Genomic DNA, 121,896 nt, shown 5'->3' with positions numbered 1-121,896 from the left:
ATGCTCTCACGTCCATTCAGGTACGGGAAGTAAGCTCCGGTCTCAGCCACTTATATGGAGATGTATCAAATCACCTATGGAGAATAGATGAAGAAATTGTCCATAACAGTGAATTAGCTTCTAGATTTCATTTTAAAGAATGTACAAAATTGGTTGGTATGGGCAACTTCATCACTCATACTCTTTAGAATTTTTGGTCCCCCTTAGAGTGAATATTGGGAAAGCGGGGACATTGCACCAATATCATTAGTATCAGGTGGAGTAGGGTAGACTTAGTAAAAGGTGGGTTTACAGAGATTTTAAAGTCTTGGGGATGTGGTGGTCAGGAGTCATAGGGAATTCTATATGAGGTTACTGGGAGATGGTCTGAGGAAGAGAATATTATAAGTCTAGGTTTGCAATATGTGAAGGTCTGTTGCTATTGATGATTTCATAGTTGGGATATACATTTTGAGTTGGATTATGTGGGTTCTGGGGAACCAATGTAGGAATTTGCAGATCAGAGCAGTAAAATGGAGCATCAAGAAGAATATCAGTCTTGCAACCATTACTAGGGGGAATGGAAGCAGAGATAGATCATTGAGGAAAATGGGTAGGTTACCCCCAAATCTGAAACTCTAAAAAGAGATTTGTTTTACATGTGTAGCATGTGAGGTTTACACTTGTACAATGCATACCACATTATGTAATGTGCAATGGTGTTCTTTGTTTTAATCAATATTTACTTTCTTTATTTGCTATCTTAATAATGTAAATACTGTCATCGAAAAAAGCACTTAACCTAAAAAAGTATTCAAGCGTAAAGATCATTTACATTTTTTTCCGCGAAACTACCGTGTGCTGTTAAGATTGTTAAAATCTCAACAATATGCCAAGAAAATGGGAAAGAGGTAACAGAGAACATTTTTTTAGGCTTAAAGGATGTAAAATACTTAGAAATACCTAGATGTAAAGAATCATAGCTCATTATTTTCCAGGATGTGTGAAAATTTGTTGCTTGAAGAATATATAAAAGTTAACACAAGAGAGGGAGGAGGTAAAATTTAAGTGGACCAGAACATAGGCAAAACGTGGGCGGGAGCGGGATCAAGAGAGCAAGTAGTAGCCAGCGAGAATGATAGCAGCAGGGACACTTCTTCCTCTGTAGCAGAAGGAGCCATGGAAGACAGAAGAGTTTAAAAGAGGTGGTGGATACAGGATGAACATACCGATTAAATTTCTTGTCAAATGGAGATCACCTTAGATTTGGAACAGTAAGTACCTTTTGGTGGATTATTGGGGGGGAACTGAGTAGTTTCTGGAAAAATTTCTACAGGTGACACTAAGATAGAAGAAAAGGCTGTGCCAGCTAGATGTGTGATTATCTCTGAGGACAAGAGTGAAAGACGTTTGAAGATAACTTTATCGCAGGAAATTAGAATGTCATTGCGAATTCTCTTTGCATTCTTAAAGAAGAGCCCAGCAATGGTCCATGTGAAATAAATTGAGTTCTAGACTTGGATATTTCATAGAAGTAGAAGAACGTGCAGATCTAATATTTCAAAGTTTGCTTGTAAATGTAGACAACATCAATATCTAACATGCGCAGTAGATGTTGTCATTACAGCTATTTTCAATTAAAGATTATTACGATGTGTAAAATGTAAAAGATGCAAGTATTGCTCATGTAGCTACATTTTCCTTTCATGTTGTAAGCAACATTCGTGTACAAACAACATAAATAATAGTTGCATTTTATAAGAGAAGCAAAATACATTTAATGTAACACAGCCTTGACCACTATATGTCACAATACACATACCTTCATTGTTAGTATACTGAAGCTTTATGCTTTGTCTGCTTTTCTACTAATGCTTAGATTTATTTATTTTTTTTATAGGCTCTCTATTTTTTTATGTTTAACGAATAGTAACTGAGAAAGTGTCTACTCACAGGATAATTTTATCATCATGTACATAGATTTATGTGAATTATAGTCTATTACAAGTCCATCAATTATCATTTGTTTTTGTTGATAAAATAATGGTGCAGATAGATAGCTAGATAGATAGAGAGAGAGAGGGATAGAAAAAAAATGACAACTTAGGAAAAATAGAACATATTTAAATCAAGTTGAAAATCAAGGCATTTTGGGTTAATAATTGGAACGTTTTATATTTACTTTTAAGCAATGCTATCTGACAATGACATTTTTGAATTATGCTTTTAAAATTGCTATGTGCTCTTAAAAAAATAAATAAGTTAAGGTTATTTGTTCTTCCGAATTGGAAACATGTTTTTTTTCCCCAGCATAAAAAGATTTCTATTTATTGTGATACTTTATAGTGCAGACAAGGCTAGAAGAAAAACACACTTCAATGTTCTTTAGTGCAATTTATCTAATGTGCTTTGCATTCTAAAGTTTTGTATATTCTACATATTTTGAAACTTTTTAATTCCGCTTGGCATTTTCAGTACAAAAGGAAATATAAGATTTAAACAGTTCATGGAACATTTAAATAATATAATAATGATCTTGAATGGTCACCGTGGGTGAGCTTTGCTTTAAAAGAATATAAATCTACTTTTGCTGAACTCCTTTAGTTTGCTACCTCGTATCAGCTTAAAGTACAGGCTATCAGCCTGTGGAGCTTTAATTCTGGTCGCTTTCTCAGCCATTGTTGTGTTACAGCAGTTCAGGCTGCTACGCATTAAGCCTCCATTTAGCCAAGCTTTTATGACATACAGAAATATATTTTCATCTTTGTCACAATGAGAAATTGTAGCACGTACTGTGTATTGTTTACTAATCCAAGCACATAGCAATCTTATGTTTCACAATGAAATCTAAGCCTCCTGCGTTTTAGCTGTGAGACCTGCTTAATGGTCTTCTGAACTCTGGTGCTATATTTGAAGCCCTCTCACTATGAGCATGGGCAGAAAAGGTAGGCTTAAAAGTTGGTAGCTCATCATTAAGAAAATGAGATAGGATCAGGCTTCTCTTTCCTCTCCTCCCATTTAGTCCCATTATAAGACTTTTTTTCTGTAAACCTGTAATATAAATGATTATTTTTAGGTATGATAGGCCCCAGGAAAGATTAAAATGGGTAAAAGACATCCTGGTTCTTGATCTTCTTTTCTTCTCATCTCAATCTTTAGAAAGTCTTTATAGAAGAACACAAGCAACAGCAGGATGGTTTGTTGCAGACCTTTGAGACCTCCTTCCAATCAGATCCCAGGGGAGCAAAAATGGTATACCTCTGAGGTTCAAAAAAGTCTTTGGACCAGAATAGGGCCCTTTATCTGCTAACATATCAAACATATATAATCAGATATTGATCTCGAAAATCATGCTCTCCTTTTGTATGTAGAGGAAATTAAATTAGTACCTGCTGAAGATCTAAAAATGGTGTTCCTCAAGATGATGACAGGGTACCGCAGGCAATGGCAAAGTTCAAAGACATTTATATGGACACCAAACTGATTTAACATTCTCTGTAATGCATGGAGAAATAAAGAGCGAAAGATCTGCTTGGCAAACGGAATGCATTGGAGACAATCTCATGTGGCGAGACCTTGCATCAAGAAGTCAGGTTACGGTTTCAAATTCATCTCATCTTTGACTTAAAAGAAATGGAATGCATTTTATTTCCTCTTGAACGTAGGTTTTTTTTTTTTTTTTATAACACCGATAGTGTTCATAATGTTCGTTCACATGGTTAGACATAATAACCTCTGGCTCATATATTTTTTTTTTTTTTCTTATTTCTTTTGTCGCTGAATTTCATGATGTGCCTCATTTTCATGGAACACGAATGGATAACACAATAGAACGTTGTTTTAAAGAATTTATTTAATATAGAGAACTATATTATTTTTAGCTCCGCTACTTTTTCATAAAATAAATATATATTAGTTCAGAACCATCTGTTGCAGAAATAATTTAGGCACCAGGTACAAAGGCCGGGACAAATCTTTTTGAAGAAAAAGTTTTAATACTGTGTGGTAAGTAAAACTTTACGTATTTATGAGATTTTGATCATAATGATGTTAATTTGGTGCTATTAAAGTGATCATTCAGTTATACAAAAAAAATGTAGTAGCGTACAAATTTCAAGATATTCTTTATTTATTATATATATAAAAAATATATTTTTTTTTTATTACCAAACATAACTACTTCTTATTGACTATGAATTGTGAGCCACTAATGTTCTGGAAATGTTAGAGGTTACCATAGAGCTTTAGACCTAGTTGTGCATTACAGATTCTTACTTGTAACATAACCTGTAAATTAAGCATATGAATTGTAAAAATGGTTCCGGCTTCCTTTTGTATTACTTGTGATAAGACCTCTTTGACAAACTCTGTGTGGCACCGGATTTCTAAATAGTAATAAAAACAATCAAATAAATAAATGAAATGTAAGCACTATAAAAAATAAAAATAAAAAAAATAAATAGAAATACTAAAATATTTGTAACATTTGTAATTTTAAAAACTTTTTATGTTATCACACATATTACATACTGTACATCTGGACCTTGCTATAATTCTGGGACACATCATAGATATTGTACTTGTATTGTCAAATATCAAGTTAGTAAAATTAGAGCAGTTAATATACTTTTTGGAGTAGACATTTGCATAGTTATTCTCAAATCAATAGCAGAACTGCTGAAATCTCCTATTTGTGCAGTTATAGGAGGTTAGGTTTATATACACTTATATACGTATTTTTATTATTTTATTCTGACATACTGTAGTACCATCAAAACAGCCGTTTAAAATGCATGCACATACAGTACTAAGGGGTAGATTTATTAAGCTCTGTGAAGTGATAGTGTCTGGTTTTTATCACCGGCCAATAAGCTCCTACCTGTCCTTTTTCAAACCAAGCCTGTAACTTCACAGTTAGGAGCTGATTGGCCGGTGATAAAAACCAGACACTTTATCACTTCACCGAGCTTAATAAATCTGCCCCAATGTAAGAATTGCAGCAAGCGGAAAAGAAGAGAAATTTATTAAGAGATGTATCAAACGTTCTAAAGATGACAAGTGGAGCTGTTGTCACTAGCAACCAATTCTGGTTATCTTGTCATGAAATGTGTTAGATAAATGTTAGCTAGAATTTGACTGGTTGCTATGGGACACACCTCCACTTATCCTATTAGAATATAGGTTCTCAAACTTGGCCCTCAGGACTGCAAACAGTTCATGGTTTCCAGGTCTAATTACAGAATAGCAAGTTATATAATTAGCTAATTTTTTAAATGTGTAAGTTAGTAATGAGTACACATGTGCACCTGCTCACTGAACTGGAAATCATGAACTGTTTGGAGTCCTGAGGAGATCCTATAAATTAGAAGGTTTTATACATCTGCCAATTAATATGAAAATGAAAAGAAACTGTTTAGGAGAAAATGTGAGTTCACATTTGAGATACTGGGGATCACTGGTTTGAATGAAAATAAAAAATAAAAAATAAATCTCCATGTACACAATTTATACATGTAGCATATATCACTGTACATTAAAATATTGGCATCACATGGCTGATTCTTTGCTACATTGTGAGTCTGTTTGTACAGAAACAGAGAATACAATGTAGTTTCAGAGTTCTAATTTCATACTGTACCATATAGCCCTGTTTCACAATTAGCACACATGGCCGGTTCTCAAGATCTTGTAAGTTTTCCTACCGAACAACCTAGAGTTCAACTTTGCTCAATCACACAACAGTTACAAACAATGGCTACATCGGATGTTTTTCACATATTAACAACAGCCATTTGCAGTTTATTTTGTGGGACATATACTAAACCTTTGAGAGTGATAAAATGGAGAAAGATAAAGTACCAGCCAATCAGCTCTTAGGTGCTCATACACGGTACAATTATTGTATACAATATCGCATCACATCACATTACATAGGTTTTGCAATGCAATGAGATGGGAAGAGATGAGATCTAGTACAAAAATATGTGCAGCACACTTTTTGTACTAGATCACATCTCATTGCATTGCAAAACCTATGTAATGTGATGCGATGCAATATTATATACAATATTGTATACAATAATTGTACCATGTATGGGCACTTTTACATTCCATATTACAGGCTGTAATAAATTACAAGAGCTGATTGGTTGGTATTTTATCTCTCCATTTTATCACTCTCCAAGGCTTAGTACATTTGCCCCTGTCTGAGCTATTTTTATTTTCTGAGGAGATTTTTGAAAAAAAAAAAAAAAAATACACCAATGACAGGAGTTGTACACAATTTTTTCCTTTACTTCAAGACACAGCAAAATATGTAGAAATTGTACATGGAAAAGGCTGTGGAATCTGGGCACTGAGGGCCTGATTCTGGTTCACTTGCAAAAGCAACTTCTCTCTCTGATATGTGCAGGGAGAGTTAGATTTGGGTGGAGTTTGTACTTCAAACTGATATCTATATTGCAGTGTAAAAATAAAGAAGCCAGTATTTACTAGATATTAACAAAATAGCACACAGTTCTAACTCTCTCTGCACATGTTACATCTGCCCCACCTGCAGTACACATGGTTTTGTCCATTAGAGGGAGAATTTGCCATTGCAAGTGAACCAGAATAAGGCTCTGGTAGTGGGGGGTGGGGAGGTTAAAATGTTTTTGCTAACTTTTTGGGGATTTTTTGTGGCAGAGTTAATAAGTCTATATATGGGGATATTATGGGGATATTATGGGATTTAAAAAATAAAACCCACGCTGCAGCTTTGCAATCAAATGTTGCGGACTATGGGGGTAATTCTGCAAGGATCTCAAAAGCAAAATCTTACTCAAATGGATAAAACCATGTGCACTGCAGGTGGGACAAAAGTGCAGAGAGAGTTACGGTTGTGGGAGTTATTTTGTTTCTGTGCAGGGTCAATACTACCTGCTTTATTTATTATTTTTACACTGCAAATTTCAGTTTGAACACACCTCACCCATATCTAAATATCACTGTACATATTACATCTGTTCCACCTGCATTGCACATAGTTTTGCCCATTAGAAAAGATTTTGCTTCTGAGCTCCTTACAGAATTACACCCCTTGTAGGTTGAGGGCAATCTGTTGAAGTTAATGCAAATCACAAACATGGCAATCTACTCGCCCGAAGTATTTTGTCCTCATTTAAGATGTTGCAATTCAATATCACTATATAATCTAGTATTAAAAAAATTGCCAATACAAGAGATTACATATTACCTACAGATGTATCGCCTCTCAGCCAGGCCAGGGAATCGCCAGATTCCCATAGCTGATGATCGCTGGAGGAGAGGCGCTGCATCTGACAGGGTCGCGCGAGCGTCTCACACGTACAGGCATCCCCTTCACTTGGCGGCGGATGGCGGAAACCCTGCCCATCACCGCTTCAGGGAGACGAGCAGGGTTAAGGGGGGTGCGGGCAGCAGCGGGGAGAGGCGGCGGAGGTCGTCGTCGGGGCTCTGTCAGAAGAACGGGGCACGCCAGCGTCTCGTGCGTGTGAGCCCCTTCTGGCGGCTGCCGAGCGGCGGCAGATGGCGATGGAATTGCCAGGAGCAGTTCTAATGAGAGCTGCTCCATCTGTATATTTTGAATTGCCACAGAACGTGCCATAAATCAAACCGATACATTCTAATAGTTATTTTCTCCTTATCATAAAGTTGTCAGGTTTTGCACTAGTGTATTTGTTGTAATACATTTAATGATATTAGTTTTGTTTTTGGCATGGTGTGTATGGCATTGTCACTTTAAAGAGAATTACAGTACATTAAGTCTCTTGTTTTATTACATTAAACAACTTCAAAGATTATGATACCATTTGAAAGAGCTGATGAAGCTTAGAAAGATGGCACCATCATAAAAGCATGGTATATTAGCTATCAACATTTTATTGTACAACGGAAACATGTTTGCCATTTGACTATGCAGAATAAAGAGGCTTTTCTGCCTAAATGGATTGCATACTTGATAAATAACAATATTACTTCATGGTGTTATGATGCCACGTGTATTACTTTTAATTGTTATCTACCATTATGCAAAACAATTAAACTTGATCTTACCCAAGTTGTGTACTTAGAAAATATAAAGTATCAGCATAAATATAAAGATGCATTAGTATAGCTGTGCACTATGTAGACTCATTAATTTACCTTACAGCTCAAGCTGAACTACATAGCACAATAAAATGGCAAAATAAACTGTTAAAGGGACAATATCACTTAGACATGTCTACTTTAGATTTTGTACTTGTTTATGCATACACCTTATGATACAGTAGGGTGCACCTGCTTCCATGAGGTACAGTATGCTTTTATATTACGAATATGATGCTAGTCCTTGTGTTAGATAAATAGATAGATAGAAAATTAAGAGGATAGTATTCATAGTGCAGTGTGTACAGACTCTTAACCAGTGGTGGCTCCAGAGAGGGGGGGGGGGCATGGTTCATAATTAAACTAGGGGAGCCACACCAACTGCCACCACCTATCATTCCAAACTGACTCACTGGCAGTGGGTGTGGCTCCCCTATTTGAATTTTTAACTGCATTGATGCCCCTCCCCTGGAGCAGCCACTGGTCTAAAGGCCCATACACACTAGAAGATTATCTTTCCAATCTGGCTGGTTGAAATGAAAATCTGGAAATTTCTGGGAACAAATTACAATCAACCATTTGCTCCCAAATGCTGGATAATGGACAAAAACAGTCATCTGCATAAATGAATTGAACTAATTTGTCTGTAGAACCACTTTTGTCTGTTTTCCATGTTTAGGAGCAAATGGTCAATTGTCATTTACTCCCAAAAAATTCCAGATTTTCAATCCAACCAGCCAGATTATATGGACCTTTAATGCTGGGTACACACCAGGACGATCCTGCTCGTGAGTGGGTCGTCACAGGAACGTACGACCCGCTCACGAGCTGACAGAGCCGCCGACACACCTCCGACCGGCACAGAAAAAGCTCCTGATGTGATTGCGATCCGATCCGATCGCGACCCGCACCCACTACAATGGTCATTTCTGAGATCCTCCCTGCAGCAGTTAGGATCTCAGAAAAGACCTAATGACTCGCAGGGCCGCGCATCGGATCGGGATCGCATCAAAAGGGCAGCAAAATGGACCATAACATCACCTTTTTTCATTTTTAGATGCTTAAGTAAGTTCACCCCTTATAGGTTGACCGATCTGGCTATTCTGCAGTACTATGGTAATCCATAGAAATTGATAGGGGTAACAACACAATCCTGCACATTATTTTCACTTCGCTTGGAGCCACTACTACACCATCCTACTAAAATACTAGTACCCCATGGAGCCAACAAAATGTGCGTGGTCTCAGAAGGCAGGCTGCATAGGAGAGGTGTTTCCATATACAGATGATTTGTGATATGTGTACTCAGGGGCCGATTCAGACCTGATCGCTTAGATCTGAATTCACCCCTGTCCTAGATGGTCAGAGTTTGCGCATGTGCTAATATGTGCATGTACAAACTCTCGGAGCGAATGCCATCGGCAAGTTTCACACTCATAGAAACATAGAAACATAGAATTTGATGGCAGATAAGAACCACTTGGCCCATCTAGTCTGCCCCTTTTTTTAAACATGTTACCTCAAACCATATTTGATCCTTATTTTTTTGTAAGGATATCAATATGCTTATCCCAAGCATGTTTAAATTGTACTACTGTATTTGCGTCTACCACCTCTGTTGGGAGGCTATTCCACTTATCTACTACTCTTTCTATAAAAAAATTCTTCCTCACATTTCCACTGAATCTTCATCCCTCTAGTTTCAGTGCATGCCCTCGTGTTCTGTTGCTCCTCTTCCTGTGAAGAATGTCTCCCACCTGTACCTTGTTAAAGCCCTTGATATATTTGAAAGTTTCTATCATGTCCCCCCTTTCCCTTCTCTGCTCTAAAGTATACATATTAAGATCTTTTAGTCTTTCCTGGTACGTTTTGTGATGTAGGCCATGCACCATTTTAGTTGCTCTTCTTTGTACAGTCTCTAATGTATTTATATCCTTCTGGAGATATGGCCTCCAGAACTGAACACAGTACTCTAGATGAGGTCGTACCAATGACCTATACAGTGGCATTATTACTTCTTTCTTTCTACTGCTGATACCTCTCCCTATGCAACCAAGCATCTGACTTGCCTTCTTCATTGCTTTGTTACATTGCCTACCTGCTTTTAAGTCCCCTGAAATAGTGACACCTAGATCCCTCTCTTCCTCAGTAGTTTCCATTATAGTGCCATTTATACTATATTGAGTCTTTGGATTTCTGAGACCCAAGTGCATGATTTTGCATTTTTTGGCATTAAACTGTAGTTGCCATTCTCTTGACCATTTCTCTAATCTGCCTAGATCCTCAATCATTTGTTTTACCCCTCCTGGTGTATCTACCCTATTGCATACCTTTGTGTCATCTGCAAAAAGGCACATTTTACCCTCAATTCCATTTGCAATATCACTCGCCTGGGCATTATCTCACTGGGGAAGCGGAGAGGGGATGGCCAGAGTTTTATGGGTGGGAACGCACACACAGGCGTGTCTATGCCTGATTAGGTGGGAGACTGATGTTACATGACATCAGGGCCCGCCCCAAACTCGGAGGATAGGGAGCGCTGGAAAAATCAGTCCAGGCTGACTTTTGTTAGTGAACAGTGGAAAAACCATTATATGGTGAGCAACCTCTGAATCAGGCTCTCCTCCATTATGCCCATAGCAACTATTCTATGAGCACATGTGTTTGTGCCTATGAGCCTGTTTGAAGTTTTGAAATGCTGATTAAATGAATAGAGAGTTTTACTTCAAAGATTTCTCTTGGGATGGAATCTTACCCTGGTATTGTTGGTCCGATCACCACTTTTATAATAGGAGCAATTTTATGTCTTCTTCTCATAGGTTATAACTATGATGATATCATCGCAATGTATGCAATATAAATAACAGTAAAAATAAATAGCAGTATAATAAAAAATGTTTAAAGGATTCTAAAATAATTAGATATACTAATAATAAAATAGCTAATGATATGAAGTTAAAAATAGAACAATGGGGGTTATTCTAGTTCATTCTTTCTGACAAAATCCTTCTTAGATGGACAAAACCATGTGCACTGCGGGTGGGGCAGATGTAACTTGTGCAGAGAGAATTAGATTTGGGTGGGGTTTTACTTCAAAGTGAGATCTATATTGCAGTGTAAAATAAAGCAGTCAGTATTTTCCCTGCACAGAAACAAAATAACTCACCCAAATCTAATTCTATCTGCACATGTTACATCTGCCCCCCTGCAGTGCACATGGTTTTGTCCATCTAAGAAGGATTTTGTCAGAAAGAATGAACTAGAATAATCCCCAATGTAGCCAATTCACGTGGCCCTCAACTATTTTTTAACTGCGGGTTCTGGAACTTAATAAGCTGGTACAAATTTTTACACTTATATTAAAGCTAAATTAAAACAACTCTGCTGAGCTATAAATATACTGTAAGCCAGTGGTTGCCAAACTGTGTGCCGTGGCTCCCTGGGGTGCCACGGACTACTTGCAGCAGGGGTGCCTCGGGTTGGTGGTCTAGAACCAATTCATATTATTTATGGTCAATGTAATAGGCAAAATCAGTGCTTGTGGCTTCCAATCACTGGCGTAACTAGATAGTCGTAGGCCCCATAGCAAATGTTTGTAAGGGCCCCCTATTTAACAACTGATAGTGAAAAATGTATGTAAAACATATTACTTAGACAGTAAAGATGGACCCCCTTAAGCTCTGGGCCCCATAGCAGCTGCACCCCTTGCATCTATGGTAGTTATGCCCTTGCTTCCAATTATGAAATATGTGGATTAACAGAAGGGAATCATGTTCCTAACCACCTAATTGGACCTAAGGATGACATACAAGCACAACTTATTTAATTAAATATTTTTTTTGTTAAATTCTTGGTAACCAACTTTTGGCCTAGGGGAGCCGCAAAAAATATTCTGATACAGTAGGGTGCTGTAATTCAAAAAAAGTTTGGGAACCCCTGCTGTAAGCCATTGTGAAAGAATACCCAAAAAGAGAATAAATATACAACTAGTCCCAAACCTTTGTATTATGAAGGATTATATGGAAGTCAACTTTTGTTCTTTTTCAGTTATTCTCCCCATAAACATTGTTTGTTCTGCTAATAATATATCAAAGCACAGACAGCATTAGGAATAAGACTTTAACTGTGGAGTGCCGCAATTAGAATTACTTGAACTTTTCCCATGCTTTTGTTTCAAGCTTAACAGCTCGTTATTCCCATGGTGTGACCGGTAAACACTTCTCTGTAGTCGGCTCTTTCTCACTTTTTGGAGGCAATTGCTGTTCTTCCTGGAGGAATTTATCATAAATTTTGATGAACATCATCTTCTCCACATTTTGTGGAAGCAAACTCCCACTCTGATTGCTGACAACGTTCCCAGCTGCACTAAAAACTCTTTTGGAGTACACACTGGAAGGGGGACAACTTAGGTAATATAAAGACAGTTTCTGCAAGGGCCTCCAAATTACTTATTTTCTTGCCAGTAAGGAGACAAACTGTCTGACATGCCTACTTGGATGCTGTCAGCAATATAATCCTCCAATATTCTTTCAATGATGACAACATCATATGCAGTGACAGTAGACATGTCAGTAATTGTAGGCAGCTCCTTCAGTCTGGACCAGATGTCCAAACTTTCGCCTGACTGCCCTGCATTACTGCCAGCGGTTCTGCTATCAACATGCAGTTTTTTCCTTGCATCCCCCGTTGCGGGAGAAAATTAAGCAGTAGCTGTTGGCATGTCGCATTCCGCTTGAGCTGACAATTTTCTCACCAGCAGGTCTTCCACTGGAAAGAGAGATTCAACGTAGGCTTTAAATCTAGGATCCAGCATGGTGGCCATAATGTAGTGTTCTAATTTCAATAGATTGACCACCCTTGAATCTTGCAAAGAGAATGAAGGGCTCCATCCACAAGTCCCACATACTTAGCAGATCTGCACAGTTTTATCTATTCGTTCACTTTATCCAGCTTCTTCTGCAAAATGCTGATGAGTGGAATGACCTGACTCAAGTTGGCAGCGTCTGAACTTACTTCACTTTTGGCAAGTTCCTGTGTGGAGAACCTTGCACAACATGGAAAGCATTCTCCACTGTGCTTGAGTCAGGTGCATTCCTCCTCCTTTCCCTATGTCATAGGTGGATGTATAGGCTTAAATGGCCTTTTGCTGCTCCTCCATCCTCATTCAACCTCATCAGGGTGTGCCAGCTTTGGAAGAAAAGTGCTACATAAATAAAAATATTATTACTGCTGCCTTTGAGCAGCATGATCAAGATGGTGCCGCTGATGGCTGCCTAGGAGATGTGCAGCTCAGCCAAATATGTTCCCTGTGTGATATCTGTACTGTCTCTGCTTGTGTTGTTACCTACCTGTCTTTTTCAGCGACCAGTGGCGCCGCTGATGGCTGCCTAGGCACTGTACAGCTCGGTAGGTATGTGCTCCCTATGTGATAACTGTACTGTCTCTGCTTAATGTTACCTGGCTGTTGCAGTGACCAGTGGCGCCGCTGATGGCTGCCTAGGTGCTGTGCAGCTCGGCGGGCATGTGTTCCCCACATGTAATGTCTTAATGTAATGTATGTAATGCCTCCCCCCCCCTTCATCCCTGCTTGATGCTGCACTGTAAATCCACAAAAAATTCCTAGTGTGCACAAGCATACATGGCCAATAAATTTGATTCTATTCTATAGCGTATTGTATGCAAGTGGTTGCATACAGTACACAGATGCTTAATCATTTACATGGGAGGCGATACTCATATAAAGAAGTTTGTACCTAGTTAACGGCTAGTTGAAGTCTCGATGGCACGACCAATGGAATGTGTCTAAAGATGCACTAAGCGATCATCCAAAAGATGCTCAAAGTGGACATCTCAGCCCTTGAACATTCGGATGTGTGCAGCATAAAGTTGCAGATGCAACTATGGCAAAATACGCACACATGTCCGCCACTACATGCCAATCAGGTCCCTACTAGCCAAAAAGTACTTACCAGCCTGACAGTAGTCCCCATTATATTTGTAGATACTAAAAACAATAATTGTGTAGTTTTCTTTGAATTAGACTCGTGCTTAAAACCTAATAGGCATTAATAATTTACTATTGTTCTCTCACATGCACAAATAGATGACTGTAGTATTTTAATATAGGTATTTACATTTATGTTTTTAATTCCTCTTTACCATCACCAGATTTTCATTTATCTATTTAGAAACATTTTCCACTTTTAGATTTAAAACAGCATTTGTCTAAAGGTTTCTGCTCCATCCTTATAGTAATTTAATGAAAAGTACTTTAACACTAAATTAACCTTACATGTGGCTAATAATCTATTTAATGCAGGAGAAATAACATGTAGGTTTTGATGCTTCATTGAGGACTCAATTAGCTTTTATACATAAAGAATGAATATTCAGGCTGAAAACAAGACAATAAATGAAAATAATCATGGCGGACCATATAATTGAGCCTAATTAGCGCAAATTCTCATTGCCTGTAATATTTTTGAGATTTATACATGTTTATGCCCTACAAACTAAGTTTTAAACAATTAGCGAGTGTGGTTTAGCCTGGATCTTAGAAAAATACATGTTTATGCTTAATAATAGCTGATATAAAACTGCTAAAATATGCATGGAGATCTAACCGGCAATGTGCTCATTGGGGAATGGTTCCAGCAAGAGCTTATTGCTACTTACTTTACATAGCAAAGAAACGAGGATGGTAAAATGATTCTAGTTTTCAATATGCTAATAAATGTTACTGGCCTAGCTAATGGATATGATCTAAATGAACAGCAATGTGGTAATGCAGTCCTTTGAATGCAACTTTAGTACAAATGCCCTGTATCTTTAAAAAAAATATTCACGTATATAGTTTGTATAAGGTATTCAGGAAACTGTGAGTGAGTGTGCGTGTGTGTGTGTGTGTGGGGGGGGATGTTGCATTGTACTGTATCTGGAAATCAGTATACTATAACAAATACAGTGAGGGGCATTACAATCAAATACATATAGAGAGTTGTACTAATTGTACTAATCATATATTTTTTTTACATTTTTATTTTATTAGTCTATTTCTATACGTGTAATCATGACACTGGACATGCATTATTTTTGCATAGAATTCACATTGTACAAAAAAAAGTAATGATATCATATGCAAATTCAGGTGCCTCTTACACCTGCAGTGCCCTTTGCTTATACCATTTTCACATCGTAACTAATTAACGGGTACAAGCTGTTTTTTTGCTAGCTTGACCCGATAATTAGTGCAATGTGAAAGGGGTTACCGGGTGCCACAAATGGGTAGTCGTGAACATAGGCCAGGGCCCAAGACGTTCCTTGCCACTCCATATCATAAATGGCATATTGGCAAGCTTATGTTTCTCCTCAAATGATTTATATATATTTTTTTCTTCAAGTTACTAAACTTTTGGGATTTTACATGCCCTCTACGATAAACTTGGGCATTGGCTTTGGCAGAAGATGTTGATAGCATTTTATCCTCTATGTTATGACTAGTGGCAGCAGCTTCAGCACTAGGAAGAAGTGGTTCTTGATCTTCTTTCACTATTTTATTCTCCATATTTTGGTAGTCCATTATCTTTCTGGGCTGGAATTATGCGCTAATATCACTGGACTGGAATTAAGCAGCTGTACCACAGCAGTGGATGTATGCACCAGTAGTATTACTTGACTGGAATTATGCACAAAAAATATCACTGGACTGGAATTAGGCACCAGTAGCATAACTGGACTGGAATTATGCAACAAAAGTATCACTGGACTGGAAATATGCTCAGTAGTATCACTGGACTGGAATTACATAGCTATATCAATGGACTGGAATTACGTAGCTGTATCACTGGACTGGAATTACATAGCTGTATTACTGACTGTAATTATGCACCAGTAGTATTAGAATAATGCACCAGTAGTATCACTGGACTGGAATTACGCAGCTGTTTCAATGGAATGGAATTATGCACCAAAAGTATCACTGGATTGGAATTATGCACCAGCAGTATTACTGGACTGAAATTACCCAGCTGTATCACTGGACTAGAATTAGGCACCAGTAGTATCATTGAACTGGAATTAGGTACCAGTAGTATCACTGGACTGGAATTACACAGCTGTATCACTGGACTGGAATTAGAGCTGTATTACTGGACTGGAATTATGCACCAGTAGTATAACTGGACTGGAATTATGCACCAGTAGTATAACTGGACTGGAATTACCCAGCTGTATCAATGGACTGGAATTATGAACCAAAAGTATCACTGGATTTAAATTATGCACCGGCAGTATTACTGGACTGGAATTATGCAGCTGTAATACTGGACTGTAATTATGCACCAGTAGTATTACTGAACTGGAATTATGCACCAGTAGTATCACTGAACTGGAATATGCATCTGTATCAATGGTCTAGATTAGGCACCAAAAGTATCACTGGATTGGAATTATGCACCAGCAGTATGTTTGGACTACAATTATGCACCAAAAATATCATTGGACTGGAATTTTGCACCAACAGTATCACTGGACTGGATTTACCCAGCTGTATCACTGGACCGGAATTAGGCAAAAGTTGTATTACTGGACTGTAATAACGCACCTGTATTACTGGACTGGAATTAGAGCTGTATTACTCGACTGGAATTGTGCACCAGTATTATAACTGGACTGGAATTATGCACCAGTAATATAACTGGACTGGAGTTATGCACCAACAGTATCACTGGACTAGAATTATGCACTAGTAGTATAACTGGACTGGAATTATGCAACTGTATCACTGGACTGGAATTACGCAGCTGTATCACTGGACTGGAATTACAGCTGTATTACTGGACTAGAATTATGCACCAGCAATATAACTGGACTGGAATTATGCAGCTGTATCATTGGACTGGAATTAAAGATAGAGGGCGGTATTCAATGAGAATACCTGCGAGGTGCAGCGAATCCTTTTTAGGATTCGCTGCACATTCGCCACGTTCCGGAGCCGGCGGGCTCCGGTATTCAACGTGTCAGGGGCTCGCTGCCCCTGACTGGCGAATATGAGCTCCTGTGGCGATTGCCGCAGGGAGCCTGAGGACGGTATATAGTTTAGGAGAGGGTAGGGATTGTCACAGGTGTGGTGCACCAAGGGAGAAATTAATTTTTGACTCGTAAAACATACCTTTTATTGGGTTCATTTAAAACTGCGAAATATACAAACTAACATGAAACATTAAACAGTGAATAAATTGAACAGTTTCATGTTAGTTTGTATATTTCGCAGTTTTAAATGAACCCAATAAAAGGTATGTTTTACGAGTCAAAAATTAATTTCTCCCTTGGTGCACCACACCTGTGACAATCCCTACCCTCTCCTAAACTATATTCTGCCTAACCATTGTCCGTGGTCGCACACCCCTGCATCCCTATTGGATACCCAACAATATCGATACTCACAGGGGGCCTAATTCAACATGTTATACCTCCAATGATTAAGTCTTGTGCGATTGTACCCCCAAAAAACCCTATCTCAGCCTGAGGACGGTGGCAGGCAGAGAGATGGAAGTCTCTCTGCCTGCCCCAGAACTTTGTGGGGGGTAGGTGGGCCCCCCGGGGGTGCCAGCAGGGGACCGTATATTCACTATACCCGATCGTAACGATCGGGTGCAGTGAATATATGAATATGTAATGAGCGGCACAGCTCCGGCGCCCCCTGCTGGCTGCTGTGTAAAAAAAAAAAATATATATATATATTTTTTTTTAAATTAAATATATATTCATGTGCTTACAGCACATGAATAAAAATAGCATGCCCCTGCTCAGAATAAAATTCCTGATTTTTTGACACCAAATGTAAAAAACAAAACACTTTATTTTAAAAGTTCACATTCCACTTCACCATAAAAAGATAGCGATTGCTACTCGGTGAATCATGGTGAAAAAAACTTTGAAATGTATTCGCCATGTGGTCATTGAATAGGGTGATTCACCGTTTTAGTCAGAAATTCGCCAAACAGCACAAATTCGCCATAAAAACATGGCGAATCAGGCTCATTGAATACCGCCCAGAGCCTCTTTCTTCTTGGCCTTTAATAGGATTAACTGAGAAAGACCAGTCACACTAATCCCCTGTTAATCCCCTTGCTGTGTTGTTCTCTCTATTGTATTGCAGCTGAGAACAATAGTCGAAAGGAAGCATTTTCTGCGCCTAGGTGCAGAAACTTAGTCAAGATAAGCCTGGCTCTATCTGTATGCAGCAGTAGTATTACTGGACTGGAATTATGCACCAGTAGTATATAAATAGTGCATATATATGCACCTGGAATGTCCATGAGACTCCTGGAAATCGAGGACATCTCACGGGCTCCCGGAAGAGGACCCTTTTCTCGTGCAGCTGCTGATTTGCTTGCTCAATGTGTACAATGTGTGGCGTCATTGCGCATGTGGATAGGTAGTTTGCGCAAGTGTCCACGATGTGTACTGTGCATGAGCGATGACTGCACCAACCTGATGACGCCACATGCACGGAAGCGAATCAGAAGCTGCAGAGAGAAAGGGTGCACCCTTTCAACCTGTCCAAGGCCTCACTCAGCTGCTTACCACCTGCTGTGGAACCATTAGATGGTTCTATTTAAAAAGTACTCTCTTGTTCAGACACCCGACTGCCCTGAGTGTGTACTTAATCCCAGGCTGTTGGAGGTGGCTGGCACCACTGACACAATGGCAGCCACCATGCTGTTGCTGCATCCCGGAGAGATTCAGATTGGCTGACAGGAAGCCCGGGAGGGTGCTGAAAAGGGTGGTAAAAACTGTGCATTTGTGGGATGGCATAGTGATCATGGCCATACTGCTGTAGGTAGAGGGGGTTGGGCTATAGCATGTAAGTGAGATCCCTGTCCTCAATGGGCTGTGTAATAAATCCCAGTAATAAACTTATATAGGAGTCAAGGGCAAGGGCTCTGGAACCATTTATGGTTTTACAACCTTTTGCTCAGTGTGTTATTATCATACTAGCTGACCCACCCGGCGTTGCCCGGGAAAACCTTGTGGTTTCTTTTAATTTCCAAAATTGCTGTAAAATATATGTTATAATGTGTTTGCATTGATACTCAATGCCAGCAATGAAATCAGGTGTGGTGTTGTTTTTGTTTGAAGAGCACCACTCCTGGCTTGATAGCTGGCGTGTGTTAATTAATTCCACATCCACTCCTGAAATTTAACACCTATGATGCATTTTTTGTGTGTGTGTTGTACTGTTTTTGTGTGTTGTGTAGTGTATGTGGATGTGTGTACTATGTGTGGTGTGTTGTGTGTATCTGTCCAATGTGTAAGTGTGTGAGGTGTGCTGCATATATATATATATATATATATATATATATATATATGTGTGTGTGTGTGTGTGCAGTGGTCGAAGTGGAAATTTTGAAGTGGGGGTATGGGAAATTGAAGGCTGAAGTTATGTACACACTCCAGAAAAAGAGGGTGCCACCACTTAAAAGGGGGCATGTCCTTGAGTGTAGTGTACCATGTCATATGTCCCTTATACACATTATGCAAAACAGTAGTAGACCCCCTTACACTTGCCCCTAAAACATTATGCCACATGGAAAGAGCCAAAATTCCCATTATGCGACACAGAATGAGCAAAAAAGTTCACATGGAATAAGCCCAAATTCACATCATGCCTCCTGGATTGAGCCAAAATTCACATTATGCCACACTGAAAGAGCCAAAATTCACTTTATGCCACACGGATTGAGCAAAATTTCACTTTATGTCACCCAGATTGAGCCAAAATTCACATTATACCATATGGCGGGGTGACGCATGGACAGAGACAATGGGATGACACAGGGACAGAGATGGCAGGGTGATGCAGGGACATGCACCTCTATGTCACACTACATGTCACATTCCTCCCACCTGCTACCTGTCACATTCATCTGACCTGGCTCCTGTTTACATCAATGGGGGGAAGCCCAACCTCTGGACCGCAGCGTTCTGCAGTCAGTATGGAGGTTGGACGGGGGTCGCACACAGCCTCCGCTGACAGCATCAGACAGCAGTGGAGGCTGGGAGGATGTGAATGGATGCCTGTGTGCAGCATCCATTCACCTCGTGGACGTGGGCTGGGGGGTGCATGGGGGCTGGGGTCAGCCCAGCAGCTTACTTTGATGTTGGGCCATGCCCCCAGCGCAATGATTGGCAGTCCTGGCAGGGGTGATCGTGGTCCCAGCGCTTGGAGATGATGTCATCTTCAAGTGCCGCCTCCATCTGCACTGCAGGTAGGCACCACAGTGTAAATGGTGCAAATCCAGGATCCGACCTGGCTTGGATCCGTGTTCTAAATGCTGGGTCTGATCTGGGATTTTTGGTGTAAAAGGGGTATAGGTGTGTGTTTTCTGTGTGTTGTACTGTTTTTGGGTGTGTTGTATTGTATATGGGTGTGTGTTGTACTGCTTGTGGTCTGTTATGTATGTGTGTGTGTTGTGTTGTGTGTATCTGTCCAGTGTGTGAGGTGTGCAACGTATATATGTGTGTGTAGTATGCTGTGTGTGCGTATATGGTGTACTGTGTGTGTGATGTGTGTGTGTACAATGTGTATGTGTGTGTGAGATGTGTGGTCTATGTATTTCTCCAATTATTCCCAATTGTTGAAAGCCTCCACCATAATGTTAACTTAGAATGTGTTTGCATTCATACTCAATGACAGCAATGAAATCAGGTGTGGTGTTATTCCTTTATCTTCGGTTTCCCAGATCGTCAATTAAGGTAAATAAAATCTTGGGTGAGATTTAATAGGATGAGAGATTCAGAAAGTGAGAGATTTGGTGAGAAATCTCCAGTTTTTTTTAAAGCGGCAATCCTTTACACTTCAAAAGCAAACTGGTTTAGCAGTGTAAATGATTGCCGCTTTAAAAAAACTGGAGATTTCTCACCAAATCTCTCACTTTCTGAATCTCTCATCCTATTAAATCTCACCCTTGGTGTTTTTTAGAGAAATTTACCAAAAACGGCTTTGAGGTGCACACCACCAGTTCCAGAGGTACCTTGGTACCGAATTTGGCGGCTCTGAGTGCCACGGTGTGTCCCCAATGCAACAGACACGCACACACACACTCTTCAACTTATTATATAGAAGACATACTGTGCCATTTATGGACTGTCAATATGAAAATACTGTAGGGGCCCCCTGGCGATGCAAGGCCTGCCCCATATTGATGCAAGGCCTGTCCCTTGGTGATACAAGGCCCACCGCTGGCAATGCAAGGCCCACCCCCTGCCTTTACTTTTCTACCTGAAATTATTTTTCAAAAGTAGGCAACCCTGAGTATAACTGAACTGTAATAATGCACCAACAATATCACTGGACTAGAATTATGCCCCAGTAGTATACCTGGACTGAAATAATCCACCAGTAGTATCAATGGACTGGAATTACGCAGCTGTATCACTGGACTGGAATTACAGCTGTATTACTAGACTGGAATTGAGCACCAGTAGTATAACTGGACAGGAATTATGCACCAGTAGTATAAATGGACTGGAATTAGGCACCAAAAGTATCACTTGACTAGAATTATGCACCAGTAGTATAACTGGACTGAAAGTATGCACCATTAGTATAACTGGACTGGAATAATGCATCTGTATCACTGGACTGGAATTACAGCTGTATTACTGGACTGGAATTATGCACCAGTAGTATTACTGGACTGAAATAATGCACCATTAGTATAACTGGACAAGAATTATGCAGCTGTATCACTTGACTGGAATTACAGCTGTATTTCTTGACTAGAATTACAGCTGTATTACTGGACTGGAATTACGCACCAGTAGTATAACTGGACTGGAATTATGCATGAGTGGTATCACTGGACTGGACTTTAATGACAGAACCAACAGACTTTAATGGCAGTACTACTGGACTGGATTTTAATGGCAATATCACTGGACTTTAATTGCAGAACCAATGGACATTAATGGCAGTGCCACTGGACTGGACTTATGCAGCAGTATCACTGGACTGGACTTATGCAGCAGTACCAATAGACTTTAACGGCAGTACTACTGGACTTTGGCAGTGCCACTAGACTGGATTTATGCAGCAGTATGACTGTACTGGATGTACTGGACTTATGCAGCAGTACCAATGGACTTTAACAGCATTACTACTGGACTAGACTTATGTAGCAGTATCACTTCACTGGACTTATGCAGCAGTACCACTGGACTTTATCGGCAGTACCAATAGACTTTGATGGCTGTACCACTGGACTGGATTTATAATGCAGTACCACTTGACTGGACTATACAGCACTCTCCCTACAGCACTGGAGGCTGTATGCAGCCCCTGCCCAACCTCCGGACTGACCTCAGGGTACTGCGGTCCGGAGGTTGGGGCTCCCTGATTCGAGGAAATGGGTCCCTTGGTTGGATGACCCAGGAAGCCCTGTGTCCGAACCTGAACATTTGCCGGGTCAGACACCGGGTAACAGGACCTGGCTTATTTTTTGTTTTCCCCTTTTATACCAAGCCCCAGCCCGGACTGGAGCGGCAATAATCCGGGTCGTGGCTCTGGTGTAAAAGGGGTACAAGTGAAACATACTGTAAGTGGAAAGAATGTGTGGATCTGCAGGGTCGTAAAAAAAAAACAACCATTGTGGAATAGCACAATACCACCTAAAGTCCTAGTGGTTGGGATCCTATGAAATGAGAAAATATGTTTTTGCGATCTGTTATACTGTAAGCTCTTCTTTTTGCAATAATACATTAGTTCTGGGAGCCAGAAATTCAATATTACTCATTTAATCAGTTAGCTGAAAAATTCCAGTTACCAGTCGCATACTTCCCAACATGACCCATTCCAGGAGGGACAAACTGCTCTTTTCCTAGAATTCCTTGCCAATGGCAGCTGTGGGGCTGTAGCGCAGTGCAAAATTTAAACAGAAGAGCCACCTCCACTTCTAGTGCAGTAAGTTGAGGTGTAGCTCCCCTCTGTGAATTTTGGACTGTGCTGCAGCCCAACTTCTGGAGCTGCCACTGGCAAGGAATTCCAGGAACAGAGCATTTTGTCCCTCCTGAAATGGGTCATCTTGGGAGGTGTGCAGCTGTCAGGAGCTTTCAATGAGGAACTCCTTTATTGACTAGTTATACCTCTTTCACACTGCCCAAAATCCTGTGTTATTGTTGGGCAGCTGTGGCTGCAACCAGAATCTCTACAATTTGGTGCAAATGCTTCTTGTTTATAGAAGATTCTTCTTGTGATAAGAAATTCTAATTATCGGGTCTAAAACATGATAATTAAGAAAGTGTTGAGATTATTTTCTCATTCAGTCACTGCTTTCATTGGCTACAGCACAGTACCAGGGTCAGACAATGAGGCAATATGCTAAATTCACACGTTGGAATAGCCGCCATGTTTCAATTAAAAATACATTTTGAAAAAATTCCATCGTCTGAAGACAATGCATTAAAAGCTCTTGTCATATTATTTATGTGCTTTAACCCTTTGAGTGCCAACGTTGCTGTGAGAGATGTGCAATACTGTATATCGGCTAAAAATGTCAGGGCCATAGTCGAGGAATAACAATCGCTTTAGTTATTGCTTGCACATGATCTAAAGTCGATTAATTGTGTTTAGTTCATCATGGGAGGGCGTGGCCACGGCAGCGTGTGAGTGAGGAAGGGAGGTCGATGCCGGCTCTCCTCTAACCAAATGTTCTCACCGGCCCCCTCTACCTCCCTGCCCGCCCGTATGCACACGTGAAAGCGGGGAATCAGTGCCCCGCAACTCTGCACAGTTACCTGCCTAAGCGCGGTCCTGCCGATGTAAGCCGGGCGCCGTGTACCCAGGAAGTGTGGACAGGAACTGTGACCCTAGCCAGATCCCGTCTCGCGGGAGCAACAGCCGCCGGAAGAAGTGAGAGCGTCCGCCGCCGGCTCATCATCCCGGCACCGACATTTGTCGGACCAGCGTGCATCCAGGACATAGCCTGCCGCCCGGACGCGCTCCTGCTGCACTACACGGACCACCAGCGGCGGCCACCCTGAAACAGGGCAGCATAAGCGGTGACAGACTGGCGGCTTCCTCCGCTGCCCTCCCATAACAGCTACCCTTATTGAATGCTGACTAGGGGGATCGGCAGACAACCAACTGCGGGCTTGCTCATACCAGCACCTGAGGCGGTAATTACAGAGAACAGTCTCCGGCATAGCCAGGTGTGATATACCTATATCAGTGGACTCCTCTGACTGACTGTGTTGTTTTGGCTCCCGGAACCATCTAACTGGCCAAAAGGTGCCAGAAAAGACAACTGCAGGGGCCTACACATACCAGCACTTAAGGCCGCAATAAGAGAACTTTGGCCCCCGCTAATCGACGGTCTTGCGGGACCCCTCTCAGGCATCCCCGAGATACCCAGCCGGCAGAAAGGTACCGCTTTTACTTTTCCCTATTAACAATTGATACTGACTTTAAAGCTACTCTAAGGAGTGGATTAACACCATCGGTGCCCTATATCCAAGCCAGCAATACACAAGAGTCCGATTAAAATAGCGCGAGTGGGTGGCAGTTTATTGGGACTGTGTGCAAGGTCGAACACCCCGTGGCAGGGGGTAAACTTGGAGCAGTACCCAAGATCATTGCGTGTAAAGGCCCATACACACTAGAAGATTTTAATTTCAAAAGACTTTGCCAAAATCTGTGAAAGATATATCTGTCACCAAAGTAGTGCGTACACACTGAGCTATTTTCCCCTAAGAGCAAGAGATTTTCAGGAGGCGAAAGACTTTGCTAAAATCTTTCATTATGGCTATTTACATAAAGGGTGGGAGCAGGGCCCATTTTATTCAGAGCATTTCTGTTCTTGGGGCCTGATTCAGAATTTATTGCTGAGCTGCATATATTTGAAGCCCAGCGATCAGATAAACACCGCCCCACCCGGGGCAAAATACCACCCATGTGCACAGCTGCAATTTATTTTGCAGCCATGCACGTAGGTAGAAACCATTCACCATCAAATGATTTCCCCCCCTGTTCGCAGCGCCGAGAAAGCCAGGACTGATTAGCACTGTGATGGCCGTGGGGCGGAAAAAGGGCGCTGATGACTCCCTAATGGCTGAGGAACACCTATATTTTCTGGCAAACTCCCAGAAAGTGGCAGTAGCCTGCCCCAAAATGGACAACGGCTGTCAATCAGACGTTTGTCAGTAGCCAATTATTACTGGCTAAAAAATAAACATTGGTGGGCAGGGGTACCCAGGGCCGGTGCCACCACTATGGTGTAATGGTTAGCATTACTGCCTCACAGCGCTGAGGTCATGGGTTCAATTCCCACCATGGCTCTAACTGTGCAGAGTTTGTATATTCTCCCCGTACTTGCGTGGGTTTACTCCGGGTACTCCGGTTTCCTCCCACAATCCAAAAATATACTGGTAGGCTAATTGGCTCCCAACAAAATTATCCCTAGAATGTCTGTTTGTACGGTAAGGAATATAGATTGTAAGCTCCACAGGGGCAGGGACAGTCAGTTCAAATATACTCTGTAAAGCGCTGCGGAATATGTATGCGCTATATAAGAAACTGTTAATAAATAATATTAAATAAATAATAAGGTATTTGCCTAGGGCACCGGCCACTAAAGGGCAGCACTTGGGAGCAAACCCCCCCCCTCAATCGAGGTGAGTGGTGCCAGACGCAACTCTTCCCCCACCCCCGTGGAGCGACTCGGTGGCTGCCCCCCCTCCCTGTGGCGTAACTCGGTGACCCTCCCCGCATAACCCTCCACCACCCCCATAGACCGACGCAGCGGCCCTCGCTGCATCACCCGCCGTCCCCCATGGAGCGATGCGGTAGCAGCATCACCACCACCCCGTGGAGCATCACAAACCTGCTTGCACCGGCCCTGTGGGTACCAGTAATAAAAATAAACATTGGTGGGTAGTTGTACCAGTATTATATACATTGCTGGCATGGGCCAGCAATGTATATATTACTGGCTAATATAAATAAACATTGGTGGGCAGGGGTACCAGTAATATATACATTGCTGGCATGGGCTAGCAAAGTATATATTACTGGCTAATATAAATAAACATTGGTGGGCAGGGGTACCAGTTATATATACATTGCTGGCATGGGCCAGCAATGTATATATTACTGGCTAATATAGACATTGGTGTCAGTGTTATATATTTGGGTGCTGCTGCGGGGGAGCTGGATAGGCTGCTGAACGGAAGAGCCGGCTCCCTGCTCTGTGTGACACTAACACCCTGCGCCCGGCGATCTACATATTCCCCCATGTGGCGGCGGCGGACAGACAACCTGCGCCAGGCAGACTCCAGTCCCGACTCCCTGTACCGTTAAACGTAAATATACAGCAGGGGGACAGAGCAGAGGGAGGGAGAAGGGGAGGCAGCGGGGCGGTCCGCCGGGCTGAAAGTGGCTAATCTTTCAGCCCGGCGGCCGTGGCAGCGTACACACCTAGCGATGATGGATGGAAACCCATCCATCATCTCTAGACATGCTAGTAAAACCAGCCGACAAGAGACTTTGCTAGCGATGATGCGGGAGCGCGCATCATCGCTAGTCGGCAATCTCTTGTGCATACACACTGGGCGATTTTCAGGTGAAAATCGGTGAAAACGCCTTTTTTCACCGATTTTCAGGTGAAAATCGTCAAGTGTGTATGGGCCTTAAGGGTACCCGCAGCTGTGTGGCGCAGACCAGAATGGGCAAGACAGGCACAAATACGGCGGCCGCCCGTCTTGAAAAATATGCACGCACGCAGAATCAGGCAGGGAGTAGTTCACAACCGAACACCCCTCAGACTACTCCATCTAAAAGTGCACCCGAACCCCGTCCTGCAGAGGTCACCCTGCAGCAGGTACTGGACGCAGTAAACACCTGCGAGTCTCGTCTGCTGGAGCAGATAAATAAGGTGCAATCTGACATTTCATTGTTGCGACACGATGCCCAAATTATTAGAGAGAGAGTTACTGAAGCAGAAAATAGGATCTCTTCACTGGAGGACATAGTGGCCCCTCTCAAAAGTCAAGTGAAAGCCCTATCTGGACAGATGGAGGATATGCGCACCAAAATGTCGGACTTTGAAGGAAGGCTCCGTCGTAATAACGTTAGATTTGTGGGGTTCGATGAGCGAGTAGAGGGTAGCTCCCCAGAGAAGTTTGTTGAGGACTGGCTGGTAAAAGAATTTGGAAGGGAGGCCTTCTCCTCACAATTCAGTATCGAAAGAGCACATCGGGTGCCAACCCGCCCTGCTCCTCCAGGGGGGCCCCCGCGCACACTGATTGTTAAAGTATTGAACTTTCGGGATCGAGACTGTATCTTGCGGTTGGCAAGAAATAAGGCAGACTTTGGATATTTGGGCAAAAAAATTGCGGCCTTTCCGGACTTCCCCGTGGAAATTCAGCGGGAGAGAGCTAGGTTTAGAGGGGTCAAAGCGAGGCTCCGGGAGCTTAACCTGAAGTACTCTATGCTTTACCCCTCTAAACTGAGGATTGAAGTTAATGGGGCAACTAAATTTTTTTTTTCCCCAGGTGATGTGGCAGAGTGGCTGGATGGGTCGTACCCTGGAAAGAAACCACTTGCCAACCAGTAGTCCTTTATGACTAGTTTAATCCTTGTGTGTGGGTACGGGTGGGGGGGGGGGGGAGGGGGAGGGTTGGGGAAGGGTAATGATGTGAAGATAAAATCCTGTATGAGGAGGGTCGGCCACGAGTATGGTGGCCATTAACCAATCGCTCTCTGGGCCCTAAGTACGGGGTACTGGGGTTGGGTGTGGGGTAGGGATCCAGGTACGCCGGGGGATATAGGTAGTACAGGGTGGGGGAGGGGGGGGCGGGGTTAATGTTATGTTTATGTGTAAACGTATTAATGTTTTTGTCTGTAAAAGTGGTAGTATGTCATATTTCAGGGCAAAGTTGAGATATATGTACAAAAAAGGGGGGAAGCGGTGGCAGAAAGGGGGATGGCAGGGGAGGTTGAAAATGAATAAAGGGGGGGATGGTTAAACTGGTAACCTGGAACGTACGCGGTCTTAATGATAAGGTAAAAAGGTCCCTGGTATTAAATTACTGTAAATCTTTGGATGCCGATATTATCTGCCTTCAGGAGACCTATCTGTGTGGGGACAGATTATCTGCCCTAAAACGTCCCTGGGTGGGCACTGCGTTTCATGCTCCCTGCTCCTCCTCATCTAGAGGGGTTTCTATCCTGGTCAAAAAATCAGTGGTGTTTGAATACCGGGCAGTAAGGATAGACCCAGGAGGGAGATTCATCTTTATTGACTCGAGCATTAACCATGTGGGGATTAGTTTATTGGGGGTGTACATTCCCCCCCCATTTTCATATGAAATACTAAGACAGGCCGTGGATTTTACTTCCTCCCTCCCCTTCAACCACACAATTTGCATGGGCGACTATAATAATACTATTTCCCCCCTATTGGACAGATGGCATAGGCCCAGTGATAGGGTCAGCAAAGGGGGAACCAGATTCGCGGAATTTATCGAGGGGATTGGGTGGCGAGATCCTTGGAGAATTAGACATCCAGAAACCCGTCAATACTCGTGTTATTCAGCCACTTATAAAGTTTTTTCGAGAATAGATTTGATCTTAGTGTCAGATAATCTATTAAATAAAATTATCGATATAGACTATAAAGCACGCGGAATATCAGACCATTCCCCGCTGGTTATGAATCTGGATATGTCAGAGCCGACAGGGTGTAGACACTGGAAGCTCCAGCCATTCTGGCTGTCCCAGCTGAGCCAGCAGGAGATAGAGGAAGAAATTCTTGCCTTCCTTGAGGCTAAAGAGGGGTCAGCACCTTATGTGGTTATATGGGACACATTTAAAGCTTACTTGCGGGGAATATTTATTAAGAGAATTTCACGCCTCAAGGGGCTGCACCGTGAGAGGGTGCGGGAACTGGAGGCGCGATCTCTGGAATCAGAACATACATATCAGGCCAGCCATCTCGAAGCAGATAGGGTCGAATGGCAAAGGCGGCAGACAGAGTGGCTGGAGTACTTGCAAGGTGTAAATTATCGTAGACTGGGCACTCGGGCGCACCAGGGGTATGCGGGGTCAGATAAAGCGGGCAAGTATATGGCCCTACTACTGAAAATGGATAGGCCTTCCAGTGTTATATCTTGCATCCGGACAGACCAGGGGGAGACTCTGACATCTACCGTGGAAATAGTAGACGAATTTGTGGCACATTTCAGCAAAGTCTACCAATCGGTTCAGAGCCACGGTAGGGAGGACTTTAGGGATTTTTTTGCAGAGCTAAATCTCCCCCAGGTGGGTACGGATGCCAAGGAAGTCTTAGATGCCCCGTTCACCCTGGAAGAAATAGGAAATGTAATTGGGAACCTGCCCCGGGGCAAAGCTCCCGGTCTCGATGGGCTTCCGGGTGAGGTGTTCCAAAAATTTAGTAGTATATTAGCTCCCCGGGTGGTGGCCCTTTGCCAAGGGCTGGTGCGGGGGGATGAACTGCCTGAATCAATGAAGGAGTCTTCCATAGTTTTTATTCCCAAAAGGGGCAGGGACCCTTCTAGCGTTGACTCCTATAGACCTATTTCCCTGATGCCAACAGATGCTAAGATCATTGCGAAGGTCCTGGCAAATAGATTAAATAATGTAATTCATGACATTATACACCCGGACCAAACAGGGTTTATGCGGGGGAAGTCTGCGGCAGTCAACGTTAGAAGGGTCTTTACATATATACAATATATGAAGGTGAAGGGAGTAGGGGCAGCCGTGGCCTCATTCGATGCAAACAAGGCATTCGATTCCGTCGAATGGGAATACCTGTGGAATACTCTAAACGCATTTGGGTTTGGACCAGGGTTCGTACGGTGGCTGAAACTGCTGTATAAAAACCCCAGGGCCAGAGTCTCCATCAACGGGTATACGTCTCAATCATTTTCATTATTCAGAGGAACCCGTCAGGGGTGCCCCCTGTCCCCTTTAATTTTTGCAATAGCTGTCGAACCTCTGGCCTGTCTCCTAAGAGCAAAAATACATCAATACGACCCCGGTAGGGACATAAGATACAATTTGGTATCACTGTATGCCGACGACCTACTGGTCGGACTAGCAGACCCAAATAAAGATCTTCCAGTAGTTATTAATTCTCTGAGTCAATTTGGGGCACTGTCTGGGCTTAATGTTAATTGGAGTAAGTCAAATCTGTTATACACGGGCAACAGTAGTGGGGGGGACAACAGGGCACCAGATGGGCCATTGGTAGAAGTCCAAGGGTTCACATATTTGGGGGTTAGGGTCTCGGCGACAACCGAGGACTTCTTACGGGATAATATTGTAGCAACAATTCAGGAAATTAAGACAAGACTGAAGTGTTGGGCCAGACTGCCTCTTTCAATAATGGGGCGGGTGAACATGTTGAAAATGGTAATTTTACCCAAAATATTATATCAATTGCAACATTCTCCCCTTTTCATCAAAGATGAATATTTTAGAAATTTGGACAGCATAATTTCATCATTTATATGGGGGAATAAGCGCCCAAGAGTAAAATTAGCGACGTTATGTAGAACCCGTGAGGGAGGGGGTCTGGCCCTCCCTAATTTTAAGAGGTATTACTATGCGGCCCAACTGGTACATCTTAGGGCATGGGTGGGTCCTGAGGAGCAAACTTTGGAATTAAGTAAACTAATTAGCTGCATCGACCCCAGTGCCACGTCCCTGCAAATACTCCTCGCCAGCCCCTGTTGGGGTAAATATCCCCCTATTGTATCCCAGGCCGTAAAAATCTGGAGAGCAGTCTGTAGGCTGGAGAAATGGCAGGGAGTGGACCCTGAAGCATCCATTACATTTTTCCCCTCAATGAAGGAGTTGATGAGACAGCAGGGGGGGAGACTGTGGCACCAATACGGTCTAAGCGCATTAGGTCAGTTCTATCAGGACAGGGTTCTTAAATCATTTTCCCAGCTTCAGGCGGAATATGAGTTGCCGCAATCTATGTTTTATAGATTCCTTCAGTTAAGGAGTGCACTAAATGGGTGGGGAAGAGAAAGTGATGGGTGGCTAACCGAGACTCCCATTAAGGTGTTTCTTAGGAAGATAACAATGCAGAAAGGGGTGGCGAAACTATATAAATTCCTCTCCGCATGTACGCCTGATGATGGACTTAGCCAATTAAGACTGAAATGGGCCCAGGACATACCCGAGATAAATGAGAATAACTGGCCATCAATCCTAGCCCTCCCAAAAAAGGTAACAAACTCTACCAGGGTGCAACAGGTCCAGTTCAATATTTTACACAGGACCTATATGACCCCGACTAAATTAAAAAAGATAGGAGGGTTGGATAACGAGGGATGTCCCAAGTGTGGAGAGAACGGGGCAACCTTTTGGCACCTTATAAGAGAGTGTAACAAAGTCGCCCGCTTTTGGGACAACGTAGGCCTGGCCCTTAAGGACCTGGGGGTGACACAAGTCGCCTTTTCTGATATCAACTATATCATGGGGCTTTGGCAGGAGGAAATAGGCACAAAAGAGTGTCGTTCTCTATTGACGCACCTTGTGGCACTAGCCAAGGTGATAGTGGCACGCTATTGGATGGCGGAAAAAGGTCCATTGTTTACAGAATGGATAAATCTTGTGAATACCACTTTTGAGCACGAGAAATTTTATTATGCCTCCAAAGGCCTTAGCACTAAATTTTATTTAATATGGAATGTGTGGCACCAGTCCTCTTACTACCAATTTAAGGGGTAGAGAGGGTGTATACTGTATATTGTTCGCTTGTAAGAGGCACTTTCAGCACGAATAGTTTAGGGGACTAGGTCTCCTCCGATTATCGTTTAAGGGGACCCAGGTGGAGTCCTAGTAGTCACTATGGGTTAAGGTAGAATTTGAAATGATATTATTTTTTTATATTTATATTATATTATATTTATTATTCTTCTCCAAATGATTTCTTTTTATATACAGTGTGGTATGTTCATAATCACAGAACACGGTTGTCGTTTATTCTAAGATAGTAATAAAGTCCGTAAGGTACGCAAGTTGAATGGCCCATATAGCAGCCAGAAAGCGTGCCCGTCACCTATAGTGCGTACAGGGAATATGACCTGCCGGCCGATCAGATGGTTAGTCCCTACCCCCTGGGATCCCCCATGGAATAGTAAGGGTCAAGGCCAGGGGCTAAAAAAAAAAAAAATGTCCTATAGCGGGGGCAGGGGTAGCTAGTAACAAACCCCACCAATTCGTAGCAGGTGCTCTAACTAAAGTACCAAGTATATCTAACGTACTGTGTAGTCCTAATGTGTAGAGAGTTTACAATCCCGAATTGGGTAATTGTAAGCGTAGGTATTTGTAATGTTCTGTATTTGTATTTTTACACTTTGCAGTCGCATATGTGTGTTAATGTTCTGAAGAACCTAAACAAAGACATGGGTAGTCAGTAACAATCCCCCCCTTTATGGAACAGGTAGTAGGTGCCTTAATTAAAGCACTAAATATATCCAACACTTAGCGTAGCCCTAATGTGTAGAAAGTTCACAAGCCCTGACTATGTATATGTAAGTGTATGTATATGTGTATGTTGTGTTCTGTATTTGTAGTCATGTATGTATTTTAATGATTTGAAAAAGTTAAATAAAGACTCAATTAAAAAAAAAAATTGTGTTTAGTTAAATATTGTACTGCAAAAAAAGCCTCGCTCTGAGTGAGACTGCAATTTTTAGTGGATATTTTGCCCACAGCAACATTGGCCCTCAAATGGTTAATATTAGAAATTGAAAACCAAACACAACCAAATTTTGGGGCTCTAACAAGAACCTGGCTAGGATCACTTTTGGGCATCCGATTGGACCATGTCTCAAGTCGGGTCTTCCCTGGATTTAAAAGCCGAATCTTGAGCAACTCCCTCATTATTTCAGATGCCATTTCAGAGTATGGTGTGTTGAAGTGGAGAAAATTGACTGGAAATGACGGTGGTGGTTATAATACGGTGGGAACAAAAAGAGGTCCATGAGAAGTTACATAGTTTTTAAAGCACCCACAATTTAAAACTAATCCCAAAAGTGAACTGGGACCAAAAACAAGCCCCAGGTATTACTGGACGCAGCACTCATGGAGACGGGGTCTGTTGAGAGGGTAGAGTCTATTAATGTGGGAGGATTCTTCCATTTCCAAAATGTCGCCTCCTTACACATTCACATCACCAAAATGCCACCCTCCATCCCCTAACACACCCACACCCCAGTCTGTCAACCTTTACCCTCTAACAGCTGCAGGCAGCCACACATGTATTCCAGCCCCCCAGGGTCCTTCCCTGTGTCTTCTATTGCCAATTTCCCCCTGACTAAATCCAAAACACTTGAAGGTAGTTTTGCAAAACTAAAACATTATGGTGATTTAGAAAGAAAACCAAAGCACAGGGTTCTGCGCTCATCTACAGTACTAGTAACATGGACGTATGTTGAGGTAAATGGCTCAAGAGTCCCAGGCAAGTACCAGAGCCAGAAATGCACACAATATATGAGCCATGGGGTACATACCAGCATTATACACATTTTCAGCAGTGAGTACTGCTAGAGATTCACTGAGTTTTGATAAGAGATGTGCAGAAAAGGTATCCAGGTGAGGCACAGCCTCACCTGCCACAGACTTTTTACTTCAGCGTTTTGACTATAAAAATGATTAGAATAATAAAAATAAGATTTTTTTTATAAATTATTTGTATTTTTGACATACTTTATCAATTCAAAATGCCGGCATATGCGCTAGTATGACAGGAAAGGCTGTGCCTCACCAACCTCACCCCACCGCACGCCACTGACTAGTAATATCGTAAAGGCCTTGAGATATTGCTTACCTCTCTTGTCTTAAACCAGCCAGGGAGCTCACTAAGTTCTCCTGTTTAACACATTTGTTGCCTTCACAATAATTTATCTTTTCATTTGTTAGTTTGTCCAAGTGAAAGTATCATTTTTTGTGATATATAGCAATAGTAGGTAACAAATATCCTTGTATTTTTTTATGAGCACACTAATTAACATAGTGTACTGTGAGTATAATTTCCATAGACATTAATCATTGTTATTTTCACATATCAGTGTAATCATCAGCAAATTTGATCAATTTCTCACATTCAATTAAAATTCTACCCTCAATTTGCTTACTTTTAAATCTATATTTTATATATTTAATGTGCTGTAGTGAAGGGACCTCAGGTTTCCATATTGCCTGAGGCACCATGCATTATTGAGATGGCCTGCTGCGGTTGATTATGGTGAGCAGTTTCAAGGTGTTCTGATAATCCATACTCATATTCATTAACTTTATTTTGTGTGATTGAGTTTATTAGCCTTATAAGATCCGACACGGAATATATCTCCCAGGTTTTTCTTTAATTATATATATATTTTTAATTTGATTATAGCTGTTGGTTCAGAGATTGTATCTGGCATTTGTTTGAGCGGAGCTCCTCTACAGTGGCTGCTGCTAACAATGGTGTAAAAAGATGTTTTCTCAACACTATGAACCTGAGTTGCACATAATGCAGATGCAATGTCAACTGGTTTCAGCAATCGGCAGACATATGTGAACATCTGCCTGTATTCTGAGTCACCCGCCTCTAAGCAACTACTAGTACTGTAACGGGGCAGCAGTGTGCACAGTGATGTCATGGCATCACACTTAGGGGGCAAGGCCACCAGCCCGGGGGAAGTAGTGCACTGCCGGAACTGTTCTATGGACGCTACAAGTAGCCACACATGTTACAAAGGGCCACCCCAGATCATCCCTTCTTGGATTTGTGCAGCTGTGCAGTAGTGCTGCTGGCGGCAGAGTGTTGTTCCAGGCACCCTGCAAGCCACAAGAAAAATACATCTACCTTCACTAGAGAAACATCTAACTATATGCCATGCTTACTGCACAAGACTACACTACAAATTCTGAAACCTCCACATATACTCAACTCAGAAGAGGTCGCTCCTCAGTCTTCACACTCACAGCATATCTGTGGGAGGCTTTTCTTACATTATGTGGGAATACCCCAATTTCCACCCATTCAAGCTACAGTATTTGTGAGATGCCACTATGACCAGAATGTCTTATAAATGCTTTAAGTTGTACATGTAGGCAGCAAATCATAAGAAATCAAGTGGGCACATTGCACTTGCCTCTGTCAGTTTGGTATTTGGCACTGATTTTGCCTTAGGGGTGTCCCAAAACCCTTTCAATTATTTGCAAGTAGATTGGTGAACTTTTCTACTATTCAAAAAGAAACCCAGTGAAAAACGCATGTCAACCTTTCCACGGCCTTGCCATTGTTGACCTAATATTTGTGTCGACCTTCAAATCCTGTAGACCTTAGCCATGTCAACCTATTTCATGTTTCAACCTAAGCCATGTTGACCTTCAGTGGTCAACCAAATGCTTGTCGACCTAATGACCATATACTAAATGGGCAATATACCAGCTCATACGAAATCCAGCATTCCCTGTAAACCTTTAATTATTCTTCACAAACCAAGATTCCCTGGTATACGTTAGCAATTTTATTACTTATAGAAACTAGTAGGATGTACTTTTGTTATTTAGAACTCTATTTGTATTTTACTCTGCATTTTATGTTTACTAGGATGGTTCTTCCAGATTTGAGGTTTATTGCACCTTTTCCAGACCAGCTCCAGTCTGTCAAGTAGTATGACACATTGATTGGCAGATATTTTATCAAACTTCTCTACTTATGAAGTGATGCTACTCTATCTGTTACAGGTGAGTGTGCATTGTTAATGGATTGGTCACTGCAGGGTACCCTGTGTTTACTTTGCCTATGGTATAATTTATTAAATGTTTTTTTATTGACAACATAGTTAACCTTTATCCATAATTGAGTCTTATGTGCATTTTTTAAGATTAGATTTAACATGTTTAGACCACTTTCTCTACATATTGTTGTCCTTACCTCACACATTAGCAGGCAAATTGTAGTGGTTCTGAGATAATAAATATGCAGAGTAGTACTAATTTTTCTTGTGTATAGTCATAGAACATATAAACAGGAATTTGATACCAGATATCAACCGCTTGGTCCATATAATCTACCTGTGTACATACACTCACTTGCCATGGCCATGGGCCATGGTGGGACTCGGCAGTGATAGAAAGAGCATAGCATGCTGTGCTGCATTTTCAGGTTTTAACCTGTTGGGGTTTTACCACATTTTATGTATACACTAAGCCCGGCAATGCTGGCCTTCGGTGTGGAAGGTAATGTCAGCTATGTCTGTTGCCCTGTAAAAGCCTATGGGTTTTTTTTCTATCTCGCCCGATATTTGAAGGCAGCATTGAAGGCAGATTCTGACAAAACAGATTGGACTTTAATTAATTTATACTTTGAATTCTGGCTGTTGAGTTTCAGTCAAGCTGGGAGAAAACAGGCTGGTATTCCGACTGTCGGGACGTTTCAACAGTCGAAATCTGGGATTGAATACCGCCCTTTGGTCTTCTTTCTGCATCTGTGATATACAAGGATCTGTTTGGATCCCTCCCGGAATCCACCAAAGCCGCTGTGTCTTTCTGTGAATATGCAGATGGACTCATAAACCTGGAAATCCAGGGATCGGTGCGTTATACAAAGGACAGCTCTTAATAAAAGAGCAGCCCTTTTAATACTAATAGCATATGTTAGTACATATGCTATTATATCTGCATGATAAGTGGTGGTATGTACTGTACATTCCGCCCAAAAAGAGAGAGAGAGAGAGAGAGAGAGAGAGAGAGAGAGAGAGAGAGAGAGTGTCAATAGCTATATTATAGGAAAGGAACACCAGGATTCTTTATTACATGGTGAATTAATATAAACTAATATAAATTAAAATGCATTGGCACTTCTGTGTCATCAACATTGGAGAACAATTGTATATTTTATGAGTCCATTCAACCCTATCAATAAAATCTTACATGCATGACCTGCTTGATATTAATAAGAAGAATTAATAGGTTGATGGATTTTTTAAAGTTAAACTAAAACACTTTTAATTGTATTAGGTTCAGCCCGAGCTTATTTCTTCTACGTTATAAGTCTTTATGAAGCAAAGAATATAAAGAGAGAATTTCAGACCATTTTCGGTCAAGAATTAGGTTTAGCTTAATGGATCAATTCTTTTCTTATTAAAGTGAGTCTGTCCAGTGGCAAGTAATTCATTCAGCATTGATCTCTGTCTTACCCTGAAGTAGCGTGCATTCTCTTACATGAAAAATAAGGTGCTCAAATGAAAACAATGGCATTATAATAAAAATATATATTTTTCTCCACTTTTTCTTTGTTTGGTATTCTGTTTTGGTCTTTTGATTTCATCAAATGTGTTTTACAGATAAGAAGAATTAAAGAATTAAATAAATTACAAGCCTTTTATAAAATAATTTAGCTCAGCTGGAAGAAGTCAAAACCATTGTTTAGATCACATTCTATTAAGAAACAAGAAAGACGAGAAAGTTAAGACTTAATTAAAAATACAATTTAAATGAAGTAACATGGAAAATTAACCATATATGTCTATAAAATAAATTCACTGAATGGATTACTAAAAGACTTTTTTTATTATTATTATTCTCCACATGCATTAAAAAAGGGAATTTGAAAATAATTTTTTTTAGCAACTGACTTTTGTTTTCATTATTTTTTGTTTAAGTGAAATGTAAGCACACAATTAATAATACCCTGAGGTATTTATTGTGTATATATATTCCTTTAACTTTTAGAATCAAGTGCAATTGAAGTCCAATAATTTAAACACATTAACAAGTACTAAAAGGATATATGATATTACAGTTGTGTGCCCGTGTTTGTATGTCCATATATATATGTGACTAAAATGATACTGCGCAGGTGCCGCAATATGGCCTGAATGCTGAGTGTCGGAACAGGAAGTACAGTCATTTCTTCAGCTATAAATTAACTTCAAACCTCTTCGCTGACAGTTACTGTGTATATATATATATACATATATATATATATACATATATATATATATATTTACTGCAAACCTCTTCGCTGACAGTTACTGTGTGTATATATATATATATATATAGAGTCACTGTATGGCCGGCACTCACTGCTCCTCAGCATGGGGGAGCTTGTGCTGGCCTGGGTGCCTGCTCCTATACACCCGAATTAGGGTGCATCAATGTAGAATACGCAGTGTGAAGCGTCACTCCAGGACTTGTGCAGAAATAAACTTTAATGGTCTACGCCGTTTCGGGGAGAGAGAAATGGAGACAGCGCACAATGGGTATAAAAAAGGTGTTTTTTTGACCTGCGGCAAAAAAGAACAGACACCTACTGGGGTGTTGTGCCAAACAGCTCACACTGGGGAATGTCAAATCCCCTATATAGAATACAGAAAAGCTAAAACAAATGGTGGAGTTCTGGATGTAAAAGGAATGTAAATTAGGAATTACAATTAATAATATAATTTATTGGTAATAAAATAATAATAATATAATGGTTGTAAAATAATAAAAAGATTATAATCACAGCATTTACAAGTGTGTTAGGCATTGAAACTAATAAAAATGGACATTTCAAGAGGTTGTATACATATTTTATGGAGTCAGCACACAATAAGTAAAAGTATAGATACACCTTTATATAATAAAAAAACTCACATACAGGGGTTCGCTATGAACATATAAAAATACATTTCAGATAATCATTTACGATAATTACTACATACATTAAAAATTCTTTAAAAATGCTATTTTTCGGACATAACTTTACATTTTGTTGAATGATAATTATTAATCAGGCTTGTTCTCTCAGTATATTGCACAAAGAAATATAAAACATGGAGGTGAAAACAGGTGAAGGAAAAAAACAGGTGAAAAATGGAAAAGACAAGATACAAAATCATAATTCAAGGTGTCCAATTACATACCGGATGTCATTATAATCAAATCCAACGATTTTGATAGGGGGAGTGTCTACAATGAGTTGGTTTATTTGTTAGGTCCTTATAAAGAATTTGTTCAAGGGTATCTAGTGAAAACAGTACATTGGTTTGAGGGGAAATAATACAAATTACTCTCCGATTCCTAAGTCCGCATCTATTTTGGGTTTTTGTTTATAATTTATTATAATCAGTGTGGAAATTAAATGACTTACTCTATCGCTTTTTTCACTCATAGGTCAGCGTAAGAGCCTCTCAATTTTCACACATAGATACATCTATACATAGGAACAGATTGTGGCAAATAACTAGATGAAAAACTTATTCGGTGTTACCCTTAAATGACCATATAATTCATACACTCGGGTTCATACCTTAATTAGGTTAATATATTAACAGCTCTGTTTCATTTGAAATGGACCAGCTTGGCCGTTTCTCCAAGATCTGCCGGGGTTCCCAAATAGACTGCTATGTCTGTTAGGGCTGAATTAAACAAGGACTGTCTGTTTTAGGATACCTCATTCGCCATGTTATTATCCAATTGTGCATGTGCTGTGGTCACAATATACATGTACGAAGGTGCTTCTGTGAATCTGCTCACAATGAGAATTTCATGGAAAAGTAATGACTGTTTGCAGGTTTTATCAAAAAGTCTACGGAAAGTAGTTGGCAAAATGCAGATGTGTCATGGTCATTTTCAGGGCACCATCAGCTGCAAGCATGTACGCATGGTTCCTGCATTGATACTGCTATGTAGCTTCATAGGGCTATGTTTAACCTCATTGTTGCTTTATCTTGCATATAGGCTGAAAATATGTACACAATGGAGTTTGCAATGGCTCTGGTGGGCATCTTTGGGTGGCAGCTACACTTGTTTACATTAGTTCTGTAGCCTAAAAAATCACAAATGCAATTGCATTTACATAGAAACGTGAATTAGACCCATTCTCCATAATTTAACACAGAATGCTGACTTTGTAAATTTGTGTTTAAATGGCTTCTGTGTCCAAAAGGAAGGCATGTATTATAAAGATCAGACATTTTGGAGTGTTTCTACAAAATAAGGTCTCAAGGTTACTGTAGTCAACAGTCTACCTAGAAAATGATAAGGGAAATATTTGATCTGTAATTATTGATGGAATCTGGACTAAAGGTGTATGAATATGATTGAATATGAATGCTTGAGTTTAAATGTGGTTGAATGTTGGAAATCAAGTCTGCTTGTGAGATTACACGGTAATCTTATGTTGCTCTGTAGGTTAAACTTATGCTTAGGCAACTTGAAAAAATACAGTGTGTTTTATATGGGGAATTAGGGGCATATACAGTATTATTAAATAAAGACATACCCAGACTCATAGTAAAAATAAGATGTTCTACGTTATTTGAATTTGAGACCTACTTTCTTTTGGGCAGCCAGGGAATTGGTAAAATGATAAAATAAAGTATTTTTAAAAAACTAACTTTATGACTGGGTGTTGGAAAATATGGACAGTGGAATAGTTAAACTATTGGTAACACAGGGAAATTCAAGCTTTACCCCATTGCAACGACTTTTGACGGGTAGTGTATCCCGAAATGACCCACAGTTGGTAAGACAAGCAGTTAAGATTTGGAGGGAAGCAAATAAAATAGTTAAATTTTCCGATATAGAGGTTGAGCATCCTTTATCAGACTACAAATTTTTGAAGGAGCTGAAGGTTCTCCAACCAGACAAGATCTGGGGGCATTATGGGCTAAATTATATCAGTCAATTTTATGAACAGGGTATTCTGAAGTCGTTTACGCAATTAGTGTTAGAATTTAATCTCCCCAGACATTTTTTTTTAGATTTTTGCAAATAAGAAGCGCACTTGAAATCCAATTCAAGAATTCCGTGGTATGCTTCTCTGTTTCGCCTATAAAAAAAGCCCTGCAAGTGAGTAGCAAAAGGAAGGGTGTATCAAGGTTGTATAACCTGTTGGTGGCAGCTAAATTCGACGATGGGCTGGTAGAGCTTAAAGAAAAATGGTCGACGGATGTAGGCCCTCTGAATGATGAAGAATGGAGAATGGCTATGACCTCAGTCCATTCTACGACAAATTCAATAATGGTACAACAAGTGCAACTGTCTTTCTTCATAGGTCCTATATGTCCACCTCGAGGCTGGTTAAAATAGGAAGCCTTGCTTCGTCATTATGCCCCAAATTCAAGCGCGAATCAGGCTCTTTTTGGCATCTATCCCGGGGATGTGTAGTCCTTGTGGCATTTTAGGAGAAGGTGCAACAAATTTTGATAAGCACGGGCATCCCCGGGTCAGCACTGGATTGTAATGGTTGTGTGTTAAGTGTTCATATGGGTAACACAATTGATAATCACAATAGAATTTATGTAACTAATTTATGTGCACTGGCCAAGCTACTGATAGCGAGGTCATGGCTCTCCAAGGAAGGGCCTGACATTTGCAGCTTGGATATTATTGGTTAATTTCACAGCAACTCACGAAAGACGCATATATTTGTGTAGGAATCGTTTAAGTAACTACACTTGAATCTAGCACAAATGGCTTATGTCAAGCCACACGAAAATAGAATTTAATTTAAGTTAAATAGGTTTAAGAGTATAAATAACAGCACAGTCAATATGGTAATGTAAACACTGTTTGTATTAATGTGTCCACAAAAGATGGAAATATAACACGCTCATCAACACTGTTCACTAATATTATAGTATAAAAATATAAAGTATGACTATAGAGTGGGTAAATTGGTTATAATCATCATTTAATCAACTGGTATTTTATGCCTTTTTTGTTGTTTGCTCTATAGTAATAAGCAAGAAAAGCTATATGGGGGAAGGAGTCTAAGTGCAACTCTGGTCTGACCTGCTAGCGGCCACTATACAAAGGAGAGTAACCGCTGTCTATATATGTCCATGTAATTAAATTAGCCTCTTGGATAACCGCCTGTCTATGCCCCCGGGGGCTCATAAGTCTGGCGTATTATGTGTAAAGATAATGTCTTCCAAATAGGTGCATCGTTGTCCACAAAATGTTTTATGTAAATGTATTATTATTATTTGATAAGGTTTTTCTGACCTCTTTATGTGTGTATTGATTCGCCATGTGCGCCATATCACAGTGCAACTTGTAATATGCAATACCGTTAGTCAAGTTGTTGGGTGGGCTCATTAGATCTGTGAAAAACAACATATAGCACCCACCATATAGCAACAACGTATTGTAAATGTAAAGCAAAGATTGTGGTTGGATGTACGTGGCATTTCTCTTTTAAAAAACAATAAAAAGCATTAAAGTGAAAAAACTAACTTTATATACATTATAAACTACTTTTACACACTTAAGGAGCCTATATATCAAATAATATTTGTGGGATAGTCTTAAAAACACAAAGTTTAGTGGGATACCCACAAATATAAAATATCCTCATGGAGCACTGAGCAGACTTCTTGGGCAGCCATTGCCCCCATTATTTTCTATGGGGACAGCAAAGCTGTCAGATTTACCAAACTCTGAAATGTGAAGAATATTGGCTACTAACTCACATACATTTCCAGATGGGAGACTCTAACTTGCACTCTGTCAGCCCCCTGATGACACATGTCCTATTCAATGGTCATTAGTGGCTGCGGAGACCTGAACCAGAAAGCAGTGAGATGGTATTACGCTATTACACTGCTTCCAGCTTTTTTGCTACAAATGGTCTTTTCAGAGCCCATTCAGATACATTTGCATCAAGATCTTTATTTTTACTTTGAGAATTTAAGCAAAAAATACTTATCACATAATTATTAAAAATTAGGATTGTGATGCATACATGAATGTCCTCTAATGTCTTTTTGTAGCTTTGACCAATGTTCAAATGTTCATAATGATAGAATATTGATTACATTTGTCTATTAATAATTATCCTGTGAACTAGACCATGTGAGTTTTTCCCGTCTGTAATATAGCATTGTAGATATAAATGTGCATATACTGTAGCAAGTAGAAATTCTATGCACTTCAGCTTCTTCTAGGTGATATTTTCTACATTTAGCTTGAGGTGCCTAATGTTTTATAGTGAAGGAATGTGCAATAAAGTTAGTTTTTTTTAAATTATATTACAGTGATAAATGGAAGCAAAGAACAGAAGCCTGGAATATTTATCAAACAATTGAGTAAACATAAAAAAGTAAGTTTTCTTTTTACATTTCTATGCTCTCAAGCAGGTGAGTTAGATGCAGAGGGTCTTCTTCTCTGTCTTGATTCTTTAAGGGGTCAGTTTACCATTGTGTGATGTGAGGGTCTGTTTCCTTTGGGGACCCTTGTGATGCTTTGTCCTCCCCAATACCAGTATCAGCAACTTGAGCGCCTTTCCCGATACATTTTCCAACTGATTGCCCATTTTTCCATCAATCAGGCTATTAGATGATGCATACCCAGAAGAGTGCAAAGACTACATGTTCTCTGCTGTGCCAGAGCCACCTTTCCCCCCTCTGTCTATCTCTTCACTGGCTCCACATTCCTTTCTGAGTTCTCTTTAAACTCCTCACCACCACTTACAAGGCTCTCTCCTCCTCCACCGCTCCTTACATCTCTTCACTGATCTCTATCCACATTCCCTCCCGTCATCTTCGCTCCACCGCCGACTGCCGACTGACCTCTCACCTAATCACCTCCTCCCACTCCCGTGTTCAAGACTTCTCTCGCACTGCCCCCTGCACTGGAACAACCTCCCACCGCCCATGAGGCTTTCTGATTCCCTTACCTCCTTCAAGCGCTCCCTCAAAACCCACTTCTTCCGACTAGCCTATCCCTCCTCCTCCTAACCTCTTTTGCTCCTCTTATCTTGCCTACCCTACCCCTCCATCCGTTCCCATCCATTCCTACTTATCCTATTGTTTTTCTTTCGTCCACCCACCTCCTTTTAGTCTGTTTACTCTTATGAGTAGGGCCCTCCTTCCTCACATACTCACCCTACCTCTTCACCTCACCAGTGCTCCTGCCCTGTTCTTCCCTTCCTCTACTTCATCTTCAGTCTCCTCGACAATTTCGACACCTACTTCAGAACTGATGCTGATATTAGTTCTTCCAGCTAGACCCCTATTTTTGTTGTATTTTATCAACACACCCTGTACGTTACCTTGTAATTAGTTTTTTTGTTTGCTATGTACGCTGCTGCGGACACCTTGTGGTGCCTTATAAATAAATGTACTAGTACTACTACTACAGTACCAGATAGATGGCCTTGCAGCTGGAGCAACAAAAAGGAAGAGGTCTTTTATGGATATTGCTAAATCTCTTATTAAATGACTCATTTTACATATGTCACTGTTAATATTACATTGAAAATGGCATTGACATTAAAAACAAAACACTCTTGAGACAGATACTAATTAGCCATAGCTACAATGTCATTCCTATAAGCCACAAAAACAGGTTCCAATAAAAAAAAAAGTGATGCACATGCAGAAATGTATACAGTATTTCTTCTTTGCTAAAAAGAAGTATAGGCCAAGACATAGAAAGGCAGATCAAACGTATCATGAGTCAGACACAATGGGAGAAATTAAATAGGATGAGAGATTCAGAAAGTGAGAGATTTGGTAAGAACTCTCCAGTTTTTTTAAAGTGGCAATCATTTACACTGCAAAACCAGTGTGATTTTGAAGTGTAAATGATTGCCGCTTTAAAAAAAATGGAGAGTTCTTACCAAAATCTCTCACTTTCTGAATCTCTCCTCCTATTAAATTTCACCCAACATTTTTGTTCAATAACGTTGTGCAAATTGCACAATTGAGTTGAGCTTCCAGTCATTGGAGTGAATGTAATTCCTTTCGATCTACATTCGTCAGCAGGCTGAGGAATCTTGGTGTTCATGGCCAATATTTAAAAAAATTGAGCAGACCAAAAAGGAACCTGCTGATGCCTGCAGTTGCAGACTTTTATATTTATCCCATTAACCCAACATTGCCAAAGTTTGATATAACTCATATTTTACAAGTTTTTATGACCTACATATGTATGTATTATTATCACCATATACTTTTAATAGGACTTATGTTTTAGAAAGTACAGTGCACAAATTAAATGCTGTCTTCTAAATGATGATATTTAGTAGCAATGAATGCAGGTCAAATATATCAAGCCCTAGTTCCCTGGTTTGATCCACTAAATGTAACCAAATTAGCCAAATTTATGAAAATTAATCCAGTAGACAACTCCTGGAAGCTCAGGATGGTCCAGCAAAAGTTGGTAAAGCGGATGTGTGCATTTCTTATATAAAGAACAAATAAGGGATACACTAGAAGAGTTATTTTTAACTGTGGGTACCCATATCCCTTGGATATATTGGAACCATATAATGGTTATATGGGACTTGATCTCCGAATAATAATAATAATAATAATAATAATAATAATAATAAAAACTGTGTTGCTAAAGTAGACTAAAGTAGTACAAGTATTGACCACTTGGTGTTGCTAGGTATTAGAGGGGTGGAGCCAGCCTAACAGTAGAAAACAAGTGAGTGTTAAAGTCTGCAACACCTTACAGGACACACTGGGACTATAACACGGGACTTTCATTCATGTGCTTTGGTGTTCAGTTGCCACAGAAATGAGATGAAACATAGTTGTGTCATGTGTCAGATGACAACATTATCATTAACGATTCCATGTTGTAATACAAAAACAACCAAAAAAACCTCACTAATTGTAGCCAGCTTTTATTTTTGAAATGTACTGGTTATATAAATGATACAAGTATATAAATATGGTTGATATAAATAAAAAATAGTAAAATCCATGTTTTTCTGTCAGCTCTTTGGTCCCTAGCTATATAGAGCAGTTTGGTTCCTGTATGACATATGGAAAGTAAAATTAAGCTAGAGATATATTTTGATGTCACACTGGCACCTAATAGGATTGATGATGATGATAATGATTATTTTGACAATCTGGTGGTCATATTGGGCAATCCATTTGTAGGTTTGTAAATAAAATGTTATGAAACCTTACAATAGCACATACTTTTTTAAATGTTATTTTTAAAACACAACACAAATAGGAGCTAAGACAGAAAAACACAAAGGACAATAGGAGAAAGTGCTGGTTTAAGAAACAAATACATTTAAACTTATTGACATTAAAGTACACATGAACACAGTAGAACATGCCCTAAATATAGGACAGTATAATAAAATCAAAATATAAAAATATGAGCTGTCGGCACAAAATAAATGCTTTTTCTGTGAGTCAGTGTGTTAGTAATAACAAGAACTAATGTTAAAAGTGGCTCAGAAATTAGTAGTATCAAGTACTTGTGTTAGAGCGCCTGCTGATAAATGTCTGTACAATGAGCATACATTGCAAATATTAGTACTGTGTTCCCTAAATAAGCCAATATAAGCCAGTGTAGCTAGTGCTTCTCTTAATCAGCAAGTGATCAGAGGGAGCAGGCTCCTCTTGCTAAGCACATGAATGTGTACAGCTTCAAGTCACATGTAATCAATGCCAAACAGTAGTAATGAGAAACAGTCACATATTACAATGTATTGAGCTTGCAAAGTGTGGGCTGGGGTGCCCTACTGCTGCGATGTTACACACTGTGGGCTTAATTCATGTTTGTATGCAGATGCCAACAGAGCTGCCGGTTTTCAGGCTATGGAACTGCTTTACATCGCCAGAGAAGCTGCTGGCTAGAAAAGAATATAGATGACCACCAGAGCCATCGTAAAGACCACAACAACAAGGAGCATCGACTGTCGAGTAAATCTAGGGACTAAGTAAAAACTGGACCCCCTTGTTTTTGTGTACCTGTTAGTTTGTTTTTTTAGTTTGTTTTTTAAATAGTACAGCATGAGCCACTGGCAGTGGCTGCGCCTGTATCTTGTGTCAGAGTTGGAGCAGGGAGACCACTGGTAACCAGACGCAGTGCAAGATGCACAAATTCCTGCACAGCGCACTGGAATGATGAAAGACCCAGCGCATGATAAAAGATCCTGAGCAGCCACTGCCTGGAGAACCTGGCGCAGCCTCTGCTCTGCAGACCCTGGCATTGCCGCTGCCCTGCAGACTCTGGTGCAGTCTCTACTATGGAGACTCATGGACCACTGCCTCCCTAGAGCCCACTGCCGGGATGCCAGGATACACGCCTCTGACTGTGAATAGGAGACCCAGCAGTGTCTGCTGTTGAGTGGTGCCACTGCCAGATTTACACAAGCCGCTTGTACTGGGGAGTGGAGGAGGGGGATTATGAGAGAAAAGTGATGCCTTTTAAAAACCTGCTCTCTATCCCTCTCCCCTAAATAACCACCACCTTCACCTCACCCTCTCTCACTCACTGTCTCTTCCATACACCCTCTCTCGCTCACTATCTCTTCCTCACACTCTCTCTCACTATGTCTCTCCCTCACACCCTCTCTCACTCCCTGTCTCTCCCTTGCACAGTCTTTCACTCCCTGTCATTTCCTCACACTCTCTCACTCCCCGTCTCTCCCTCACACCATCTCTTGCTCCCTCACACCCTGTCTCGCTCCTTGTCTCTTCCTCACACCCTCTCTCTCTTCCTGTCTCCTCCTCACAACCTCTCTCACACCCTGTCTCTTTCTCACACCCTCTCTCACTCCCTGTTTCTTCCTCACACCCTCTCTCACTCCCTGTCTCTTCCTCACACCCTCTTTGACTCCCTGTCTCTCCCTTACACCATCTCTCACTCCCTGTCTCTACTTCACACTCTCTTACTCCCTGTTTCTTGCTCACGCCTTCTCTCACTCCATGCCTCTACCTTAATCTGCCCATACACGGTACATTGTGTACTGTGTGAGGTGATGCGCTTCGCACATTCCATGCATCGCATTTTGTTCAAAATGCATGATTCTATAGTATATCACATGCATTTTGAACTAGATGTCAAGCGATCTAGTTAAAAATGCAGCGTGCATATGGGCGGCATCACACACTCTCACTCTCTGCCTCTCCCTAGTGACTTGTGTGTGGGCCCCTTTCAAAAATTTGCTACGGGGTCCACAAAGTTCAAGTTATGCTCCTGAATGTTACAGTCACATCAACAGTGTTGTGGTGGAGCCTTTAATGCAACCATGCAAATGCTGGCATTCATGGTGTCTTGTATTTAACAGACGTAATAGGCATTAAAGGTACAATAATTTATTGCATTATTGTAACTATTATTTAGCATTATCATATTAACATAAAATTCAGAAATTATTTTTCTTGATTGAAAGATTACTAGTACTGTTAAAAGGAATTATTGCTTCAAAGCCCAGTTGTCATCAGTGCTACTCAAAGTTTTCAGTGAGACCTCCTTGGCAAAACACTTTCCCTCTGAAATGTTAGAATCCCTTATCATCACCATCCCTAAACCAGGGAAACCCCAAACATTAGTCCAAAACTATTGATAGGTTGTACTGGAGATTCATGCAAGCGGCCTTAGAAAAATTTGGTTTCCAGAGACTGATACTAGACTCAATCTTCACTCTCTATTCCTGTCCCTCTGCTAAGGTTTTCACAAACGGATGCACTTCTTCAGGCTTCAAGATCTCTGATGGTACCCGACAGGGGTACCCGCTTTCTCCTTTAATCTTTGCTTTGGCGGTTGAGCCTCTAGCTGAATGTATTAGATGTAATGACTCTATTAAAGGCCCAGTAATTGGTAGCTTATCCCATAAAATTAGCCTTTTTGTGGATGATGTCCTATTATGTAGTTTAGATCCTGAAAACTCTCTTCCTGCTCTTCACGGGGGTTTACAGGATTACGCTGAAGTCTCATTCTATAAATTAAACACTAGTAAGACAGAGGCTCTCCCCCTGGGATACCCCCTGGGATTCCCCCCTGATATTGGGCCTTATTCTAGTTCACTCTTTCTGACAAAATACTTCTTAGATGGACAAGAGAATTCTCTCCCCTTTGGAAATAAAAGTCAATCTGAACTGACTTTTATTTCTTTCAGTGTCATGTGACAACAGCCATGCACCCCTGGCAGGCATCGGTCTGCCAGCGTACCCATGCAGGTTAATTTTGGATTTCTTTCACAAAAAGCTACAGTATAAACTCTGGCTAGATCGTTCGTTGTTCACCGTTCATGCACAATATTGTTCTTCCAGGAAACTGGGGGAAGTTCAAGGAAGTTCAAGGAAATTGTTCACTGCATACATCGTTTAGTGTGTATGCACCTGTAGTTAGCACCCAGTGGTGTAACTACTGTAAGGCAGCCCCAGCTGCCGCTTGTGGGAGCAAGTGGCAACGGGGTCTGTGTGGGCGCCAGCATCCGCTGGACGCACTGGCATGCTGCTGCCTGCCGCTGCCCACTGGCTGAGCACTGGAGGCGAGTCAGCCACAGCGCGGGTGCAGCCATGGCAGAGATGACATATCCCCCCACTGATTTAATTGACTGTACACAGAGCCGGCTATTGGCTACTGTATAAGGATGGGCGGGCAGATGGACATGCTAGGGTGGCCTGGGATGCGTTGGAGCCAAGAGAAGCAGCAGTGTATGTGACTCTATCCTGCTTCAGCTTCTCTGTTATGAGTGTGACGTCATTGTGTCTCAAACTTTTTGCCAGGGGGGTGCAAAATTTATAGTTACGCCACTGTTAGCACCATAGAGTATAAGTTCTTTGTGTGGTCTTGAAATATAGCTGCGGCCTTTCCCATAAAACCTTAAGTCCCTAATGATTCTTTGATGGCCACAGATCTTCAACTTCAGATTATAAAGGTTTATTAGTTTACAGTATTATCATGATAAATGTATAATGGAGAAAACACTAGAAATCAGTCTACAAAGAGTTAAGTAAGAACATGATGTGAAGGATTCTGGTGGACTAGATTAATAGGTAGAATGGCATACATTTATAAATAGGCTGAGGTATAATATAAAAGATTTAAAAAAATAGTTACTATGTGCAGTAATCCAAGGTCAGTGCAAGTAGCAGACACAAAGTGTAAAAATATGATCTGGGGTCAGGGCAGGCAACAAGCAACTAAACATGAACTCAGGATACATTATCTGGGTAGTAATACAGTGTAACCTACATTGACCATAAATAAAGGTGATTTAAAGGCATCATGGTCAATGTAGTGAAGTCTGAAGGACCAGCTGAATAGAAAGCACAAGATAAGATTCTTGGGGACAGTAATTTGCTGTAACCATCACTGCTCACTACACTATAGGTAGCACATAAATAGTTACTTGCTAAGCAGTGGTTGTGACTTTGATGGGTGTAACATTTAACAAACTGCCAATCAGTAACCACCTTTTTAATTAACATTAAATTGCAAATACAGTAGATGCTTTTCTATTTTGGGACCTTATTGTAGTTCACAAGCAGTGCTGCGAAATTCGCAGTGCTGCGTGCGGTTTTAACGCCACCTGCCGCTCGCACAGCCGCCAGCCCCCCCGCTCATCCTTTTGTGGGGACCAAATCATTTGGCGAGCGCAGCGAGCCACCGAGCCTGAAGTGTAGCAATTCACAGATCTATTGTTAAACCGTCAGCACATTTTAATGGTACTGGTTGTGAATTTCAGGGGAGGGCTGTCTATTATATTTATCATGGCATGCTTCTGGTCATTTCAATGAGAAATCTAGTAGACGCACATATGGATTGTTCAATATAAGGTCATGTGGAAGAATAAGGGTACTGCAGATAAAAAGAAAATGTGATTTAGGGGGGTATTAAATCCCCATCGCTATTTCCGATGGGGGAAATAGCATCGGGCACCTATTCAATGCTATCTTTCCCGACAGCATTGAAGAGGCTGATCTACAGAATGGACCGACTTTAAAAACAGTTAGGCGACAAGCTATGGATTGTCGGGAAGTATGGATGGTGAAATGGTTAGCATTACTGCCTCACAGCACTGAGGTCATGGGTTTGATTCCCACCATGGCTCTAACTGTTGCAGAGTTTGTATATTCTCCCCGTACTTGCGTGGGTTTCCTCCGGATACTCTGGTTTCCTCCCACAATTCAAAATTTTACTGGTGGGCTAATTGGCTCCCAACAAAACTGAACCCTAGAATGTCTGTGTGTGCATGTACATGTGGTAGGGAATATAGATTGTAAGCTCCACTGGGGCAGGGACTGATGTGAATGTTCAAATATTCTCTTTAAAGTGCTGCAGAATATGTATGCGCTATATAAGAAACTGTTAATAAATAATAATAATTATCGAGATCATAGCCGGATCTCGACTTCCACTGCTGTTTCGTAGACATGCCCCCCTTTTGCTGATCCGCCTACCGATAAACTGGAGAGTAGGCCGATCCCTTACACTTAATGCTTGGGGAAACACACTTTACAAGCAAACCAGTTCATGAAAACATGATGTTGTACATTTATCACAGTCAGTTTTCCTTTCCTTAATTTCTTTCCCTTTGCTTAATCTTTGTTCTTTAGACTTGTAAATATACACATCTCTATGTGAGCTGCCCCATTCACACTTTTGCAAATATAATGGGTATTTTTAAAGATTATTTCATCTAACACAAAATTTGGCTGATGACCCAATGCCCTTCAATGAGATATCATAGTAAATGTGGTTTTGATCACAAAATATATATTTTAAGGGAAAAGGTCATTTGAGAAATGACAAATCCATTAGCACTCATATAATTGCATAAAACTGTCATAATCTACATTACCAGCTTAGAAGTTTAATTAATTAATGTTGCCTATTTCGTCCAAGTTCTTCTATAGAATTTCATTGAATAGACATATTTCTATATCTCATATTTGACATTTTTTATTGGAGAATCTTTTTTTTTTTTAAATTGTGCTCCTTCTATACTTACATTAATTGTCTGGTGTATAAAATGTATGATGTTTTAAACAATATGGGGATTACAATGTATTAGATTGGCATGACTACAGAAAGAAATCAAAAGTATTGTTTTAATTTCATTTATTAAGAGCATTTTATCAAAAAGAGAAAAATAATATTAATTCAATTTAAAATAAAATCAATCAATTTAAAAAAAAAATCTTGTCCTTGGCTTGAAAGAGTTTGTTTTTCATAAAATGATATTTTATATTCTTATTTTTTTTTTAAATAGCAGCACAGTGTTGTTTTTTATGGTTTCTACTGAAAATAAAAAGAAATTAAGAAAGTTAGAAAGAAAGAAAAAGAAAATGAGAAAGAAAAAACAATGAGTGAAAGAAATTGTGATACAACCATTTAAAAAAAGTAAGTACTGTATAACCAAATTATAATTTTATCATGGATATTCATAGTGTATGGATGAAGCATTGAAAATACCATTTAAAAGTAAATTTGATTCATTCTTAAACAAAAGCTGGAGCATATGTAAGTATATGTAAAGCTATTGTTGTTTACATATTAAGATATACTGTATAGAAAGAACACATATCTTATGAGCAAACAAATGATACTGTTGTATTTGATCTTTTCAATGTATCTGAACTTTCAAAGCCACTAGATCTAAAATTTTGCAAGTACACAGAAAAAGAATTGCATTTTGTAGTTGATAATATTTGGATAAAATTATCATCTAAGGCAGTGGTTCCAACCCGGGGTACATATATTCCCTGCTGCAGACTGGTAGAGTAATATTGGTAATGGTGGAAGAGGAGGAAGAAATATCCTGATGGCGGAAGAAGTCTTCCGTTGCCATGGAGATGAGCCAAGTACCAATTGATACTGTATGTTGCGCTGGCGGGCTGGCTGAGGCTGGCTCCATCTGTAATTAACACAATATACCATGAAATGTAATACCTTTAACATAACTTTAGTCTACAGTATAACTGAAGTTGAGTAAACAATCTCAATCTAGATTTTGCAAAAAATTATTCATATGTGTGATAGGGTGCAATCCAAGGATTTCACTGGGACACTTCACAAGCAACATTCAACCCATTTGTTGTTCATTTTAGTAAAGATGATTGTGACACTTCAAATCAGGGATGGGGAACCTTTGGCCGATCAGCTGTTGCTGAACTACACATCTCAGCATTTTTTCCAACAGTTTTAGCATGGCCATATAGCAAAACTGGAGTAGGGCATGCTGGGATGTGACACACAAATGAATCATTTTTTGCAAAATCTAGATTGAGATTGTTGACTCAACAGCTGGGGTACTAAGGTTCCTTATACCTGCTTTAAACTGTGTGAGCCTGTACATTATTATTACACGTGTCTATGAAGCTATAACTGTGCATGCCTTCATTACAGTAGTTATGAAACATTTAGCAAAACTGTTATCAAAATCTGAGAATGTTCACTACTTTAGTGAGGGTTCTAGTGCACAATACAAGAACTGGGACCAGCTGAACACGTGGGTCATTTGGGTATATAACCAAACTGTTTCTACAATTGTTCATTGCGACACCACCACCTACACAATTTTTGGATAAAAGGATCACATTATTGTGAGGATGCCTCTGTGATTGAGGACTGCAAATACCCTCCAGCGTTACCACTAATCCTGCAAGGTATATAGTCTCCCATAAGTGACACACTATCCAGTACAGATCCATACCAGAGAATCTACAATCCCATAATTAAGGAACCTTTTAAGTACAAGTGGGACTCCAAACCAATAAGTATAAAACCCCTCCTGTCCTTTTATATCAATGTATATTAATTATTTTATTTTTGTTTTATTGTTGAATATACTTGCTGCTAGAAAAATACTATTTTAATATTGTGAAAAAGTATAATAAATATTATTGATTATTGTAATACTTAATTGATCCATATTATTGAGCACTCCCACCATTTATTTTCATTTACGATGCTCAAAACCTTACATTTTTGGCTTTACTTCAAGGCTCTTGCTGATTTTTGTGTAATGTTTATATTTCTGTCTTGAGTTAATATTTTATAATATTTTATTTCTTATATTGGCACACATGTTTATTTGTTGACATGTCATATATATATATATATATATATATATATATATATATATATATAATGAGGTAAAACTGTGATTAAATTTAAGTTAAAATAGTAATAAATTAACCTTTTTACAGTACCTCAAATTTCCAAAATGTATCTGTATTTTATCACCACAAAGATTAATACTACTATTGCCTCTTTACTGCTACTGTACGTAGTACATGACTACTTTTATTTCCAGTTTTAAAGTACCATTTATTTATGATTCATTATGATTTGCCAACAAAATCAGATGAATTTGATTATCTTTAGGTTCAGCTTGATAACTTTTTTTTGCTTGGCCATGGAGAACTGTTGTCAAATGTCTTTTTACATTTTAAGTTTGAAAAATGTATATGAATTTTGTACTTTTTCATTAATTTTATGAACTTTTTTCCCACGTGGCTCTACACACATGGATTGTGTATGGGAGCACTGTTATACTGGAAGACACCACTCATTAAAAAGAGGCTGCAAAATATTCTGAAGATGGTCACTGAGGTTCTATATTTAAGTAGAAATTAGTATTGCACACACCTTCTATGGGAATAACTGATCCCTTACCATACCAGGAAAAAATATTCCCCACAAGTTTATGGAACCACCAAGCACTCATCATTTTTTAAAACAATAACTCACAGCTTTACCTTTATTTAAGTTGATACCACATCCACTTAGAACATGGTGATGGTTAATCAGTTACGCCTTACCTATAAAGATGTCAACCGATTTTCTAAGCTATGTGAGTTTGAAGCTTGATAGTATCAGAACCCATTACCAACACTCTTAGGAGGTTATTCTGATCGGTGCGGCCAAACGTGCGTACGTTCGCTATTAACGTACGCTAGCCGCACGCGGCCGTTGGGGTTAAGTCCACCCACAACTCTGCCGCATACGTACGGGCATAAACAACGTAGAAGGGGAGTGGCGTACAAATGAGCGTACGCCAACGTACACGGACGGGCCAGCCCTTACACTCCGACAACTGGCGTACAACTGAGCGTACGCCGCCGTTTACGGACGTCTCTCGTCCGTCTTCCCACCGCCTTCTTGCGGAGATCTGAGCGTACGCCAGCTTGCACGGACGGGTCCCTATTGTTTTCAATAGAAAACTCAGCTTATGTCACCGCTCGTGAGAGTGAGCGTACGTCCGTGTACGCTGACATACCCTTCATATATATGGACCTGCAAATGTTGCCTTTCAACTATAATTATGAAAATTAATTAATTGATTGAATAAATTAATGTGCAAAATAGTGGGCATGGGCTTAAAACATTGCTGAAACATCCTTTGTAGGTGTTAGATGTGGTTATGTTATTGTATCATAAATACAAAACCTATGTTTGTATTAGAGTGAACACGTTGACACATGTCGACTTGTGTAGATTGAGTGTGCTACTGTGTAAAGTCTATGAAAGCACGTAGTGAATGTGTCGACCTGTTTAACAAATACCTACCTTAGCATATATAAGCAGGTCTTACAAAGATTCTTACCTTAAATTAAACAAACCTTTAAATGTAGAGAAGTATAGAAAGATAACCTTCCAATGTGTTAGAGTGCTGTGTGTGGCTTGCAGGTAGTGAATTCATGGTTTTGACTTAATAGACTGCAGCATTGCTTATTACATTCAGGTGTATGTGTTTGAGTAGTAATCCGCGTAAATTAGCAAACCCAGGCGCACGCTGGCATGCGGTATCTGTAGGGGTGGTTTGAGATGGCGGTTGGCGGCCGCCTGTTTTGTGTCCGAAATGAACGGTGCTTTAGTCGATCGTGCGGTAGTAGCACCGCTCATTTTTGGTGCACACCCCCGTGTACGCCCATATTTACGCCCATTTTCCCTCATTATTTCGGCCGCACCCCTCTTCAAGCCCCTGTGCCGCCCCCAATACCGTACACTCGCGTACAGGTTTTTTCGCACGTAGAGACCCGTCCGTAAGTGTTGGTGAGTGGTCGCGCCTGCGCATTAGCGAATGTACGCATGCGCAGATCATAAAAAATACCGGGACGTACGCGTACGGCCCGGCCGCTCCAACCAGAATAAGGCCCTTAGTTTCAGACTGTGGCATGAAGGGCCCACCGGTGGAATGCAATGGTAGGGGCTCATGTATAGTGGAGTGGCCAGCTGCCACATTGGCTTGCCTGACCATTAGAGAATGCATGGGTTGGGCTTCTTGATAAATATTTATAGTAAATACTCTAAACTACACATCCCAGCATGCCTTGCATCAGTTTTAGCATGGCCACATAGCAAAACTAATGCAAAGCATCCTGGGATGTGTAGTTCATTAACATCTGGAGGGCCGGTGTTGCCCAGCCCTGCTCTAAACACATGCATGATAATGTACCAGTTTAGTTACAGTAATGTACTGTAGAAAATACACCGTAGTGCTGCACAGTATATAATAAAATATGTATAATGTAAAATTCAAGTACACAGCCTGGAACATGATCCCAGGAGGAGGAGAGCCCTCAGACAGTAGGGTCCACCAGGTGTTTTCGCTGTGCCACTGTGGGAAACTCTGCACTCACTCAGTCTGAAGAGAAAAGAAACTGCACCCACTGCCCATCTGCTAAGAAGCATAGGCATGGTAGGATCACAACTTCTTCAGGAAGACAATAGATTCTGAAAGTAAAAAAAGAGCCACAAGTGGATCATTCAGACTTTGCTCAGTACATACAGTATTCACAGTTTATGGCAAAATGTTAAACAAACTAGCTATAGTACCTATTCTAATTAGTCCCATAGGCTCATTATATGGTAACTTACACGTCACTGTTGTAAATTGTTATAGCTTTAGTGCATTAGTAAATGAAGAAATAGAGTTAATCTGTAGAATTGGCTTCAAATGTTGCTGCAGCGCTATCTACTGGGTTACAATACGAGCAGCTGGGAGTACGGAGATAACATCCGGGTTCCTTCACACACTCATTTTGCCTAATGTATAACAAATGTATGTAGTACTTACTTTAATTAATGTTTAACTGACTTGTGCTAATAAATATTACATTATAACCTTATCCTAGGATAAAATACACAATTTGGCATCCCCATCCTCATCCCATATAAAATAAAGTAATTTGAACTAAAAAAAAAAAAATGTCAACCTCAAATTACTTCTATGCCTTAAAATTGATACTTTGAAAGCTCTTAAAATGACCATAAAAAATGTTTTCATCCTTATGGCAGAAATGATTAATACTACTAATGTCATTATATTCCATTAGGCTCCGATTCACACATTGACTATGTGGCGAAATAGGGTTACGTCAAATAACTAAGATCTAATGATTAAACCTTATTTCGAAAACAGGGACTATAATGTTTACACCTGTTTGTTTGTAATATTTTATTTATTGAGGAATCGGTTAATTAACTCTAACCTATATTATTTTTAGTCAATTAAAGAAATATGTAAGTATTGTTTGCACGGCAGCAAGTGGTGGCTGGTAACGTTATCACTTTTCCATTTGCTTTCATAGGAGAATGCAACATTTAGCTCCTGGCATTATATTTCCTAAGAACACAGCCAAAGCTACTCTGTTTCCTGCTGTTTTGTAGCTGTAGATCCTTAAAGACTAGTATTATAGTAGCTGATGAACAGTTTGTCCCTATTCAAATGGCTGCTGTGATGACACACATGGGAGGTAATGGTTAGGTGGTGCAAACAATGTGACCAGGTGCTGTAGCATAAGCATTTCATTAAATATTGAAAGAATGATTTTCTGTTTTAGTGGAAAGCGGGAATTTTTTTTTTTTTTTTAGAAAATTTGATCTCTATTTAAATATATGGCCATTCATCTATTTTCGCTTTCATCCTTATTTAATCAAATTATTTTTTTAAGTGACCTTTATGTCACTAATTATCTGCCTTCTTGGAAGGCTTCATGGGCCATGTTTTGCAAGATAAACCAACATTATTTAATGTTCCATTTTGTTCATTCATTCTTAATGTATAGTATAAATAATGTATTGATGAAAAAAAAATTGTGAATACAAAATAACCAATCCATTGAAATGAGTTCTTACAGTATATGAATAAAGTTAGATTCTGGCAGCTCAATTGCTTAATAATTATACATGTTGTTTGATTGGCTATGGAAGCAGAAACCAACACAATGGCCACAACAAATATTCTTGTAAATGAACCCTTTGAGTGCCAGCATCTCTGTTAGAGGTGTTCAAAATATCCGCTAAAAATGCCAGCTGAGCTCACATTTGTTATATAAATTCAAATAAAGAATGTTTAAAAAAAAGATTATATCTCTTATATATTTGCCCAGATCTGTCACTCTGTGAGTGTGTGTATAATGCTGGGCGGAGTCATAAGCTAATCAGCGCCTCTTTGCCTCTGCCCACACACACAGTCACATAGTGACAGAGAGGCACCGTCTCAGCAGTGCTGGCTTTCTCAGTCCAGCTGCTGCTCTGCTGCTGAGAGAGGCACCCCCACTGACAGTAGGGTATGCAAGGGGAAGGTAACCTAACCACCCTGATACAGCAAATGATTACTGTTCTTTTTTAGCTGATCGGGCATCATGATCTTACCTCCGCCCACTTTTCGGCGTATGCTCCACCCATTCACGACATTTTGCCACGACTCACACACCGGCCTGTAGTGACTAGGGACAGCCAGGCCATAACTGAACATAAGCTGGGGGAGCCAGGAGAGTCGGCACTGCAGCAGTTAGTATGCCAGGCATCTCTCTGCACAGACAACTTCTGCTGCAGCAGCAGTAGCAGTGTCACCAGCTCAGGTACCTGCTCCTACATATCTATCTCAATGGAGTACATACCTCCCGACTTCTTCTGATGTGAACTGTGAATGCGTCCGAAAAGGGGCAAATAAGCCACAATTAGGCCACGCCCCATTTCCCCCATCTGCGCCGCGGAGTAGACTCTGTGCGCACATGCACAGGGTCTATCTGCTTCATGCTTTGGGGACTCTTAACTGCCCCTTCCCCCAGTCGCGGGACAAAACAAAAAAAATGGCTCGGTCCCACGAAAAACTGGACAGTTGGGAGGTATGGGAGTATAATAAATGTTTGTACTCTGAGGAAATTTTCAATCTGGGTGTATTTTCATACAGGGTAGCAGAACAATGTAGAACAAGTTCTACATTTTTATGCTTTGAAAATACCCCCAGTTTGAACATGTCCTCAGAGTGCAACTATTTACTATACTCCATTCATCTATTTTCACTTCAGAGGGCCGCCAAACGCATATCATTTTTATTATTTCTACTGAGAAACCCCCCTTTACAAAACCTGCTATTTCTTCTGATGGAGATGCTGCACTGCTGGGACTTAAGCGAACTATCGCCGCCCAGCACTCCCTCAATTGCCCCTCACCCACCCACATGGGGCACCCCCGCACATGCAACTCCCCCACCCACACAACACCCAATCACCCTCCTCCACCCACGGCACCCTCACACCCAACCCTCACCACCCATGCAACACCACACTTACCCACCACAACATCACACCCGCCACTCCACCATCCACCTGAGAAAACACCACACCCACCCATCCCGCAACCACAGTATTTTCACACCCACCCTTCCTGCACAACTCATATTTCACGCAATACAGGCATTCACAGGTTAAGGGGGTGGAGCCCCTTACGACGGTGTGAAGAGATCACCTAGTTTCCTATATAATGTAAAGGTCATTATGATGAATAAAAATGTTTTCTTAGCAATTTTCACACCTATTTTGACAAATTAATTTGGCACCCAACGAGCTATATTCATTTCCACCAGCGAGGAGTTTTCTGTGACGAGGGTGGCTTTTTTGTGAGGATCACCGAAAATAAGCCATCCTCTAACCCTCTTGCCGGCCGTTCACCTTCTACTATGTTCCGGGGGGAATCCTCACCGTCAGAGGACAGTAAGGATTCCCCCAAACGGCGAGGGTCACCGCTAATGCAGCGAGCCCACTGCATATATCGGCAACCCTCACTGTTTTGACAGCCGCACTCACCGTTTCCACCTCTCTGGGTTTTTCCAGTGAGGTGGAAATGGCGAGTGCTGGAGGGTCAGCTGAATACTGACCGCGAGCTGTGATGGCAAGCAATAGGCACTGCTCGCCTTCGCAGCTCACCATGGGGCATTGAATATACCCCAAAGGGTTAAGTTGTAATAAAATAAAGTCCCTTTTTCAAAATGCAAATATACTTTTCTTCACAGAAGCATTTTAAAAACAATACACAAAAGTAAGAAAACGATACAATTGGAAAATTCAAACGTATTTCACATTATTGATATGCAATATTATATTTTTGTATCCCCCTAGCAACTGATTCAATATCATGTGTTACAAAAAATCAAATACAGGTTGAGTATCCCATATCAAAAAATGCTCGGGACCCGAAGAATTTCGGATAAGGGATTATTCCGTAATTCGGAATAATTGTATATTTCAATGTTGTATCTTGATGATGGGACCCATGTGTGAACATAAAATGCATTTATGTTCTATAAACACATCAAACACATGAAATACACACAAATATCGTACTGCTGCTTATACATAACGCCCACACCATTTGCCAACAGTAGTAATGCTGCTTATACATAACACCCACATCACTTGCCGACAGTAGTAATGCTGCTTATATGCAACACCCACACCAGTTTCCAACAGCAGTAGCGCTACCTATATGTAACGCCCCTTCCCAAGTTGCCAGCAGTAGTATTGCTGCCTATACGTAATGCCCAAACCAGTTGTCAACATTAGTAGTAGTGCTGCAGATACGTAACGCCCACACCAGTTGCTGACAGAAGTAGCGCTGTGTAACGCCCACACCAGTTGCTGACAGAAGTAGCGCTGTGTAACGCCCGCACCAGTTGCCTTCCTATACATATGCCCAGACCAGTTGTCGACATCAGTAGTAGCATTGATGATACGTAATGCCCACACCAGTTGCCGACAGTAGTAGTGCTGCCTATACATAACGCCCACACCAGTTGCCGACAGTAGAAGGGCTGTGTAACTCCTGCACTAGTTGCTGACAGTGATAGCTCTGCATAACGCCTGCACCAATTTCTGATAGTATAAAACTCCCTATCAGCAACTTTATTTACCTTAAAATCTGGCTGTTCATCTTCTCCTTGTTTTCATAAGCTCTGTTCCGTGTAGCCACGCCCCCTTCCCCTGTAGCTCGGCCCCTCCACATCAGTGGCAGACAGGCCCTGCTGCCAGTCTGCCTCTGATAAAGTGAAAGGAGATTACTAGGAGCCGGGACAGAGCACTGTCATGCAGTCAATGTGACAGGTGCACTGGCAGCTGGTAGAAACAGAGAACTGCCCGGTGCCTCCCTGCCCTGCCTCCCCGGTCTGCGCTCTGGAGCAGGTGAGTGGCCGGGCATCTGCCCGCACCCTGGTGGTCTGGGTACTGGAGCCGATGAGCGGTGGGTCGGCTGTACACCACCACCAAAAAATTTTCCTATATAGATCTACAATTTGGGCTACTTAGTATGGATTTCTGTATTTTTGCTTTTTTTTTTCCAGAGAATTCCTTGATTTACTGTACTTTAGTTGTTCTCCATGCAAGTTGTAGACATATAAAAGGGAAAGTCAAGCTAATGTCTGGGTCATTGTGTTTTGTACTGTATATAAGTCAAGCTACAGTAAGGCTTAGGTTGAAACTCTTTATCTCTTTGTCTTTCCTTCATCTCTCTTTCTCTCTCTTGTCCTCTCTAGGGCAACATATGTTTATTAATAAAGCCAGTTTATAAAAAAAGGCATTTATTTTTTTGTCTGATGTAATATCCCTCAAAAAGGGATCTGCAGAATGACACTATACAGGAGACCTTATTCATGTTTGTATGCAATGCAAAAAAAAAAGAAAAAAAGGTAAATTTGTGTCTAGAAAAACCATGTTGACCTGCAAAGGAAGATAATTGTATTTTTTCTGTGCAGGGCAAATACTGTCAGCATTTGCATGTAGTCTACAAAGCTCTATTCTTACACTGCAATTTAGATTTCAGTTTGAAAATACACCCCACCCAATCAAACCCTCTCTGCACATGTTACATCTACCCCACCTGCAGTGTAACATGCTTTTGCCCAGTTCCTTTTTTGATTTACTTACAATCCCGTATCCTGTCCACAGTTCACTGATACATATCAGAGAGTGTTTTGCTATCACCTCTACACCACCTTACAGTTACAGCATTTCTCTTTTGGCCAGAAAGTTTGCCTCCTTGCGGATCCTCACAACTGACAGCACCCGCTCCACTGGGGCAGGCGAACGGAATGCGGTCTGGCAGGGGGGTGAGGATGACCTTACTTCTTGCTGCCCTCCAGTGGCAGGGCAGCAAGGACATTGCCTAAAGCTGCCTAGTGGTGGCACCGGCACTGATTATAACATCATTATATATGTTATGCTTAACCTAAGGGGGTGAGGAAAAAAAACATACTCTTCTACAAGGGTTGTATCTACATGTACAAACAGATTTCAGGTGCTAATACTTGATTATTTAAACAGGTTAATTTTTAATTACTTAGTTACTTAGCTGCAAATATTGTAGAATGTCTGTGGTGACATACAGCGATTACAAATACGTATATGCCCAAATTAACCAATATATATATATATATATATATACTGTATATATATATATATATATATTGTCACTTCTTCACCTTGAAAAAGGGGTGTTGTTGCCCTGAAATGTCGGTTTCCACACTGTTCTAATACAGATTTTTTTGCTAAGACCCACGAGTGCCACTGCTTGTTTGATTATCTGAGTATATATATATATATATATATATATATATATATATATATATGTAAAAATGTAAAAAGATATCGGCGACTAATTATTGCAATTAAGATAATTTGGATAAAAAATGAAAGATTTAATAGGATGACAATAAAACAATATAAAAAGACAATTGTATGCCAATAGACATATAATTACACAGTAAAAACTGGTATTCGAGGTATACAGGTGTAAAAACAGTGTATAGGTGGGAAATGGGGTGAGGAAATATATAAAAAAAGGGGGGATTTTCTTATATATAAAATAAAAAAATTTTGGCTTATAAAAAAAGTCAAATATAGAAAAAGATGCTAAAAAGATATATAAAAAAGTTTCTTAACTTGTGGAATGATAGGAGGTAGGTAGCCCAACGCGTTTCGTCGAAGTGACCTCTTCCCCTTGAAGAAGTCACTTCGACGAAACGCGTTGGGCTACCTACCTCCTATCATTCCACAAGTTAAGAAACTTTTTTATATATCTTTTTAGCATCTTTTTCTATATTTGACTTTTTTTATAAGCCAAAATTTTTTTATTTTATATATAAGAAAATCCCCCCTTTTTTTATATATTTCCTCACCCCATTTCCCACCTATACACTGTTTTTACACCTGTATACCTCGAACACCAGTTTTTACTGTGTAATTATATGTCTATTGGTATACAATTGTCTTTTTATATTGTTTTATTGTCATCCTATTAAATCTTTCATTTTTTATCCAAATTATCTTAATTGCAATAATTAGTCGCCGATATCTTTTTACATTTTTACCTATTAACCCGTGAGTGACATACCATCACTCTTACTTAAAGACAGGCTGACACCCTCTATATTATAAGGGAATATTATTGTTTGAACAATACACATCCAGCACAAGTGGCGCCCCCTATCCAAAACTAACATATATATACTCAGATAATCAAACAAGCAGTGTTTTCAAGGTGAAGAAGTGACAATATATATATATATATAATATATACACTTAACATCGGCACTCACCTTTCCTAGTTTTGGGGTGCCCTATGGCTTGTGACCACATTGTTTAAACAGGCATTGCAGGGGCTCTGCACACACTAAATTAACTGATAATAAATAGTGGAGATTTGGTTCATGAATTGATCAATGCATTTAAGCCTGCAGCCCCCGTCAAGGGACCCCACTGTTCTGCAGGGCCTACCACTATCGCTGAAAATGGCTGCAATACACATAGCTATCACATCAATGTTAGATACCAGGCATGCTATCTGGTCTGAGGCTCACAGCAGACTGTGCTTTTATAGGTGAGCAGCTACCAACACACCTGTCACTAATCATCTAGGGAAATGGCTAACATAAGCTATGGAATCTTAGTTAAAACATGGTGCATGAGAGAATGTGACCACAATAAGACTAATTAAAAAAATTAATCTAATAAACAATATATACACTTAACATCGGCACTCACCTTTCCTAGTTTTGGGGTGCCCTATGGCTTGTGACCACATTGTTTAAACAGACATTGGAGGGGCTCTGCACACACTAAATTAACTGATAATAAATAGTGGAGATTTGGTTCATGAATTGATCAATGCATTTAAGCCTGCAGCCCCCGTCAAGGGACCCCACTGTTCTGCAGGTCCTACCACTATCGCTGAAAATGGCTACAATACACATAGCTATCACATCAATGTTTGATACCAGGCATGCTATCTGGTCTGAGCCTCACAGCAGACTGTGCTTTTATAGGTGAGCAGCTACCAACACACCTGTCACTAATCATCTAGGGAAATGGCTAACATAAGCTATGGAATCTAGGAAAAGTGAGTGCCGATGTTAAGTGTATATATTGTTTATTAGATTATTTTTTTTAATTAGTCTTATTGTGGTCACATTCTCTCTTGCACCATGTTTTAACTAGGATTCCATAGCTTATGTTAGCCATTTCCCTAGATGATTAGTGACAGGTGTGTTGGTAGCTGCTCACCTATAAAAGCACAGTCTGCTGTGAGCCTCAGACCAGATAGCATGCCTGGTATCAAACATTGATGTGATAGCTATGTGTATTGTAGCCATTTTCAGCGATAGTGGTAGGACCTGCAGAACAGTGGGGTCCCTTGACGGGGGCTGCAGGCTTAAATGCATTGATCAATTCATGAACCAAATCTCCACTATTTATTATCAGTTAATTTAGTGTGTGCAGAGCCCCTCCAATGTCTATATATATATATATATATATATATATATATATATATATATATATATATATATATATATATATATATATATATATATATATATATATATATATATATATATATATTGATCCAATACTGCCGGCTCTCATAAATAATTGTCCACAACTTGCTCAGGTGCCAGAATACTTGTAGAAATAGCGTCCAATATCCCAATCAAGAGATAACAAACGGCACTCAGAGACGTCCAAGAGGTTTAAAAGGCTTTAGTGGTAGAAACATAGGGTAACGTTTCGGTGAATGAACACCTTCCTCAGACCCTCCTACAGCACTAAGTGACCCTTCTAACAGCACATTTATACCTACCTGGCCGTCTGGACCCGGGACATCACGGCGCCACCCACGCAGCACAGGAACGCACAGCCGCTCACTTCCGGTACAGCTTGTATCAGTCATACCGAGGGAATCACCAAGCCTGCGCGTCATCACCAGGAAGCACACAGCTTCCGGCATCAGACACGCCAGGCGTCCCTGACAACCAATGAACTGCGTACCACCTACCAGGAAGGAGCGCGCTTGCGTTCCAAATACTATGGGCATGCGCACTGTGATATTTAGGGAGCACAGACGGCCACAATAAGGCAATGTGCTTAAACCAGGCAGACATCTGACTCCACGGACAATGTATAGCCAACTGGCTGATGAAGAAGTTTATTTGAAACTGAAGATGAACCCCACTCAACAATATCAAGTTGAACTCAATGATCTTTTGAGTACAGCAACTAAGGACGGCATCATTTCATCCAGAATCTACAAATCCTTATGTCCTGAGTGGCCTAAAGTTCCGGTATTATACTCTTTACCGAAAGTGCATAAGAACTGTGAGCGGCCACCCGGAAGACCCATTATTGCTGCCCGGGACTCTCTATATCAACCTGTGGCCCAATTGTTAGATTTTCTGTTGCAGCCTTTATTATTGCTTAAAAAATCTTTTTTGAAAGACACCACGTCATTTCTCAAGTTACTAAATGAAGTTGGGCCTGTTCCTGATGGAACACTGATGGTCTGTCTAGACGTATGCAGCCTCTATACCTCCATTCCCCACGAGGGGGGGATGGAGGCTGTGTCGTCTTTCATTGACCAATACTTGGATCCGACATTGTTTGATCATGCTCTTTTTTGCAGGTTGCTCAATTTAACCTTGAAAAGGAACTACTTCCTGTTTGATGGCGCGTACTATTTGCAATTACGGGGGTGTGCTATGGGGTCTGCCGTAGCCCCCTCGTTTGCAAATGTGTACATGTTCGCCCAGGAGGAATCCATGTTCCTTGATCATCCTGAAGTTAGCCCCCACCTACTAGCGTATACACGCTATATCGATGATATTTTTATACTATGGAGAGGGGGTGTTGAGAACCTCGAAAAAATGATTACTCTTGTGAATTCAGCTAATTCAACGATTAAGTACACTGCCACCTGGGATGCCAAAACCACCCACTTTTTAGATGTAGCTGTCACCATTGATGAGGGCAGGATAAAAACTGATGTCTACTTTAAAGATGTCGACAGGAACACGTTCCTTATGGCTGGGAGTCATCACCCGCCAGCTCTGAAGCGGGGCCTACCTCTATCCCAGATGATGAGGATAGCACGCATCATGAGTGATAGACACAGGGTTGAGGAGCGCTTGGATTGTCTTATTGCCAAATTTGTACAACGTGGATACGATCCCAACGTTCTTCAGAGCCAAAAGCATCAGGTGATGAGTCTACCTAGGGCTCAATTGTTTGTCCCCAAAACTAGGGACTCAACCATGATCTTACCATGGACTAGTTCTTTCTCGACGGCCAGTCCTGTTATTAGGCACGCCACTAATGCTTTATGGCCCATTATAAAAACAGACACTGAGCTACCAGGGTTAAAAAATCTGAGACCATTGGCGGCCTTCAAAAGAGGATCTAACTTGAAAGACCGGTTGATGAAGACTGACATCACCGGTATGGGTATTCCCAAGCCTCTTAATACAGCTTTTAAACCCCCGGGTTGCTACAGCTGTCTGTCATGTGCCACCTGCAAACACATTGTCACCTGTCGGTCATTCAAACATCCGCACAGCGAGCAGAAATTTGACATTAGACAGGTGTTGACTTGTAAAATGTCACATGTTGTTTATGTGATTATATGCCCGTGTAATTTATATTACATTGGGCAAACAACCAGGTCGTTCCGAGATCGAATGGGACTCCACCGGTCGGCCATCAATTTGTCAATTGCTGGCAGAGTTGTGGACCAGCCGGTGGCGCGACATTTTAAAACCATGCAACATCCCATTAGTGCCCTTAAATACTTCATGATTGATCACATCAAGGAATCTTTACGTGGTGGCAATAGAGCTAAACAGCTACTGTTGCTGGAATCCAAATGGATCTTTAGACTGGGGACCATTCACCCTAAGGGATTGAATGAGAAATTTAACTGGAATAGTTTAATCTGATCCCTTTAAGTAATACTGTGCTATGATTATTCTTGTTACATTTATCCTCTTTTCTGTATTTACTGGCTATAAATGTTTTATTGTATTGTCATGTTTTTCACCGTTTTGTTTGTTGTTTTTTCCAGGCAACAATCAAGTTACCCATGGCTTCGTTCATGCTGTACTATGGGGCTCGCTTCTGGATTCACCACTACATCAGCACACGGAGTGTGGGGCGGTGTGGGTGAGTGTTGGGGCTTGTCCTCTATGTCTAGCTGATACATTGTCCGTGGAGTCAGATGTCTGCCTGGTTTAAGCACATTGCCTTATTGTGGCCGTCTGTGCTCCCTAAATATCACAGTGCGCATGCCCATAGTATTTGGAACGCAAGCGCGCTCCTTCCTGGTAGGTGGTACGCAGTTCATTGGTTGTCAGGGACGCCTGGCGTGTCTGACGCCGGAAGCTGTGTGCTTCCTGGTGATGATGCGCAGGCTTGGTGATTCCCTTGCTATGACTGATACAAGCTGTACCGGAAGTGAGCGGCTGTGCGTTCCTGTGCTGCGTGGGTGGCGCCGTGATGTCCTGGGTCCAGACGGCCAGGTAGGTATAAATGTGCTGTTAGAAGGGTCACTTAGTGCTGTAGGAGGGTCTGAGGAAGGTGTTCATTCACCGAAACGTTACCCTATGTTTCTACCACTAAAGCCTTTTAAACCTGTTGGACGTCTCTGAGTGCCGTTTGTTATCTCTTGATTGGGATATTGGACGCTATATATATATATATATATATATATATATATATATATATATATACACTCAGATTCTTTCCCACCATATATATATATATATATATATATATATATATATATATATATATGGTGGGAAAGAATCTGAGTCACTCCAGGGGGCTTGTAGATAGAATTCAATTTAATAAAGGTGCAATCATGTAGTCATGGGTAACATGAGTCAAATGGTCGACGTTTCAATCTTCAAGATATTTTCTTCAAGAAGACCCATGCTGATAACACAATGACTCGCACGGCGGCGAGTGGCAACAAAGTGACCCGCACGGCGGCGAGATAACAAGAACAGCGCACGGCGGCGCACATACACATATTAATACATACCCGGCATCCTAGACTGTTGCCTAGCAACCCAGTCAGGACTGAGGTCAGTAGCAAGCGCAGCCTCCTCCGGTGTCGCCGGAGCGGCTGCACGCTACACCCGGCCGTTGCAGTGATCAGGAGCGGGTATGTATTAATATGGGTATGTGCGCCGCCGTGCCCTGTTCTTGTTATCTCGCCGCCGTGCGGGTCACTTTGTTGCCACTCGCCGCCGTGCGAGTCATTGTGTTATCAGCATGGGTCGTCTTGAAGAAAATATCTTGAATATTGAAACTTCGACCATTTGACTCATGTTACCCATGACTACATGATTGCACCTTTATTAAATTGAATTCTATCTATAAGCCCCCTGGAGTTACTCAGATTCTTTCCCACCACATCCATACCACTGAGGACACCCGGGGCAGTTGCCCTATTGGAGGAGTGCCGGTTCAACCACCCTTATATATATATATATATATATATATATATATATATGTGTGGAAAGGTGGGGTATAGGTGGATCCAATCAGCGCTAATTATGTGGTCAGCTAGCACCAGTCAGAAGAAAAAAGGATATGAGCACCCTTTTTTTTAAACACTAAAAGTTCCAAGTTCGAACTGCAGCTTCCTCCAAAGTAATTCCTTGGACTCACAGGAACAAACGCCCTCTGACGAAGTGGATTACGAAACGCGCTAGGGCGGGCCTTGGTGACGGCGAGCTCCGTGTCTATTGGGATTCCCCTGCCGCATCTGATCCTGTCCAGCCTGACGGTACACCGCTTCCCTCACAGAGTGGTCGGTGAGGTTCCGTGTCGTGCTGCAGTTGCCCCGGATGGTGGTAGGAGGCTTGCCTGGCTTGTTATATTAACATCATGTGGTAACCAGCCCACTGCTGCTTTTAAAATGGTACGAGTACTGATTGACTGTACAGTGGATATTTTATATCTATTAAATGCGTGCCACTGCAAAAGTCACATAGAATCACAGATCCCTGAATCCCCGATGGGTAGAGAATCAGCACGGTACTACAGCATGTATTTTAAGAAGCTTTTATCATCTCAATGTTTCAGGGCAGATATATATATATATATCTATATATATAATTTGTGCTATTATGTGGAGCTTGACTGACATGGATGATAAACACACATACCATTAATATCTATAATAGTGATTTATTTAAAAAAGCTTCAACAATATATGCTTATATGCATGCATTAAAAGGTAATAAATAAAAAAATAAGTAGTGATAGGAATAGAAATAGTATCTTATAAAGTTGAGAGATGGATAACTATGAGAATAGGACACGCAGGTGGGACCATGGAAACCAGACCCCAGAAGTGGCTTACTCCGGGACACCATGGCAACAGCCTTCTAGCATCTCAGCACGTCTCCTGCAGTGTGAACCCTGAAGCGCCTGAGGTAAAGTCACTGGAAGTGCTCCAGGGAGGTCACATGCACGAGAGACGCCAGAGCCCATTCTTTCACATGCACTCTGTTATCATCTGTTTTTTTGCTTTCTTTATGTACAATAAAGACTTGCTTTTACAATAAAAAAAAAATATTGTATTACATTGTTCTCACCTTGAAAAAGAGGCAATCTGCCCCTCGAAACGTTGGGATACTGATGTGATCAAAACAATTTTTTTCCACTAAATCCGTGAGTGCCGCCTATGGCCCTTATTCTGATTGACGCGGACTTTACCGCATTCTTACGGATCGCGTCTTTTCGCCGTCTGCGCATGCGTGGAGAACGCAACGCGCATGTGCCACGCCTAGACTCCGTACCAGTTCGGCAAAATCCCGTCCAAAACTGTTGCCCGCAATCAGTCGGGAAATATGGGCGTATTATGGGCGTCATGCGGAATGGCACATGGGCGTAGTTTCAAAGTGGGCAAAACGGGGCGGAAACATGGGCGGACACGGGGGAGTACACTTATGTTGGGGGGCGTACATTCGGAAACCACTCCGAATGCACGCGATCAAATGTGCGGTGTCCACAAGTGTACTATTGCTTTGCGGACACCACTCGTTCATGCGGTAGGCGAACGTACGCCTAATGACTACAACCATTAACACCTGAACCCAATAGAATCTACTCCTTTACTCATTACTCACTAATAGGACGCTTGTCAGTGCTTTAATTGAAACCATTGCACTTCAATTGCTGTAAGGGTTAATGTGTGCAATGCATGTGTTAGGCATGCTTGTAAGGATATATTGGCATCTAATTGATTCCAATTCAAAATAAGAAGTTTTTTATGAGGATAGGTAATTGAATAAGTGGGTCATGTGATGTATAGCAGAAGATACTTCATAGTGGGTTGTTTGGCGTAAATACTCCGCTTACGTGCGGTAGCACCGCTTGGCTCCCGTTCGGATGCGGTATTCCCGAGCATACTCTGTAATACTCTGTAATACCGTGCCGAATCTGAGTGTTTCTCCCGCACACGCATGGTTTGTATGTCGTCCGTAAACACGCCCTGTTCTTAAAGAGTGAGTCCGTCCGAATGCGGAGGACACGTGGGCGTTTCTACGGACGATGGCCGCACGCGGCAAAACACCGTGGCGTGCGGACCGCACCGTAAGAATGCGGGAATATCCGCACCGATCAGAATAAGGGCCTATCTTTTCTTGGACTATATATATATAGATATATATATATATCTATATATATATATCTATATATATATATATATATATATATATATATAGAGAGAGAGAGAGAGAGAGAGAGAGAGAGAGAGAGAGAGAGAGAGAGAGAGGGGGGAGATAGAGAGAGATTTGTTTGTGCTGTTATGTGCTATGTGGAGCTTGACTGACATGGGTGATAAACACACATACCATTAATATCTATAATAATGATTTATTTAATAAAAGCTTCAACAATATATGCTTATATGCATGCATAAAAATGTAACAAATAAAAAATAAGTAGTAATAGGAATAGAAATAGTATCTTAGAAAATTGCGAGATGGATAACTTAAATAAAAATATTTTTGGGTATATTTTTCTCAGGAGAAATTGGTAGAAGCAGTCCCCATTTTGGAGGTACTATAAGCAGTCCCCTTTTTGGACCAAATAACATTACATTGCTGTTGAAGGCTATTTCACATTGTCCATTAAACTTTAATATGTCAATGTGTGGGTGGATGAAGTGCAGGTTATAATGTTGGTTGGATACAGTAGAGTTTGAATAAAGTGCAGGTTACAGTGCAGGTCAGATACAGAGTGGGTTTTATATTGTGTAGGTTACAGTGCAGGTTACAGTACAGGTTGGGTACAGTTTAGGTTGGATACAGTGTGGGCTGGATTCACCAATAATGCACATACTGTGACAGCGGGCAGGAGGGTCTCCCCAATGGTAAATGCCCCCTATGGTGTCTGTGAGGATGATGCTGGTCTAAGCGCTGCAGTGAATACAGGCCTTCTCTCAGTGCCTGTCATGTCTTGCTTGTGTAGCAGCACCAGCCTCTGGGTGAATGCAGCAGCAGAGATCAATTGGCCAATAGCTGGAACATATGGTACTCTCAGCCATTCAGCGGTCAGCACACTGATTTAAACAGGACCTGTGAAATTTGCACCCAAATCCAAAACCTGTAAAAATCCAGTGGGAGGATGCTCTTTTACTTCATTTTGGGATGCAAGGCAGGTAGTTAAATCCTATCACTGGATCCAATCAGATCCTGAAAGATCAGGAGGTCTCAGTTTTCTGAGAGCAGGCAACTCAAAAAAAATATTTTTACCCTCTGAACATCCCTAGGATCTTCTACCCTATTACCACCCCTTTTATCTACCCCATTACACCACTTGACAAGGTTTATATTCATTAGATTCCACATCAGTAATGGAATGTTAAAGCTTACATGTGTTCCCTTTCTATGTTCATGTATAAATCCAGAACCAAAAAAGGCCAGTGACTTATAAAACCAATTTTTATTAAAGCAGGGCAGACAAACTGGATGGCACCTTGATGGAAGCAGATATTTCAGGATTCTAAACCTCTAACTCTCTCTGCACATGTTACATCAGCCCCAGCTGCAGTGCATGTGATTTTGTCCATTAGCGAGTGAATTTGCCTTTGCGAGTGAACCAGAATAACCCCCTATGTGCGTTCAGTAATTTTAAAGCTCTTTAACGGTCCTTTTTTTGCATTATTTTAAGTATTTCTTGGTAGAATGTTCTCAAAAAGAAAAAAAAGAAAAATGCAAATGATCACAAAAAGATGTTAATTTCAAACTAATTAGATACTTTACATTATGCCTTTTTTATGGAAATCTTTACTACATTGCCATACAGTATAGTAATACATTTAATTCATATTATAAAAGTGTTGTATTTTACAGCAGACAACTTTTTGTTTTACAACAGGTATTAATCTCTATTAATATAGAGATTTGTATAATGGATATTGGAATGATGTAACATAACATTGATTTTTTTTTTTTTTGTTATCCCTGATGATGTGAATTAAAATATGTTGAAGAAAATAAATAATCTTATCTAGGCTAATGCATTACCTAGGGCTGAAACATCTACCCTAATTCTGTTTAAATTAGATAGGGAATTGGAGCTTCCCCTTTCCTAGTTTACTATTCTCAGGTGACATATCACAAAAACAAAAATAAACAATGAAGAATATAAAATTTATATTATGTGACTGTGTGATTTTATGTGCAGTATGGTGCCCAGTGCGAAGATTGCTAAGTGTTAAAATATCCAACATATATTAAACTTTTTTCTGTAAAAATATAACTTGTGAGTTTTCTATCTATAAAAAATAAACGCATGTACTGTTATATACTGCATGAAACTATATTTGTACAAAAGGCTCTGTTCATCGACTTTCTTGCCATTGGAATTTGCAGTGGGGCTGCAGTGCAGTGCAACATTTTTATAGGTGGCCACACTAACTGCCAGTGAGACAGGGATGTTTGATGGTGTTAGGGGTGACAGCTGGTGTGACTCATCTACTTAAATTTTTTACTACGCTGCAGCCCCAGCTCTGCAACTGCCAATGGCAAGCAAGTCCTGAAACAGAACAATTTGTACCTAATGGATTTCATCATCTTGTTGGGTATGGGTTTGATGTCTCAAGCATTGAAAATAGGGGAGACTCCACTGGTTCACTTCTCCGTTTTTTTTACTGATTGATACCTCAACCCCTATATTAACTTCATTATAGTAGATCATTATAGTAGATAATACTGTATATAGTAGTATATATATATATATATATATATATATATATATATATATATATATATATCATGGGTTCGATCCCCACCATGGCTCTAACTGTGCGGAGTTTGTATATTCTCCCCGTGCTTGCGTGGGTTTACTCCGGGTACTCCGGTTTCCGCCCACAATCCAAAAATATACAGATAGGTTAATTGGCTTCCAACAAAATTACCCCAAAATGTCTGTGTGTGCATATACACGTGCTAGGGAATATAGATTGTAAGCTCCACTGGGGCAGGGAATGTTCAAATATTCTCTGTAAAGTGCTGCGTAATATGTATGCGCTATATAAGAAACTGTTAATAAATAAATATATATATATATGTATATATATAATGTCCAGATAGGTAGCATACTCGCAAAACAATATTATAATCTTCTGGTGCCTTCACCTCTGGTCGTTCAAAAGGATGCCAAACATAGAACCATTGGGACGGAGCAGCACTCAGTAAGTGAACACAGTAGACTGCTGAACTGCAACGTTTCGATGTTTATTCACATCGTCATCAGGCAAGTACATTACAAACACACAAATCTCACCTTATATCCCCCTCGTGAACAAAAACCCGCCTTCTGGGGCGGAGAACAGCATCCGGACGCACAGCCGTGACGTCATCAGAGCCGATCCCGTTATCATAACAACAGGTATAAACAATACATTTAAAAACATCTAAAACATAACAGCAATGATGAATAATTTTGAAAGATATAATATGCATGAGCCTATATGTTATATACTATAGCAGCACAGTTTGACAGTATCAAAAATCAATGTAAAACAATACATACAGATATGTCCACGTACATCTTGGTTTTATTGCACCATGCATGGCACAATATGGCACACCTTGGACTCTGCAAAAGTCACGCTTTGTGATTTTTCAAAAAATTTGCTTCTCTAATCTATTACTTTATACAAGTTCTACTGCTTCAGAAATTTTTTAGACTCTATCTACTTGCTACATTTGGAAAAACAGCTAAGCCGTGTTTTACATGTTGTGACAAGGGGGTTTATTTTGGTTTGGGCGGCTGGGCCGTAAGCTTACGTTCCGGGATTTTTTTTTGATCTGTGCATGCGTACCTTCCGCAATGCGCAGGCGCGAGGACTCCACAATGCTCACGAACGGTTCTTTCCGTGCGAAAAAACCTGTCCGCAAGAGTACGGTCATTGTGGGCGGCATAGGGGCGTGTTGAGGGGAGCGGCCGAAATAATGAGGGAAACTGGGCGTAAACATGGGCGCAGAGGCAGAACTCTAGGAGGCAATGGAGTCATCTGCCGCCGGGCTCCTGCTCTCAAGGGGGCACCTCTTCACCACTGCCAATTTAAATCCATTAATTGAAAGCCATCAAATCACTTCTGTGGCTGAGTTCTGAAATATATATGTGTACTCTCTCTCTCAGTAAATGTATATAATATATATTTCATAACAGACTATATATATTTTGAATAATGTGTGTGTGGGGGGCCCCCAATATTCATCTTGCCTCCGGGCCACTGGGACAAACTTACGCCACTGCATGGGCGTACACGGGGGTGTGCACAAAAAATGTACGGTGCTACTACCGCTCGATCGGCGAAAGCACCGTGCATTTCGGACACAAAACAGGCGGCCGCCACCTCCAGACCACCCCTACAGATACCGCATGAGAGCGGACGCCTGGGTCTGCTAATTAACTCTGATTACTACTCAAACACATACACCTGAATGTAATAAGCAATGCTGCAGCCTATTAAGTGAAAACCATCATTTCACTACCTTCAAGCCACACACAGCACTCAAACAAATTGGAAGCATATCTTTCTACACTTCTCTACATGTAAAGGTTGGTTTCATTTAAGGTAAGAATCATTTTAAGACGTGCTTATATATGCCAAGGTAGTTATTTTGTAACCATTTATACACATTCATTAAGTGTTTTCATATACTTTAAACAGCAGCACACTCAATCTACACAAGTCGACATGTGTCAACGTTTTCACTCTAATACATACATATTTTTTTGTCATTATGATAGCAATACATAAACCACATCTAAGAGCTACAAGGATGTGCCAGCAATGTTCTTAGGCCATGGCCACTATTTTGCACACAATCTTTGTATAGTACCCAAAATACATAACTGTACCACTTTCTGATCTGCTATGAATTGGATGTACTACACTCTGGATGTAAGATGCCACCAATCACATTATTGCAATCACATCTCTCTAACAAAGGATTCCTACATCTGCTTATGACACTGAAAACTCATATATGTTAAAATATTTAAACATGTTTGTTCACAAGCAATTTTATCATGTTTGGTCGACTCACACATCTTTAACATACCTGTACCTGACTGGTTTTTTAGGGAGGACACATATGCATTCCTACACAAATGTCCCTTTTGCCCCTTGTTTGCCTACCTCACCCACTCCATGAGGAAATCATTGTTCTGGACCTGGTTTTACCTACTAATGTAGGAGTTACCTCACCTGCACAGAAACTGCTTTCTCACCTATTAAGTTGGTCTGCACATGTGCTGACACAAACAAATTAGCTGGGAAAAGTTGGATATGAACATGTGAATGGCCATGGAGAGGGTTATACATGGGAAACTTCTACAACACTTCAATAAATGCACAAAAATACCCTGGTCAGTAAGTACACATAAATGTATTATTTGTTTGACACAAGAAATTACACATACAACAATTGTTTTGTAATTGTGAAATAAAATGTATTTGCTGTTCAGCATCACAGCTTATTTGAAAATTAAAATATTAAATATTTACAAAAATAACAATCAGCCAGAACTAGAGGTTGCATATCTCCAAACATGTGTTACCCAGCAACTGCAATGGTGAAAGAAATGTGGACACCAGAATACGACCTGCAACAACCAGGGAGAATACTAAGCACGATACACACCACCAAAAATAAAACCTGCATTTCAAGAGGTCAAAATAAGCAGTTTACTGCCCTTCGCACGAAAATGGATAGATGTAGAACTCAGGAAGTGGATCCCCAGTGCAAATTAAAAATTTGGGGTCCAAACACAGATTAAGTGACCCAGGTGTCATTATTTTGGCCCTTTTTCCCAGGCCTCAAAACTGCTGCATGTTTGTCTCCTTCCAAATCCCCATGAACTCCACAAACTGCTGCTGACAGTCGGCAGCCTGCACCCCATGCTGCTCGATCCTGTCCAGCATCTCCAGCAACCTGCCATCATTTGAGGCCAGTGGATGGGTGTGGCGTATTGGTGGAGGCTGGACCACTTGCTCCACTTGTGGCTCTGAAGAGGAAGATGCTGCCGGTTTATCAGGTGTTGCTGCTTCTTCTAGGATACAAATTGAAAACAATTTCACCATCACATACACAAAAAATCTCTCTTACCACAAACAATGCATTACTGTGACTTACCATCAAAAGCAGCAGCAAAGACCTCCGCCGGGAGCTCACTATCCATATTGGATACCCCCCTGACCTCGCCCACATCAATCACATCCAACGAGTCCTGCTCCAGGGGGGTATATTCCAAACTGGATGGCATAGGCCCCCTCCCGGTGGACATGCTGTGGTTGTACCGGTCAGTCATCTTCCTCTTCAGTCCAGTTTTGAAGTCTGACCACCTGCAAATTTATTCAAAAAAATATCAACATGAGATATGTGCACCACTGTGCTAGTGAACATCATTACTTGTGTGGGTGATATTTTTTTTTTCTGCATACGTTTGCCAAACACATTAATGTCTCCATTATGAGGCATTACAGTGTCTCATCTCATTCATTAGGCCGCTAAATGCACATACATATCTCACTATGCAGAAATGACAGCAGCCATGGCCAAATTATGCACCTCCACCTGTTGAGAAAATACACATCCCACCATAGCTTGACAGTGTTGATATTATGGAGTAATTTAACTATGGGAAGACATGCTGGGATGTGTAGTTTATCAACAGCTACATGTGCACAGTTTGGACATCCTTTTTCAGTAGCATCATATGGAACATGTTACTACAACTCTTTTTCAACAACACACTTTCTGTTGTCCCATCACATACTTCACAGGAGCAGAACTGTGCTCATAACCTCACATCACACCAATGGTGCATGTTTCATATATAAATGTGGGTTATTAGACATGGTTGTGTTCACATGTGTCATTGAAGTGTAGCACTATCTACAAACACATTTTCTATTATTCTCAAAACATACATGTAACATATGCACACACATATGACATTATCAGGGGGAGAAACACACTTGCCTTTTCTTCACTGATGCCAAATCTCTTTCCACTGTTGACACCTGGTTCACTTTCTCTGTGATCTTCTCCCAAAGCTTTCTCCTTGCACTGCCAACCGGCTTCCTGGTAGGCAATTCTATCCATTCTCGTGCTCTGGGCACTAAAATTCTCAATTCTGCCTCTAGAAATGCAGGGTTTCTCTTTTTGGTGGTGGTATCCTGCTCAGTACTCGGCCTAGATGGTGCAGGTCGTTTTCTGGTGTCCCCAGTTCTCTCACCATGCAGCTGCTGGGTCACACATGTTTGGAGAGATGCAACCTCTTGTTCTGGCTGGTTGCTTGGCCCTTGTTGAGCTGCTGGTGTTGCAGCAGTGCCTGTGAGTGAGGGGCTCCCTTGCTCTTGGGCCCTCCTTCTCCGCTCCTGCTCCCTCTGCCTCAAAGTTTCAAGCAGGGATTCTGCTGTTGCTCTCTTTAGGGCTTCCTCAGCAGCGGAATCATCTGAGCTAGACATGTTTGCAGCAATTATGGTCTGCATCTGACTGGATATTTATATTCAAAACTCCCGCCTTGAACAAGGGGCGTATATTTTTCCCCGCATTGTAGTAGCTAATTTACGCCGATATTTCCCGCCGATATTTCCCGCCGATGATCTTGGCAGATAATTACCGCTTAAATTACGCAGGTGTCCACGCGCCTTAGCATTCACCTGTTCATGCACATACACATGTTGTTGACCATTGTGTGCTACATGTTGACATGTGTGCACATGTCATTCCAATGATGAGTGTTTTCAGGTGGTCTCAGTTGGAGTACGTGTATACTTTCTTAAACAAATTTATAAACATACCAACGTTACAATGCTTTCCTTACATTTGTTATGAGGATTAATTTGTCATACACCAACATGTTGTATGTGCGTTGTTATTAGCGTGTGTATTACTAGATGGTTGCGTGTATAATTTTTTGCACACTGTATATACAGTACGTGTCTCCCTACATTTAAAGCATAATGCATGTTATGGTGTGCATATCGGAACGGTCCGCGAAAGTTTTTATTCGCATACATATTGTTAATGTAAGATGGATTAATAAAGTTAACAATAAAAAACTACCTTTTCGTCCAATTAGCAACCACCAAAACTTATATATGTACCTGCAATTAATAACTGCGCCATTGCCAATATGTCATTGACATGGGCTGCCCCATTCTCTACATCATGGACCGTCGCCTGGGGGCCAGGGGCCTTTATGTCTCCAATATGGAGTAGCGGCGGGCATATAACGCAGCCCCCTGCTTGATTTTCGCAAGGACCAACGTCCAGAGGAGCCTGGGGCAGGTGGAGCGGCGCTGGTCGGACCTGCGCCGCCGCCAGCCAGGCCTACTTTGCAGACTTCGGCGGAATATTAGCCGAGGTAAGTTTTTTTTTACACAAATATGTCCGCGTTTTTTAGCAATGGGTTCAGAAATTACTTTTAACATGTGCATGAGTATGTGGGTGTTTAGGGGTGTATGTGGGTGTATAGGGGTGTATGTGGGTGTATAGGGGTGTATGTTGGTGTATAGGGGTGTATGTGGGTGTATAGGGGTGTATGTGGGTGTATGTGGGTGTATAGGGGTGTATGTGGGTGTATAGGGGTGTATGTGGGTGTATGTGGGTGTATAGGGGTGTATGTGGGTGTATAGGGGTGTATAGGGGTGTTTAGGGGTGTGTATTGATAAGGTCTGATTTTGTGTGTAGCAGATCGAAAAATTTTGATGTTACATTTTAAAGACCAATGAAAATTTAACATTTATATTTATATGACGATGACTAATTTATTTTTGTTATTCTCTCCTTTTCATGAAACGAAACCTTCATTTTCTATACCATCAACATGAACATTTCAGCACGTGCAAGGGTACGCACGAGGGCCAGAGAGGAGGCCCAGCAAGAGGAGGCCCAGCAAGAGGAGGAGGATTTTGAGGAGAGCACCCTGGGGCCCGCTGGTGCACACACCATCTCCCCCTCCACCTCCCACCCCCAGCCACTCACCCACCCCCAGCCACTTACCCACCCCCAGCCAGGCATCTGCCACCCCCAGCCATTCACCCACCCCAGCCACTCACCCACCCCAGCCACTCACCCACCCCCAGCCACTCACCCACCCCCAGCCACTCACCCACCCCCAGCCAGGCATCTGCCACCCCCAGCCAGGCATCTACCACCCCCAGCCAGGCATCTGCCCCCCAGCCAGGCATCTGCCACCCCCAGCCAGGCATCTGCTACCCCAGCCAGGCATCTGCCACCCCCAGCCAGGCATCTGCCACCCCCAGCCAGGCATCTCCCACCCCCAGCCAGGCATCTGCCACCCCCAGCCAGGCATCTGCCACCCCCAGCCAGGCATCTGCCACCCCCAGCCAGGCATCTGCCGACCCCAGCCAGGAATCTCCCACCCCCAGCCAGGCATCTGCCACCCCCAGCCAGGAATCTACCACCCCCAGCCAGGCATCTGCCACCCCCAGCCTGGAATCTGCCACCCCCAGCCAGGAATCTACCACCCCCAGCCAGGCATCAGCTACTGGACACCCATCCAGTGTACAACAGGATGCCACAAGTAGCCGTAAGTAAACAATGTGCCAAATGTTTACATACACATTTCTAAACATAAACAATCATAACACCCACATATGTGTATACAACATCATCATTAGTTGCAACATATCAATGCAGTGAGAGCCATCGCTGTGGCCTGTCCTCCTCCAGGAACAAAGGTCCCCTTGGTGTATTTTCAGTGTGGGCACGCCTCACCCCTTGAGTAATTGACATAACAGCACATCCAATGACATATCCGACAGTAGTGGTGTTGAAGTTATGTGGGCCCAGCTGTTGTGTAACTACGCTTCCCAGCATTATGTGCAACAATAATTTATAGATTGGTTTGTTAATAGTGTGTGAGGCCATACGGATGCATGCTTTTTGAAATTAGGTGTAGGCCTATAATTTGTACAGCAATGGCCAACATTTTACTAAGTAAGGAGTGGTTAAGCCACAACAATGTCAGTACACTTAAATAGCACAGGTTAATTGTGAGGTTAGAGGTGATTCCCCCACCACAAACCTCCCAATTGGGATACAGCATACATTCATCCAAGAAGGAGGAATTTGTTTCATTTTATGTAATATGTACAGTATGTGTGTGAAAACATAATAGTCTTTTGTACCGTGTTTACAGCAGACCCATCTTAAATGTAGTAGAAAAATGTATGTGGGCTTCACACTTAACTCACAACTTCTTATTATGTGAAAATACAACAAAGATTTGGGTATAATATATATTAATTATAATGTATTTTTTCCCTTCACTACAGACACTGAACAGCACCAGGAAGATGTGGCCCAGATAATGCGGGAAATTTTCCTGACTCTTTATTATTTAAATCTCCTGTTTGGCCGACTGGAGGCCCTCATTTAATTATTTTTTTTTATTTGGAATTATTCTGTTTCCAAAAAATAAAAGGTTATGTTCTGTTAGAAGTTGCCTGTGTTTTTAATCTGAAATATGTTAGAGGGTTTGTATGGGCAGGTACATACAGATGTGTAAGGTAACTTATATTTGTAATTTGAGCTGAGGGGTAATGATTGATGTGTGAATGTGTGTGTTTTTGGGTTAAATAGCACATAGTGAAAAGGCATGAATGTTTAATATTGTTAGATTAAAACATCACACATAACACCAGGGTATGTATACATGTTAAAAAATCAGAACAAACTAATTATGGACATCATTTAGTACATACACACAAACACGAACATAACTTTATTTAAAAGTAACAGCAATGTGGGGACACATAGATAGTGATTAAAATGCAACATTAGAACATAATAAATATACATGTAAGGAGGGGTAAAATGTATTTTTTATTAGGGTGTTAATAAAGGTAGACAATTGAGGTAATAGAAAACAATAATTGAATAACAATTGAAATATATCATTTAATTGTCTTAATAATAGTTGAAAGGCTAGATTATGAGGGCCATATATGTGAAGGGTATGCCAGCGTACACGGATGTATGCTCACTCTCACGATCGGTGACATACGCTGAGTTTTCCATTGAAAACAGCCGAGACCCGTCCGTACAAGGAGGCGGACGCTCAGATAGCCGTAACATGTCGGTGTGAAAACGGACGGGAGCCGTCCGTATACGGTGGCGTATGCTCTGTTGTATGCCAGCTGTCGGTGTCTAGGAGTCGAGCCGCCCGTGTACGGTGGGGTACGCTCAATTGTACGCCACTCCCCTTTGTCGGTGTTTGTGGCCGTCCGTATGCGGATGTTTTGTGGGTGGACTTTCGCTCACCGTCCGCATACGGGAAACGTACACTGATACGGAACGTACGTACGTTTGGCCGCCTGAACCAGAATAAGGTCCAAATTGAGAAAAAAAGCCAAGATGTATGTGGACACATCTGTAAGTACAGGTATATGGATACGTATAATAGCATATATCATAAATAAATCGCAAGCAGAGAGTCAATATCACAAGCTATTACAAAAACAAGCATAATCCCAACTGTTCATTAAGGCCCCATGGTGACATTGTACCAAGTTGATAAATCCACCTGGCTTCTCTTTTTAGCAATTTTTCAGAATGATCACCACCTCTCATAGAGGACGGCACATGATCAATGATCATGTACCGGAGTGTGGCCAATCCATGGCACGCCTCCAGAAAATGTCTCTACACAGGTTGATCGCCCACTCCAGAGGTGATGGCATTTTTAATTGCATTCCGATGCATCGCCATCCTCTCCCTGAGTGTTCGATCGGTCTTTCCTACATAACTTAACCCACAGGGGCAGGTAATGAGATAGACGATATAGCGCTTGCTACAAGTTACTCGGAATTTAATATATATCACCTTACCACTATGCGGATGTCTAAAACTATTACCCGTTACCAGCGCCCTGCAGGTTAAGCAATTCAAACGTTTAAAGCAGCCCGGCTTTAAAGACAAAAAAGATGACGGCCCAGAATTTACTCTGTCCACACCTGTCACATCTGTACGCATAACGATATCACGTACATTGCGACCCCTAGTATAACTAGGCATGACACTAGTGTCCTGTAGATTTAACACAGGTTCAGTGCGTACTATTGGCCATAGTTTCTTACAAGTTAATTATCTGGATGTTGAGGTATCTCTAACTGCAGGGACCATCAGTACTTGCCTATATCAGAAGCCTTCTGACTGGAATACTACATTATTTCTCATGCTGGTTAATTGTGTATCCGTTTTCACTATAGGCCACAGGGCCCTGGACGCTCTTGGTAAAACCGCACTGGATGTGTTGTACCGAGATACCCATGGGATTTAAGGTAGGACTTCATTGTACACATGTTGATTCACCTTGAAAACGGGGTCCTAGAGCCCCGAAACGTCGGTACACTCATAAAAGCACTTTGAAAAATCCCTGGGACTGCCGCTGCCTGTGTTTGCGCCAAAGCTATTCAAAGCCTCCAGACGGCACCCGAGTAGTTGTACCATTTGAATACAGAGTGCCGGACTGATCATCATCCATATATATGTATGTATATATATATATATATATATATATATATATAGTAGGTGTGAGATACCGCACTCAATAAACTCCTGGTTCAACTCGGCGGTGCTCCACTTTTAGAGGCAATTAAGTCCCAAATATAACAATAATTTTGTAGAAGCAGGCACTCACCATAGGCAATTTTTCAGGGTCGAAGCAAAAAACTTTTATTCAGTCATAGCTGGAGTCGACGTTTCGATCCTCAACAGGGACCTTTGACAAGACAACAAGTATCCAAAGGACTGGAGGCACAAGGCAGTGCCTCCAGTCCTTTGGATACTTGTTGTCTTGACAAAGGTCCCTGTTGAGGATCGAAACGTCGACTCCAGCTATGACTGAATAAAAGTTTTTTGCTTCGACCCTGAAAAATTGCCTATGGTGAGTGCCTGCTTCTACAAAATTATATATATATATATATATATATATATATATATATAGAGCAAAAAAAGGGGGTTATCGGAGTGCGCTAATTGCAGTAGCACCTAGCCAGATTCCACAATTAGTCCATTACACTGATATATTCATCAGTAATTTTACGACACGGTTCTTCCGTCCACTTTTTCCAACAATAAGATGACTCCAAGTCAGACAAATGGTCCTTTATTCTTAAAACCAACGCGTTTCGTCCCAGAGGACTTCGTCAGGGGTATGGCGAGTTAGTAGTTAACCTCGCACCAAAATTAAGTGCGGGTAAGTGTCTTCACACAGTGGTATAAACTCTAAGTAATTCAAAGGCTACGTCCAAGATTATATAATAGGCAGTTGATATGGATGATCCTTGAAGCTCTATAAAGCCATGATGTTAGTGGTACTGTCTTCCTCTCGGTAGAACCGTCTAGCGGGTATCCTGCTTAGTCGCAGGTATCCTCAAGTTAAAACAAAAGCACCTCCTGTAGTGAAGGTGGGTTTAGGTCACCAAAATATACTTTGTGATGTCCTAAGATAGCTGCTAACAGGTGATGGCTGGAGTGTGTCCCCAGTATAAGCATCCAGTCATTTCTGTTAGCAGACAGATTCACCTTGAAAACGGGGTCCTAGAGCCCTGAAACATCTGTACACTTATAAAAGCACTTTGAAAAATCCCTGGGAGTGCCGCTGCCTGTGTTTGCGCCGAAGCTATTCAAAGCCTTCAGACGGCACCCGAGTAGTTGTACCATTTGAATACAGAGTGCCGGACTGACCATCATCCATATATATGTATGTATATATATATATATATATATATAGAGCAAAAAATAGGGGTTATCGGAGTGCGCTAATTGCAGTACCACCTAGCCAGATTCCACAATTAGTCCATTACTCTGATATATTTATCAGTAATTTTACGACACGGTTCTTCCGTCCACTTTTTCCAATAATAAGATGACTCTAAGTCAGACAAATTGTCCTTTATTCTTAAAACCCAATGCGTTACGTCACAGAGGACTTCGTCAGGGGTATGGCGAGTTAGTAGTTAACCTCACACCAAAATTAAGTGCGGGTAAGTGTCTTCACACAGTGGTATAAAATCTAAGTAATTCAAAGGCTACGTCCAAGATTATATAATAGGCAGTTGATATGGATGATCCTTGAAGCTCTATAAAGCCATGATGTTAGTGGTAATGTCTTCCTCTCGGTAGAACCTCTCTAGCGGGTATCCTGCTTAGTCGCAGGTATCCTCAAGTTAAAACAAAAGCACCTCCTGTAGTGAAGGTGGGTTTAGGTCACCAAAATATACTTGTGATGTCCTAAGATAGCTGCTAACAGGTGATGGCTGGAGTGTGTCCCCAGTATAAGCATCCAGTCGTTTCTGTTAGCAGACAGATTCACCTTGAAAACGGGGTCCTAGAGCCCAGAAACGTCGGTACACTTATAAAAGCACTTTGAAAAATCCCTGGGAGTGCCGCTGCCTGTGTTTGCGCCGAAGCTATTCAAAGCCTCCAGACGGCACCCGAGTAGTTGTACCATTTGAATACAGAGTACCGGACTGACCATCATCCATATATATATATATATGTATGTATATATATATATATATATATATATACACATATATATATTGCATTTTTGACCCATTATTTGCTCAATCTTTAGACTTCAGACTCATTATTGAATAAATATGTAGTATTGCATTGGGTGTGGTATATGAGATTGGGCACGTCAACATTTTGCAAAAGTTGTCAATATTGTCAACATTCACTGTGTCAACACGTATATAATAATATGAATGTTGACAGTGAGATTGTCAACCATTTTATTTAACCCTAACCCAAACACATATATGACTTACCTATGTTTGCATCTCTCTGCTAGGAGAGGCCCAGAGAGATGCAGCTGACTGGAGGTGCATATGATTTAGATGTTTTTATAAAAGACATACAGAGCTGAATCAAAACCTGCGAGGGTGGTATTGTTCAAACCAAAACACAGAGTTAATACAGATCCAAAACCAAAACATAGAGGTCTGTCATCTTTAGCATATACTGCCTGTTTTTGTATGTACTCCAAAAATGCCAGTTAGCTATATTTTTACACAACATTTTAGCTTTTAGTTGAGACATACCCAATGCTAATGCTGAGTAAAGCACACCCAGTAACACAACTCTAATATACACTGCTATTCAACATAATACACCCTTCTTGGTGAATATCCAATATTTTTTAAAATGAATTTGAAAACACTGCATTTTTTAAGTAAAACAAATATATTTTTTTATAATTTTCTTTAAAAAAAGCACTCAACAAAGAAGAGTATTTTTGGACAGAAAATCTAAAATCAACAAAGTCTTTGCCCAGGCAGATACACAAGTGATAGAAATACTGCAGAACAATTTCCTTTAGAAAAAATAAGCAAACTGCAGGCTCACTCAACTAACATACAATAGTCTTTTAGAACTCTTTGTTTTACTGTCTTTTGCAGCACAACACACAGTTTTAATGAGTTTGCACTTTGCACTGCAATTTATGTGGGCAATGTTTGTGACAAAAACATATATACACAGGCAGTGATGCCTGCAGCCAGTCACCCTTCCCAGGTACCTATAGTACACCTGCTATTACATAAATAAAAAGCTAAAGCTAACCACTGAATACTAATAGCATTCTTATGGTGCCCGGATGGTGTGCTAATGGTGTAGTTCTTTTTGACCAGTGCTCAGCCCCATCACACACATTTTAACTCTGCTATCCATTGTGACATGGAATTTTTATATGGAATCCAGAACAAACAAGATCCGATACAGGTAAAATCCAAAACATTTCATTTCTGACTATGGCAAGATCAAAATTTACTTCTGGGATCCAAGTTTGGCAAGAAGTACACTCAGATCCTTTAATTTTGGTCGTATTTAGATTTTTTAGCCACTGTGTAGTTGCCTATCATAAGGCCCACCAGATGCCCCATATGCCACTTATATAGCATCAGACACATACCTCTTTAGTGCCATCAGATTCCTCTTCATGCCCATTTTTTGCAATAATATTCTTCCATGTGACTGTTTTTTTTGCCATCAGACCTCTCCACATGCCCCTTTTGTGCCATCATAATGGCCCCCTGTTTTGACTTTTTCACGTTCCCATTTGTTTAATCATACTCTTAAATATGTGCCTATTTTGTTGTATCAAACTCTTCCATGTGCCTATATTTTGCCATTAGATGCCTTTACATGCACCTTTTGGGCCATCAGAACTCCAACATACCTCTTTTTGTGCCACCAGACTGCTACGTGTTCATTAGACACCTCTAAATTCCACTTTTGTGCTATCTGACTCCTCTGCATGCCATTATTGTGTCATCAGACCACTTTACATGCCAATTTAGTGCCAATATGTTTATTAGTTTACCTTAAATTTTAAAAAAATCTGCTTTACAAAATATTGCAAATAAAATGTCAGTTTACAAAGTGTGATGTTGCTAATAAGACACAATCTTAATTTTATACACAATCATAGATGCCCAAATTGAATGAATAAAATGAAAAAATGGATAAATAAATGAATGAATTGAAAAGGGACTGTACTTTTCTTTTGTAGATCTTTTTCTTCACCTTCTAAAGGTTCTTAACATATTTATATGCCAATGAACATATGGAGTTAAAATTCGAAGGAGTATGATATATAGATATAGAGTAATTCAAACAAACACATTTATTTATTTTACAGTTCTGGTTAAAATTAAATAAAATACCGGTCAAAATGGAATAATTGGAGGTTTCACATGAAAAATTAGCCCATCAGATGTTGTTTTTAGGAGCTACAGGTTTATGGAAAACCAACCCGGGACTTCTTTTACTACAGAATGTTTGATCTGGATCCTCCCTTTTGCAGGAGGGCACTCCTGTTTCTGCAGCAAGGCATTTTGGGAATGTAATTTCCCTTCTACCAGGCAGTATCACAGGAATGCAAAGTAAATTATATTTATAGTAGGGCCTTTTATCTCTTTCAGGCCAAGGGTCATAACTTGCAAATCATTTTAAACGGATATACACTATGCAAAACTGTTGTATTAAAATATACAATGCTATGTGTTCAGGAATTTCCCACATAAACACAAATTCATAAATAAAAACTACACATATAACATAATCTCTGTAATTCCTATTATTTCCGAAACTATAAGCGTCTGTCCCTGTGGTCTATATCACAGAGGCAGGCTTTTAGTGCAGTTCTGTGTCTTTTTAAAAAGGTTTCATGTCGGTTCTTGCTTTAATTCCGGCTGGTGAAATGCAAACCTCCTTTGCACACCGGAATCAAAAGTTGCGCTCAGCTATGATTTCGTCTATCAGTGTATTGTCTTTTTCTGAACAAAATCTGTTGGCCATCTTTTTGGAGTTCGGGGACATTCTTTTCTGTAAAATGAAAAGGAATAGTCATTATAATACAGCCTTAAGTGTTGTAAATTTGTGTATTTATAGGATCCATAGATGCAGTTGATATTGTAAAAACGTATTTCTTAATTAAATAATGAGTTAATAATAAACTTGATATTTATTATTTATGAAGAATTGATGATATGTAAACTTTAAATAATATGTAAACAATAGTACACATTAAATAAATGAATCCATAAATACTTCTTATAATACACATTCAGTGAATAAATTCATAATGAGAATTTCTTGTAATACTGTATAATCCATAATATTAGCCATACAGTAATATAAAAAAGCCACTAGGAATCTATGAATCTATGTATGCTTCCAGCAAAAGGCTGTCCTCAAACCTCTTTTCTTGCTGTCACTCTCTGCTGTCATAGCTCTGATGCTATGCTGATGTTGAGGCACACCAATCAAAGGATTGCTGAGGCTGCCTGTGGCTGCTTATATTGGTGGTGCCATGGTGCTTTCGACAATCTCCTTTCCACAATAGTGCATTTAAAAAGAGAGTGCATGGCATGGGTGCTGATTTTTAATATAGGGCAGTGGGTAAAGTAGTTGTGTCTCAGAGTGTAGACTAGTGTCTATGAGTGGACAAAGGGGGTTATTCACATTGATTCGCATCCCCCGTGCATTCGCACGTGGGACCGATGGTGTGCAACTGTACATACGCAGACGCATTTCTGCGCATGTGCGGACACATGCTGTGTGCACTCATGGTGAACAGTCTGTTCCCTGGGTGCAGGCACCGAACATAGCGGTTGGGGGGTGGAGAGGGTCGTGGGGCACCGGCCTGCATCATTATCATGTGGGAACACCCAGAATGCTGGATGTTCTCACTGTAATGAGGCTGTGATATAGGTGCGGGCAGCTGACAGCACCAGATGTCAGCTGCCTGTCCATTTCAGTCACAACGTGCACACATATGTAAGTGACTTGAAAGTCACTTTTATATGCATGCACCTTCCACATTTTTCGATGGCCGATGACCATCGAAAGATGTGGGTATTCCTTGCAGCATGCCAATGGATGTTTATAGTATGTTAAACATTCATTTGCAGCCTGTGCTTGGCAACACATGCTGCGAGGAGGGGGCAGGTGGCGGGCATTCGCTGGGTAAGGTTTGGTGGGCTCACAAGACTGCAAATTTGCAGCCTTGCGAATCAACCACAATAACCCCCAAAGTGTATCTCAAAGTCTCAACCTGTGTCTTTACTCTCTTCATGAGTACGCTTGAGGAAATAACACTGAAAGTTGCTACTCCATCCACAGTCCCAGGTAAGGATGTTAAATGTCTAGGTTCCACAATACCTGGCCAAAATCAAATGCAACCACACCAGGCTGGGTTTTCCCTGACGTGGTCCAGCAACTGCTGCTCACAGAGGGACTTCTGGACCGCTCTATGTTTGATCAGTACTGCAAACATTATCAGTCTCAAGGGAAGTGTTTAAGAGGCCTTAGCTTCCCTGTGCTCAGCTCTACAGCTACCGGGAAAATAAAGTTTACAGTGAAAGTGAAACCAATGTTTAAATCTTTGACTTATAGATGAAGTTTGAAAGGGAACACCAATCTCATTATGGTACTTATGTTTCCCATAGTTTACAGGCACAGTTAATTACCTTCACTCTTCCATATGTAGGTTGACTTCCGAATCACACCAAACTACCATAATAAACACATGCTTATCGGGCATTGGTCTTCCAGGCATTTCTTGCCGACTACCATATTTCTTTACAGGTGCCTTGACAGTTCACTTTTATAAATACAAAAAAAAATGTCTAGCACAAAAAAACTACTTTTGATGTAATCATTCATCAGTCATGGTATTTATCATTTACATAAAAAAATCTATAATTCTTTTCTTTTTAAAAACATTTTTTTATAACATAAGTCTTGATTAAAAAAGAGTTTTGTGACAAAAGAATTCTAAACAGTATTGTACAATAATGTTACCTTGAATTGTTAAAATACACAATGTAACTATTTAAATTTACTGAATGATTTTGCAGCTACTGTATACGGTTCCCTGCTAGTTTTGATGATTAATTTTATGATAATATCTACATTGTTATGTACAATGCACTTTCCATATTACCTAGATAACATATTGCCAGAACAGCAGGTAAGAGTTAAGGGTGGCAAGCATTTTTGCTTCCCCTCAATTTTCAGAGATATTTCTCAATGCCAAGTCCTGTTATGTCCATCCACAGCAGTCTGCTATTTCTGTAGGCTATGGAGGAAGTGTTTGATAGTTCTGCAATTATGATAGCAATGCATCTCATTTTTATGCGGGCAATTTTTATTAGATGCATAAAATTTTAGATTGTTTTTGTATGAAAATGCACTTTCTAGATTACATCATAAATGTTGAAATATTTCTGTGACTGATAGGAAGTCAGATTTCTATGAAAGCACCAAACTATTTCTATGAAAGCCTCAAATGGAATTTAAGGTTACAGCTTTTATATCCTACAGCATGTCTTCTTTTAAAGTTTTCTTTGATTACTACTGTTTAATTTGTATTAATCTTTTCTTTAAATGGTTCTCATATAAAATGCAATGGAAATCTAATTACTGCTCTAAGCTTTTTTTATATATATAAATTGCTGTTGATGAGTTCCCTACATAAAATGGAAATTGTATAATAGGCCTTCTTAACGTTTGGGCTTCTTTACATCTTTTGTGATTTTTATCTTCCCTGTTTTACCAGAATTGTTATATCTTAATGTTAGTATTTACAAATTTGAAAGGATTATTCTACCTGTAAAAAATATGCAAGAGAATTATTGTTACCACAATGATTGTAGACAAAAATTGTCTTAGCAATATTTTTACATATATTTCTCACAAAGTCCTCTTAATTTTAGGATTAACAAAATGTATGTCTATGCAAAATTTACTGTACAATTTGATTTCAATGCCCAGAAATTGTACATTTTCGAGAATTTTCTCTATGTGGCAACCCATAGATTCCATGATAAATGCAGAAATGTATGGGCTTTCCTGCATTAAGCTTTAGATTGTGCATTTACTGCAGTTTTTCCCTTTTATCTCCTAGGGCTGCAAGGAATAATCCATGCTAAGTGCTCCCTCCTGGTCACAATGAGCAAGGATGCAGCAGGGATCCTTTGGCTCTCCTTGAGAAAGTGGGTTTGAATTTTACTGCTTTACAGTTTCTCTTGGGTCATACTCCATTTTCCACTTTTTTTGGCAGTGGAAAAAGTTCTGGGGAAACCTGTTATGGTCTCCTGTTCTCTGCTTTTGAATAACTTTGATTTTTCAGAAGTCTGTGGGCTCAAGGGTAGTTCTTTATCTATCCTATGGAGTGGCTTCTATTATTCAACTGATTATGATGGGGTTCTGCACACATTTGCACATTTGTCCTACACTTTTGGTCTTCCATGGATATATATCTCTCTTGCCTACTCCTCTTTTTTGACATCTCATCAAGCAGATGATCTGTGCAACCTTAGGTCTCATCAGGATATACAGTAGATTTAGGCATTTAACTGATGAAGAGTGGAACTTTCTTTTGGTTTTCTGATTAGGCTTTGTGAATTTGGGTTGGCCTCCTCCAGACACATGCTCTAAGTGTTCTGCCACATCTGCTGACTTCTAGCATCTCCTTTGGACTTAACCTCAAGTGGCTTTGTTTTGGACAAGGGTGGGTGATTGATTGCATGCATAATATGCCTATACTGATCAAACATACAGGGGGAAATTTACTAAGATGAATTTGTGGTAAAAATCGTATTTTCATACGAAAATACAATTATTTTGGGCGTATTCGTATTTTTGGCATTTACTATGCCAAAAATACAAATTTTTGTATTCGATGATTACACCATCGATATAATATGACAAAAATCACTATTCAAAAGAATGGTGGTTCCTGATTTACTAAGCGGCCATATTGAAAATACGGCTGCTAATTGGCATGAAACGGCCACGAATGGCCGGGAAAATACAGCAGGAAAATACACTTTGTTTTCCTGTCTTATTTGGAAGAATTTAATAAAGTCCATTATTTATGGCAGGAATCCAACTCTTGTTGATTTTTCCAATGGTGTTACTCTGGGTTTTTTTTTTTATAGGTACCACATTCAGCCCACACTTTTTTTTATATATATAGTTATTTATTAATGTTTGATTATGCAAAATCTATATTCTCAGATTGATCTTTATTAATGTACATTTGCCAATTTAGCATATTGCTGTGATCATATGGTTGTGTTTGTGATTTGTCAGTGTGCTTTCCCCCCCCCCCCCTTTATTTAGGAATAAAAAATTGATCAGTGCAGCGCAGAGCAGAGTAATTAGCGCTGATAATCCCCATGGATCATTGAGTCTGCACCTAGAAGTTACAGGTACAGTATATATTGTGCAGATTCCTATTCCTAAAAATATGTTTTGACCATTGTATTATGACAGAGAAAAGTATGGAAAATTGAAGACTGGATGGCAGATTTGAATATGGGCTGTCTTCTGATGCATATTTGTGAACTTTATATACTCTACGTCACAACACCTCATGCCTCTGGCTGAGAGATTAGGAGCCATTCCCAGTAGCTACAGCCAGCAGCACTTGGATCCCACCCCACGGCTATTCCATCTGCCGCATCCTGTCGGAGCACTCACTCACGGACGCTACACCGTCACATGCATTTGGTTGAGCCGCCGTGTCATCGGGCTCCCCGACCCCTCCAGCTTCTACCATCAAGGAGGGTAAGCATAATCTAAAGGATACAGTGCGTTACCTGACTGCTTCTACCTGGCGTTGCATGCGCTAACAGTTCCTTACTCTCAAGAGTTTGCTCTGACTTGCAACTTTCCCGAACCTTCTTACTACCCGACCCCTGCTACTAACACTCTGGCTGCTACAATTTACTACTGATTTTACATTGCTCCTGGAAATTAATTCTTTAATTGGCATTTCGTGACCCCATTGGAGTTGGCTATTGATACTTGCTTTATTCAAGCGCTCTGTCTCATCTAACAACTAAGCATATGAGAAATTATATTAACCTGATTGCATCTGCTTTTTAATGTACCTATATGTATGTATGTAATGTAATTTAATTATTGTGTTTTTTACATATAAAATTCTATTATAGCTATTCAAAGTATGTCCAGGTGTCCTTTTGTTCAGTGTGGTTCACAGGTATCACTCTAGATCCAGCAGCGCAACTGCAAACCCCATTTTTTTCTTGTATCTTCTAAGTGAGCTACCAGCAGCCTCATTTGCATTTGCTGCAGCTGATATTCTATAGCTTTATAATTCCTGTATTTTACAGGTCATCTCTTTTTTCAATTTTCTCCAAACAAGCGCCAGGTTCTGTGGACGAGGGAGGAACCTAAGAAACCCTCCCACGCCCACAGTTTTTTTTTTGTCATGCCTCCAATGAAAGCCTACTTTGTGAAATATTTGAGCACATTTATATTTCATATTGACATTGTAACTCAACTGTATGAAATATCTAGTGCTGATTTTTTTTTCCCCCCAGGAAGCTCTATGCCTTTCTCTTAAGTCTGGATCACTTTGTATACATGCCATCTATTGTCTCAATAAAAAAGGAAAAAGAAAATAATCTCAACAAAACAAGTGTTCAAATATGTGTCTGTATTATGCCTATAAACTGACATGTTCTATACAAAATAATGTTGCCAAATGAAATCTATCGAAATAACTGTCAAATTGGTTACAAGACAGAGTAAAAATAAATAAATAAAAATGGTCTACAAAAATTTGAAATATTCTAACTTACTGCTAAATGTTAAAAATAAATTCAAAAAAATATAGAAAATATGTATTTTTTGGATAGTATTCTCTGTAAGGTGCCGTCAAGTGGCTGCCTGTGTGCACAACACTTGAATTCCCTCCATAGAGTTAAGGAGCAGCACTAGCCTTTTATTATATAGGATTTTTAAGTGGCAATGTGATCCATAAATATACTGGACAAGCTCTACTATACAGGTGTAATGGCCATTCAATCACCACTTACATAGGACATTAACCTGACCATAATAGTGAAGTTTTCATCAGTTGTGGTGATGGTTCATTCACACAGGTATCTTGATAGCTGATAGACAATGTCTAGGTGAACATACATATGGTCAACGTGGTCAAAATGTTGACACAAAAAGCAAAATGTTGACATGGCATTGGTTGACACATGGAAAGGTTAACATTAGTTTTACTTAATTTTTTATAATTTTTGGGTACTTTTTCATACTTTACCATTCACAAGGACTCTAACTGGGAACAGTAAAGTGTGCCATGTGCAGTGGTAGCAGAAGGGAAGCGGTACACAAATTGGAGGCCGACTTGCTTAGGTGTCGACATTAACACTAATAAACATGGAAAGCCCATGTCGACCCTTTGCCAGTATCAACCTTTTTCCAGTGTCAACATTGTATATGTTGACCTTTAGGGATTAGCCTAGACATTGTTGACCTTCTATACCACACACAGAGGGGGGGGGGCAGTGGCGGCACTCCGATGTGGGAATGACCTGCATGTTATGGGTATCCACATGCAAATGTGCAAATGCTGGGCATTCCCATGTATATGCAGATGTGATGCAGTGTGCCGGGGCAGGTGGCTGATGTCACATCTGCCCGCCCCCTGTCTTCGTCCGGGAGCCCACAAATATGTCAGTCTCCACCTACTTATATTTGTGAGCCTATTAGAAATCATTCGATAGTCACCGAATCAAATGATTTCTCCTGCTCCGGGCACATGTGAGGGGAGGTGTTTTCATAACACATCCCCTTGCATAGTTGCAAGGGGATACAGCAGCTCAGGGGCGGAGATTCGGCAGGGTGGAGCCACAACTGCTTGGTTAGCTGCGAGCTTCACAGCTTACTGTGCATATCACAATCAGGCCCATAGACTGCTGTGGTTATCTAGAGCAATTGTAAAGGCAGTTTGCATTAAGGAAAATTGACACTGGTAGGCTTCCTTACTGTTGTGCCCCCTGTAGAAGGACCTGTCTTCATATATCAGATGTTTAACTCTTCTGTGCACCAAACTGTGACCCTTGAACATTGAATGCAGCAGTTTCAGCACAGAGGTATCTAATAATAGTAAGATCAGGTGACAACAGAATCACATGACGTCTTGTTATTAAATCGTATTTACAGTATTTGTGTTGTATACTTGTTGGTGTACTGTTGTTCTCCCACATCAGTTTTATTCAAAATGCAAAAACCTCCAAGCAATTTACACATATAGCTGTAGGGGATTCAAAATGAATGATGGAAGTGATCCACATCTAGTAAATAGGTGCTCTGATTGCAGTCGGATGCAAATAAAAATAAAAGTATTTATGAAATAAATGATTAACCTGGCAATATACAGTATTGCACTGTTTTGTAGCAGAACGCTTATTTGTCATTTGAAGTGCACTCTCCCACACCGCACATTACAAACAATACATTTCACACAGTGTTAAATATTCATTTAAATAGTACAGCAGCAGGCAACTCCCATCACATAATCTGTAAACTGTAACCCTAGTTTTGCATTATTTAAATTGGCTTCCGTAGCATTGTATTAAAGACAGCGAGTCAACTTAGCCCATTTATGTTTTTTCCTGTCATGGATATATTAGTAATACATGATGCATACTAATTATGAAGTTGGCTGTAACAAGAGTTCCTCTTGTGAATCCATTTAAGAATGGATTGTTTACTATCTTTTTCTGTAAGTATAAAATTTTAATTATGTCACTGACAGGAACTGTGCGTGATACAGTGCTCTACATCTATCACTGGGAAAGGGCCGGTTGCAGAGCTGTTTGACTTTGGAGAAATCCTGATGCGTTTGCAATGTTGAGCAGCAGGTGCCACATTATTATGTACAGAAAAGCAATTAGGAAGCATATTGGATGAATGGCGAGTGCATTAATATTAGCAAGTACATTTGTCAGTGGTTTTGATGCAAGTCTTTTCTTTTCTTTATGCAACATTAAGATTGTGGCTGTCATAAATTCTTCCTTTAAATTGCCATCTGTTCCCTTGTCATGCTGCTGAGAGGTGGAGAAAAGTAGTTTTTTTTCCCTTTTTTATTTAAAGCTAAAACAAAGAATAGTCCAAGTAGAAGAATGAACATTTAGTTGAATAAACATAAAGTTTACAGTTTGCAGAACCTAGAATGTAATATTACAGTGTGCAGACTCCTATATTGGGAGATAATAGTTTTAGATTTAATGAATAATGTTTTTTTTTTTAATTTATAAATGAAAAAAAAAATATTTTGAAGTGCAATTTAAATGCTAATTTTCAGTTGTCACTAAATACGTCATTGAAGTTTACATTTCTTTTGTATTAAGGTAATTGCTATTCTAGAGTTGTTTTCTTGATTCAGCCTGAAAGTTCTATCTTTACAAAATACTTCGTGGCTCATGTGTTGGATATAGGGTCTGATTCACACCTGCTTGATAGGCTGCGGTAATTTGCTGCCTAGTGAGTAGGATAACGCCACCCCGCCAAACACACGCCCCCACCACTGGCCGGATCCCTGTGAGCGGATGTGTATGCCAGTGCGGCTCTTACCATTATGGAGGTGGAGGGCTGCCGCAATGTGCCACCCCCCTCCACTGCCGCTGCCGTCCCTGATCGCTGCTGTCCCTGGTCACTGCCGCCATACCCGGACGCCGCGTGCACCCCTGTCCCTGCACGGGGCTAGCGCATGCACAGTAACATCATACATACTGCGCATGTGCTGTCCCGACTTGATCGGGTTCCCGGGTTCCAGCGCAGCGCATGCGCAGTATGGTCCACGGTACTGTGCATGCGCAGAACCCGTTTTGGGAGAGAGGCATCCCTGAGGGAGGGAACACAGATGGGTTGCCTTGAGTGACTGGTGGGTCAGACTTCCAATTGGAAGTTACTGACAGTCACAGTGAAGCCAGTGCAGTCTCACAGACTGCATCTGGCTTCACTTTAGGCAGAGACAGTGGCGGATTTTACCTTGGGGGGGCTGCAGCCCTGCAGCCCATAGGTAAAAACCGCCACTGGTGTATGCTTACATGTGCCCGCACAGAGGAAAAGTCACTCAATGATTACTCACATCAAATGATTTTTCCTATTGCTATAAAATGTACACCAGTATATACTTTTTTATTTGAACAGAGATGCTGAGAGCAACAGACTCTTGGCCCGAAGTAGTCAACAACCAGGAATTCAGAAACAGAAACTCTCAGGCAGTCCAACAAAGTGAATGCACTCTACTCTTTCTGTTTGCTGCAGTACAAGTCTCAGCAGGTAGCACCTCACATTATGTTCAGGGTTTGCAGTCAAAGGTCCCTCCCCCTATGTATTATGTAATATTATGTATATGTATATACACTGGAAGGAACAGAGACACCTTCCACCATGATTAGCACCCTTCCCACCTGTTCCAGATTGTTTTTAACTAGCATGGAGTCCTGCACTCAAGACTGCACACTCACTTTGGCACTATAAGGGTAAGTCCTACCATATATATATATATATATATATATATATATATATATATATATATATATATATATATATATTTATATATATATATATATATATTTATATATATATATATATATATATATATATATATATATATATATATATATATATATATATACAGGGTTAGGCCGGCACTCCATAGCTCAGTTCCTGGTATTGGCACCAATATGCAGAGAAGAGGTAAGGCGGCACTCTGGCGACTTTGAAGAAATACAGACAGAGACCTGTTTCTTAGTCAACGTTTTGAGAATTTTAATCTTGTTGACATTAAAATTCTTGAAACGTTGATAAAGAAACAGGTTTCTGTCTGTATTTCTCCAAAGTCGCCGGAGTGCTGCCTTACCTCTCCGGAGTACCCGGAGTAAACCCACGCAAATATGGGGAGAATATACAAACTCCGTATAGTCAGGGCCATGGTGAGAATACAACCCATGACCTCAGTGCTGTGCGGCAGTAACGCTATCCATTACACCATCCATACTGGGACAGGGTTTGAGGCTCTCTGGGCTGGTGTGGCTAGTCTGTTTCTTGGCATCATATCGGTCACCCTTCATCACCCCTTTTGTTTGTTTTATCTACATGTAGCACTCTTCACATTTTATTATTACCTATTACTTATGTAAGACTTATCACATATAATTTTCCCTATATACCTTTACTATCACATTCATTTTACACCAATGTGATGCCGTGGGGTGGTTCCGCTGGGCTGGCTTGGGGGGTCCCATGCCATAGTGCCATGGTGCCCGGAGCAAGGGTAAGTTTTGGTGCCCCCTCCCGTGTACTGAATTGGGGGGTTTGCCAACATGTGGGTGCATGTTACATTTGAAAATACAGTATATGTTTTTAATTATATATGACATGTAATGTCATTTTACATACACCCCTGATTGTAGCATGTTCCAACCCTTTTTTCATTAGACCCATCAGTGATTATATAGCTACTATATACAGGGGATATGGTAACTAGGACAACTCAATGAAGGTCAACATACATTGAATTGACCACTGAAGCTTGACAGGGCTTAGGTTGACACCTGAAATAGGTAGACCTAGCTACGGTCAACAGGGTTGGATGGTTGACACAAGCAAAATCCAATAAAGATACATTTCCAAGTTTCATAAGAGACAGAAAAAATAGCATGTGGCCTGTTAAGTGGCCCACACATGTACTGATTTGGTGCTTATTCTGAAAGATGCTAGCACTGAGAATGCTCGATAAGATCGTTCAGCACACAGTGATGTGTCAGCGATGTTCTCTGAGTGATCTGCCATTCTCTCCAGTTTCAAATGCAGGATTTTTAGAGGGGGGTTTCCAAATGTAATCCAAAATCTCCCACTCTGTAACACATTGGAATAAGTACGGGAGTTTGTGGGAGCGGTAACAGCCCTGAAAAATGGTCTTTTTTATACAATGGATACTGTATGAAATACAGTATCAATATTTAACAGTATAGATCGTTTATAGTATAGGCTGTTTCAAACATTGAAATAAAATTGTCAGGAAATTTGTAAGCATATAATAAATAAATACACAAAAATAATAGAACCCGTACTACACTAATCTCACAATCTCCCACTTCATGGCAAGGCTCCTGTCTCTTCCTCCTGGCTTCTACTCTCTGGTCCAATGCGATGTTTGAGGGCTCAGATCCACACATACAGTAAAAGTGGTAGAATAAGCTGGTACACAGGGCATGTGCAGCAGCTCTGTTCTGTCCCTTACACTGCATGATCTGTTGGCGGCTCTATTGATCATATTATATACCAGTGCAATTGTTGTCATAACTGAAGGCACTTGCCAAGAGGAGGGTGGGGGGGGGGGGTGTTCTGGGCAACCAGAACTACCCCTGCGTTTGCCTATGTCATTGCCTATGATTGGTTGGTCAATTATGCTGTAGATCATAATTCCTATAAGCATCCTTGGACACAGTTTCATTGGCCTCAGCAGTGTGAATTTCCTGGCCATCCTGAATAGTCTGAGCATTACTCAGTGTTCTTGCAGATAAACAGATAGGGCGGGATGTATCAATACTCGTATTTCTGTAGTGAAGTGGAGTCCTTTTTTTCGTGGAGTTTTCGCAGGCTTTTTGCTGAGTTTTCTGCGCTATGTATGATTTTTTCCCTCTGTTCCTAGGTCTGCTGTAATGTAGACCTCCGTCGGAATCTTTTCGTTGTTTTTTTTTTTGGTGCACATGCGCAATGACGTTTTTTGTTGTCATGCCTCTGAACTCACCCCATATAACATCTCTCCCTAATTTGCCTATCATCTCCGCCCCACCGTGCCTCACACCTCGCCCTAACAGTAACCCTCACTTACTTTACCTTTCACCTTTGCCTAACATGCCTCAAAACTCACCCTAATATAAGCCTTTTTCCTCACCCTACTTGCCTTTCAAATAACAATAACATGCCTCTCACCTTAACCTTTTGCCTCACCCTACTTACAACTCGCCCATGGTCAGCCCGCCCTGCCCTACTTTGCATATGACATTGCCCTAATATGCCACACTCCTCACCCACCTTTACCCTAATCCTATCTGGCACACACCTCACTCTAAAGTGCCTCACACCTTAATGGCTCTTCCATGCTCTGTGCCTCACACCATCCAAATACAAAAAAAACCTTGACTCCCAGACAACAAGTACAACACATCCCACAAGCACAACCTCTTGAAGCTGACCAAATAAAACACTGGAATTACCTTATACTTTAATGAGTGACCTGTCACAACTGCAGTTCGCCAGCAATACAAGGCGATTTATGTCCAACAAAAGCTGAGCGCTGCGAGTGTTAATACATAACACAGCGCTTCAGCTGCAATAGACTTCAATGCAATCAGCTTGCACGCCGGAAACTCCACCATAGTTCAAGCCGGTGGAGTTTTTTCAAGAACAAGAAACCTAAACTTTATTAATTCATCAAACGAACACTCTTCGGAAGCGAAAACGGGATGTCAACGCGACGGTAAGCGTTGATACATCCCGCCCATAGTGCCTCTTCATATGCACCAGTGTATCACAGAAGCTGTTATTAGACATATATTTACACAAGGATCCACCTAAACCATTAGCATATTATCACACAGCCGCTATGTGATCTGTGTCTATCCCTAGTTCAGGCTCATCTTTTGGAAGTAGGTTTCTACATTTTGAACACTAAATTATTAGTTTAATTATTAGATCAATTAATTTAGGACAACTTCTATGGGCTAAGGGGGTGATTCTGAACTGCTCGTAGCGGGACAAATTCAGTCCCACTGCCGATGGTTTGGGTCTGTAAATGCGCTTACAGGAATGTGAGCATGTGTAAACCCCCTGAGTGAACGCCTTGGGCAAGTTTCACACTCGCCGGAGCGTTCACTTCATAGTGGGCGGAATGGGGGCGTGCATGGGGCGGAAGCAGGGGAATACCCATCATTTTAATGGGCGTCCCTGCAAAAATGCTGGGTGTTAAAAATGGTTGGTGTCATAAATGAGTGTGCCTGCAAAAATGACATCCCAAGCAGGCATGTCAATGCCTGCTTGGGACGGGTGGCTGACGTCAGTGTCCACCTCGAATTTGGAGGACAGCGTTCAAATGAAAAGTAAGTTCTGGTTTTCCTTTCATTCCGAATGGAGGAAAAATCTGTACTTATGTAATATCTGGGTGCCCGATTTTTTCATCGCATCGCATCACATGCAATATAGTGGCATACAATTCATGCGATGCGATTTTTCATTGTAAATACCCGATTTTTAATTGTATGGTCACCCATGGGTGATTTCATTCCCCCACTATCCAACTATGAATGGAGTTGATTTTATATAGTGTGGCGAGCTCGCTGCACTCACCACGCTTTGGGCTCGGTGGCTCGCTGCGCTCGCCACACTATATAAAATCAGCTCCATGCGTAGTTGGATAGTGGGGGCATAAAATCACCCATGGATGACTATACAATTAAAAATCGGGTCTTTACAATGAAAAATCACATCGCATCGCATGCCTTAAGTAGTGGCATGCAATGAAAAAATCGGGCGCCCAGATAATACATAAGTACCGAAAAAACATTTGATTTTGAGCAACCAATGAATGATTTTTCCGGTACGCGGCTGCATGTGATTGGATGAAAGTGTACACATCCACTTGCATGCAAATGGGATTCGCTCGCCGGGGGGGGGGGGGGGGGGGGGGGTGTCTGCATTCCTTGGGGTGATGTTTACCTGCTTGCTAGTGAACAGGTCTGAATCAGAGTTTAACCATTCCAATGGTAAATAAATTGACTGATCTGGAACACTGTGACAGAAGAATTACACAGGTGCATCATGGGAGATGTATAATTTAGCTGTAATTAAAGTCCCATTTCTGCTATAGTGCTTTACTCATGCTGCTACAAAAACCTCATTATTCTTCATTCACAATATATCGTTTTCACCTATATACATAGTTTTATATGCCATGCTTATGAAACTGAATGTCATTTTCATAGCATCTCGTTGATATTTTCTTGCACTGGAATAAAGCAGACGTAAATAACATTGTAGTTTCCCAGATGGTAACTGGTATTTACAATATGAAATCATAAATATGCAATTCAATCATGTCTCACTCAGATGCTTTGAATAATAAAATATTGTGACACTTGAAAGATAGTGATAGTAATCACACAGCAATTCATAGTAGCTATCCTGAAGTTTTGGAGAAATGCACGTCCCATGGAAGGAGGCCTAGTCCTATTAACAGATGTTTGTACCCGAACCCCTAGAATCTTTCTGATTTTTTTTTACAGAATATCTTGGCAATACAATGGATAACATGCTTTATATACAGGTAGAACACAGCCTTCCACAAAAGGAGAAAAAAACATTTTGTACTGTATTTTCTCTCCTGTTGAATCACAAGGCTGTGGGTTACATCTGACTGGTACAGGAAGCAACCAAAGGATAGTCATTGCTGAGCATTGGGTTAGCATGGATGGTGTAATGGTTAGCTTTACTGCCTCACAGCTCTGAGGTTATGGGTTCAATTCCCACCCTGGTCCTAACTGTGTAGAATTGGTATATTCTTCCCGTGCTTGTGTGGGTTTCCTCCGGGTATTCTGGTTTTCTCCAATCCAGAAATATACTGGTAGGCTCCCAACAAAATTAACCCTAGAATGTCTGTCCTCTTTAAAAGGTTTTACATACAGTATCTCCCCTTGGTTACTGAACTTTTTTTTTATTATTGGGTATTTTTGTGCAGCTACAGTACATTTTTTAAATGGCCTAGGTCATCAGAGCATTCTGCTGGTGCTTGAAGTGTGACAGGGGGAACCCATAATGCATGTTATAGTGGGATTGGTCCAGCCCGACATAGCCTTGTTTTGGTTGTTGCTTTGCTAGAGGTGACAAGTTGTGCTCTTATGCTATACGAATTCTACCATATTTAGTTTTGAAAAAATTGTGTGCGTGTACATGTGGAAGGGAATATAGATTGTAAGCTCCACTAGGCAGGGACTGATGTAAATGTACAAATATTCTCTGTAAACAGTGCTGCGGAATATGTGCGCGCTGTATAAATAACCCATAATAATAATTGAAGCTCAGCAATAAGAACCAATATGCCCTCATGGTCCTTAAATTATTCCAGGACTGTAGGCAAATTCCCTATAGATTTAGGTGGTATGTAGTCAGGGTGTCAACATTTACTATGTGGGCAGTCATAATGCTGGCACCAGAATATCAAATTTGATTATGTTCACATGGCTAAAATGTCAACATCTAGCTTGCTGACACTCTGGAAATGTTGACATATAGAAATGTTGACATATGGGAAAATGATATGTTGATATTTTGAACATGTTGACTGTTTGTCAAAGTCAACATGTTTCATATTCACATCATCGGTGAAATTTAATAGGATGAGAGAATCAAAAAGTGAGAGATTTGTTAAAAAAATCAAACCTGGAATTCCAGGTTTTGGTCTCATCCAGTGCACATCACCCTTACTAAGGAAAAAGTTTGATCGCTGGTTAAATCGATACCCAATTCTACTGAGCTCACCTAGCTCACACTATGTGGACTCCTTACTAGTGGTTCTGCACCAGTCTTTCGTAGTTTGATAATTCCAGACTGGGAATATTTGTTTAAAGATCTTGAGAATCAGCAGCATTTTCCAATTGAGAAGGTGTTGGCTGTGTGTTTTGCCCCTGATGAAGTCACCATTGTGATGAAACACGTTGGACCGCATGCGTTTATATGTTGACCTTGACGTCTGACACCTGTGAACGAAAATATTCCATTGTATGCCACTGGATTTTTATATGTAGATGAATACCATATTTTATTAAATTTGTTTCTTAAACAATTGTTGATTCATTTAGAGCGCCCTCTGATATATATATATATATATATATATATATATATATATATATACATACATACATACATACATACATACACACCCACCCCTCAAAGTGGGTATTGATGCATATCTATATGTATGTGTTGGGGAGGGGGGAGTATGCAGACATGCGCCTAGGGCGCTGAGGAACCTAGCACTGGCCCTGAGTTAACAGAATGCCAGGAAGGATTTGGGGAAGTATTCACTTTTAAATATAATTTTAAAACATTTGAGTGGGATTTATCAAACCTTCTAAAAGTAACAAGTGCAGAAGTTGGCCATAACAACCAACCATCTTATAGCTATGATTTATCAAGTACACTATAAAGCCATAGCTAGAACTAATTGGTTTCTATTGGCAAGTTCTACGTCTGTCCTCTTTAAAAGGTTTTACATACAGTATCCAGGGCCGGTGCAAGGCACCGGAGCGCCCCAGGCGAGTCGGGCTGGGGGCGCCCCGGTGCCGGGGTGGGGGGTGGGGGGTGGGTGGGTTTGTGTGAGGTGTGGGGTGGTACCTGTCCTACCGGCGCTGTCTATTTCAATCTGGCGGCGGAGGCAGCGGGGGTCCCTGCAGTCTATTAAAAATCACGAGCGCTATCCGCCGGGCTATGCGGAAGCGCTTCTAGTGTGAAAACTCTGGCAGCACGCTGATTGGCTGAGATCAGCGTGCGCCGTGCTGCCAGAGTTTTCACACTAGAAGCGCTTCCGCATAGCCCGGCGGATAGCGCTCGTGATTTTTAATAGACTGCAGGGACCCCCGCTGCCTCCGCCGCCAGATTGAAATAGACAGCGCCGGTAGGACAGGTACCCGGGCGGCATTTTCCGCCCTCCAGTGGCCGGCGCCCTAGGCAAATGCCTAGGTTTGCCTAGTGGTGGCGCCGGCCCTGACAGTATCTCCCCTTGGTTACTGAACTTTTTTTTATTATTGGGTATTTTTGTGCAGCTACAGTACATTTTTTAAATGGCCTAGGTCATCAGAGCATTCTGCTGGTGCTTGAAGTGTGACAGGGGGAACCCATAATGCATGTTATAGTGGGATTGGTCCAGCCCGACATAGCCTTGTTTTGGTTGTTGCTTTGCTAGAGGTGACAAGTTGTGCTCTTATGCTATACGAATTCTACCGTATTTAGTTTGGAAAAAATTTATTCTGAAAAAAATGAATGGTGGCTTGCAGCTTGTATTAGGAAAATGTATATATTTTGCCTAGATGGAGTCAAAATGGTATCACATACAGTATAGTCATTGCCATCATGCTTAACCCATTGAGTGCCAAGTGAATTTGTCAAAATATATGTGAACATTGCCCAAACAAACATTTTTATTCGTCCTTAAGACCTGAAATATTTACTTTATATAGGAAAAATAATCTTTTTTTTTATACACACTTTTTTATTTGAATTTATATAACAAACGTGAGCAACGCTGGCATTTTTTGAGGATATTTTTAACATCTCTTACAGAGATGTTGGCACTCAAAGGGTAAATAGGTGACCATCCCAGGCAATAGCACTGGCTCTTGTTACTTTTTTAGGGTGAAGTGGTAGTATTTTATTTGTTAATTATTAGATTTATTTATTTATGTATTTATTTTTGATAAGCTGCAACCTCAAATGTTTTGCTCAAAATATGAATAACGTAGCAAGTACATACAGAATATAGGCATGCTATATACAGATGTAGCCCTCTTCATCCTTGCAGGGGCTGTCATCCTTATATCGTCAGCCCCCGCCAGCGGCCGGCTACCGCCAGGGGTGCGTGCGCACGAGACGCTCGCGCGCCTCTTGGCAACGGAGCCTGCCGCAATCCCCGCTGCCTTCCCTGCCATCACCGTTGGTCCCCCTCGCCGCCCCAAACCCCCCCGAACTGGGCAGCATCTCCCTGAAGCGGAGACGGGCAGGGAGACGCTGCCCAGCCGCCATGATACTGGGATGCACGTGCGCGTGAGATGCACGTGCGTCCCAGTCCTTATCACTGGTGCTCGCCAGTGAAAGGGATCTGGCGGGCGCCGGCAATAGATGAGCCTGGCTCCATCTGTATAATTTTTCAACAGGAACAAAATGGAAATTATACATGTACAGTATATGAGCTATTTTAATCAAAGTATATTTACCATTTTTTAAGGTTAGAAATAACATTTTAAATGTTTATTATAAATGTGGTCTAATTTTGTACTTGTAAATTAATTTAAACACTGCCAATTGTAACTCAGTGGGTGAAATTCAATAGGATGAGAGATTCAGAAAGTGAGTGATTTGGTAAGAAATCTCCAGTTTTTTTAAAGCGGCAATCATTTACACTGCAAAACCAGTTTGATTTTGCAGTGTAATTGATTGCCACATTAAAAAAACCTGGAGATTTCTTATCTCTTATACATATATATATATATATGTATGTATGTATGTATATATATATATATATATATATATATATATATATATATAGGTACTTATGTATTATCTGGGCTCCCATGATAAATGCACCCCATTTTTTCATACCCCTACTATCCAACTACGCTTGGAGTTGATTTTATATAGTGTGGCGAGCGCAGCGAGCCACCGTGCCCGAAGCGTGGCGAGCGCAGCGAGCCCCGCGAGGGGACGCGGTCTCATAAGAAAAACGGGAGCCCAGATATTACATAAGTACCTATATATATATATATATATATATATATATATATATATATATATATAGCAAACGGGGGTGCGGCACTCGGATAATAACCACAAGTTAGGTACGTATATGACAACGTTTCAGTTTTATTTAAAAACTGTTTTCAAGTCTAATTGAAAACAGTTTTTAAATAAAACTGAAACGTTGTCATATACGTACCTGACTTGTGGATATTATCCGAGTGCTGCACCCCCGTTTGCTGTACTACCCTCCATGTGAAGGCACCGGAGCCAGCTATACCTGTCATTTGGAGTGCCGAACCCACCGCTATATATATATATATATATATATATATATATATATATATATATATATATATATAGGAAACAGGATGAGGCGGCACTCAACAGACTGGAATGATGAAGTTCTTTGGAATAAAGAACTTCATCATTCCAGTCTGTTGAGTGCCGCCTCATCCTGTTTCCTGTACCATGCTGATCCAGTTGGATTAACCTAGGAGGGCACCCCAGCGCTTGTACCCTTACTCTCATCTTGCATCAGAGTGCCAGTATTTTTGCTGTTATATATATATATATATATATATATATATATATATATATATATATATATATAATGTAGAAAGAACAGAGCTGCACACCTTTAAATTCTCAGCGGCGAAGTGCTGTAGCCACGTAGTTAAATGGTAGATTGAAAGAAATATGAAGCCAGCACATCCAGAAAGCGTTTTCAATACAAATGTTTATGTAGGTGAAGTCCAAGCAAAATGACAAGAGGAATCCATGGAATACAAGCGATACATCCAACAGGAAGATATTCAATTCAACAGGCTGTTAACATCATGGAAATCCTCTAGACAGTTCATTCATGCCCTGAACAAGGGGCTTTCTTTTGTCAGGACACACAAGCAACGTCCTTTTGATTTTGAAATAGAACTGTATCGTTTCCAACGATTGCTAAAATTAAAAGATTTTTTTGCAAGGAACCCAAAACCTGATACACAGACTAGTCAGTTTAAACCACATAGTACCTTCGATCCCCCCTGCCTGAATCCCTCTATCGATATATTTATGAAATTGGTCAAAAGAGACACATTTTTCTTATGAGACCGCGTGCGCTCGCCACGCTTCGGGCACGGTGGCTGCGCTCGCCACACTATATAAAATCAACTCCATGCGTAGTTGGATAGTAGGGGTATGAAAAAATGCTGTGCATTTAACATGGGAGCCCAGATAATACATAAGTACCTTATTTTCTTTTTGAAAATTCTTTTTACTTACAATTGCTGGGCACTGCGATGGGGTCCAATATGGCCCCATCGTATGCCAACCTTTTCATGCACATGTATGAAAACCAGTGCATTATGTCCCATTCCATTTTTTCTTCAAGTATATTTTTTTACGTTAGATATATTGATGACCTGTTTATAGTGTGGACTGGGGGCACCCAGCTACTGACTGAGTTCATTGATTACTTAAATGCTTTGCCCACCACTATTCGTTTTACCATGGCATTTAGTGAGGTGCAGATAAGTTTTTTGGATGTAAATGTGGTCATTTCAAATGGCACCATCCTCACCAGGGTGTACCGAAAGCCCACTGACAAAAATACATTGTTGGCAGCTGACAGTTTTCATCCCATGCCGCTCAAACATGGGTTACCACTGTCTCAGTTATTAAGAGTGAGACGTATCACCTCTAATAACGAAGAACTGTCAGCAGCCTTAACAATGATGGGCAAGAAATTTACAGATAGGGGGTATCCACAACATGAAATTGAAGATGCAATTTCCCACTGTTTGGCTTTACCCCAAACACAGGCATTGACTTCTACCAGTAAGAGGAATGATCTAAATAGATTAACCTTTATTAGTACATACTCTATAGCTTCCAAGAAGATTCGAGAGGTGATATTGCATCACTGGCATATTTTACAGATGGACAATATCATGGGACAATATTGTCAAAATGCTCCCATGTTCTGTTACAAGAGAAGCAAAAATGTAAAAGATGTTATAGCCAAATCTGATTTGTTACCTATTCAGACGCGAACATGGTTAACTCCCAAAAATGGAAGCTTTAAATGTACTAAATGCATAAATTGTCAATTTCTGATTGTCACTAAGTCTTTTCTTGATCCACGCTCTAATGTATCTTACCCAATTAGATACCATTTAGATTGTGACAGTCGTTTTGTAGTATACGCCATTATCTGTACCTGCAACAAAATTTATATTGGCAAGACTATTCGGACACTAAAAGAGAGGATAGCCATGCACCGCTCATCTCTAAAAAAGGCTCTCACCATCATTGATGCCACCACCCCACCTGTGGCTAAACATTTTTTTGAGCAAAAGCATACAATGAAAGATTTCCGTTTCCTTCCAATTGATCACGTCCCCCCTTTGAGGAGAGGGGGTGACAGAGGTAACCTTCTGTTACAAAGAGAAAGCTTTTGGATTCACCAACTTGACTGTATCTCCCCCAAAGGACTAAATGAGGAGCATTCCTTTCACTGTTTTTTATGATTTTTTTCTCAAATCTTTTTTCACATTTTTTCATGATTTGTATTGACCTTGCAAACTGTATTGAATTGTATGTTGCTTATCTGTTGGCTAGGATGGTGCTGACACTTTCTGCCTGTCATACAAGTAGTGGGAGCCGATACTGTGTGCCACAAGATGTTTCTGTTTTTATGAGCATGACCACAGTGGTATTGGATCACAAGTCCAGATCCACTGTGCTATTGTCCGCTGCTTCGTTTGTGTGAGTGACACTGTAACAGGTGATGGGGTCAGTTCTGATTAGTTTCGGTCCAGGCTCTTTCCCCGTAACAGATTTCACTCCTATTTTGTTTTGACAGTCTCCATGACAACGCGCGTCTGTAACGGGGGTAGTTCCCTACCAGACGTTTAGCGTACATGTGATGACGTCACCTGTGGTGAGCCCAATGCGGAAGCTAGAGACGCGTGCAGTGAACAGCGTCGGCTGTAATCCTGCACGTCGCCAGCTTCATGCTAATAGAGGTTCGCCGTGCTCAATACTGGCTTACACAGACGTGCTCCCGCGCTTGAAATTCAGGTAGGCAGGTGCTGGCACTTTTTGGCTAATCATGTGTGGCATATATACTGGGTCTACTGGACAGTCCATTCATGCTCCTGAGGACGGTGAGAGACTACCGAAACGGCTAAAGGGCATGAATGAACTGTCTAGAGGATTTCCATGATGTTAACAGCCTGTTGAATTGAATATCTTCCTGTTGGATGTATCGCTTGTATTCCATGGATTCCTCTTGTCATTTTGCTTGGACTTCACCTACATAAACATTTGTATTGAAAACGCTTTCTGGATGTGCTGGCTTCATATTTCTTTCAATCTATATATATATATATATATATATATATATATATATATATATATATATAAAATATATGTCCACATTGCAGACTGGACACATAACAAAACTGCTGGATACTAGATGCGGCAATGTGCAGGTGTGACATGGAGCGGAGACGCTCGGCGCACGTGATTGATCCAGGTGGCAGCAGGTGAGTGTACCTCTATGCCCCCTATATAGCACTGATCTTATGCTCAGTATCTTGTCAACCCCTCTTGAAAAAGGTGCCTATGCGCCGAATCGGCCGTCGAGGGGACGTGAGATTTTGATTATGTATCTCTGATGCCTATGGGTGTTACTATGCTTTGATTCGTATGAGCTTAAAGATGTTTGCATTGCATTAAATATGCACTAAAGTATTCCTGTTTTGGACTTCCTCATTCCTGGTGCCGGTGGCCTTGTTGATTACAGGACCATACCTCTATATTATCATTACCTGGCACAGGTTATCATCACAGTTAGCGGGTGCGTTTGCTCTTTGGACTGCATATGGTTCGTTTTGAACGTTTCAATTGCACCGCCGCCTTCATTATTGTGGTCAATTACCACCTGATAATCAGAAAGGATTTGTTCTCTTTTTGCATTACTACATTTGTGTTACGTGTTGTATGTCTTGTGGTGTTTTTTGTACATTTGGTTACCATGGATTTTGATGCCAATGACCTGATGGGAACCAAGAGATTTTTGGATAAAGATGTAAATAAGATTCTTTTCTCCGACACTAAAGAGCTGGCTTTTGATGTGGATAGTCCCCTGGAGGTACACACTGATTTACTCAGATTGCGTAAAAGGCTAGTGGAATTAGAACTCCACGGGTTAACCCTTTCGCAATATCACAAGGAGGGCCTTATTCCCAGGGGCTTCCGCATCAGAAACCAGCCAACCATTGGTCGCACGAACAAAGATTTCTGTAAAAATTGGTGTGCGATATTAAACCAATGTAGTTTTGATTTAATTGTTTTGGTTGTCCAACAGGTCAATTGTGACATTGATATTGTAAAAAGGGAATTATCGTTATGTGAAAAGGATGGTATTGTGGTTCTCAGATACGATACCTCTACCGACTGGTTGACTAAGTTGGATGAGACAGTAGCTAGTTTTAAATCTGACCTTTTAGCTTTTAAAAAAGGCAAATACAAAAAAGTAAAGGATGATTACAGGGAATTACGGAGGTTATTCTGATCGTAGCGGCCAAACGTGCGTACGTTCGCTATTAACGTACGCTATCCGTACGCGGCCGTTAGGGTTAAGTCCACCCACAACTCAGCCGCATTCGTACGGCCAAAAACATCGGCAAAGGGGAGTGGCGTACAATTGAGCGTACGCCAACGTACACGGACGGGCCAGCCCTTACACTCCGACAACTGGCGTACAATTGAGCGTACGCCACCGTTTACGGACGTCTCTCGGCCGTCTTCCCACCGACTTCTTGCGGCTATCTGAGCGTACGCCAGCTTGCACGGACGGGTCCCTATTGTTTTCAATAGAAAACTCAGCTTATGTCACCGCTCGTGAGAGTGAGCGTACGTCCGTGTACGCTGACATACCCTTCACATATATGGACCTGCAAATCTTGCCTTTCAACTATAATTATGAAAATTAATTAATTGATTGAATTAATTAATGTGCAAAATAGTGGCCATGGGATTAAAACATTGCTGAAACATCCTTTGTAGATGTTAGATGTGGTTTATGTTATTGTATCATAAATACAAAACCTATGTTTGTATTAGAGTGATCACGTTGACACATGTCGACTTGTGTAGATTGAGTGTGCTACTGTGTAAAGTCTATGAAAGCACGTAGTGAATGTGTCTAACTGTTTAACAAATACCTACCTTTGCATATATAAGCAGGTCTTAAAAAGATTCTTACCTTAAATTAAACAAACCTTTAAATGTAGAGAAGTATAGAAAGATAAGCTTCCAATGTGTTTGAGTGCTGTGTGTGGCTTGCAGGTAGTGAAATCATGGTTTGGACTTAATAGACTGCAGCATTGGTTAGTACATTCAGGTGTATGTGTTTGGTAGTAATCAGCGTAAATTAGCTAACCCAGGCGCACGCTGGCATGCGGTATCTGTAGGGGTGGTTTGAGATGGCGGTTGGCGGCCACCTGTTTTGTGTCCGAAATGAACGGTGCTTTAGTCGATCATGCGGTAGTAGCACCGCTCATTTTTGGTGCACACCCCCGTGTACGCCCATATTTACGCCCATTTTCCCTCATTATTTCGGCCGCTCCCCTCATCACGCCCCTATGCCGCCCCCAATGTCCGTACACTCGCGTACAGGTTTTTTCGCACGTAGAGACCCGTCCGTAAGCGTTGTGGAGTGTTCGCGCCTGCGCATTAGCGAATGTACGCATGCGCAGATCATAAAAAACCCCGGGACGTACGCGTACGGCCCGGCCGCACCAACCAGAATAAGGCCCTACGTGTTTACCCCTGCTTTACTGGGCAGAATCCTAGACGCCCGTGGCGTGAACAGTATACTGCCAACAGAAGACGCCGAGAGGTTAATTTTACTGATTTGGAGTCACAGACTTCACACAGTGACTCTGATCACTCCAGTAAAAATGTTTTTTTAGGCAACAGAGCGAGCAGTCGCAACAAATCAAAAAAAGATGCAAGGGATGCAGGAGAGGGGGCATCAGGCACAAGTACTCAAAAAGGAAGGGGCAAGAGGGGGGAACAGAAGTAAAAGTATTTAATCTTTCATCTTACAATCCTACTGAAGATGAAATGGCAGTTCTGAACAGAGGCTTGTCCTTCGTGCAGACATATAAACAGAAGCCATTTGAATGCGAAACTGAACTGTTTCGATTCCATAGACAACTGCACTTGAAGGATTATTTCCTCAGACAGCCAGTAAGTACCCCTGACATAAATCCTTCTCCCTTCCGTGTCAAAAGTGATTTTGATCCCCCCTCCCCCAATGCATCCATTGACACATTCATGCGATTGGTCAAGCAAGATGTTCTACCCATCATCAAAAAACCTGTTAGGTATTATTCTAACTTATCCCGGGCTGAACAACAGGCCATTAAATCCCTGAGGGATAATTCCAGCATTATCATCCGCCCCGCCGACAAAGGTGGGGGGGTGGTAGTGCTGGATAAGGAATACTACATCAAAGAAATTGAAGGCCAGCTGAGTGACTCCAGTTGTTATTCCAAACTCACCTATGATCCAACTCAGAAATATAAAAGTGAGTTTGATTCCGTGATAAAAATGGGTCTCAGTAATGATTGGATAGATGAGTCGACCATGGAATTCCTGGTGCAAGAATTCCCCATTATTCCCTTGCTATACTGTTTGCCAAAAGTACATAAGTCGTTGGTCTCCCCTCCTGGGAGACCAATTATTTCCTCTATGGGGTCCATCAGTCAGCCGGTTTCCCAGTACATCGACTATTTTTTGCAACCGGTGGTACAGGACAGTCCCTACTTTTTAAGGGATACCACTGATTTTTTAAATAAACTCAGCAGATTTGGTCAACCAGTCGATGGGTGTTTGCTGGTGACACTAGATGTCACCAGCTTGTACACCAATATAGCACATGTGCCAGTCCATTATATAAAGGTCCTCCAGTTGATTTTTTGTTGCTTTTACTGGAATTAGTTTTAAACAAAAATTATTTTTTGTTTAATAACGGATTTTTTTTGCAGCGCCGTGGTACTGCGATGGGGTCAAACATGGCCCCATCGTATGCCAATTTATTTATGTTTCAGTACGAAAAGCAACACATTCTTTCCAATCCCATTTTTTCCAGGTTCATCAAATGTTACGTCAGGTACATTGATGACCTGTTTTTTATATGGACTGGCACTGATGCTCTGCTTAATGAATTTGTATTACTCTTACTCTTAAATTCCATTCCTGGTAATATTAGATTTACTTCCAGCAGTAGCCCTGTAAGCATTAATTTTCTTGATGTTTTGATTACGATCAAGGATGGGACATTCGTGACTTCTTTATTCAAGAAGCCTACCGATAAAAATACTTTGTTGCTTGCCACAAGTTTCCACCCCCAGCCACTCAAACGTGGCTTGCCCTATTCTCAACTCCTAAGAGCAGTGCGAATCACGTCTGATGTCTCATCCCTTGATGGGGTACTTGATGATATGTGCAAACAGTTTATCGAACGACAGTATGACCGAAAGGAGGTCGAAGAGGCCAAAGCCAAATGTTTGGTCCTACAGAGGTCAGAGTTGCTATCCCCCAAGGTGAGGGAAGAAAAGGAGCAGAGGCTACACTTTGTGACAACCTTCTCGGTGGCGTCTAAATCTATAAAGGATCCATGATACAACACTGGCATATCCTACGCACCGATCCAGTTATGGGAAAAATTTGTCAGTGTCCTCCCCTGTTCTGCTTCAAAAGAAGCCAAAAATCTCAAGCAGCAACTTACATTCTCTGACATCAGTCCAAAAGTGGACCAATCAAAAAATTGGCTCTCCAGGCCCGTCGGCTCACAAAAATGCTCCGGTTGTGTCAACTGTCGACATATGATCAAAGCAAGCGAATTTATACACCCCACTACAGGCAAGAGATACAGTCTCAAACATACTATGGACTGTGAGACTAAATACGTGGTCTATTTAATCAAGTGCCCGTGTAACAAACTATACGTGGGCAAAACTATGCGGATGCTCAAGGAGAGAATAGGTGCACATAGGTCGTCCATCAATAAAGCATATACAAAGATGGACACTAATACACCACCGGTGGCCAGGCATTTCGTCAATAGTGGACATTCAATTAAGGATTTTGCCTTTATGCCACTGGAACATGTGCCCCCTTTGAGGCGAGGTGGCGATAGACATTCATTGTTGATGAAAAAAGAATGCTATTGGATATATGAGTTCAATTGTATGAGTCCCAGGGGCTTAAATGAGGAATTTTCGTTTTCTCCATTTATGCATTAACCATTACATTACCAGTTGAGTTAGATGTTGCACCGCTCCATGCTTCCCTCTTATGCTCAGAGTAGCATATAATATGTATTTACATGTTTTTGCACATTATGCTTTCTCTCAGGTAATCCAGCTGTGGCATATTGCCCTGGGTTCTAGAGACGTATAATTGGTCTATTCTGCGCATATTGATTTTTCTTCTCTTTTTTTATGTATTAATGTTTGTCCGCTTGTATTGTTAATAATGTAAATATTTTTGCAGGATATATTCCTATTTTTTTGGATATATTCTATTTTTCACAGGCATTTACTTTTTGTCAGTGCCGATGCGTTTGGTCACCATGGCAACAGCTGGCTGCATGGATCATATCCGGGGACCGGGGAACCTCTCTGGAGTCCGCCTGCAACATGTGCTGTATCTTTAGTTCCACAACGCCGTTTGTACTTCCGGTACGCGACGCTGCTGGATACTAGATGCGGCAATGTGCAGGTGTGACATGGAGCGGAGACGCTCGGCGCACGTGATTGATCCAGGTGGCAGCAGGTGAGTGTACCTCTATGCCCCCTATATAGCACTGATCTTATGCTCAGTATCTTGTCAACCCCTCTTGAAAAAGGTGCCTATGCGCCGAAACGGCCGTCGAGGAGACGTGAGATTTTGATTATGTATCTCTGATGCCTATGGGTGTTACTATGCTTTGATTCGTATGAGCTTAAAGATGTTTGCATTGCATTAAATATGCACTAAAGTATTCCTGTTTTGGACTTCCTCATTCCTGGTGCCGGTGGCCTTGTTGATTACAGGACCATACCTCTCTCTCTCTCTCTCTATATATATATATATATATATATATATATATATAGGAAACAGGATGAGGCGGCACTCAACAGACTGGAATGATGAAGTTCTTTGGAATAAAAAACTTCATCATTCCAGTCTGTTGAGTGCCGCCTCATCCTGTTTCCTGTACCATGCTGATCCAGTTGGATTAACCTAGGAGGGCACCCCAGCGCTTGTACCCTTACTCTCATCTTGCATCAGAGTGCCAGTATTTTTGCTGTTATATATATATATATATATATATATATATATATATATATATATAAAATATATGTCCACATTGCAGACTGGACACATAACAAAACTGTACAATAATGTTTAATTATTGCATTTTAAAGATGTTTGTGCTATATATATACATGACTGTGTTAAAGTATAATAAATACCTGTTTTGTTAAGCATACAATATTCCCATTATATTATTCATTGTATCCCTCTACCTAGGGAGGATATGCGCAGATTTCTTTTCTTACCTTCCTATTGCCATCATATCACATGAATCATCATATGCAAAACTGCTCTGTCAGTCCCTCCGTTGGTTACCTGCATTCCAGAGGAGGAACCAGGGGCGTAACTAACTATTTTGCGCCCCCCCACGCCGCACGTTTTTTCAGCGCCCCCCCCCCCCCCGCACACACCTAACCTGCCCCCCCTTCTTACCCGTACCTGCACCCGCGCTCTCTGCCAGGACCTGCCTGACCGTCACGGTCCCAGCCGGCTCCTGCTGCTACAATAAAAATTGACTCTTAGAAAATGGCTGCCCACATACTGCAGACAGAAAACTGTCTGCAGTATGGGGGCAGCCATTTTCTAATTGTCAGTTTTCATTGCAGCAGGAGCCGGCCGGGACCGTGACGGTCAGACAGGTCCCGGCAGAGAGCCGGGCGAGACGCAGACCGCGGGTAACTATAGCTCCGCAGCCCCCCGGCGGCACCCCCAATTTCTCTGCGCCCCCCCGGCACCGCGGGGGCTGCGGAGCTATAGTTATGCCATTGGGCGGAACTAGTGACTGGTGGGACCAGGTACAACAATATGCTTTGGGCCTCAATCCCAAATTAAAGACTCTGCACGTGTGCCCAGAGGAAAGGCATCACCTTAGGGTACCAGTATTTATGTACCATTTGACTGAAGACTATTAGCAGGCTTAACAGCAGCAGGGTAGGGTTACGCTGCAGGTAGGGTTATGGTTAGGCACTGGGGTGGTTAGGCTGTGAGAGAGGAGGTTTAGACTGTGGAAGGGTATGGTAAGGCTTTAGTGGGGTACGGGTTAGGCACTAGGGGGATTAGGCTGTGGGAGAGGAGGCTTAGCAGCAGAAGGGTTAGAGTTGGCTGTAGGGGGGGTTATGGATAGGCACTGGGACAGTTAGGATGTGAGAGAGGAGGGTTGGGGTGTGGCAGGGTATGGTAAGGCTTTAGGGGGTTAGGCTGTAGGATGGGAGGCTGCAGGAGGGGAAGTTTAGACTGTGGGGGGAAGTGATAGTTCTATGGAGCTGTTTGAGAAGTAGACCCTGCTTGAGGGGACCAGAGCAAGTTAACCACTGGGGGACCTCAGAGTGTCAGAGAAAGGATTATTTATGTATTATATTTAATGTCTATTTCATTTAAATTGATAACTAAAAAGTTTATTGCTTACTTTTTTCGTTGATCTGCGCTGGCTGCACACAGCATAGTGATTTCATCTTGATAATCTGTCTTCTTACGATTCCCGACTTTATGGCCCAGTCTGCTATATCCCCCAAGACAGCTCCTCTCTCCAGTATGTGGTACTGAGTGCCTGCATACAGTAGATCTTCTAAAGAAGATCGGGGTGACCGCTGGTGACCGCAGTACAGTGCAGCAGTACTACCGTCTCAGCGCAGCAGTACTGCGCCGTCCCAGAGCTGCAGAACTGTGTTTCAAATTGGATCTGTGGTGGCAGAAGGGGGATTGCGGGGGAGAGTTTGCAGACAGGGGGGTCCGGGGTACTTACCCTGTATAACCTTCCCTAAATCTAGCCTCGCCCCAGCATTCTGTAAGCACCGAGCCCCACTGGACACCACTCAGCAGCCAGCGCTACAACAGAGCCAGTGCATGCTGGCATAGAGCACAGCGAGCACCGGAGACAGTGCCGCATCCTGGCCGTCAATCAGGAGCAACCGGTCCATCAACTCCTATTGGCTAGCTCCTGCTGCGTTTATAACTGAGCTGAACTGGCATCTGTGGTTGTGACCTTGCGGGTAAGGTGGAGTGGCGGAGCGGGGTCCCGCGGCAATGAAAGGGCTCCCAGCCATGAACATTAATAGTACTTATGATAACATCCACTGCTGTAGGCCCTTTCATTAGCGTGGGCCCCGGTGTAATGCACCGGCTGCACCGCCGTTAGTTCCGCCTATGCTGTATTCTACTGTATGCAATATAAAATACTTTTAATTACACACAAAGCTGTAAACCAAACTACACCAATGTACACCTCTTCTCTTATCTCAAAATATCTCAAACTGGTCCTTTTTTCTCTTCACAATATCTACATCTCTCATACACACACATTAGCCGCTCCCATTCACGATTGCCGGACTTTCTTTATGCTGCAGCCACTCTGTGGAATGCTTTCCAATGTACAAAAAGACTCTCCTCTTTTCTCCAACCTTCAAACGTTCCCTGAAAACTCACCTCGTCGGGCAACTTATCACATTCTAGAAACGGCCACATAACATCCCCACTGTACAGCACAAACATGCTCACTTGTTTTCTCTCTCACCTTTCCATCTTAATGACCCCAGACCATTGCTGGGTCAATGTATCATTCAGCCCATCAAGAACCTTTACAATCCGGGTGACCACTATGCAATAGATAACACCTATCCTTGTGTATCAATGCCTATTTCCCTATAGCTTGTAAGCTTGCATGCAGGGCCCTCCTATCATTTTGACTGTCTGTAATTACCCAGTTGTTTTATCCCTATTTCGAATTGTAAAGCGCAACAGAACTTGCTGCTCTATAAATAATCACATGTAATGTATTAAAGTCACAATACCAGCACTCTTAAAATGCATAGAACAATATTATTACTGTGTTAGTATTCTTGGGTTAAAATGATACCATCTACATTCTCACAGTTGACATTCTGAAGAATGTCATCAAACCATACCAAAGTATGTCAGTACTATGGGCCTCTGTACATGTTACATTTGCCCCACGTGCAGTGCAGCATGGTTCTGTCCATCGTCAAAAAAAAGGTGCAACCTTTGCAGCCTTGCTAACAGGCCCTATGTGTAAATTAACTGCTAGTTTCCTTGAAGTTTAATAAGCAGTTTTGTGGGTTGTGTACTGATCATTTAAAAAAATTTGGGATTACGGTTCAAAAACATCCTATATTATGTGCAACTTTGTCTTTAGTAAATGGCATGTTTTCAAGACAACATATAAAAAGGATAAAAAGCTCCCATTTTTGCAAAACTATATTTTAGTACTTTCCATCCTAAATATAGACGTTAGGTAAAGATTACAAATCAGCATCAGGTGAAAATCTCAATCAACTTTATTGAATATGTCACAATTGCAGGCAAACAAGCCAAAACTGTTTTGCATTATCACAGTTAAAACATAATGTTTGCAAGTCATGAATGTAGACAGTGGAAAATAGTTCACTTTGAATACAGTTTATATCGCTGCAAATTTCTGTACGCAAAATTGTATTTTACACTTTGACTGACATTTGAGTAGCTTAACAATAACAAATGTCCTTTCAAGCAATTCATTTGAAAACATTAGTAATTTTTGCAAAGCATGAGACAAAGAAGTCAAATATAGTTCTTTCTATACTCTTTTATGGTAGAGAAATTTAGTAACATTGAGCCAAAGCTACAGGCAGCTGGCTGTGTTCTCTGTGGCAAGTGCCTCTGTGCTACAGCCAGGCAAAAGTCATTCTTTCGTACAAGGGAAAAAATAGACAAAGATCAGTAACAAAAAGGGCTAGCTAACTAAATATTTTTGTGATAGCGCAATCAAGGAAAATTGGACTATTAGCACAATTTCCTGCAATTATGAGAGAAAGTCATTAGTAAGTCAAGGCCTTTGTCTTTTACAATTTATATGAAATTATATAGTGCAGAGACAATATAAGCACTTCAGAAAAGTGTGAAAGACTTGCTATTTAAAACACTTAATCTCCATATCACATTTATTCAAGCATTGTCATTTCATTTTGAAATTAAAATCACTGTTTCCTTAAATAAGCAAAATTAACATGTCACATTTTAGATATAACTTATCAGTGATTTTATGGGTTTAAGGCTTATTTGACAGCCAGTTCCATCAATGTAGTAGACATTTTTTAGGTCACTCTGGTCCTTGTAGGCTCAATACACGTTGATGCCATGTCTTCTGATCTTGTAATCACTGTGTTTTAGACATTTGACCTTTGACGTCTGAATGTGCCAATGGTGCCAAACCTTATGGTGCCAAACCTTAAGGCCAGGTTTGCAGGCTACAGGCTACTTGCACATTGCAATACAGTTTTAGATGGCAAGTTCTAAAACTTAAAGGATGATTGAAGCATACTGTACCTAATTTTTCTTCCATCAACATTATGATCTGATGTTACAGTATATTGCTATATAAAGCTATACCAAAAAATATTTGCCATTAAAACATTTTTGCTGCCCATGTGAAAATTCATGAACAAAGTATAATCCCATGCAGTATTTGCAATGACAAAAGGAACAAGACAAAGTGCTATACCAGGAAACAGGAATTAATGTGTTTTTCTGGTCAAGGGGGTGTACTCTGCGCCACAAAACCGTGTGCCAATAAATGCAATATATCAATGGGTAATTTCAAAATATAATAACTTTATTAAGAAATAAATGTATGTACATACAATCTAAAAATCTATAATGGGGGGCATATTAAGACATTTAGTAGGGTGTGCTCAATAAAACCATACTCTAATACCGGTATACATACTGGGGTAGGTTTAGACAGTACAAGACAAACAAACAGGGAACATAGATAAATGAATAAATAAATAAATAAATGAATGGATAGGAACAGTCCAGTGTAGTTTCTCCTTAGTAGGTGGTGGATTGCAAAGTCTCTTTGTGGGATTTATTTGTCCCTTTCGTAAGTCAGTGACAAACTTGCATTTCCTGTAAGTGTTGTATTATAAATACACCCGACTTTGGTGGCTTACCAGGGTGCTGTGGGTGGCTTGAGGGTCTGCCGGCAGACTTCCCAGATGGGCTGCGTGATGATGCACAGTTCCAGTGGGATCCAAACCTAGTTCAGGTCATCAACTAGTTTCACCTTGCGGCTTCTTCAGCATCCTGAAGAAGCCGCAAGGTGAAACTAGTTGATGACCTGAACTAGGTTTGGATCCCACTGGAACTGTGCATCATCACGCAGCCCTTCTGGGAAGTTTGCCGGCAGACCCTCAAGCCACCCACAGCACCCTGGTAAGCCACCAAAGTCGGGTGTATTTATAATACAACACTTACAGGAAATGCAAGTTTGTCACTGACTTACGAAAGGGACAAATAAATCCCACAAAGAGACTTTGCAATCCACCACCTACTAAGGAGAAACTACACTGGACTGTTCCTATCCATTCATTTATTTATTTATTTATTTATTTATTTATTCATTTATCTATGTTCCCTGTTTGTTTGTCTTGTACTGTCTAAACCTACCCCAGTGTGTATACCGGTATTAGAGTATGGTTTTATTGAGCACACCCTACTTAATGTCTTAATATGCCCCCCATTATAGATTTTTAGATTGTATGTACATACATTTATTTCTTAATAAAGTTATTATATTTTGAAATTACCCATTGATATATTGCATTTATTGGCACACGGTTTTGTGGCGCAGAGTACACCCCCTTGACCAGAAAAACACTATTCCTAAGGTATTTGT

At 41.0% G+C, this 121,896-nt stretch overlaps 1 long non-coding RNA gene across 2 annotated transcripts; it reads left to right on the top strand.

Moving 5' to 3' along the window:
- The first annotated feature begins 1,119 nt into the window (after positions 1-1,119).
- On the top strand, positions 1,120-97,320 carry LOC146063481 (uncharacterized). 2 transcript variants are annotated; one of them, XR_014471584.1, is made up of 5 exons: positions 1,120-1,253; positions 3,139-3,984; positions 35,724-35,860; positions 91,414-92,722; positions 96,094-97,320. It is a non-coding gene; the product is annotated as an uncharacterized LOC146063481 (long non-coding RNA). The 2 variants fall into 2 exon arrangements; XR_014471583.1 differs by lacking the exon at positions 96,094-97,320 and having other exon boundaries at positions 91,414-93,559.
- The last annotated feature ends 24,576 nt before the right edge of the window (positions 97,321-121,896 follow it).

The sequence above is a fragment of the Crinia signifera genome, chromosome 3, assembly GCF_055691185.1.
Source record: "Crinia signifera chromosome 3, ASM5569118v1, whole genome shotgun sequence".
Classification (NCBI taxonomy): domain Eukaryota; kingdom Metazoa; phylum Chordata; class Amphibia; order Anura; family Myobatrachidae; genus Crinia; species Crinia signifera.
The sequence above is the reverse complement of the archived record's forward strand: the minus strand, read 5'-3'. Positions and strand labels throughout refer to the sequence as shown.